The sequence below is a fragment of the Corvus moneduloides genome, chromosome 4, assembly GCF_009650955.1.
Source record: "Corvus moneduloides isolate bCorMon1 chromosome 4, bCorMon1.pri, whole genome shotgun sequence".
In the NCBI taxonomy this organism is placed as follows: Eukaryota; Metazoa; Chordata; class Aves; order Passeriformes; family Corvidae; genus Corvus; species Corvus moneduloides.
This window is the reverse complement of record NC_045479.1, coordinates 67,518,610-67,659,879: the sequence shown is the minus strand read 5'-3', so window position 1 is coordinate 67,659,879 and position 141,270 is coordinate 67,518,610. Positions and strand designations below refer to the sequence as shown.

Genomic DNA, 141,270 nt, shown 5'->3' with positions numbered 1-141,270 from the left:
GATGTGTTATAAGTGGCATGTATGCTGCCCATTGCTGCAGGATCTGAGCTCTTCCTGCATAAAATCAATAGCAAGTCAGTGGGGAATTTCCTGGACTCATTTGATTTCTCTCAATTTTTTTTAATGTACAAATAGGTGTATAGAAATGAATACTATTTCTTAAAATTATGTTTGAGAAAGTTTTTTGATTTTGAGAGGATTCACTTCTCACCTCATTTATTTTGTGGCTGTTAGAGTTACAAGGTTAGTGGCAAAGCCAGCGCTGCAAAGCGGCTTTGGAAAGGATCCTCTTTATGGTGGAATGGCTTTTCACAAAGAAGGGTGGCATTTTCACAAAGGGGGGTGGCATTTTGGGGGGGTCTAAAGCCAGTCAAACTGGTCTTGCCTGATCTCTTCTTAAAGTTCACTCCCTCTTACTGTTTTCCTCAAGGAAGAATGCTTTGTCACAAGCTCTCTCCAGCCCTGCCCTAGGGCTTTGTGATCAAATACTGAAGCCCATATAAACAGCTTTTGTACTTTCTGCCTGGAAAACCTCTTTGTCCTCTTACAGAAACATTTTCTCACAATTTCTTTGGGCAGAAACCACTTTCCAGTTGAAATAAAAGCCTACTTTTTCTGTCTCTAAGCCTCTTGATTGTATTAAAAGGTACTGGATGCATCAACAAATTTTAATTCCACCTCAAGATGAAAAAGGCCTCTCGAACACTTAACTCTAATGTCTCAGCTTGGAGTCATATTCCAGTCTCCATCCTGTTTGTCAAAAACACAAAGTCAGTTCTGGCCTTCCACCCTCTGGGTCTCAAAGGTGGCCCTGAGAGTAGGCTGGGCCTGCAATTATTGTGTATCTCTAAATTGAGAGAGGGTTTGTAGAAACAAACTGAATGGAGGAGGGAGGATCCCTGGTCTTATAATAAATACAGGATTTAAAAAAAAAAAGTAAAACCTTACTGGGGACATGGCATTTTATAGATTTCTTGCAGAAAGGAGTATGTTTATGGAAAATTTTGAAAGCTTTTGCTTTTGGACCAGTTTGGAAGAAATTCAAATTTTGCCGCCTTTTGTTTTCCCAGGAATGATATACCCACCAGAAACAGACTGTGATTTTCAGATGGCTTGTCTAAAACCAACTCAGTGCTACCACACAGCACATTCCCTGGCTAAACTTGTTGATTTCCATGTTCTTTGCTATCCTGGTTTCTGCCTTTCCTGCAATATTTGCTCTGCACTTGCAAAAAGACACACATGAGCTCCTGAGTACAGGCTGATTCCCACTCACCCAAAACAGAATTTACTGACAATCACCTGAAATAGCCACATTTTTAATAATGATAGAGTGGCTAAACCTGTAAGGAGAGTAGGCATTATATTAAAGCTACTTGTCATTACTTTAGAAAGATAAAGAGACAGGAGGCTACCACAGGAAGTACTGCTTAATATTTGTGCAGAAGAGAAATCCCTTTATATCCCTTTTCTGTGACTTTTACAGCACTATCATGAATTTTCCCCAAATCTGAAAGGGAGGACAGAGCTCACAAAAGTTGGCAGCGAGTCCATCCAGTGCCAAAGAGGAGATGGAAACCCACAGTATTACAGGTGACAAACAGCTCAAGCAAAACAGGGCCATGAGCTCTTTGAGATATTTGTCACTGAGGAACCTGGTCAAAGCTTTCTCTGCATAAAGGAGCAGGTCAGAGGCAGAGCAGAGGAGAGCCATCCAAAAACTGGTGGCAAAATATCAACACAGGAGTTTCTGGGTAGTGGGAAGAGGAAATTTAAGATGGGAGCTGGACACAGGCAGAAGGATGAGCCAGGTCTCCCTATCTGCCCTCAGCAGACACCTGGTACTTTTCTGTGTAGAGGACACAAAAATAGATCATATTTATGACAATAACACTATCTGCACAATGTTGTCACAAAGAACAAGTCATGTAGGCGTCTTTACTCCTTTCTTTACTTTCATTGACATTCGTTTAAAGTCTTGTCCTTGAGACATTTCGTTTCTAGGAACAGTTTCCTTCAACGTCCGCTGCATCCCACACTACTTCTGGTGATCCTGCCAGTGCGTGGCTGTATTTGAGAGACTGGATATTTAAGGAACACAGTCTAGAAGATAATTTCCTTGAATAAAAATATTCCCCCACCTCCTCACTCTTGCGGTGAGTTTTGGTGCCGAGGGAAGATCCTGCTGGATCTGTGGAACTGGAAAAGGAGTACATGTGGCACTTTGTGATATGGTTTAGTGGGCACAGTGGTGCTGAGTCAAAGGTTGGACTCGATGACCTTGGAGGTCTTTTCCAACATTAATGATTCTATGATTCCATACCATTATGTCCCATAGCTAGGGAAGACAGGCAAGCAAGTTTGCCGAAAGCAAAAAAAACTTGAAAGCAAAGGGGGAAGAGGAAGAGGAAAAGAAAGGAAATCCTCATCAAATCCTCATTTATATATTTGTCCTTGATGCAGCAATACTGCCAGATGGCTGACATGTGAGGCCAAGTTGGGCAATGCTGCAAAGGGCTTTGCAATAAGAATTGAGAAAGCAGAAGCTGCTGGTTTCTGTGGTTAAAGCCAGCTGCCAAACACCCAGGAATGGAAAATGTCCCACAGCAGGGCCGTTCCTGCCTACTCTCAGGCTGCTGACATCCCAGCATATACTACAGGTGCTTCTCCACGCTTGCAGGAGAGACCTACAGCGAGGAGCCTTCACGGAGCCTCCCTCTTCCCTGGGAGTGGGCTGTGCTCTGGGAAACCCCCAGATCCACTCATACCTCTCATTCCTCTCCCTTCCCCAAAAGTCCCTTTGCCCCCACTGCTGCCCCTGGGCTTTTGCAGGGATCAGAGTTCCCGTATCACCTGCACATTAACCCCACCAGAGCAGTGGAGGAACATGAAAAGTGGGGAAAAGATGGATACAAGTTCTGTGTCACACCACAATGCTCCTCTGCTTGATATGGGAAGCACTGGAGGTGCACAGCACAGCTTCCAAGCAGGAACAACACCTCCATCCACGGACACACCAATAATGGGCAGCAACACTGCCTTCACCCCGGCTGTGCAAGGGGATTTACTGCACTAGCAGAGCTTGGGTGTTTGGGTAAGAGGGGTCCCTTCCAGCAGAGCTGGTGGGGCAGGGGAAGGGGCAGGTGGAAAAGCTGCAGTCCTCTTTCTTGTTTCTCAATTGGAATTTATTTAAGAAACAAAGGAATGTTTGCTCATGCATTTTCCCTTCTCCGTCCTGCCCTTCATGTTGAGGTTAAAAGGGAGAAAATGGGGCAGGAGAAATGTTTCACTTCTCAGTTTGATAGAGAACTTGGAGGCTTCAGAGAATTCCAGGTGACTGTGCAGGAAGCATTATCAAAAAATGTGAGGTTTTGTTAGAAAAGTGGAACTATCATTTTCCCTTGCCAGGGGTTAGGGTCTTAGAGGATCCCCTGACCCACAGACAAGTGTCCATCTCAAGGCAGGTGTGGGTGGGCTACGGACACAGCACAGGTGCTCTGCTTGTGCTGCCTTGGCTAGAGAAATACTGGAGATAATCAGATTATAAAAGCAAAGCTTAAAGTTGTCAGCACTGTCCTTTCTCTCACTGCCCCATCTCTCTCCTCTCCAATGCAAACCTCCCCTGCTGAGCTTCTCTAGCACTCAGATTCTCTTGTTGGCCCTGGGGACATGCTGGGTGTCTTTTACACATTAATTTTTGGGATTTGGGAGTTTCTCAACTCCCATACCCTGGTTTCAGGTGTGCCCCTTCACCATGGCAAAACTTCCTTCCTTCTGCCACCACCCTTCACTCCCAAAGAGCCTGTGCGGATCTATCCCTGTGCATCCAGTGATGTTCTATTCTTAGAATAATTTAAAAATCCACCTAAACAAACAAACAAAAAACAACCCAGAGCAAGAGACATAGACACCAGAACCAAATTTTAAAAGTCTCTAGTTAACTTTTGTCTCAGAGACCAATGATTCAGGTTCTGCATCTCGCAAAACTGTCTGGGAGCTAAAAATATGTGACCTCTGCAAGGAGAAATACATAAATCTGCTTGGCCTTTACAAGTCACCAAACTTTCCGGGCAATGAATGTTCTGCAGTCTCTGGTTTATTTTCAACTTCACTTCTGCAATCATAAAAGTCTATTAGTGCTGAAAACCTGGAATTGAACTGCCCTTTGGAAAAACTAAACTCAGATTAATGTACAACTTGGTCTGCTCAAAAGCATGAATTAGTCACGCAACGTTAAATCATTCAGATAAAAGTCTCAGAAAAGCAAGTACCTTTCTCTCATGACTGGTATTTTGCTATTAATAAATTAATTAGTGTAATAACTGTATTTCTTGGCTATTAGTCACTCAGATGGGGGTCACTGTATTCTTGTCCCAAAAGAGAATTGGTTTAAGTCTGTTATAATCTGATGGATAAAAATTTCTCCAGTCTGCTTGTTCTTGTTGTGAGAGTTTGAGCAAACTTAAGTGCCTTTAGTAAGTGTCCCCATTTCCCACACAGCACACCCCCACTGTGAGCCCTGGCTGCTGACTGGATGCAGAAGATACATTCAGAACTAGGGGTACCCAAACCTACAGAGCCTGAAAAAGACCCCTCAGCCTTGCTCGTGGGAAATGCAATGAGATGTCAGCCCCGCAGAAAACCTAATTATTGACCACAAGTTGGAAGGAACAGGCTGGTGATCTTGTATGGTCAGAAGTGGCACAGAGAGAGACCTGCCAGGTCATGTCCCTGCATGTGGCAGGGGCACCTGGGTGTGTCAGGCTGGAAATGCCCTCCTGAGTCATGAACTGATCACCCCCAAACTCCTCTTCAACTCTACAGTACGGGATGGGCCAGCCAGCAGCAAAACAGCAGCCTCTGTGCTCTTATTTCTGCTGAAGCTTGGTAGAGCTTTTGGGGAGGGAGTGGTGAGATCTTTATCAGCAAAGTAGCTTTAACAATTCTAACAAATATTTTGTATAGCAGAACAGTTCTATGGGACCAGCACTCAAAGCCAGGAGGGACCCTCAGAGGAGCAAATCAGGTTGGGGTGAAGCTGTTTCCTCAGGCAGCGCCAGCACTGGGGCCCTCTAACAGTTCCCCATCCCTGGTCACTGTAAATGCACCAATCTTCATGTCAGCACCAGGACAGCAGTGTGGTGAAGGAAGAGGGAGAGGATGGGCTTTTTGGTTGGTGTTTAACCATAAATTTGATCTTGAATTTATGCTGTGGGAGCCTTGAAGGATGGTTTCTCAGCCTCAACTACCCTGCCTGTTCCTTTGCCTTATAGTCCTGTCCCTACAGCTCCTGCTGGCTCAAGATTATGTCTGGCACATTTTTAGTGGGGATTTGCTAAGAGGAAATTATCATTATGGTTTGGGAACCACCTGATGGCACATGCACAGTGTAAGGAGGATGGGCAGCTACAGCAGCAGTGGCTTGGACTCCCTGGAAACCCAGCACCCAGATCAGAGGGGCTGCACTCCTCTGCTGGCATTAGACAGGAAAATGAGGCAAATAGCCTTGAAAAACCCTTTCATCTAAACATCTCTAGTGTTGGTAGAAATACGATCTAAAAATGCTCTGCTTTCACAAGATGAAAACAAGATGTACAGCCGTGGGGTGCCTTAGTGCAGGGGTTTGTCACGTCCCCCCCAAATGGGCACGTTCCTCCTCAGTGATTTATTCCCAGCTCTCCTCCAGTCCCCCTCTGTGCAGGTGGCCTGTGGAGGGGCTGAGCTGTTCATCAGCTGCGGAGCAGGAGGCTGAGTACAGCCTGCAGCACGGTGTGAAACATGCAGAAATGCAGACCACAGAAATGATATCTGGGGAAAGACATCCCCTCACTGAGGGTGTATTAAAACCCATGAGCTGGGAACAGCCCATAAAATGTGTGCATTGGGGGAGAACACAGCTGCAGTGGGAGCTGAGTTGTTAATATTGCACGAGTCATTTAATGCATGTTACACGGGGTAGTAGCAATGTGGAGAGGGTTACTCCCTCCTTTATTGCCCCAGGAAATTCATCTTTTCACCCATGTGCAGGAATGAGAAGAAAAGGTTTGGGGACTCCATGTGTCCTTTCTGGCAAATGCATCACTACCTGTCCATGGGAGACACCCCCACCATCTCTCATGTGGGCTATCACGTGCATTTACAACTTTATAGCAGCGTGAGTACAAAGGGCTGGGATCTCCCAGACCAGCTCCTGACCACAACAAGCCTTGGCAGGACAGAGCTGGTGATGTGCTCCCACAAGTGGGCACTGGCCAGGCTGCTGGGCTCGGGTCCCATCACACTTAACCCACATTCTCTGGTTGCAGCCAGCACCAGCCTTTCTCTTGACTTTGGCCAAGAGATTTTCTGGGCCCTGCTTATAAAACCCTCTGAGGGAAGCAGGACCTCGCTGTCCTGGACCAGGACCAGCACTGGCATGGCCCTTCAGTCTCTACACCCATAGTTCAAAATCAGTTTAAGCCAATCTGAGACCATACTGTCACCCAAAGATGTGGTCCTGCCTACTCCCTGCCCTGGTTGCATGTTTCTTCTTGCTCTCTTGTGTCAGCACAACTTGTGGTGCAGCTACCAGAAAGCTGGATCAGTTTGGTGGCTCATTTTTCAGCCAGATTAGGAGGCTGACCTGCCTCACCATGTGGTTCCACAGCTGCTAGCCTGGCACAGTGGCGGTGGCAGGAATGCACAGCCAGGAATAAAGTTGGGCAGGATGGGACAGGCAAGCAGGACTGTCCCTTTTGGCAGCCAGGCAGAGCTGGATTGGCTTGAACTGCTTGTGAAAACCTGCTTTTAATTTTCCCTTTGGTAAATACGAATAATTCTCTTTTAATGGAGCAGTTATGCAGCTCCATTGTGCTTCAGAATCACTCTAACCACAGCATCTTTCTGCAGATCATAACTGAGTTAAGTGTGTTGAGCAAATAATATTTCAGCTGCTAACAGTTGAGTCAACAGCAGGGTGATCACGATTTAATCTTCTGTTTCACAGGGGGAGACTGCACTGCTATTTTACAAAGCCTTTTTCATCACAATAGGATTCCCTAAATCAAAGGCTTACAGGTGTGATTTTTGGCTGGGAACAAACAGTTGCATTCTTATCAAATGCATTCTGTTTTCCAAGCACAAATAACTTTCAAATCCTTGATCCAGGAGAATTGCTTTCCAGAAAAGGAAGGTGTTGCCGTCCCAAGAGTTCAAAGGCCCATCAGGAATGTGGTGGTTAGGATGCTGCTAACAAGGAATCTTTCATTACTGAGGAGCAATTCCTAGAAGCTAACCAGGCAAAAATGCGTACAGGAGGCTCAAACTAGCAGAATTTAGAGAAAGAAGTAAATTCAGCCATCAGCAGTAAGAAGAAGGCGACATCTCCTTTTCTTTTTCTGCAGAAGCTGAATAAAAACCCCATGCTCCTTAGCTCTAAGCCCTTTCAAAACTGATGGAGTAAAACAGACATCTCCTTCAAAGACAAGCTGAAAAGCTGCTGAATTTTCTTGTTGGTCTTTGTGGGAATATTGCTATATAATAGTCAACGGCTGTGCTCTTTGGGAGGTTGGATTAGATGTGCATAAAGATTCCTTCTGCCTTTTCAGGCTATTCATTTTGTCATATGGATTTCTTTCAGAGTGCCTTCTTTTTATTACATCAACATTCTAAAGACAGGCAGTGATTTCTTATTCTCTAGAGGACTTTGCATGGCCACATCAGCAGAAATAAGCAATTTTATCCTGGAGGGATGTGGGAGTACCATCAATGAGAGGCTCCCAATATGCAAGATGTAAAGGAAAGCAACTCCTTTCCCAGGAATGTGAGGTGGTCAAACCTTTAACTGTCAGCTATGGTCTGATTTCAAATATGTCATGAGAGATCATAGGAATTTGATGCAAATTCATTTATTGGGTGTTTTAGTATTGACAGACTTCCTTGCAGAATTTATGCAAGCAGTGCATTGAGGCCAACAGGTCATTTGGGCCTGCAGGCTGCTTGCCGGGGTATATCCTGGATTAAGGCAGGAAGGTGGAAATAAAAGGATGGAGCAGTTGTCCTGTGCGAGTGGGATTTGTCCATACGCGATATTGCTCTGTGGGGAAGCCATTCACCCCAACTCTTTTAGGACAGCTTCTTGTCCTTCAGTCGTGCTTGGGATGGCTTTAGGAGAGAAAGGTTAGGGAGCAGGGAGCTCAGCAGAGCACAGAGTCTCTATCTCACCAGCCACTGCTGATCACAGTGAACCTCAGTGTTCGCACAGGGTGAAGCAGAGCCCTGTTGCAGCTCCAGCTCCATCTGTGGGGTTACGGCAGCGAGACTGCTCCCTGCCCCACCAAAACCTGCTCCAAACCTCCTGAGTCCCAGCTGTGGCAAGAAACTGGGGAGCAGAGAGGACAAATGAAGAGGGCAGGAGTGAAGATGGAGCAAGGTTAATACATGTGTCAACCTATAGGTCAAAGCTGGGAGGAGAAAGGGGTCCTCTGCCTGCTGCAGAGGGCTCTGGAGGGGTGGAGGCTCTGCTGGAGAGGAGAGCAGGTGAGGAGCCACTACACAACTCAGAAGCACGTGCTGTTTGCATATGCTGCTCTGTAAAATCTGGGTTAAAAAAGGAGATGCTCCAAAATCCTTGTAATACATATGCAATCCAGATGTAATATCCAGAAAGAACAGCCAACCTCCTCTTCAGAAGTACCTGGCAAACTTGGGGTACTGAAGTTGCAGACTCTTCTCTGTAGAAAAAGTTTTTGCAAATATAAGGCAGGAGATTTTGTTTGTAAGAGTCTCCCTGAAGCAGGGAGGAGAGTCTGTTTAGGAGGTGCTCCATAAATTGAAAACAAGCCACCACGCTCTAAACTACATGTATTTTCTTACAGAGCAGAAGGTACTGAAGAGAAACCACCAGCAGAGTTGTAGCAATTCAGGGGTGCAGCTTCCAGAGCTGCTGTAAAGTGCCTTGATCTGGTGGGAAGGGCGACAAAAGACGGGAAAGGGAAAGGGAAATGAGCTGCCAGGAGGGGGAAGCCACCAGCATTTGCTTGTCTCAGCAAGGCAGGGCTTAATGTCTTCTGCAGACAAGGAAGCAGCCTTCCACTGCTGCCCTTTCCAAGCCCAGCTCACTGCAGATAGCAGGGTAATAAATCTGTCAGTCCCTCAGCAGACAGACAACTCCCCTCTGCATTCCTTTGTGGAACTGCAAAGGATTATTTGCTGAATATCTCCCTTTGAAACCAAAGCTAAACTTCCAGAGCTCCTAATCTGACCCTGGCAGTGTATCAGCCACACAAATCTCCTGATAATAATAGGTAGGGTGTGTTATAATTTGCAGTAAGGAAAGCTCTGCATCAGATCCCTGCATCCCAGTTACCTGAGACATTTCTTCCCAAACTTCTCCACCCTTGTTTTCCAGCCAGTCAATAGACAAAGATAAAAAAGAGGTTAAAAAAAACTAAACTGGAGTAGCTCGCTTCTAATATCTTGCTAAAAAAAGTTTCCTTGCCATATTAGATTGCCTGTGTCCTCTAAAAGACCCGGAACATCAATCACACATGCTCACCACACTCCCCTAGGGTAAGAAGAAAGATGATGGGATGCCAAACTCCTGCATCAGTTGAGTAATTCTGCTAAGCTGCTCCTTATTGTTTCACTTACAAACCTGATCTGCAATGTAACTGGTTTGGGTTCTTGCCCCCAGTTCCACCTGCACAGAGCAGGCTGGCAGGAGGAGTGAAGCACAGTGTTGGAAGATACATACCCATTATCTTATTACCCTTTGCATCATCAGAGATCCATTATGACTGAGGTCCAAAATACATTAAAAGCCTTTGAACTGATCATTTACAGAAAATCAGCAGCACCACTGTAGTTTGGTATTTCTAGAGGTTGGCTGGTGTCAGGCTTGTGGTACATTTAATGATACAACCAGGAAAGACAGAAGAGCAGAGCCAAAATGCCCATACTGTTACCAAACATCAATACTTTAAGAAGCCATATTATGAAACTAGAGCATTCTGACATACAGTCATGGTGAATATTAATAAACTTACTAGAGATGATCCAAGTTTTCCATCTTGGCTTTTTGTTTTGTTTTGTTTGCCAAACAACAACAATAAAAATTTCTTCAGCAGAAAGCGACATCATTTCAGGCATGAAATGGTATGACTGTGTTTTGGGACAAAGATAAAAGACTTTGAAATTACAAAATACATAGTCAGGTCTCTGGGCTGCTCTTGTTCAAACCACACTGACCTTGGGAGGAGCAGGACAGGAAGCAGGATCAGGACAGGTTTCAGTCACCTCCCAAAACTTGCCTCACTTCCACTTTTTCAGCATTAAGAGAGTTTCTCTTTCCCTCCCACCTCTGCCTCCTGCTGGCCGTGCTCTCGGGCTGTGATTTCTTGGGTTGGGTGGGGTCTCACACCCCTCTGCATTTACTTCTTAGCCTGTCCAGAAGTCCAGCACCACGGTGGTTGTGCATGAACCAACTGCACTGGGTCTAAAGCCATAAGCAAAACCAGCTCACAGAACTCATCATCCCAAAAATCTACATTATTTTTTTGTCATGGAAGGTGTGGGAAGGAAGTGGGGGAGCAGCATCCTTCAGATCGCACATCTAGCATTTCTTGTTATACATTGCACAGGCATTTTAAAAGCCAGGTTCAGCTTTACAACAGCAAATGCACTTTAGGGGGAAACATTAAGAAATAGAAGATGAAAGGCAGGCTCAGAGGAAAGGAAGACACAAGAAGTGTGGAAAGGACCGAGGGGCCAGACCCACATACTGAGACAGCTATCAGAGCAGGGGGGAAAATCACAGTGACACGGTATTTTAGGAAAGAAACTCATAATGAAAAACCCATCAGATTAGATTAGACTTCTTTCCTCCAATGCCTTGGTGAACCTTGAAGAGCAGCATGTTTTTTAAAATAACCTATGTGTTCTACATGGTCCTGCAGGTTGGGGAGAGTATTCCGGATATGCAAAACCACTCTGGACTCCAGTAGTCCCATCCTCGGGCTGGAGAATGGGTGTTTATGCCCCAAGGGCAGGTACAGCCAGTGACCACTTTCCTGCATCCACCTCCAGAACAGGGAGATGGGGGGAGCCCACCGGAAGCCCCTCAGCATTTCCCCGTGTAAAAGGGAGGAGCGGCAGCATATCTCTGGTTACGAGCCCATATGGTGATGAGACATCACCTCGGCACGTCAGTGTCAGCTGCTGACATGATCACAGCTTTGTCTGGCACCCAAAGTCTCCTGGAAACAGCACACTGGGCTCCAGAGCTTCTTTACATCTGAATATTTGCATTCCTCCCTCTTGGGTTTTAAACCTAACCAGGCTTTGCAATTAGCTTCACAAGAGCTGCCCCTTCTCCCCGTCCTTGCAACAAACGCTGAGCCTCTGACATGGAATGGCTCAGCGTTTGCACATTGGGGGGCAATATAATAACCAGCTCAATCAATCCATGCTTTCTTATTTATCTGCCTGTTCTTCAGAGCAGGGCAAAGCGTGTGCTCGTGCCCTGCCAGGCCTGAGAGGCTAATCCCTGGATATTCCACTTGGGGTGGTGTTTATTTTATTGCTTCAGATGGCAATCAGGGCTGCTAATGAACGGACACACGGGTGAGGAGAGGGGGAGAGCTGCTGACTGGGGGCCAGAGGAACGCCCCCTCCACTTCCCACATCCCTGCTCTCCCTTCCTCCACACCTCTACCGCTGCAATGCCACTGATTTCCAAGTCTCCCATCTCAGTCCCCTACAGACAGTGCCAGTTTCTTGTTATTTTTTATTGACAAATGACACCATTAACCAGGCAGATTTTAGTGAGATGTTATTCCTGTTCTCTGCATGTGCAATTCTGCTGATTTTGTTGGAAAATCAAGTTCCTTCCTGTTGCTGGTAACATTTGTTCTTTGGCTGAGAAATGTGGCTGAAGGGAATGAAAACAATAGGATTCAATGAGCATTTGCTTCCAGGGGGTTTCTTGCCAATGCAATTCCACAAGAAAAACTAACAATAATGAAAAATGACGTAAGTGTTAATATTATCTCTGAGAAGAAGTTAAATTGCACAAGCCTGGGGAGCTAAAAGAATGGTTTAATTAAAATCTGCTTGTGTCTGCTTTCTTCCCTACATGTTTGAGCAAAGCCCACTGGGAAAATCCTCCTACAAGAAAGACGAATCTCTCTAAAAACTGGAGAATTCCCCAAAAACTTATAACCAGAAAAATAAGGACAAGGAGTTGCTTAAGGCCACTGGCTTCAGTCAGAGCCCAAATAAGTGGTTCCAGTCCCTGCTGTCCCTGGGGCTGTGCTGGGGCAGGAGCAGCAGGCACCCATGGGCTGTTACTGTGACTTTCAGAGATAATCTTGTTGGCACAAAAATTCTCTTCTTCTCCCTATACATTTACCTGTATCTATCATCTCAGAGCCATTTTTGGACCTTAAATACTTTTCTTTTTCACCACTCTAAATTGCACGTGAACAGAATCCATCCTACTAGGGAGATTTTTCTGCCAATGGATGGTGACTCAGCATAAATAATTTTCCTTTACTGCTTTGGTTTATTGCTTGAGTTTCCTGAGAGCTGGTTCTGCCACTCTTCCCTTTCAGAAATTGTGCATGATTTCAGACCAGAGGATCTCAAGGTCTGAGACTTTATTTCACACACTTTTCTGTCAAACAAAGTTATAATACCAGATGAGGAACTGCTGAATTCTTTTGCAATAAAAACAAACTTGTCTTGAAATTATGAGGTTGCAATATTTGAAATTATTTATGTGATTATATTTGGCTGAAACATGAAAAATCTATTCTAGTGAGCTTTTTTTAATTTTTCATTTACAAATGTCAGTTTTTAAAAGCTGCAAAATGTGGAGGTTCGTGTATAATGGGAATTGTATGGTAGCAGCTTAATGAATACTAGATGCTTCTGTCAAAGGATCACATATGATTGAATAATAGCAGACAAATTGGAAGAAAAATTTCCAGGGAGTGGAGAAAAACACAACATGAAGGACTGAAGCTCATCCAATATTTGAAGCTGAGTAGAAGGAAGCAGAACTGAAACTGATTTTTGCTTAAGACATATTTGCTTTTAATGTCTAGAAGGTCACATACCCACTCAGCATTGAGACAGCGAGTACTGAGAAGGCTTGGGATATTAAAGGAGTGATCTGTCAAGGATAGCAGGTCTGCAGTGGAAGGTGGCAGCAGACAGAAGAGCTTTTGGACAGGTTTGTGGAATCAGAGGAAGAATTTACCTTAATATTAGGAAAGGACCTTCTCATGGAGACATCCAAAGACACTGAACAGACATTACCGTGGTCCTCATAGGGAATAGGGCAAATTTTTGCTCACACAAATAAATTTAAGTCTGGAAAATGCCCCACTCTAGTGGGACATGGGCCTCATTCAATGCAGGTGTCAATGCCTGGGTCACTTGAGCACTCTTCCTAGTGAAGACACCACTTAGTCACTAAGAATTTGTACCAGTCATCTGAAATCTCATTGAGCTGCAACCTGGACAGCAAAGTCACACTGCACTTAATTACTTTTTCTTTTTCCCCTGGAAGGTTCTAGATCATGCAGTTGGGCTGTGGAAGATAAAGATCTACCACTGAAACAAGGTCCTGCACTATCACTACTTTTCATTGCCCAGTTTTGATCAGCTGATGTTGGTTCCTCTAGATGCCAAGTGAAGGGCTCATGTTCCTCAGCAGCCAGAAGTATCTGTTAAAATTGCACTTTAGGCACCTAAAAATTAATCAAATCTTTTGGAATCCAGACACTGTTTTTCATAATAAGCCAAAGGACAGACGCAAATTCTGTTATCACACAGGCCAGTTAGATCTTTTTACTAATCTCCACCATTTAGATCTGAAATTGCAGAGCAAGGAACACACTGTTTGTGTGTGGGTCTAAATATCATTCAGCAGCTTCTACCCACTGAATTATTTGTTAGCTCTGTTAAATTACATGCCTGTGCTTAGCTTGTCTTCTTGTAGCCAGCACAACAGCAGGGCTGGAGGCAGCTTTGTGCGTGTACAGGTGAGAGGACAGTCCTGTTCCCTGAGAAGGCATTGTCTTTTAGCCGCAGCATCTGTCTGCTTTGTGTCAGGGCAGGCAAGCTAAGGGTCCCTTCTGCTAGTGCTAGTTACAAAAAAGCACTAATTTAGACAGAGCAGCTGGAGAGCCTTGACTGCTGGTGTGTGGAAAAGAGGGTGACAGAACAGGGCCACCTTCCAAATGTATAGCTGGTCCCAAATTACAGCAGCCTGCCATTGTTCTCAGGGGTGTTCAGCCTCCGTGTGGAGTCCTTACCCAACACAAAGCTCCGTGTGCGTGTTCTGAAGCAAAGCTCAAACAACAGCGTTTTGCATCTGATGCTCTGAAATCAGTGACAATCTCCACTGGGAGGGACCCTCCACATCAAACCCTTGGGTCTGGCTGTGCTCAGTTGTTTCTTTAGAGGAACTAATGGCCCAGATGATTTGGGGTTTTGGCACTTTTGGTGCCCTGTTTGTGATCTAAATGTTTCCATTTAAAAGAATCAAGAAATTAGACCTTCCTTCTAATGGTTTAGATAAGGCTTTTCTAAAGCTCAGTATTCAGGTGTGTTGCCTGGGGAGAGGCTGAGTGCTGATCTCAGTGTAGAGCTGGGCTGCCAAGCCATGGCCCTTCAGATCAGTATTTTGTGTTAACACCCAGGCCCGGTGCATGGGGTATAGCAACATCTGTGGGTACAATTGTCCTCAACACATGGCTATGGGACAAAGAAGAAAAGCAGAAGCAAAGACAAATGCTGTCATGACAGAAGTGTGTGATACCACAGGGAGTGGACTCTGAAGGACTCAAAATAGCTCTACTGTAATCTATTATATCTGGATATAATGATAAATCTATAATGATACACGTAGTATGTATATATATTTTTATATATATATAAATAAGATTTATAAAGTTTGGGTTTTCTTGAGCTCTGTGTCTCTGGGAAAATATAAGGTCATGTTCATCTAAGACCTGGTCTTTATTCACAGGCAGAGTCCCCAAGGTCCTACTGGCTGATGACCAGTTTGGTGCTGGATCAGGCTCCTTAGGTGCAGAATATTTTAGGTTACTAAAACTAATGCCAAACCAAGAATATTGTGGGGGACCATATCAAAGGTCTTCCAGAAATCCAGGTAGATGAGATCAGTAGCTCTTCTCATGTCTACTGATGCCACCACTCCACCAAGGAAGGCCATTTCTATGGCCACTCAGGCACAACTTGCCCTTGGTGAAGCTGTATCAGCCTTCTCTTCTGTTTTTGCTCCTGGAGAGAGAGTGGCCATGGCTGTACCAGATGGGAAGACTGCTCAGCAGCCAGCCCTGGATCAGTAAGAATGCACAATATTGACAGAGTCTGCTTTATCAACAACAAAACAGCAGAGCTGCGATGTGTCAAGTCATAAATAACTCATCATGGGGAAAGTGTGCACCGTCTGGGCAGGGAGCCACAGCACTCATCCTTAGATACGCATTCAAATCAGCCCCATTAGTATCATATTCTTCTGTAATTACTCCATTGATTCAAACTGCATCTTATCTCCCTCCAAGAGCTGCAAACACCCTTTAATTTACTGAAAGGCAGGAGGAATGAGAATGTTACCATAACATTCACACTGTGTTCAGAGCAAGGCTATGGAGAACAGGCAAACAGGGCATGAAAACTATGGAGCTGAACAGTATCGGTTCTGCAGGTGCTGCAGTGAGCAAAAGCCAAAAACTGAACACTAATGGGATGCCAGTGTTTACTCACACAGCAGCATCCCAAGACCCTCGTGCTCACCCTAAGAGTAGAAGGGGTATGAACTCTTCACTGACCCTGGGCTGTTCCGTGATGGTGATGAAACCCAAAACCTGTCAAGTTTCACGCGGTCTCCAATTTCCTAGAGGAGGTTTCAAAGTGCTCCTGTTACAATATCTTGTTTTCAGAAGTACCTTTCATGAAACTTCACAAATTCTCCTTAATCCCCTTTAAGTGAGGGTCTCATGACTTCTAAGAACTTCCTGAAAGCTCCACTTTTTCTATTATTATTGTTGGCACAGAGGAGGTTCATTACTCCCAAGAGCTGTTGGAATAGGTTTCAGGGTGGGAGAGGGCATGAAAGAAGCTCTTAGGCTGTCCCTCATCACTCTGCTAGGCAGGAGATGCTGTAAAACAGCAGCTGAAATGCAACTGCATAACCCCTGTGCAAAAAATAACCCAGCTGACGCAAGCTGAGGAAGGAAGAGGTAAGAAAGAGATTTAGAAAAAGCAAAAAGAGCTTCTTGTCAAATAGAGGAAATGGCACCATTTTGGTTGGGGTCGGCTAAAGCAGTGCCATGTGAAAGATGAAAGGGGAGCTGTTGAATGGGGAATTCTGCAGGCAGGAGAGGGTGGCAGTGCTCCCTGGTCTGTGCAGAGATGTGCCAACCTAGGGACAGCACAGTCCGGGACGGGACACGGCGTCTCTTTGACCAGAACCTGCTGCTTCTACCCCAGAATGGATTTTATTTTGCGCATGTGCAGGCCATGGAAGAAAATTAGTTGTGTTTTGTGCGTTGGCCAGGATGAAAGGCTCCGTGCTGCCATTACTTCTGTGTTTGTGTGGGAGTGGAGAGCAAAGAAAAAATGTATTGACCAAGTCTGGTTTCACTTAGGTGCTGTTTATGTTGAGAGTGAAGAACTGCCAGCCCACACACACTCTCCCCAGACAGCTGCCAGCTACAGAGACAAGATTAAGAGGGAGAGATGAAGGGAAACATTACAGTAGCTTTCTCTAGTAAGAGATTTTGGTCATAGAGAACAAGGAAACAGAGAGGAAAAAACTCAATCCTGTCCAAGGACCTCTCTCAAGCCTCTTGGAGGTCTCTGGCCAAATCACTAGGGCCATAATCTCCCAAGTGAATTTGTCAAAACATTAAAACATAAATATAATTTGTATAAATGACACTGTTGTATTTGAGATGCTAAGCTCCTGCAGATGTCAGAGGAGCAAATGGTGTTAATGCTCCTCTGGCAACCACAGCCCGTGGTTGAGTATCCAGCCAGAGCACTTTGAAGAGATGGGGTTTACCCTTTGGGTTTAATTTTATTAAATTAAAGCAAATTTTCACCAGAGTAAAACTGGGGAAAATAAAAGTAGCTTTATTTTGTTGTGCTGGAGAAAAGACTATCCCTATGCAATTCCTACAGTCCCATTGATGAAATGATCACAAACATCTTCTGCTGAGGGGTGGAGTGGAGCTTTTGCCAAGGTAAGCAAAAGGACAGCTAAGTATTGAGCAGCTGCCGTTCACCAAGTAATGATGTTCATTTCCTGCTAGTTTTTAGCTGCTCATCAAAATACTTAACAGCTCCCAAAGCATACTTGACATGCTTCCTTCAGCAGTCAGACACTCAGGCCCACAGGGCTGTCCAGCACCTGAGGGGGGTTTGAACACAACCACTCTCAGCTGTTTTCCCAGGAGAGCATGAAAAGTGCCAGGAATCCTCATGAGTACTGTGACCTTAGGAGCTGGTATTAAAAACCCATTGAGCATGAGTGTGTTTGACTGTGAGAAGTCCCATCATTTTCAGTGGACTGTTGAGATATTCCATGTATTTATGGAGTTTACATACAGGGTATAACTTCAGTGTATGTCTTCACCTGGGCCACTGCTGATGTGTTTCCTCCATCTCAACTGTCCTCATCTCTTGCAGTCCTGTATCTCCACTCAGTGGGCACTTTCCCCTCCTGTAAATGTGAGACAAGTCATTACCAGGCTCTGTTTTACATCACTATCTTGACACTCAGATACCAACAGCCTTGTCTGTTATGTCCAGACTCTTGAAAATACGCTTCACTGTGTCACATCCACTGTGTGCCTTCTCCAGCCAAGGAACTAATCTAGGTCTCAGAAAGGTGCGGGTGAAAAACAGACAAAGCTGCACATTCAAAGTTTGAAAGTAGCTATGAGATTCTCTAAGGGCTTCTACGTAGCCTGAAGGTGTGACTGGTACTTTATCTAGGAAGTTGCAGGTGAGACCAATTTCATTGAGGCTCCCCAGGAGCAATAGGATGCTTCATCTGACATATCATTCCTATGATCTCTCGTTTAAGGTCTCAGCTTCTGATTTTCTGGTGGCTCAAACAGCTTGAAAGGGAAGAAATGATTCCATGATGCATTGGATGATGTTTGGGTCTCTTTTCTTTTGGAAAATAAACCAATCTGAGCTGTGAAGGTCAACACAGTTCAAGTCAGGTGGGTGATATTGCAAGTAGAAAGGGTCACTGATATGCTTTTGTCAACATGAAGCATTTATTGGAGTCATAGCGCAGTTGTTGGTTCAGAGCAATAAGGATTTCTTCTAAGTTCCCACCCCAGAGTTTATCAGTTGGTAAAACTGTACTTGGAAATAAAAGATGAGAAATTTTTTCATGCTGTAGCTGAGGTTGAAAGATCAGGCAAGCAAGTTCCTGTCTTTAGTTCTGGCAGCTTTGATTTATGGCCTTGTAAAGGCTGATAAAGACTCTCCAGGCAGTAGACAAAACACAAGAGAATTAATTCTTTACACATCAGAATCAGGACAAAAATGCAAGATGTCAAGTACTTCATTGACATTTAATCATGCTTTATTACTGAGGCAATCCCTAAATATTAAAATGATGGTTGGTTATTTACAAGCATATTGCTGCCATGGTAATTGTGACCAAACAACTCTAACTCAATCTCTTTGGTAATTATTTTCAAATCTAATTTCTGTTTGGATCATGTTTATATCAGATTTAAGGTTGGCCCCATCTGGAGCAGATGCAATTTTCTCATAAAAGGAATAATTGATCAAATTCTGGATTTGGTTACATGCATGCAGCGCCGTTGTAATCCAAAATATGTGACTACATGTCCCAGGAGGGAGGGTCAGCTGGAATATCTCGTTAATTAGTATATTACGTGTTCAAATTAGAATGGTATGTGTCTATTAGTGAAAAGCGGACTGATCCTGTGCTTGAAAAGGATAATGCTGGCAGGTAGACAGCAGGTCTCTTGATGCTGGAAATTCTCAGTGTATTTGTCCTTATCTCCTTGATGATGTAATTGTAGAAATGAAAAAGACAAAATACAATGAGTGTTTTTCCTGACATTACTTCAGCTATTGTTGAAAAATTTGATGCAAGAACATTAAAGGTCTCTTGTGTAGGACTGTGAGATTCCTGTGTTGACACAGCATGTTTGCCTTTGCCACTTAGCAGCTATATGCTATTTTAATTCATAGATTTCACTGTGATTACATAGGAAATAGGACAAATTCTGTCTGTTTTGTTGCTGGAGGAACTGAGATACAAAGGGAAATTCAGATATGACAAGAAGGATGGAATTCTCTGTCTTCTCCATTGGGTCTCACTGGCTCCTTTAGCAATGTCTGGATATTACTATTTTAGGACAGGCATGAGCTCTGCTTTGGTACTGAAGCGCCTTCAGTCCTTGTTTTCCATCAGCCCTGTGCTTTCTCCTCTCCTCTCCACTCTCCCACTGAGGCCACCCACACCCTGCTCATGGAGACCCTGTGCTCCTCTTTCTCTCCTCATGGACCTTATTTTCCCTGAGTCCCTTCCCTCAGCTGTACACCAGATGTCCTGTGTGCCTCCCACCACCTTTTCTCTCCATCTTCTTCCTCCCTCTCACGCCAGGAGTTGTGTGTGTGGTCCCCACCCCATCACATGCCTTGACCATAACCTCCCTCTCTTTTCCCCACTCCCTGCTGCAGTCCCCTTGCTGGGACCCTCTTCTTCCTCTCCAGATTTATCATGTCTCTTCCCCAACTGCAGCAGAAAGTCCAAACCCCCCAGTATCTCCACATTCCACACTTTCATTCTCAAGCCACTGGAGTCGGTCCACATCGTGCATTCTTTCTTCCACCCACTGCACTCTGACTTCCAACCAGTGCATCACAGAGCCTTCATGAATAGCCAGGCCCCTCTTCTTCTTTTGCTTCAATTATTTGTTTTCTCTTTACCTGAGAAGGCAATCAGTGAGGGTACTAACATTTTAAAACCAGTTGAGCTGATGGGCAGAGCTGAGGGAGGACCCTGCTTTGCTGTAAGATGCCAAGAGCTGCCACTAAGGAGGTCTCTCAGAAAAAATGAACATGGATACTCAGACACCAAGACTCTGTGGATCCCCTGTTTCTCCCTGACTTGCCTCCAGAATCATCTCAGCCCATTGGCTATAGAGTGCCCTGACAGCCTGGGATTGACCAGGTGGAACATCTGGGCTGTGTGTGCCACGGAGAGAGAAGTCTCCTTGTGTGTGGGGCTTCAGACCTTGGCAGGAAGCTCTCAATGCTGAGGGGCAGCAGAAAGGCCAATTCCTGCTCTGACAAGGAGTTTCCTTGCAGATCTCCTCAGTGACAGGAAAACATTAAGGCATTTAATGTGTGAAGTTCAGCAGGAACTTCAGGGCAGGACCACACATCATCCTGATGGATGGGTTTTTTTGTAGCTTGTTCTTAAAAAATCCCTAAAACCAGTGATGAAAGATGTGAAGGGGTGTCTTGGATGATGGAATTTTAATCACCCAGATTGTCCAGAGGGATTTGGCCCGTTCCTGACTTCTCCTCTGACTGCAGATTCATGTAATTTTTACTCCTTAATTGGACCATGTGTGCTCCTGGAGAAATCCCTGGCACAGCTCAGCTGGCAGAATCCCTGCTCCACCGCTGTGTAGGCATGGAGCATCTTTGGACTGCTACAGTCTTGACCTTTCAGCATTGCGCGTTCCAACACTACAGGCCTGTGGAGGTTTGGGATGTCTGTGCCCAACATAAGGAACCTCTTCTGCTACAGTGAACACTCACAGCTTGAGAGAGGTGTTGGCAGGAGCTTTGACAGCACAGAGAAGAGCAGCAGGTGAGCAAAGGCAGGGTGAATGGTTGGAAGGGAGCAGGTAAGAGCAGGGAGAGGGAGAAATTGTCACCAAACCATTGTAAAGCCAAGAGCACCACAGGCTGTCTCAGTGACAGCAAAGAGATGCCTCGTGCTTATAAGCTGCATGCATCACCAAAATCCAGACATCACAGGATCACAGTAACAGTGACTGGAAGGAGACTCCTGAGGTCTCTTTTCCAGCCTCCTCCTCAAAGCCAGATGGCTGACAAGGGTATGTCAGGTCAGCCCTGGCTTTGTCCAGCCAAGTCTTGTAATCCTCCAAGTGCAGCATCCCTGTCACTTCTGTGTGACCTCCTCCCATGCTGCTCTGCCCTCCAGGTGAGAAAGCCTTTCCTAATGTCCAACCTGAACCTCCCAAGAAAAAACAAAAAGCAAGTGAAACCACAGAAATGTGCTGGTGAGGGACACCTTGATAACACCTGGTTTGGCTCCTTGAATGTCAGCAGGACTAAGTATACTCACTGCATCCCCAGATAATGGCCAGCTAGCTCTTCTTCAGAATCCAGAGCACCTTCATAGTGAGCCCTCCCTTCTACAAATTATTGCTCTTGGCCAGCTCCATTTTTTCCTTATATTCTACATAGGAGCTGTGGTTGACAGCAACAGGACTGAGGTGGTCTACAGAGCTCCCAGCTCTGGTAATCACAGCATTTCCACTTGGAAAGCCTGATTCTGATGAGTTTCTTAATTCCAGCAGATATATCTTGTATTAAACATTTTTCTAGAACTTGTTCTCCAACAAGGGCAGATACCTTTGCCAAACACAATATTACCTGGCTGTGAAGGGGAAACAAAGAGCAGCACTCTGAATATATGTGATTTGGCAGGAAAACTGGGAGAGGAATGGACTCCTAAACAAAAACTGTGATATAAAAAAGTTGAGTCACACTTGTGGCTTCTATTCCTCAGTGTTTATCGGGGTGGGGGGGGGGGGGGGAGGAAATCCTGTGATCTCCAGTTACCTAGCCCAGAGAAAATGAGAACAGCACTATTTTTCCGTTACTATTTATTATTTTAGTAGTAACAATGGCAAAACACCCAATTTTGTGATCTTATTAAAACAAGAATAAATTGAATTCACCAAAACTACACTCAAAGCCTTACTGTTGCCTCCAAGCACACACAATGTAAAAATAAGATAGAAAAGGCATTCTGCAGCCACTGGTGCCACAGCCTCGAGGCACCTGGCTGAGGTGGCAAAAATGCAACGTTCACTCAAGTCAGGGGGGAAAAAAAAATTATGCCTGTTCATTTCAAGGGATTTTGGATCCGATCCAAAATAAGTGAAGATCAACAAAAGATAGGAAGACAAGTGATCAAAATGTACTGTAAAAGTGCCTAGTATTATTACAAACATCCCCTAAGGCTTCTGATAATAGTGCAGGAAAGCTATAGCTGTCATGTTGTATTACTTTAGTAAGAACAGCCATTAGTCCCTTCCTGACTGCATGCCAATCAATACAAGGCAAATGCTCCTACGGATTTTTTCCTACCCTTTTTGTACTTCGTAAAAGCGAGCCAGTTCTCTTACCTTGGTGCACAGTGACTTCTAGAGCACTCACCTTTGGCACGTGGATGATGGATGGCCTGGGGATGTGAGTGCAGAGTGCAATAACATCCTCTTTAGCAGCAAACACTGATGACTCGCTGGTAGCAGGCACTCCCTGAGCAGCAGTGTGATTGCTGGAACTGCTGCTTGCACGGCTCTGTTTTTCAGAGCGTCTGCTGGCTTTGAACATCTCCTCGCTGTCCCTCTCTTCTCCGTGCTTGATGCTGCTGGCTGCTACTGCAGATGGCTGCAGGCACACTGCTGAGGCTGCCTCCGTCTTCTCCTCCTCCATGGACACAGGACCTGTGTTGGGCTGCTCAAATGGAGTGTTTTCGTGTGTGTTTCCGAAGCAGGTGAGCAGGGCTGAGCAAGGGAAAGGATGCATCTTGGATGACAGGTTATCGGATCCGCTTAGCCTGCTTTCCACATCCGCATAATCAACAGGCTGCACTCAGATCCAGAAGGGCGCCCAAAATGAAAGCCCTGGCATGATGGCATTCCAGCCTTCCTAGGAGAGAGCACCCCCTTTTCTGCTGTCAGGAGCATTCAGAAGTGGGGTACTACACCTCCTGCTCTGTCCTCTACCAAAGTCAGCCTACTATCTCCTCACTGCCGCCCACTCCTATTGTCTGCAAGGCAAAGAGGTGCAGACAGCATAAAAACGTGTGCAACCCTTGCATGCTCTTGCTGGGAGCTGTCAGCAGCTGAACAAAGCCCTCACAATAGCCCCATAACCCCGGCGGGCTACGGTTACAGGAGCAGCCGCTCCAGCATCCAGCGGTCCTCAATCAATAGTGCCACGGCCTCAGGTTACCTGGCAAAGGAGGCAAAAAGATAATGTAGCCTGAGCTCTGCAGCCATAACAGCATCAACACTGTATCAGTGTCATCATAACAATAGCAAAACTGGCTCTGGTTACGCTGCTCGGGTGTTTATTAGCGATAAACCACGAAATCATTCATCTGTCACTGACTCGGATCAAAAATGTACTTCCAAGTTCTGGCTGGACTGTTCATCGTTAAGATGGGAAAACAAGTGGGTGCTTTGGTCAGGAAGGTGAAGATGGGGTGCTGTGTAGGCAGCCCATGTCCAGCACACCCTCCTACAGCACAGGAGGGATCCATCCTCACAGCTTCTCCTCCATCGCACATCCAACATCGCATCTCCTGGCTCCTCCCAAAGTCACCCGCTGCTCTTCCTGGCCCTCTCCATTCCCCAGAGGAAACCAGGGAATCATCCTACTAAACCTTATGTATCATTGGGTGGTTGTAAAGGGAGACATTTCCTTTTTTCAATGTGCAGTGGCTCGAGGCTGGCTGTTATAAAAAAATATGCGGGAAGTGAGGGAAGAAGGGAGTTTGTGGTTAAAGCATCTGCTTCCAGAAAATCCCAGTTCCTCCTATTTTGTGCTGCCACAGGCTTCCTGTGTGATAGCGGAGATGTTATTTGATCTCCATCTCCATCTGTAAAAAGGAGGAGAGTAATTGCTTCTTTTTTTCCACCCACTACACATATCCTGTCTCTTTACAAAAGGTTATAAACTCTTGAGGGCAGCAGCTTGTTCTTATTTGTCTTTAGGCTTCCAATACAAAAGCTCTCCGAATACAAACATTGTATTTACCTGCTAATAGCTTCTAAAGAGAAGTTTGGGGTTCAGTCTTTCCCAACAAAGTCATAATCTTCCATTTATTTTTCTAGCCTGGTTTGCTCTTAGATGTTGCTAGATGTTTGTCAGACCCTCCCTGTAATTGTTCCTTTCATCTTCCTGTAAGGTGTAACACTGGGCAAAAAATGTGATATATTAAGAGAAACTCATGCTCCCAGTAGTAGCAGCTCATTAGGAACCACAGTGCAGAATGCTGAGGGTTAAATTCCGGATGTGCCAATTGTCGGCACTGGGAGCAAAACCATCTCAGGTCCCTCATCCCCAATAATCTTAAAGTTCTCTTTCTACTCCTTCCTAACCAATTCTTGCACATCTGTGTGACTGCATGGCTGGTGTTGGGTTTTAGAAAGGTCCAAAGTGGCCTCCAGCTTGCATAGCAATGCATTTTAGCCTGCAGGGGCTCTTGCTGTCCTGTATCACTCCCCTGCTTGTAAATACTGCCAGGGTGAGGTAAAGACCATGCAGCTCTTGGAGTGAGAATCAGGTACCTGCTGACCCAAAAAGGCTTGGAAAAAGTTAGGAGAGGATCTAATAGTGGGGAAAGCAAACTCAGAGGTAAAAAATGTGCTGCAAAACTGGAAGCTCTTGAAGTGAAGAGCATTAGCTGTATTGTCATGGAAGAGGTTGATTTTAGTTCAGGGTCCACCTCATTTTACTTGAGGTGAAGGTATCAGTACCAATGTCAGCATTCAGCAAGTGCCAGGAGACAAAGGGCTGGCTGTACTGATATGCAGCAACTTCCTCTCGCTTTGCATCCATTCGGCTGGTCATGGAGCCCTCTAGAAGTGGATTCATTACAGATAAATCAATTTTGCACGTACCTGGGTGCACTGCTCTTCTGCACAGCCCTGTGGCTGTGAGAGTTCAGATGTTGAGGCAGGACCAAAGAACTGTTTTTATGTGGGAACAGCTTTTGGTGCTTAGATGAGAACGGTAATTTCAAAGTGATGCATAACTAAGACTTCAGTGATCTGACATTTCTTTAATTAAATGGTAAGATGTCCTTAGAATTAAAATAATTATTTCAGCAAGTCAGTCAGCCAACAACCTACATTCAATTATTTCCAGTTCTTCAGCTGCCCATGCCAGCTTTTCTTGAACTCTTTCTGAGAACCTAGTGAGTTTATAGGGACACCAGTCTACACAAAGACTAGTTGCATGAGTGAGTCATGACCACTTAAAGTCACCACATGGCACAGATGCATGTCTGAGTGAAGAGTGGTTGCTCTAAAAATCGGGCACGTGCCTGTATTACCTCTGAGGAGGGAGGATGTTCAGTGCCTGCTTGCTGTGGAAGCCACAGAGATACTTTTTCAGTCAACAAAAAGAGCTAAATGCTCCATTGTACCTGTAAGAGAAGTGATCAGGACAAGGGTAATTAACCCGTGAGTCCTGTCCTGAGTTCAAAGACAACATGAGAAATCTCACAAGCTGAGAATGTCCAAAATGAACTGGTGGTGACATCTAAGAAGTGACAGCCATGAGCCCCAGCAGTCAGACATGGCCTCCATCTCCTCACAGCTTGGGGCTACTTGGTTGTGGTTTAAGCTCATCACTCTAGCTAACACTGAAGTCATGATTCAAGGTTCATTTCATTCAAGCAGATCTCCTTGCACCAATCAATCATGTGTACTAACCACTATTCATGTGTGATGAGATATTATTAGGACAAGAGACAAGGCTCACTTTATTTTTCCTGAATTTCCTCATGAATTAATGATGAGCTGAAAGGTTCTGGCTAAACAGCTCAGGGAGCTGGACATCTTGAGTAAATGGAGACGATGAATTTCAGCCAACTCTTGACCTGTCTTCAGTATTATTCCTTCAAGAGAAACTTTTCTTTCACATGGCTGATATTATACTCTCTTCTCAGCAGGAGACATCAGGTCAGATTTAGCTCAGATGCTCCAGGCTTGCAGCAGGAACTAAGCCTAGCTGCGTCTCTCACTTCACAGGAGCCAGTTTTACAGCATTTACAGCTTTTGTTCTTCTGTGTTGTTCTTTCTTTCTTTCCTCATCACTCCTACAGTAGTGCCGACTCTCTAAACATCTCTCAAACCCCTGTCTGTCTGGTGGGGTTTTGCCATAGCTCAGCATTCCCCAGCGTTTCCCCTTCCTCATCCTGACAAAAGCCACAACCTGCATCTGCTGTCTCTGTGCTGCCTGCAGAAGGAATATGTTCATGGCACCAAAGTAAGTTTATGTTAAATCAGAGCTGATGGCAATCAATAAAGTTCCACTGTCTTCAAATTTTGGGCGTCTGAAGCAGTGATCAGAGGATATAAATCCAGTCCCCTGCTATCTTCTCTATCTCCTTTCAGACTGCTCAAACTTTAGCTGGAAACCAGCTGAGCTTCTGGCTCCTACTTCATATGAAACATATTAAACTGACAGAGGGCAGGTTTAGATTAGAAATTAGGAAGAAATTCTTTACTGTGAGGGTTGTGAGGCCCTGGCACAAGTTGCCCAGAGAAGCTGTGGATGCCCCATCCCTGGAAGTGTTCAAGGACAGGCTGAATGGGGATTAGAGCAGCCTGGTCCCGTGGAAGGTGTCCTTGCCTGTGGCAGGGAGTTTGGGACTCTGTGATATATGTTTTCTATACACATACAGTATATACATTCTATGGAAGATGAGAAGGATGTGAAGGGAGTGTAGCTAAACCATGAACTCATGAAATCAGCAGGAAACAATTTGGCACTGCTTGGATGGAGCTTAATAGAAGATAATTCAGAGAAGAGCTTTGTGGTTCCCAGAGGGACCAGTCTCGTGGGAAGGCTTAAAGGAGCTCAGCTGGAGATGCAACAAGAAACCAGTAAGATATGCAATGCGATAAGATGGCCTGTGTTTATCTGAGACACATAGGGATTGAGGCTGAAAAATAAGATGATTATGGTAGCCCAAATGCTCCCTAATAATTTCAGAGTTTCTTTCATCTTCTGTTGTACCTGCTATTAGGCATCACTGAGGGCAGGTGACTGGATGAGAGGAACTATTAGTTTCATCCAGTTATGGCAGAGCCTGTTTTTCTAGGAAGGAAAAATTTAGACTGACCAGCAAAAGAATTTACTTAATAGTAAACAAGTTTTTAAAAACATGAACAAGAAACTTTTTGAGTTTTTTTTAACTCATTTTCTGAAATTTCTAAATGTTTTGACACTTTCAACACCAAACAAACAAACAGGCCCACCCTACCCCCTCAAATTCCATTGCTAATCTGGTTTTTGAAGGTCTTGAGCATGCCTGTCAAAATCTCACTCCTGAGAGGCTACAAAAATCTCCTGTCTTGGGATGCCAAAAACCTGACAGGACTAACTGATTAGCTGGAGGCAGACTCTGAATACACCCCTCTGTCTTCCCAAGAAGGGCTATAATTTTGAGGGGCTGTGAAAATGCTTATTGCCTTTAAGGATTCCCACTGAGTATCTGGGAAAAAAAACACAAGTAAAAGGTAAACCCATGTGGTGAGATTACAGAAGACTGGAAGTGAAGAGCTAAACTAAAGCCCTTTGCAACAAATTGTGCTGTTGTACTGCAGAATTAATACCAGAAGTTGGATGACTCCTGAAGCGGGATGGATGCACACATTGCAGTCTTTATATTAACAAAAGTCATTGTTCAACTTTTCCGCTTTTGGCCATGCAAATAATATTCATACCAAACCAAAGTCCTGGGCCTTGGAGCCAGAAGCTTTTGTAAACCAAGTCTTGATTCCGCTGTTGAAATGGGTACAACGGACATGATGATATTTACTTTGCTATCTTCCAGCTGGGCAGGTTCCTTCCATCAGTGAAAACTTGGAAAAATCAGAAGGCTGCTTAATGCATTGGCTCTTTCTTAACAAGTGCTACTAGTTTCTGAGATGGATTTAGAGCCTTGCTCCTACAGCTGGATTAACAGCAACTGAAATAAAACTTCTGTCTGAGCACAAGTTGTCCTTGAGGCAGCAGTAGAATCTCTTCCTTTTGTAGTTTAGAGGATTCAAGATATTTTTGTTTTAAATGGCCCTTCATGCACTAATGACACTTCAAACTTCTGAGCCAGAACAGTTTCAAATAACTGACGCTTTGTAAATTACCAGCTTCATTTACTTTCTGCTCTTTTCTCAATTACACATCCAACCTTCACAACTTTATACATTTATAGCAATTTTCCGGTTTTCACTCTCACCCACTGGTATTAACGTGGTGTGATGGCAAGCATTAAGTAAAACAAAAGAGCAATGACAAAATATTTGCTTGAGTTTACTTCATAGAAAGATTTCCTTTGAATTTGCAAATATGCATTCTAGTCACTGTGCAACCCTTTTAAAATAACACAGACTTGCCTGATGGCTGACTTATAGAAATCATCCCAAAAGGCAGGTAATTTTCAAGGAATTAAAAAAAAGGGGGATTATCTTGTTTGTAACTTAGAATCATAGAATAGTTTTGGTTGGAAGGGTTCTTTAAAGGTCATCCAGTTCAACCGCTGCAATGAGCAGGGACACCTTCCACTAGACCAGGTTGCTAAATGCCCTGTCCAGTCTGGCCTTGAACACTTCCAATCCACCACCTCTCTGGGCAACCTGTTCCAGTATTTCACCATACTCATTACAAAAAAATTCCTCCTTGTATCTAGTTTGGATCTGCCCTCTAAGTTTAAAACCATTACCCCTTGGCCTGTCAGAACAGGCCCTGCTAAAAAAGTCTGTCCCCATTTGGAACAGGCTGCCCAGGGATGTGGTAGAGTCACCATCCCTGTAGGTATTTAAAAGACACATAGATGGTTGAACTCAATGACCTCAAAAGTCCTTTTCCAAACTAAATGGTTCTATGATTCTATCATCTTTCTTATAAGCCCCCTCTAAGTACTGGGAGGCCACATTAAGGTGCCCCTAGATCCTTCTCTTCTCCAGTCTGAACAACACCAACTATCTCAGCCTGTCCTCACAGAGAGGTGCTCCAGCCCCCTGACTGTCTTCATGGCCTTCCTCTGGACCTGCTCCAACAGGTCCATGTCTGTCTTGTATTGGGGTTCCCCCACCCTCATGCAGTACCCCTGGAGAGCAGAGGGGAAGAATCCTCCCCCTTGACCTGCTGGCCACACTTCTTCAGACTGAAAACATATCTTCAATGCAGCAGACACATCTGTGGACCCTGATGGCCTGATCCAGAGTCCCAGAGCTGTTCTCCATATTCCAGACGGTTGCTTTGCTCACACGTGTTGGCATATGGATGGAGCAAACTGCCAGATGCCCTTTCGGAAAGAGCTGGACTGAAGGCCACTATCCTGGCGGGGATCTTCTCAAACAGCTCTGATTTTTCCAGTTTTTATCATGGGAAAGCAGGGGGTCTCAGCCCTTCCTTCACTGGTCTGCAGCTGTGTCACTGCTCCCGGCAGCACTGGGCAGCTCCACTCCTGTGTGCACAGAAATGCCGGCCGAGCCTGGACGGGGGGAATCATTCTCTGGCTGCACCTCCCCTGCTATGCCTGCTGAGCCAAGCCCTTTTCCAGTTGCACACCACAGATGGCTAATTAGGATCATGGAGAGAGGAAGTCTGCTCTGTGGCCTTCTGTGCTGGGAACGGGCTCTCCGTTATGCAGCTGAGGTCCGTCGCGTGTAATTCAGCCCGCGTGTTGCAGCTGGGGCATGGCACAGCACCCAAGGCTATGGCACAGTCCTGCCCTCGGGGACTGGGAATCTGATTTTGGGCATGGATGGGCAAGCAGGCAAATGGGCCATGCAAAAGAAGGGAGCAATGTCTGGGAGCAGAAAAGGTGGGTTTTCAGGTTCTTTTCATTCCCGCTGACTTCTTTGAACCCTCCCCATATCCATCTAAGAAACATCGCCTGTGCTATTTAATTTCAAGGCGCTGTCATTATCACTCACCCTTAAAATCACCTTTTAGTTCTTGACTATGCTAATTACAATGTAACAATTGCCTCCCAGTAAAAATTCACCCAATTTCTTTGACTCTGTGAGTCCTTAACTGAGCAAGTCTCTGTGGCTAACAGAAGGAGAGCCATGAGGAACCATGCCAGGTACCCTGTGTCACACATGAGCCAAAAAATCTCACTCTGAAATTTCTGATGCAAAGAGAAGCACTGTATTTCCCCTCTTCCCTCACAGGAGATTGAAAATACATCATCATAGAGAACTTTTGGCATATATTGTAATTTGTGTTCTGAGTGCTTGCTGAATAAAACCCAGTCTTCAACTCAGCACACCAGTGATTTGTGAGTATTAAAACCAAAATCAATCTTAAAGGGCAACATAGTGAGATATTTAAAAAATTGTATAACTGGTTTGTATTTCCCTGTAAACCTCTGGGCGTTTTGTAAATACACTTCAAAAAAACCATTTTATTTACATGAAAAAAATCTTTCTATTTGTATAAGAAGTAATCTTTCTTGAGACGAACATTTTTGTGGGGAAAAAAATCTACCAAAGCAATTATCATCTCAGGAAATGTTACCTTGTGAAGTGATCTTTCTGCTTTGGAATCCCACACTTGAAAACTCTAAATAAAACCTGCACTTGCAGTGGTCTTGACCAGGGCCTAGGTGATTAAACCAAAAAAGGTCCTCAATTATTTCGCTCTGTTCAATTTAATTTTGGCTATGTCTACACGCCGCTTAGCTCCGCTTACTTTGCAACATTCTTGCTTGATGCTTGGGAAAATGAACAGTTGTGCCTGTGGCCAAGATTCTGTATTTAATCAAGAAATAAAATCATGGAATCGCAGAAAGGTTGAGGTTGGAAGGAATCTCTAGGGGTCATCTTGTCCAAGCCCCTGGTCAACTAGGACCACCTAGAGCAGCTGTCCAGAACTGTGTCCAGATGGCTTTTGAATATCATTAAGGATGGAGACAACATCCTCAGGCAACCTGTGCCAGTGCTCAGTCATCCTCACAGCCAAGAAGTGTTTCCTGGTGTTCAGAGGGAATCTCCAGTGTTTCAGTTTGTGCCCATTGCTTGCAGCTCTGTCACCGGGCACCACTGAACAGAGCCTGGCTCCATCCTCCTTGCACCCTCCCTTCAGGTATTTGCATACATAGATAAGAGCCTCCTGACCCTTCTCTGCCCCAGACTGAACAGCCCAGCTCTCTCAGCCTCTCCTCACAGGACAGATGATCCACACTCTTCATTGTCTTCATGGTCTTTGGCTGGACTCTCTCCAGTATGTCCAGGTCTCTCTTGTACTGGAGAGCCCAGAACTGAACAAACTACTCCAGATGCGGTCTCAAGAAAGCAGAGTAGGGGGGAAATAGCACTTCCCTCCAACTTCTAGTAATAGTCTAATGCAGGCCAGGATACCATTTGCCTTCTTTGCTGTCGAGGCACTGTGCTGGCTCATGTTCAACCTGGTGTCCACCAAAGTCTGTTTCTGACAAGCTGCTTTCCAGCTGAGTGGCCTCCAGCATGTGTTGATGCCTGGGGTTTTTATTCCCCTGGCACAGGACTTTGCACTTCTGCATGTTGTGTTTCATGAGGTTCCTGCTGGCCCATTTCTCCAGCTCACACAGATCTGGATGGAAGTGTAATCCATCAGTGTATCAGACACTCCTCCCAGTTTGGTGTCATCCAGTTTATGGTGGCGTAAAATGCATCTCAAATAGAAGTGGGTGACTTAAACATCACTCACTGAGTCCAGGAACCACAGCAATCAGCTAGCTCGGGTCTGACAGTAAAAGCTTGGGTCTGACAGTAAAAGCTCTGGACTGACTGCCTGACCTGAATCTGTGTGGGCAGCTGGTGCGGGCTGCCCTTCAGCATCGTGCTCCCTCCTGCCCACATGTGCAATAGGGGCAATTCCTGACTGGCAGGCTGAAATACCTGTGTGTGTTGATGCAATGCACTTGTTCCACGTTTGCTTGAAGTGCCTGAGCAAAACACAGATGGCTGGGTTTGCTACTGCCCCTGCACCCAGGCTCCGCGGGCATTTCACTGCTGCTCTCCTCGCTGAGACCTCATAGGCAACGATCCAAAGGCATCGCTGTGGTGTCCTTAAGACTAATTATCCAGAACTGGGAATGGTAACCCAGCTACACAAGTTTCAACAGAGGATTCCTGGTTTTGTGGACATTTGGAAATATTCCTAAGCACAGATGACTCCTCACCACGATGCACTGAGTCCCTCTCTCAGCCAAGCCTGCAAGATGATCCATGGCAGTGCTATTACTTTTTAACCTCCGTACAGATTCCACACTTCAGGTTTCATTTGTTTGATCCAGTCTTTAGACTTCTGGTTTTTTTCCTTCCCAACCCCACAACAGGCACATATGCAGCTTGCAGGTGCAGCTTTCCACTGCTTGACTTGTCGGGGTAGGTTTTGCCAGCTGCAGCTGGCTGCCTGATTAAACACGCAGGAATTCCCATCTCAGTGCCCACAATGCATCTAGCAGCTGTCTTGCTCTCATAGACTGCTCTGATTTTAAGGAAAATGGTTTTAAATAGCTGCTTCCCCCTCACACCCACCCTTTGACTTCACTGCAATATAATCAGGTCATGATAAACCACAGCACAGGTCTGTTTGACTCTGCCTTCTAGAGCAAATATTTGGCAAGAAAAAAGTTATGGGAACTTTCAAGATGTTCCAGGCTTGGAAAATCTGGACATTTCATTCACATGCCTCAAATGTAAAATTAACAGCAAAATTTAAGGAGCAACTTTAAAAATCTCATTGAAGCAAAATGTCTTCTGAAAAGATGGGTCTGGTGTGTGATTTAGATGTGAAAGAGCTGAGCCAAGCAGTTGTAGGGTTGTTTAAGGCTTGAGAAGGAATCAGTTAAAGCTCCTGGTTCCCAGAGGCAGGTGAAAATGCCAGAATTGCAGATTCCACATTTAAAATATGTGTCTGAGCCCTTGGGCTTGTAACAGAGAGTCTGAAGTTTGTCCTGGGAGTAGTCAGTAACATACTGATGTGTGCCTATGGCCCTGTGCAGCTTCCAGCAGGGAGGAGACAGTGAAGGCCCTTTAGGAGGGAGGGAACAGATCCTTCATCAGCACACAGCATTGGGACAGTGTCCCACACTGCACCCCTCTTCTGCTCTGCACCCCCCACAGCAGATGCAGAGGATCACTCCATCAGCATCCCACACAATTTAGATGCCTCTGCAGGGCAGAGGAGCAGGAGAGGGGATACCTGGGGGGACCAGTCCAACACATTTCCTATGCCCAAAGGCACCTTATCCTGCTGCTCTGACACTCTGGAGCTGATGCTGCACAGAGAGGGCAGACAATAGGCAATGACCCTTAAGAAAGCAGATTTTAGCAAATACAAAAGAAGCCAAATTTGGCCTGAAAGCTGCTCAGTGCCATCCTCCAGGACATTATTTAATTTGGGATAGCTCCCAATTTCATAGCTGCATTTTGAGATCCATGGCAGGTGCCCAACCAGCAGAAATCTCTCGGTGGCAAGACTGAGGGGAAGCATTGTCCGTGTTTCTGACACGGACCCGGATCTCTGCCCCAGCGTTTCCAATGCTGTTAACTTCCAGGGAGCTCTTGGCTCAGCTCAGCTCAGCCCCCTCCAGTGCTCCCTTCAGGAGATGGCTTCACCTATCCACACTGGCTGTGAGCACAGACAGGGAGGTCAGATCCCAGCCTGTGTCCTCCCGGCAGAGCCCTCCTCTATGGCTCACTTGCCAGCAACAGTAGTGAGTGTTTCACAACTTCCTGCTCTGCCACTGCCTCTGTTGTGGGCAGACAAAAGGCTTTCTCTGGGCATGACATGCTGGGAGACAGAAGGCACCTCCTGTGCCAGAGTCTATGGAATGGTGGTCTCAGCAGTAGAGAAAAAATAGCTTTTCAGGCTGCTGAGTTTGCTGGCATCAGCAAATGTCGATTCACAGACAGAGACAGCTCCAGAATGCTGTGGGCTGATGGCAGCTATTTCTGCACCAGTTCAGTGGATGACAGAGTCCCACCTGGCACACAAAACATTCCCACTTCTGTGTTTTGTCCGGAGTTCATATTTTCCTTCCTAATTTTAAAATTTTAAAACTGCTGCTTAAACATGGATGTGACTTGAGTGCCTTTCCCACTAAGTAATTTTGCATAGGAACCCACACCAAGCCATGGGCTGATGGGAACTGTCTGGGCTCTGCTGAGTTCATCTGACTCCTGGCAACTGCGAGTCTATCCTTAGGTGCACACCTGGCTCTGTGGTCACTCCACAGGCAAGTTAGTCATAGCTGAGCAGACAAGAGGTCCTGAACAGGACCTAAGTATCTATCTATATTTTTATATGTGTATATAAATATATTCTTGGCCACAGGAAAAACTCTGGTACTTTGCAAACTTTAGGCAACACAATTAAATCCATTTCTTGAAATATTTTGGCAGTGAAATTCAAATTTATGTATTTTGTACATAGTTTTATACCTCGTTGCAAAAAGATACGATTGTTTTGGATAAGAAATGCAGACTATTTTATTCAGATGTACCTGGAGGGAAATGGAGGTAGACAGGAAGGTTTAGGCAAGGTGGGTTTGGCCACATCCCCAGAGTTATTACTCTGCTTTTTTATGAAGTGATAGAAAATTTTAAAGAGGTGGAAGGGACTTAACTTCTGTGACAGAGCACATCCAAAAGGCAAGTAACATTAACAGTAAAGCAGGCCCTTGGTTCATTACTCATGGAGCAGGAGCAGATCCTCTTCCACTTCTTTTTTAAGGCAGATGTACCCAAATAATTTACAAATAGATACATAGATATGTAGATACATAGGTGTATATATATATATATATAGATATATAAAGATATATAGTTACCCATCTCTGTGACAGGAGATACTGAATATTCACTGCAAACCCTAACAAGACAGGCTCTATTCAGTGATCTCAACACATTTCAAACCCTCTTGGCTGAGACAGCAAGTGTGGGCAGATGTGACATGGGACCTCCAGGAGATGCACACCCTTCCAGCCCAGCTGGGCCTCCCCAATGGCACTAGAGATGTCTGCTTGGTCAAGAGATTCAAGTCCAGGTTTTCCAGACAAGACAAGGCTGCCATGGTTCAGGTGTGAATTTTTAGGCATTTATTCATTTGTAACATATTCAAAGTCTGCTTTTTACTGATTTTACTATTGCATTTAACCAACTACAATCAGAGTCATTTTCCCATTGGTGTTTGATTATGATATAACAAGCTGTTTCAAGGCTTCCAATGCATTAACTAGTTTCTTTCTTAAGTACTGCATCTTGTTCTGTTCTGCTCCTCCAGCTAGTAGAAAGTAAGTCTCCCTTTTTCCAGCATGGGTCAAGTTACCAGAGGAAGGTTTCTTCCTGCTGTTAAGGGATCTGCTGCTAGTCTCAGACTTTGGGACCAGCTCAGATCCTGCCCATCAGGGCTTAAGCTGTTTGCCCAGGACTCATGTCACAACCTGTCCTGCTGCCTCCCACACCTTTCACAGTATGAGGGTGCCTGGGCAGAGCAGCCCAGGATGAGAGATGGCACATTTCCTTCTGGTGGAGTTGGAAGGGATTCTGCTCATTCCCACAGGAATTTTTGAAGTAGAAACATAATAGACAAGCCTTCTGCTTTCCTTTTATGATTTGTACCATTATCTTCTGCTGATCTTCCTGCACCTACATTTTCTGTACTTAAAGTTAAGCTCACAGGCCCCACTTGTATACATGTCAAATAATCCCTTTAAACAAGCAGAGTGTCCTGGAGTAGTGGGATTTTCTGATTGTGTTGCCATCCATTGTACGAATCCCTGATCAGAAGGGATTTGAAGAGCACGAAAACAACAAGAGAATTGAGACCTCAAAGTCTATTGAAAACCTCTGAAAAGTTCAGTTTAATAGAGTAAAATGAGGTGGCAAAGTCCTTAAATACCTATAGATTTTGGCAAAGTATAATACAATGTGGGAAGAGATGTATTTAGAGTAGGTCTAAAAAGCTTGAGTTTTCATTTATGATAGCTTTAAGTGCATTCGGCTGCATATTTGTGGCAAACTGCTTCAAAGACAACAAGCAAAGGAAAACACAGGCTTGTTCAATAATCATTCCCAAACAGCAAAAACCCATGGGTTAGGGAATAAGCTTCACAAGGGAACAAGTATGTGCATTGATGCCACACTGACTCTGCCATCCATTATAAGATTACAGGTGCAAGGTCAAACACTCATTTTGTCCTTTGTGCACTGCAATCAGATTTTTGAAAAAAAAGACGTTTTTTCCCCAGGATTCTGCCTTATTCCGTAATGTGCAATGGACAGGGTTATCCACAGGGACTCTGCCTCCTTCCTTCACTGCTAAGACAAAAGGCAAAAACCTTCCAAGAAAGCCAAGAGGGATTTGTGGCCAAGGAGCTGCCCGTGGAAGCTGCAGCCAGTGCCAAATACCTTCGTATGAGATGATAAGATGATGTGATTGCTGGCTGCTACTGCTCAGTGTCAGCAGCGAGTGCTCTGATGGCGACTTCTGCTGGTCTGTGCTATCCTTGCCCTGCCATGGCATTCCCGGGCTGCTGCTGGCACTCCAGACAGAGCCCCTTCCTAATCCCGACAGCATCATGACATGCTTTAAATGAACTCACCTGAAACAAAAGCAAAAGCCATGATTTTTGCTAAACTTCAATTTTCTGGTAGAACTGCACTGGGAAGCAGTGACACATCATGTTTTATCAGGAGACTTTGTTTATGAGCAACCATCAGCAGACTGGGAACGCACCACTGGAAATCCCCCTGCAGCTCCCAGCCTAAATCTTAGCAGAGCTGGTGTAACAAGACCAGAGAGATTTAAAGCTGCCTCACATCAATAAATCCTGTGCTTGTAAATGGCAAATTCTACCTGTGTCACGCACACTTAAAATCAATGGTGAACTTAATCTCCACTGCAGCTATTGATTTACCTACATTGACTTAAATTCCAATATAGTAAATCGAGAGCTCCCTAGAACTGACATAAAAATGCAGGTTAAAGGCTCTTGTCTTAAGAAAAATAATTTTAGCAGGATTAATTATTCTTGCCTGAGTTTCCCTCTGGGTATGGTTGGACAATCACAAGCAGGCAGGTTAGCTCCTTAAGGCATGTAAGAGCCAACAGCAACACCGAAAGGAAGAAACCTCCAGGAACAGGCTGGAAAAGCAGAAGGTAGCACATGCCACTGCGTCCTGTAAAGCTCAGCTGTCCCTGTTTTCATATGGCCACGTGCATGTGCGCATGTGAATTCTGTCACTTTCCTGCCAGACGAAAGTATCTGAAGCTACTTGCATCAGCAGTCTGAGGTTAAATTAAACCATTGGGGGACCTGGAGAGGACTGGATTCTGTGCCAGCTTGTAGTGGAAAATTTTTAGAGCGTCTGAGGCAAGGAATATTAATAAGAATATCAGAAGAGTGCATGCATGCAAATGTCAATGATGCATAGTAAGAGGCAGATTGTTTCCTAGCAACACAGGCTTTAGGCTGGTTAGTTTTGGTTAGCATTTTCTGACTAATAGCTGCAATTTGTATCTGTATTGCTGCTCACTTGCGTACCTGTGCTGAGAGAAAAAGCAATGGAGAGCACAGGGTAGGATCTGTATGTGCCAGACTGTGTTTGCAGGTGAGAACTCTGCATGTGGGGAACCTGCCAGCATTCCAAAAACTGATGATTTGAAAGTGTCTCTTCAGATGCCCATTTCTGCCATGTGTGAACTAGCTCTGACCTGGACCTTGTGCTTCAGGCAGCTGAGCCAGGGCACATGAGTTTCATCCCCACTGCATTTTGGCACTTCCCTCCTCCCCTATCTCTATTCCATAGTACCATATGCTCCAGGAATACCCCATGGCTTACTCTGCTCTCAGTATCACCAGTGAAGGACCCTTGACTTCACTGGTAACAGGGCAGAGCTCTTTTGTTTATTTATGGATTCTGTCTGTGGCTTTATTTACACCATATCCTCAGAGAATAGTGTAGAAAAACAGCTCCTCCCTGTGTGTGTGTTGATGTGTGTGTTATGTACAGGTCTTGGCATATTGGGACCTCTGCTCACCTATTGAAAGGTAAATAATTAATGATTGTTTGTCTGTTAGAAATCTTTTCTGAAGGTGTTTGACAAATGCCTTGCACTGCTAGGGTGCTACAAAAGCAACTCCTAATAAAAACCCCAATCATCCCTTTGAGACAGTGTTTGTGACCAATATGGGCTTGATACCAGTGTCAGCTCAAGGTCTGATCTGGGCTTTCCACACGGACACTTTGGAACAAGCTCTGCTTTCTCCATAAAGACCCTGCTGACTTCTCCCCAGCCTGTCAGTACTTCCAGTGCTCAGCCTCCCTCATTCTCCTGGAGAGCTCCATGTGTTTTAAGTCCAGTTTCCTTTCTGCAAGAGGAAAGAATGTGAGAGATGTTTTGGAGAGCATGTGAGTTTTCACGTTGTCCTTAATTCCTCTGTGCTGTGGAGAGGAAAAAATTCACCCAGTTGATACAAATGCTGTGGAGCAATTGCTGTCACAGAGGCAGGGAGACCAGTTGTTGCATCCCAAATGAAATGGGCTTGCAGTCCTCTATCCTCCACTGATCTGTCTGCAGCTCCAAGTGTTTAAAGCCAGGGACCAGGGCTTTACCAGTCCATGACATCCCTAGAGGAGATGGCACCAGCTCCTCTGTTTCATTTCTTTCTTCAAGAGGAAGGCTTCAGAATAAGACTCAGCCACCAGAAAAATCACACAGGAGAATGAGTCTGAGAAGTGCCCAGCCATGAAAAAAGCTCGTGTCAACCCCTGCACTTTGCTAGGAAAAATGTAGCAGATCCAAAAGTCATTAAGCCACTGGAAATGAGATTTCATTCAGTCCATGGGACTGGATATTTATGTTTTATATCCAGTTTTTGTCTGCCATGAAAAGCTGTCTGGTTAAGAGGAATGCAGGTTTTTGATGTACAAAGAAAGCAAGAAGAGGGAAAAGAGACATCACTTATTTGGGTTATTTAAAACTCGGCAGTCTTTGTTAACATCTGTTCAACTTGAACAAGCAACCTCTCTCTGAAGGAGTCAGCATTGCTCCTCCTTCACTGCAGAGCTGGGAAAGTGCCCATCCACATCCATGAGTCATCCAGAAAGGCCTCCAACAAAGGCTGCTCTGGCTAGCAGGGAAGTGTAAGCCCCAAACTCTTCACTTTTCCTAGCCTACGCTGTAAGTAGATGAGAAAGGGGAGAGACGGACTACGGAACTCTTTATTTCCCTTTCTGACTGGGTTTAGAAAGGCTGAAGAACAGAAACAGTCAGCAGGAAGGTACCCAAATGTGACAGTGAGACCCCGAAACCCAGAAATTTGCTTTAAAACCTTGGCCTACCTTATCTGAGCTCACCAGCATGAATATCTGCCACGTTATACTTTTCACAGATCTTTGGAAGGGGATGCTGCAAAGCTGGGAAGGCTTGCACACTCCTAGAAACCCGTGGAAGTACAAGGCACAATTATGCTAGGGATGTTGACTGCCACAAGCCACTGGCTAAAATCACGGGACTCCCCCTTCCATGGGGTAAAACACGTGGCAAAGGAAAGGGCAGAGCAGTGCCAGACCTGCTTGTAATGGATGTTGTAAATGCGCAAATAATGGATTTTCAAGAAGATATTGAACGATGTTGTTTCTATTTAGCAATGTTTTGTTTAACTTTGCACCTATAATAAATCCTGAAGGTAAGTCTTGGATTGTGTCAGTCTGTCACATGGGCAAACATAATGAATGTACAATTAAATGAATTAATGAGTAATGTGATACAGCAAGGAAGTTCTCCTTTTCATGGTAGAATGCATCGCATGAAAGCAGCAGGGGTTTCCTACTAGCTTTTACCACACAGAGAAGGCAAAGAGACCACCTGTGGTTCTAAATCAAGAATGAGCCTCTTCCAGCTCTACTCATCTAGTCTGTCCCACCAGGACCCATGGTGGATAAGCACTCTTCAGCACGGGGGCAGGAGGCCGATCCACAGAAACCTCTGCTTATCTCCTGGCCAGACTGATTCACTGTTTCTCTGCACCCCAGGAAATTCCTCTTGGTTTGACTGTAATTGTTCAAGTAGATTTTGTCTTTTTGCTCTGTGGTTGAAGAGCACTCAGAGGAATAACCTCTGGGCATGAGAACAGGCCAGGAAAATCCCCAAAAGATAACCTGGGAAAATCCAGAGCTGAAAATTCAGCATACACCTTTCTTCAAAGGGTAGACCCAGGCAATTGATTGGTGCTGCAGATGTCTCTGCTGAAGTTGGCCTAAAACTCCTTCCCTGTGGAGCGGGATTTGTCCCTTGCAAGCTGCCAGAAAGTAGCACACCTCCCGCAGCAGCTCTTCTGTGAAGGCTTCGGGGATTCCCCTCCCACTTCCAAAGAAGCGAGGAGTCCCTGCAGCACGACTGATTAACATCAGAGCATGGAGAGGTTTTACACCAAACTGCCTGAGTGCACAGCCCTCCTGTGGATCAGGAGGTGGGATCAGTGGATGTAATGTGTCCCAACTGCCCGGGCCCCAGGTCTGCCCTGAATGAGAAGTGGTTTGCTCTCCATAAAAATGTGTCGTTTTCCACAGAAGTGGCAGCTGTTATTCCAGAGGCAGTTCTCTGGGTCCAGGTCACTGAAACCAGAGCATCACAAAGTAAAATCATTCGGGTGTCTGAAATTCCTCGAAAGCCCTGAAGATGTCACTAAGGAAGAGTGCAGCTGTTTGTTCATCAGCACAGCAGCTCCCTCCTCCGCACCCTTGGCCTTTCCCAGCTTCCTCTGGAAAGGTGGAAGGGAATTTCAGTGTTATCTATTCAGTCATCAGCTGATGAGCTGCCAACAGCTCTGTTAATTTTCCCCTGCTGTAATAGGCAGTTTAGGGCCCCAGCCAATGACCAGGGAAGCTGCTGGAAAGAGTCCCACTGATTTCAATGCCCGTCCAAAAACACACAGCCATATATGCTGAAAATAAGCACAGATCCTCCAAATTTGCTTCTCACAGGCCACAGGACTGTCCTCTGTTATTCATAATTATCATTATTATTGTCATTACTGGATTTGAATTAATGCCCATGAGTGCAGATGGACAGAGATTTTTACTGAGCACAATTTCGGTCATTTAACTTTATCAGACTTAAAACAAAGAAGAATAGTTCCAGATGCCATTCTCTCCCCTTGCATCCCCACAGCTGCTGGCCAGCTATGATGCCCACAGCAAAAGCTGAATTTCTCTAAATGAATTGTAAAATCTGTCCAAAAATTCTTTACATACAACAAGAAAATAAAAACCTTAAGCTGAACAGCAGAGATTGCCAAAGGAATATTAACAAGTTAGCTAAAGACAGGGATCATTAACACTTAAAAAAAATATGATTGCTCTGTAGTTTAAAGAAGAACTGTAATTTCATCTTTGAGCTTTATAGATAACAGTGGGATTGTGGGAAAGGAAATAGTTCTGTCAGCTCTGCATGAATCCTATTAACACTTTTTTTTAATAAAAGGAGTTCAAAATCTATCACCACTTTGATCTCAGTTCAATAACGCTAATCTTAGTGTTGGTTTTAACATGGACATTTAATTGTGTTTAATCACCTTCTGCAAAAATCAATTTAGTTGACATGATACTGACCAGGACTGGTCAGCAGAGATAAGAGCTGTGTTCTAGCTACTCCATCCTATTACACTCACCTCTAAGCAGCCAATTAATTAATGTGGTTATCCTCAGAACACCCTTGGGAGGAAAGGAAAATGCTGCTCCTATTTGTTTGTTGGTTTGGGTTTTTTTCCAAATGAAGAACTCAGGGAACAGCAAAATTAAATGGCTTCCACAAGATCACACAGTAAATCTCTGACAGTGCACATAATGAACTCCTTGTTTCTAGCTGGCACCCTCATGCCTAAATCCATTCTTTGCCTAAAATTAAGACATTTTTCACTATCTAATCTGATGCTGGTCATAACCTGTTATGGTAGTCGTCTCTTCTTAAACTGCTGGCTTAAACACCCCTCAGTTTTCATAGAATCATGGAACTGTTCAGGTTGGAAAAGGCCTCTAAGAACATAAAGTCCAACCTTTACCACAGCAGCAGTGTTCACTATGACCCCAAGTGCCACATCCACGCACCTTTTGAAAACGTCCAGGGATGGTGATTCCAACACCTGACCTCCCTTTCAGCAAAGAATTTGTTCCTAATATCTAATTCTAATCTAAACCTTCCCTGACACAACTTGAAGCCATTTCCTCTCATCCTTTTGTAGAGACCTTGCCCTGCAGAGTGTGAACTTCATGGCAGTGCTTAATGAACACAAGGTTTTCCACTCAGAGCACAAAAGTGAATTTCAGGAATATTTTACCATGAAGTTTGCTTGAAAAGCTCTGAGCTTGCCTCATGGTATGCTCTGTAATTCATGTCATAACTTAGATCTGCATTATTAGCCATAACATTTTGCATTTATGGAGCATCCTCCAGCCAAGGATCTCAGCACACTCCCTACCTATTATTTAAACCTTTCAGCTTTCCTGCAGAGTGAACTTGACATCATTTAAGAGATGGAAGAACTGAAACACAGAGAGGAAAAAAGGACAAAAATGTGCGGATGTGGACCTTTACTGAGGGAACCAAAAAAGGGATATATATGTTCGAAAGTTCTCAGGCTTGACAAGAGTAATAAAGTTGTTCAGCCAACCTTGATCACCACAGATGTGCCCAAAGATGATACTGCCTGACACAGTCAACAGGAATTCCTTAAACAGCAATGAGAATATCACATATTTTTTGTTTTATTAACACCAAGTGTACATGCAATTATCCGTGGCATGTGCTTATATTTACTCTACGGTAATTCATACAAATTTGATTTTCCTAATAGCCAAATTTCAACAAAGCCTTGCCAAAGGTTACTTGTGCCAGTTCTCTGTTCTAGCCTTGCAGTGTGTTTGCTGTATTTAATTGGTCTTCAGTGCCTCCTTGCTCCTGTCAACAATAATTCTCAACTGGCTGAGTGGCAGCAGAGACGAAATGTACCGGAGTGACCTGAAAGAGCTTCCTATTTTCAGGACAATATTGTTTTCAGTGGAGTCATGGCAGATTCCCTTGGGATGCTTCAGTGTGGGTGAGTAGCTCATTCAAGGAGCACTGATCAATGCCCCAGGTACAGGTTGGCAGCTTAGTTGCTTCCGGTTGTAAGAAAATAAATTTTCTCCTACTTTGTGACTCAAGTTTGTGATGTGGAGTGCAAAAAAGGGTGGTTTATTTTGAAAGAACTCCAAGATTTTTCAAGAAGAGAAAGAAAATTACCATTTTTGATTTACAATCGCAATGAGAGATGTTTAATATACTTTAATATACTTTATGTCCTCTAAAATATAAACCAATCTTGGGATACTCTCTAATAAGCACTCTGGTGTGAGTAAAAGAAAATTAATCTGGCTTCAACTTTGCTGCCAACCTACCGAGCTGCCAAAGAGACTGAATGCTGCAGGTAAGTTGTAGCACTGCGCTTTCACGCGGCAGTTCTGCCACCTACAGGCACTGAGAGTGACTCTACAAGGCGTTTGCCTGCCAAACTTCCTATGTACTTCTCTTTTTCGATCTGTTGAGGGAAGACTTCACAGCAGTCAGCCCCCATCTTCGACCCATGAAAATATTTTGTTCCACTTATTATATATTAAGACAAGTATTTGACTTACATGACCCAGTATCTGAGCTTGCTTCTTCCCTATCATTTATATACTGTGGTCATGAAGCAAGGATACTGAAATCGATTTTATCAAGTGACTTTTGTAATGGGTGGCAAGTGTTAGAGCAAAGCCAGAAATAGCTACAACCTCCACCAAAGCCCAGCAGCTTTGGAGGTGATATACAGACAGACCCTCCACCACCATGTGTGCCCAAAATAAGCACTGTGACAAATAATGATAGTGTAATTACTTTGAGGGGGGTTAGACAATGAGCTTGAAATGCCTCTTTTTATGCAAAGTGAGGGAGATGGAAGGTTCTGAACAGAGATGACAGTACCTCCAGTAAGACTGTGCAGTCTTGCACCTCTGTCTTGGAGAAGAAGCTGCTTTCAAAGCTGGGGTGAAGTGCCACACAGAGGATTCCTGTCCAGGTCCCCCACAGCCAGTCTCTCACAAAGCTCTCCTGAGAATTCTGGCCACTGCACTGGCTCTGTTCACATCCTCAGGCCAGAGATGACCTCAGACCACAGTCTTGCAGCTGCTATCTTGTCTCCTCAGAGCTTTATTTTCTGAGAATTAAGTCAGAACACACACAAGATAATTAAAAGACGTTCTCTCATCCCTCTTACCTCACCCCAAGGGACATTTTAGAGGACATTTAAAAGTGCAAAAGAGTCTTTGTTCGATAGAGACATTTGGTTCCACTTTAGAAGGCTTTCAGTACTCAAAGGGGGACTGTGAGAAAGATGGGGACAGAGTTTTTAGCAGGGCCTGATGCAACAGGTGACGGGTTTGTATTAAAAGAGGGTTGATTTGTATTAAATATAAGGATTAGATACGAGGATATAAGGCTGCTCTGGTTTTTGCAAGGCTGAGAGATGTGCCACAGTCCGGAGGAGAGGGGACAGCTCTGACACTGTGAAAGGTTTGTGCTACTGCTTTTTCAGCTGGGGATAAGACTAAGGGGTTTCCATCAGAGTACCCATCCAATTCTGAGCTGAGTTTGATGCATGGTGGGTGTTTGTTGGATGTAGGTGCCTGGAGATGTGCAGGACTCCAGTCAGACTGGGGCTGCATGTTTCTCCTCTTCCCGAGTCAGAGAAATAGCTCTGGCAGGGGTGTGCAAGATCAAATTCCCTTGCATCCTGAATCCACTTTTTATTTGGAGGTGGGTTGTTGCCCCATCTATCAGCTCACTCAAGCTCAGTGCAGCCTCTGAACTTCCCATTAGATAAGAACAACTCCCAAAAAATAGGAAGGGCACAGGCAGATAAAGGCTTTTCACTTCTCAGCAAACACCAGTTGCCACCACAAACCTCTGCCAAGGCATTTCCTGCCTGCTGCCACTCAGGTTTGCTTACACCTGGCAGGAACATGAACTGCTTTAGTTAAGATAAGCAGAACTACTGTATGTCCATAGGGACATGGCCATGGCATAACAACAACTGGACAGTAATTGTGGATGTGCTTAGCTGCGTAGGAGTTGTTACCAGTGTGGCCACAAGCACTTTTTAATGCACAGATTACACATTCTGGCTTGGGTTCTAAATACTAATATATTGATATAAATGGTGCAACTGGTATTAGGATTTGGAGGAAAGCACAGGAAAAATATTCTTGGTTTCTGTATTGGGGCTTCTGTTCTCCTTCACCCTCCTATCTTCAGTGTCTCTTCCCAGACTCCCTTCTCTTTTGTTTTGCCAAAAGCATCACTTGGAAACCCTTCCCTCCTACTTCTACAATACCTTTTTCCAGTCTGCACAGCTCTCTCCTGCCCACTTCTACCCTTTTTCTCTTTTCATTCCTTCGTTTACAAGAGAGGACAGAAAGGAGCTACTACAGTTTGGACATACTCCAAAGGTATTGTTTCCAGTTGTATAAGCTTTGCCTTTGTCATGCTGCCATCATCTCCAGTGCATGGGCTGCTGGCATCTGAGCTCCAGCCTTTGGTCACCTTCAGCAAGCTCAGTTACCCAAAGGAAGATTGTCCCGTGACTTAAGAACCGTGGGATCTGTTCTGGGACAGAATATTCCTTTGCGACTCTGAGCAACACCTTTCACCTCTATGTGACCTAGGTCCTGTCAGGAAAATTAATCCACAAACACCAGAGGTTTATGTCCAAAAAGGAGACAGAGGAGTCCTGTTACTTTATTCGAATAAAGGGAGAGGCCATGGGGCATTTCCCCTGGGGTGTCTCAACATTTTGGAGGGCGCAGCCTCCTTTTTATCCTAATTTCCCAACCGCATTTCCCTCTCTCTTTCCCTATGGGCTGAGGTACTTGAGAGGTACAGACTTCTCGAAATGCCTAATACCTAAGACTCCCTTCTAATGTATAATCCCCCCTTTATTTTAATCCTTATGGAATTTATGGTTCTTCCCACTGTTATTTCATCTCTCAATATCCAATTTCGTTTATCAGCAGACCTATAATTTATTTGTAAAGACAAATCTCTTTCTTTCCCTTCATCAATCAGTGGAATCCTTCCCATTGCTAGTTTTATCTCTCAGTACTAGTTCTATCTTCCAGCAGGCCCACAGCTTGTTTGTAAAGACATGTCCCTCATTCCTTTCAGTCCACTGCTTTAATCTTCAACACATCATATATAAAGCAGCATAAGGACAATCTTTGCTTCGGAGCAATGCAGTGAGATGGCCCAGAGGGGCATTTAGACTCCCTACGGAAATGAGATGCAAATGAGCACCCAAAGCTACACAAGTGCTGTCACCTGCTCAGTGTGAGGCTGCAAATGTGAGGTGGCCTGTGCTGTGATAACTTTGCAGTTCCTTTTATGGGGCCACACAAAATCTGAGGAGCCTTTGGCACAACAGCTCTGGCCAGGATGAAGTTCTGTGTGAATTATACTGATTTCCCCTGGCAGGATTAGAGATTTTTTTTTTTCCTTCCCTGTCCTGTGGCATTGAGGATGGATTTCTCCAACAGCAGTGCAGCATTATGAGACACTGAGCTTTGCTTCCAGACATTGGTCATGCCTTGTTAGATGATGCAAAACCAGCACTTCAGCTCAACCTGCAGCACTAAATATAGAGATATTTCTGTAATACAGGAAGGTTGGACATTAGGGGGAATTTCTTCACGGAAAGGATGATTAGACTTTGGAACAGGCTGCCCAGGGAAGTGGTGGAGTCACAGTCCCTGGAAATGTTTAAGGAAAGCCTGGATGTGGCACTCAATGCCATGGCTTGGTTGACATGGTGTTCTTCAGTCTTAGGTTGGACTCGATGATCTCAGAGGTCTTTTCCAACCTAATGGAAAAGGTTGAAAAGGTTCTGTGACTCACAATGTCTCCCTGCATGTGCTTCATTGCCAGCAATTAAACTGCGAGGGGTGCCACGGACATAAACTGATGTACCAAAATATGAATATCGACCTAATATCAATATCCAACTGAGACGGACAAAAACTCTCTAACAGTTTAAAGTTAGAAAGTGTATGTTTTATTTGGCCCCAGGCACTGCGTGGGATAGCTCCCTAAGACGCAGGGCCCCGATCCAAGCAAACACAAAGCTTTTTATTTACAATTATGAATATCGAAAATACAAATGCATATTCATAACATTAACACCTCCCATTCTCCGCTTCGTATGGAAATGAGCTTACATGTCATTAAGCATGCGTAGTGTGTGCTCTGAATTGAGTCGGTGGTCTCGAATTGGGTCAGTGGTCCCAAAAAAGATGAAGTAACTCATCTTCCTCAGTTTGACCTTTTTGCTTCTCTGAACTTTAACAATCCTAATTACTTTAGTGACCTGTAAGTTTCTTCTTGCATGATTTTTGGATGGGTTCCCACAAAGGGAGGAAATTAGTAATTGTCCTTGTTCCCTACACCAACTTATCAATGTTTCTACTCCTCATTCTAAGCACAGCTGGGCAAACATGCAAATGACAGATCATGTTACTTGGTAATCAGTTACTAACATCTAAAACCCTACTTCAGGTCCAGCTCTCCTAACTATTTTAATTAACTCTAGCTGGGCCTAAATTCTCTCCTATTCCACCCATTCCATATAGCTAGCCTATAACTAAAATCTTTATGTTTCTTTTAAATCTGTGTTTCAAGACCACACACACAGCTGCCGCTTTCTCCACTTTACTTTCTCTATTTTCTAATTCCTGCACTTTAACTTCTCTTTTCCCGCCGCCCGAGCGCCCCGGGTTAAGCACACCCTCACGGACCCGCCGCCAGCGCCGCTTCCCGCCGAAAGCCCCGCGCGCACACTCTGCCCCCGTTGCTATGCGCGATGACGCCTCTCGCCTCGCTTTTTCTCATTGGCTGCCCCGCCGGTGACGGAGCAGCGCGGCGCGGGATTGGCTGGGAGCGGGCGCGCGCGGGGCACGTCGGGGCGGGAGGGCCGATGGCGGCCATCGGGGTCCACCTGGGCGCCACCTGTGCCTGCGCCGCCGTGTACAAGGTGAGGGCCCAGGGCCGCTTGGGGGTCCCGGCCCGGGGGTCTCCGTCGGTCGGAGCTGTTCCCTCGGCGGTGAAGCCCCCAGGGGCGGCTCACGGGTGTGCCTCTCTCTTTCTCCGCAGGATGGCCGCGCCGACGTGGTCGCCAACGACGCCGGGGACAGGGTCACTCCCGCGGTCGTGGCGTTCTCGGAGAGCGAGGAGGTGAGGCTGACCCTCCGCACGGCCATGTGGGGAGGAGGAAGGGAGGGGGCTCTGTCTGCTACTCAGTTTTTCCTTTTTTTTTCTCTTTTATTTTTCATTCAGGTTGTTGGCTTAGCTGCGAAGCAAAGTAGGATAAGAAATATTTCAAACACTGTAGTAAAAGTCAAGCAGATCCTTGGGCGAAGGTAAGAGAACGGGCGTGAAAGGGGCGGTGAGAAATTTTTCCCATTGAAGCTGGTTTAACGTCTCAGCACTAGTACTGAAGACATCTCTTAAGAAAATCATTCTGTTGTCATAGAGTCACAGAACGTTTTTGTGTGGAAAAGATTTTAATGATCACCTCGTTCCAACCCCTGTGCCATGGGCGGGGACACCTTCCCCTAGACCAGGCTGATATTATAAATTTCGTAGCCTATATTTCATTCCAGCAGCAAAGAGATGCTTCTGGAAATAGAAAAGTAGAGAAGAAACATTGTATTTTATGTCTGAATTTGTCTCTGGAAATGAAATTGTGAAATATAGTAACAAATTGCATGTATGCTTTTCATGCTTACTTAAGTTTCTTAACTACAGTGTTTTGTTGCCTGACTGCTTTCCTGTGTGTAAAATCCACTATGGTTTTGTTTGCATGAAACTTTGTGTTGCTTTTATTGCAATAGTGAAACTATTGATTAGTGCCTGTTGTGATTCCGCTGGTGTGGTTCTGTTCCTGTTGTGACGCCTGTTAGTGGAGCTGTGATAATTTGCACTGGTAATTATAGTGACACTAGAACTACACCTCTTGGGTTGGATTTAACATCAGAGATGTGACAAAACTTTTTAGTGATGACCCGGCTGTGTGTTACAGCCCTTTCATTGACAGGAGCCAACAAGATGTTGTCCATTCTGGTGTATTTCTCAGCACTTTCAGATGCAGGACTTCACTGAAATCTTTTATAATGGTTGTGGAGCATAGCAGGTTAAAACAATGTGTCGGGTTTTCCTTTTCTCTAAGTAGTAGGTATTTTTTCAATCTTAAGTTTTGGGGAAAGGAGAATGAAAGATGCCAGCAGGCAGAACTGTTGGGGTTTTTTTTACTCTATACTTGTGTCTGTAGAGTGAAAACAGGATTTTTTGGTTCAAGTATAGCTCGATGTGTTGGAGATGTTAGAAGAAATATCAGCAAGATGAATGTGTGCAATTAACCTTGAACATGTGATTTATTTTAATATTTTGCATTTTTCTGGGCAGCTCTGGTGACCCTCAGGCAAAAAAATATATTGCAGAAAGCAAATGCTCTGTGAGTATGATGATTTGTATAATTTTATGCTTTTCTTGTCATTGTTTGGGCCACGCCATGTCCATGTTCTGCAGTGATCAGCTCTCATCATATGAGGTCCCTTTGCTGCTAATGTGGAATGTTTCTGTTTTTAGCCAGTAGATAACCATGTTCTGAGATCTGCCAGCATAATATAGTTCCAACAGAAAAATTTTTATCTCTTGGCCATTCTCTAAAGGGATGAATCCTGATATATATAGGTAGTAGCATTGTGGTTTTTCTTAGAGCTGGTAGAGATACTTGGGTTGTAGCACCTTGTGATAAAAATCTTTAACCATTTGATTTAATGTCAGTAGTTAATTTGCATAAGATTGTGCTTGTTACTAGAAAATTTTGCAAAACAGGAGAAAAATTATCTTGGAAAATATATTCATAAAGAAGTTTTTCTCTGGGTCTTGACTGTTCACATTGTTGTGATTTTATATATAGCTGGGGGTTTTCTTACAGAATATGACCAGGAGTGTGTACTTTTGTTCTAAACATTGCTTTTGTACTAAGGAAAACTCAACAGAAAAGGGAAGCCTAGACTCTTTAAGTCCTTGAATGTCACTGTTGTGTCTGTCAGATGCTACAGGTCTTTTTCTGATCTTTGATAAGCATCTTGAAAGCATTTATTCCGTAGTAGTAGAGTACTAATGCAGAGTATTTACACAGTCCAGTGCTTTTTACTTTAAACAGAACCTAAGTTAAACATTACTTTTTGTTATTAACCAAATTACTGTCTAACAAAGGTGTGTTGGTTTTGCTTACAGATAATTGAGAAGAATGGAAAACTTCAGTATGAAATAGATAACAAACTCATTAACCCAGAAGATGTGGCAAAACTAATTTTCAGTAAAATGAAAGGTACATAATAATTAAATTTATAACATGTTTTAGCTTTTTAAGCTGTCCTCATATTTTTAAGATGTCGTGGTTTTTTCCCTTTTGCTTTCGCTCACCATGCTCTGCCTGTGTTTATAAACAGAGACTGCCCAGTCTGCATTGGGTTCAGATGTGAATGACGTTGTTGTCACAGTACCATTTGATTTTGGAGAGAATCAGAAAAATGCCCTTGGGTAAGAGCACTGAGGTTTTTCTCTTTTTTTATGTGCCTAAAGCAGATGGGCTGGGAGATCAACAGTGCGAATTCTGCTACTGGACTTCAGCTTGGGACCATCAGTCAAGATGCTGGGATGTTATTTAAACTGGGAAAATAGGAAAGCAAGAGATCAAATCATGAGCTAAGAAACTTCCAATGTAATTCACTGATGTCACCAAAAGGAAATTCTGAATCACTAAAGTGACAGAATTTTGATTTCATCAAGGATAGAACATCATTCTAGATCAGGATATTCAGTGACCCCCTTGAAATGCAAATAGTTTCTCACCCTGCTCCATAATTTCCCCTCCCTGCCCTTCATACTCCCCAAAGCAAGTGGTGCTACTTGGCCTATTGAGATCCGCTTTGTCAGAGCGCAGATGTGGAATACATACCAGTTTTCTACTTTGAAATTCTGTTTGGAAACACTTCTGGTCTAACAGTTAGTTTCTCTGTATGAAAACATAATAAGTATGCTTGAGCATAAATGGCAGCATCTATTTCGGCTTTTTTTGATCTGTAGAAGCCGTTACATTTAACGGTCATAAAACAAGTAAAGCACCCCTAAAAGTTGCTCAGAAGACGGTGAGCTGGGGATTTGCAGTGTCTATAATGAAACATTCTATTGCTCTGGTATAACTTGAAAGTGGAGGAAAACAAGTTGTGGGGTAGTCCCACGGTTACTGAAGTTTCAAGAAAATACCTAAGTAAAATGTTACAAGTGAGGCACAGTAAATTCATTTTGAAGTAAATCAGTATTCTTGCTGAAATAATGTATCAAGAACTTTTAATACCACACCTGAAGATAAGTTACCAAGTTTGATTTAGGGTGGGGTTTTAAATTTTATGATTGAGGGGTGTTTTGCAGTTTTTATAGGCTGTGTAGACTGAGAGACCAGTGTTTTCTTTGACAATGAGCACACAGCAGATCCAGTTACCTGAAGAACACAGTAGCAACTGAACTTCTTGGTACTTTTCTTTTCCAGTCACTCAGTTTTGTTAATACCATGCTATAAACAAGGTCTGATGAGGTGGCACATGTAGTTCAGGTGAAATCTTAATAGTGTGTGACTATAGTGAGACCATTAGAGTAAAATGAAATGCTGTTATGGCTCATTGCAGGGAAGCAGCTGCAGCTGCTGGGTTCAATGTTATGAGATTAATTCATGAGCCGTCTGCAGCTCTCCTTGCTTATGGAATTGGCCAAGATTCACCCACTGGGAAAAGGTAAAATCCTAATATTTTACTTCTTTTTAAGCTGCTGTACTTAAATCCTGAGAAATCTTAAATGAGGAAATGCTGTATTACCTTAGCATAAGGCTTGTTTTGTTTTTTTCTCTCAATCAAGACAAGAAGCATTTAGAAGTTGTAATTTTATAGTGTTTTAAATCCCTTTGTTTTGGTCTTTGTATTTTGAGAATTGTCTTTAAAAATTTGTCCCCAGTTTCCGACTTGAATAAGCTGATTGGCTTGAAGAAAAATGCATTCCTTTTTAAACATATTTTGGCATAGCTGGTTTTAATTGTGGGAGATGGGATCCTTTTACATGTGCTGGAAGAACTAAAGCAGAGCTCCTGGGTTCAGTAGGTGCATTTGGTTGTCTTTATGAATATACAGAAAATTCACTTTCAAAATAGCAAAGACTGATATCAGTTTGAGCTTTTTTGTTCTTGTTTGATGTTTCTTTACCATTCTCAGATACTTTTCGCCTGATTAAAACCTGCAATACATGGTGGTAATCTTTTGACTGTGTCAAAATTAATGCTACTTTCAATATTTTTTTGATGTGGCAGCAACGTGCTGGTTTATAAACTGGGTGGAACGTCGCTTTCTATCACAGTCATAGAAGTAAACAGTGGAATATATCGTGTGCTTGCTGCAAACACAGATGACAGCATTGGTGGAGTTTGCTTCACAGAAGCTCTAGCTCAACACTTAGCTTCTGAATTTCAGAGGTAAGATTTGAATTCTAAGCATGTTGCTCTTAGGACAGGAACTTCATTATCTGGTGCTTGCTGTAAAGAAAACAAAACAATCTAGCAGACTATCTGTGAGTGAAATGGTTCAAGTAAAGATGGTGTTGAAGGAGCAGTCAGTTGTTTGGGGCTGAGGAGGAAGACTGGGAAATGCCTGGGTTTGAGTGGATGTTGCTTGAAGCTGGTGTTGAACTGTAAGGGCTCAGCCATGAACTCTGCTGTGTTGAGGTGTGTGCAAACTTTCAGTAGTGGCGTTGTAGTTAATACTGAAATGTTTACCAAAAAGAGTTCAAGAGCTCTAACCTATTTTTCCTTTCAGAAGGAGTTATCAGTCAAATTCCTGCCTCTTTAAACTGGTATCATCTTTTTTTTTAAATACAGGTCTTGTAAACATGATATTAGAGGAAATCCCAGAGCCATGATGAAGTTAATGAACAGTGCTGATATTGCAAAACATTCTTTATCAACCCTGGGAAGTGCAAACTGTTTTGTAGATTCACTGTATGATGGATTAGATTTTGATTGCAATGTGTCCAGGTAAGGCAGATTTTGAAGCAACTGAAATCTTTCTAGGTGCTGTTATGGACATTCAGTAAGCTTTGATTTCTGGTGGTGTTTGTTTTAGGGAAGGAAATAAGATTGAAGGCAGATGTGTTGTTTCATACTGCTGCTGCAATCTGTAGTGGTCAGGGCAGTCACAGTAACAGTGTTGCCTAATGGTTAGAAAATAAAGTGTGAAAAGGCACAAGGACGCCCCATCTTTGGAGTCTGGTTTTTGATGGGAGGGGAATGGATACTGTAATGAGTCAAGGTGACTGTTTCCTCCCCCTTATTGTTTTTGTTGTACTTTCCTTGATTTTTAGCTCACTTTGATTGCTCTTCCAGGCAGCAGCAGCTTTAGCAAAATGAAACAGACTTTTCCATTCCAGAACTCCAGCAGTTGGGGCTGCTAAAATAAGGCACAGCATGTTTGAAAGTGTGAGAAGCAATACAGTATAACTGGGGTCGGCTCACTTTTGGATCAGGATGCCAGTCCTGTGGATCAGTGTTGCAGACTTTGATTTGTTGTATTTGTGCAGAGTAGAACTTCCTTTGCACAGTTGAAAGAGACAAAGGCAAACACAAGTTTGTTTTTTAATTTGCTTAATCTACTCCCTGTGTGAAAATCAGGACACAGCTTGATTTTCCTCTAAAAATTGAGTCTCTGTATCTATTTTAAAGGTCATGAAGCAGTTCCAAGATTTTTATTTATTTTTTCACACAAGTCAAGACAGCAGTACTGGATGTTGTCAAAACAACAATACTGGTTTTTTTTCTTTAGAGTACACTGAAGAAGAATGATTGTGCATTCTATGTAGGTGTTCATGATGGAATTAATAGCACAGATACTTCCAAAACAACAAAATCACTTGAAGATTAATAATGGGAAAACATGATTTTTTAAAAATCCCTTAGTACCAGTTGGAGAACTAAACCATATTCTAAAAATTATTGTTCTTCCATTTCAGGTATTTGTCTTTAATGGATGAGATGATACTTTTTAGTTTGTTTTTTTTTTTCTCTTCTAGGGCGAGGTTTGAACTTATCTGTTCTTCACTTTTTAATAAATGTGTAGAAGCAATTAAAAGGCTCTTGCAGCAAGTCGGATTTACAGCAGATGATATTAATAAGGTAATAATAGAAATAATTTGTCTGTAGGATGCTTCATAATTCCTCAAGAACAATACTTGTGGGGCCTGTTTTCCTTGCAGATGGAGATTTTAATGATATGCTTAAGCATTTTTAACTGGGATCCAACTGAATCTATAGACTTGAGATCTTTAGGACTGCTGTAGTTGCTTTCATTTCAGTTACTTGAAGTTAAGTACAAGGTAGAGTCAGATTCAATTGTGTATTTTTACTGCTGCATATTGAGTAGGTGGGGGAGGATTTGTCTCAGTTTGGTGTATTTGTGTAATTCTGCCCAAATTCAGGCTGAGGAGTACCTTCCTTAAGTTCAGTCCTTCATTGAACTTTGGTTAGGGTTTGCTGACACTTCTGGAGGAAGGCAAAGTTTTGATTCAACGTGGAATAAATTGCTTCATGTCCACTTGGTGCCTGTGCTCCTCCTTGCTGGCTTAAAAACCGCATGAGGTGCCAAACCTGGAGAGTGCTTTAATTCCAAAGATGGTGGGCAAGGCAGCAGGCATTAGTAGTTTAATTCAAATGGCGCTTGCCTTGGTGTAAGAGAAGAAATTCATCTCACCCCCTTTGTACCTGTGCATGGCAAATGATGCTGCATTCACTGCTGGTGGAATTGGCTCATCAGGTCTGCAGCTAAAGCTGCCTGGTGCTTTCAGTGACACTTGGTGCCTTTTCAGACTCTTAATTAGTGTTTGCTGAGTCACATCTCTGTTTCACTGGTGGATAATGAAGTATCCCAGGCCATTTAGAGAACAGTTTTTGTTTTCTGGTGGCAGTGGTTCTTAGGTGGCTTTTTAGGTTCTCATCTCAGGCCTTAATGCTTTGGATGAGGGGCAGTGAACACTTTAAATGTAAAAATAAAAAAATTCAGAGTTGTAAATTAGATTTATGTTTTACATGAGGAAAAGTGAGAGTTAGCTTTATTTCCAGATCTGGCTGATTTTCAAAGTCACTGTAATAAGACTTGGACTTATGGATCAAACCTGACTTGCTCCTTCCTACAGGTGCATGGTGGAAGGGTGAGTGGCAAGCAGCACAAGTTACAACATGGGAAAATTTTAGATTCCGGGAAAGGAATTTATAGTATGAGGGAAATCAGATGCTGAATTAAGGGCCTACAGAGTCTGTGGAATATGTTTCTGTGGAGGACAGATCCTGAGCAGCCTGTTGTAACTATACCTGTTCTGACCAGGAAGTTGGACTAGATCACCTCTGGAAGTCCCTTTCAACTTGATGTTCTTTTTGTGATGAATTTTTCAATTTTCAAAGTATTACTTTATCTAGGTGATTCTTGCTGAAAGAGAAGCTTTTCAAAGACATCATATTTCCTTTAATTTCAAAACCCAAAGTATTAGAAGTCAACCAAAGATTAAATCAATTTTTATTTAAACAACTGCAGATAATAAAATATCCCAGAGCAGTTTGCATTTCTGCACAGCAGGGAGTGACCTGTCTGTTTTATTTGCCAGAATAAAGATTTGAAATAATTTTGATGTTTTTCAGGTAGTTCTTTGTGGCGGGTCTGCTCGAATCCCAAAGCTACAGCAGCTGATCAAAGATATTTTCCCAACTGTGGAATTACTGAATTCAATTCCTCCAGATGAAGTTATTCCCATTGGTGCAGCCATAGAGGCAGGAATTCTGCTAGGGAAAGAGAATACCTTGTTAGAAGAAGATGCACTCATTGAGTGTTCTGCCAAAGATATTCTTCTTAAGGTAAGTCTAAAATTAGAATATTAGAAAAATTTACTGCTGCAGTGAATATGTAACACTAATTATGTATGATTGGTGTTAGAGAAAAAATGACCAGAAAAACTGGATTTAAAGGGGAGATAGATTGTATCTTTCCTATGTTGCAATAGCTGGATTTCTTATTAGTAGGAATGTTGGGTTTTTTACTTGCCGTGATGGTAAATGTGACAGAGGGAATGAATCTTGGATTTCTTTTCTTGTGGAGCATTGCTGTAGCACTTCCAGCTCAGTGAAGCACTTCAAAGACAGACGTGAACTCTATGTTTTTTTTCTTTTTTAAGGGAGTAGACGAGTCAGGGGCTGATAAATTCACAGTGCTGTTTCCATCGGGGACACCACTGCCAGCTCGAAGGCAGCACACCCTGCATGCTCCTGGAAATATTTCCTCTGTGTGCCTTGAGCTGTACGAGTCATTGGGGAAGAGTCCCATGAACGAAGAAGAGAAATTTGCCCAGGTGAGTATATGCACACTCGTGTGCTCTTTTAACAGCAACCACCTGGAAATCAGTTGGACCTGGGAAAAAAATGGAAACCAATCCCACTACTACCAAAACTTGTTAGAAAATTATAATGGCATGCATCTCCTTGGCATTGATCTTGATTCATTCTTTTGTACATGCATAGTATTCAAACACTTAGTAAAGAAACTGAAGTTTCCCCTTTGAATTCCTTAATGGCTGGGTTTCGCACTTGGCACTACTGTAATAAGATCACCTGGGATGAGAGATCTTTACCAGTTATTCCAGTAGTGCACAGATCCTCCAACACTTTAAAAATAAAACTGATGAGGAGAATGGCATAGCTGATGTGTTGATTACTTTTTGTTCTTTCTAGATTGGTCAGGATCTTGATATTAAATATTGAATTCAATTTATCACAGTGGTAAAATGAAATGATTCTATCAAGTGGGGGTTTAAAGTTGTTGGAGTCAACCTACAGAGAGAACACAGCTTTTTTGAAACAGTGATGATGTGTTTTCCTTGGAAAACTTCAGGGAAGGGGCAGATGTATCTGAAATTGATGGAGTATTTAAGAAGACTGTTACTCCGCCTTAATTCTGCCCAAATACCTTTAAAGGGGACAGGGAAGGGATGTTAACTAATAATTACAGTGCTGATCCTAAAGGACACTGTGGGAGTGATAGGTACTTCAGCTATCTGAGGGATAGGTCCTGAACCAAACCACAGAAACAATAGTGCAAATAGCTAAAAATACATGAATTTCCACATCTTAGCTGTTGTGTCACTTTCCTTGAACTGCTGTGCAAGAACTTGGAGAACCTGATTATAATCAAACTTTTTTTTTTTTTTAATAGATTGTACTACAGGATTTAGATAAAAAGGAGGATGGCCTACATGATATCCTAACTGTTCTCACTATGAAAAGGTACCCAAAACAGTTGTTGTTCTGCTGTTTACCCTGCTATGTTGCACTTCTGACAAGCAGTCTTTGCTCCTGTTACTGAGTGTTTAATTTTGTTTTGTGAAACTTCAGCATTTTATTGGTCACAGGACTGTACTGTCCTAGCAGGGGTACATCCTGTAGAAATGTGGGATTTCTGCAATACCTTTGGTGCTGTCATTGTTCTATTCCTAAAGAAACAAAGCTTAATACAATTGTGTAGGTTATTTTTAGCAACTTCTGAACAGTTGATCAGTTTAACCACGCTTGAGAGCAGTCAGGATCCCAGACTTCTGTGGAAGTGGGTTGGGAACTTTTGCTGAATGCCCACACTCTTGGGAAAAACTGAAGGAGACTTTGCCTTTTTCAGTTATGAAGGATTGTAGAATTTACAGTGGCTCTGTCCTTTTAGAGGTAGGGTTGTTAAGCAGAGAAACAGCGCCACAGGAAATTTCTACTTGCTATTTAAGTTCAAAATACTTCATTTCCTTATATTAGCTATCGGGTATATTAATGCCTGTTAATAGGCCTCGCCTAAAATGCCTTGTTTGTCACACAGAGATTTATACTGAGCACTGATAAGGAAAACATTTAGGGGATTATAGATGCAACTCTGTTGTGCAGAAAATGAGCATTGTTTTAAAGGAGGTTTAAGGAATATTTCTGTGAAAAAGGGAGAGGAAGTTTAGTAGAGAACATCTATTTCTACCTAAGTTTTTTGTGTCACTGTATACCTAGCTGAAGTAGGGATCAGTATTGTTTCTTAATTCTTGGATTTTGAAAATTAAGGTTTTCCTAGTTGAAGAAGGTCCTTGGAATTTAAAGACTACTTACACTTCAAAAGTCAAGTTCTTGTGCTATGGCAAGGCATGCTTATCAATCTGTTGCTGTTACTTAGAGTTCTCACAGTGAATATTTTGAATAATATTACCACATATTCTGTTTACAAACCTTTACTAAATAAATTCAATTGCAGTATTTGAATGCAAGATTTAAACAGCTATTCCAGCATATGTAGAGAAGATAGATGCTTTAAGGGCAAGAAGTGCATACATAAACACTTAATTTAAATTAATTAATTAAACTTAATTAATTAATTAAAACGTAATTTCATAAATCAGTTTCATCTGTGTTGAAGCATGTTTGTCCCTGGATATTTTGATGCTAATCTGTCTTCCTTTCATCTGTGTGAGGACTACTCTTTATCCTCTCTGGAACATGCAGTAAGTGTTGTGTTGAGATAATCCTAAACATAACCCTCTCTTTTATCTAGGGATGGGTCCTTGCACGTTACCTGCACGGATCAAGATACTGGAAAGTGTGAAGTCATCACTGTTGAAGTGGCATCATAGTCCATTTTGGAAGGCAACATTTTTCTAACTTGATTTTTGTCTCTTACTGGCTTGTCTGCCAAAGCAGTGACTCTCTGGGATGTCTCTCATGATTCTTAGAGGACGTAATAAACTAGAGTAAAATGTTAATTTGCCACCAAGTCTGTTTGGAGTGTGGTGCAAAACGTTAGTCAAGACGTGTGGACAGCAGATTTTTGAATTATCAGCACTTGATTTACAAAATGGAAAGCACAAATGCTTGTGCCTGTGGTTCAGAAACAAGCATATTATGTAGTCTGAAGATTTTTCCTTGACTGATCAGGTCTTGTACCCGTTCCACCAGTGTATCTGTGGCTTCAGCAGCATAGCTTTGAACCAGCAAGAACCAGACTGGTGAAAATCCCCTCCCTGGTAATTGTACTGGAATCCCATGTGTTCTTGATACTGCCCAAAACCATGAAGGTGGAGCCTATTTGTGCTGGCCTCTTGAGCAAGTTAATTTTTTTTTCAGGAGTTTTTTTCTGTAAAATGGTTTTGTGATATTACCTGAGAAATGTAAGAGTTAAATGTGCTTATTTATATGTTATTAAAATACATTTTTTATGCAGATCCTGGCAATCTCCATTCTGTGTGGCACTGTTTTAATCTGTATTGTCATACATTTGTCTGGGTATAAGCTGGCAGGTTTTTTCAATAACAAGATGGGGCAGGCAAGTGTGGTTATGGAATTTGAGGGTCTAAGCCTAAAGTTAAGGGGCAACAGTTCAGTGCTTACAACAGTGTGTTACCTTGTAAAATACTGAAAGTGTCACAATAGAGCCGCAAAAATCAGAGAAAATAGAGCAAGGAATACCTGTGTGGATTTGAAGAGAGCTGTACTCCATTACCTGGGATTTGAAGTGAACTTGAAAACCTCTTCTACAGCCACCTGAAAGGAGGTTGTAGCCAGGGGAGCTGGGCTCTTTCTGCCAGGCAACCACTGCCCAGGGTGAGAGGTTGCTGACTCCTAAGCTGTGACAGAGGAGGTTTGGGATGGACAGTGAGAGGTATTTCTTCACATTAAAGGTAATTAGGCATTGGAATGGGCTGCCCGGGGAGGTGGTGGAGTCACGGTCCCTGGAGGTGTTTAAGGAAAGGCTGGACGTGGCGCTCAGTGCCGTGGTCTGGTTGACGAGGTATTGTTTGGTTATAGGTTGCACTTAATGACCTCAGAGGCCTTTTCTAAACTAATCGATTCTGTGATTCTGTCAAAGCTACATTAATAGTAAACACCTCACCTGAGTGAGGTGTGATGACGGTGTAACTTTTTTTTTTTTTTAACAAGAAAGACCATTTCTCTGAGGTTCTTCCTTTCAGCTCTGCCCGGGGACGAAGCTGCCGCGCGCTTCCCCCGCCTGCCCCAGGCACTGCAGAGCTCTATAAGAACAAAAGAGAAACGGCTTGAACTCCGTCCCGCTCCATTTCAACCATTCTCCGCGCCGTTCCCGCTTTCCCAGCCCGTCCCGCCGGGCGCCCCTCACACCAGAGGCGGGAAACCGGGGGGGTGGGGGAGGGGGGACGGGCGGAGCCGCGCGCGCGCCGAGCCGCCCTCTCCGCTCCGCCCCCTTCCGGCGGGGGGCGGAGCCTGCGCGGCCTGAGCGCGGCCCGCCGCCCCCAACATGGAGGGCTGGCGAGGAGGTGAGGGGGGAGCGGGCTGGGGCTGGGGCCGCCCGGGGGCTCTGCCGCACCCCCGGGCGCTGGGGGGCCGGGACGGACGGGGGGAGGACGGGCGGGGAGGCTCCCGTTCGCTCTCGGCGCTGGGAGCCGCTACCGGTCCCTGTCGCCCGGCTCCGTCAGGACCGTTCCCGCCGCCCCTGCTCACAGACCCCTGGCGGGGCGGGGAGGGAAGGGCTGTGGGGGTCTTGCCCTCTTCCCTGAGGGTCCTGTCCGCTGCCCCGGGGGAGCTGTGGGAGGAGGACGGGAGGTGCCTGCGGTAGGACATGGAACGGGGGTGGGACGCGGGAGAGGCGCTGGATCCCGGTGCGGCCGCGGGAAAGGCACCGCTGCCCCCTCCCCAGCTCCTGCGCTGTGAACTGCGCCGGGGCCGGAGAGCCCCGTGGAGCCCGGGGGGAGGCGGCTCCCGCTCTGGACTTCATCCAGCCCCTTGATCCCGGTGCTTCCCGGGCTCTGCGGAGTGTCTCGTCCCTCTAAATCCGCCTGGCTGACAGGGCACTTGCGATCCTTCTGGATGCGGGCGGTGGGTCTCTATTTCCTCGTCCAGTCACCATGGTTGCATCGCAAATGCTCAGTTGCGCTTGACTACAGAAATTTGGCGGTCTTATTAAAGAATGGAGGTTTCCTGCTTGCCGTAGTTCAGTTATGCGTTGCTGTAATTGTAGAGAAATTGCTCGGTTCTTAGTGTAGCTTTCACCTGTGGAAGTCTCTGCCCTCCAAAATATTTGTTGTTCTTTATAAGTGTACGTACTGTACAGAATAAAGGTGCAGGGAGGGAATCATTGACGTGTTTTGCTTGACCTGTTAGAGAAGGGTTGAGTTGAAGACACTGCAGTTGTACAAGAGACTCGTGGACTGCTGTCAGAAATGGTAATGTGGGGACTCTGGGATGAGGCATAATGATTTCAATTTAGCTGAGACATTAAATAGGATTCTTTACCAATTTTCTTATTGTAGCCTGGTATGTGCCATGTCTAGCTTCACTTGAGACCCTCCAAGAATTATGTAGGAAGGAAAATCTCAGATGTAAATCCATTGGAATCACCAACAGGAGTCTAAAGAGTTATGAGGTGGAATATTTGTGTGACTACAAGGTAGAAGAGGTAAGAGAAACACAGACCAATTTGATCACTCTTTCAGCTGAAATTTGGAAGCAATCCAAAGGTAGTTTTGCTCGTAATATAAAGCAGCAGGCAGTGAGGACAAAGCTTTTGCTGGCATCAAATTAAATATATTTTAAACTTTGAACTGTAAACAGAAAGTGGTGTAAACTGCTACTTTCAGTAATGTGGAAGTTACAGACGTTAGAATGTGAAATGTTTCACCTTTGCGTATCTGATGCTGATGCTTTAAGTGATAGCTCAGTATGAATTATGATGCCTCTCCCTTTATTTGCAGACAACCATGTGTATTTCTCTCTTGACTCTTTTAGTCTGTTTAACAAGTAATTAGGGCCATGTGCTGCAAATGGATTCCTGTGAAATTCTGTCTCAGGATTTGTCCTTGTTACCGTTATTTGTCCTTCTCAAATAAGTGCAAAACATATGCTGCTTCACTGTAAATACAATATTACATGTATCAAATTAATTACTGATCTGGGAGGATGGTTGATATGACCAATAGTGGGGTTTAGACTTTTTTTTGCTAAATTTTGTATTTTTTTTTTTTTTTGTTCTGTATGTGATACAACTGCATTCTGCTTGTGCATATGAGTCATACAGCAGGTTAGCATAACTTAGCACCTGCCTTTACAAACTATCCTCCTCTTCCTCCAGGTATGCCGTTAGCAATCAGAGTTCATCCCAACTTTTGATTTCTTTGTCCCTAGAGATGATATGTAAAATATGCAAAGTTGTGCTATAAGTTAATTTGCAAACAAAACCCCTGATTTTTCTCTTTCTCCCCAGTTGTAATGTTTATGGGGACATCAAGGCCTTCTGCCCTGTGTGCTGATCCTTAAATCCAGAGCCCTTATAGTTGTCTGTGTGCTCTGTGATGCTGGATTTCAGCAACATGAACTCTGGCTAAATCTGTATCTGTTTCTGTATTTCAAGGGCAAAGCATACTATCTTGTGAAATGGAAAGGATGGCCAGAATCTTCAAATACTTGGGAGCCTCGGAAACATCTGAACTGCCCTCTGCTTCTGCAGAACTTTCTTAGAGACAAGAATGAATACTTGTCTCGGGTGAGAGAAGGCAAAGCACTGAAAGTGAGAAACCATGTTAAAGCTTTGAAACCTGCAATTGCAGATTACATTGTAAAGAAGGCTAAACAAAGAATAGCTCTGCAGAGATGGAAAGAAGAACTCAACAGGAAAAAGAATCATAAAGCAATGATTCTGGTGGAAAACACCGTGGATCTTGAAGGCCCTCCTTTAGACTTCTACTACATTAATGAGTATAAACCTGCTCCGGGAATAAATGTGCTCAATGGAATAACAACTGGCTGTGAATGTGCTGACTGCCCTGCTGAGAAGTGCTGTCCAAAGGAGGCTGGGTTTATTTTGGCTTACAATAAACGTAAGAAATTAAAAATCCAGCCTGGCTTGCCCATCTATGAGTGCAATTCATATTGTAGGTGTGGGCCTGACTGCCCGAATAGGATCGTACAGAAAGGGACCCCGTATTCCCTCTGCATCTTCAGAACCAACAATGGCCGTGGCTGGGGAGTAAAAACCCTCCAGAAAATTAAAACAAACAGTTTTGTGATGGAGTATGTTGGAGAGGTAGGTATGTATTTATCTCATATAGGTGAATTACATACCATCAAGGAAATGGTAGGTAAAATCTAACTGAGCTTTCTCTCAGTTTTAACACTTCTTGACTTCTTCACCCTGAGGGTGGTCAGACACTGGAACAGGCTCTCCAGGGAGGTGATCACGGCAACAAGCCTCATGGAGTTCATGGAGTGTTTGGACAATGGTCTCAGGCACATGATGTGATTCCTGGGGATGTCCTGGGCAGGGCCAGGAGTTGGACTTGATAATCCTTGTGGGACTCTTCCAATTCAGGATATTCTGTGATTCTACTGTATAATAGATCAGTCTGCTTTTGAGTAGAGAGATAAAGAGACATTCAAGTCGACAGCAAAATTATGTTGTCCAGAACATTCCTTCATTCCAGAGCAGTTGTAAAAGGTCAAAGGTAAAGAGAATATTTATCTCATATGGCACTAAAGAATTATTTTAGATACATGCCCTAATAGTGCTTCTAAAGGCAAGTCCTTAATTTCTTTCATGGCAATCATATTCTTCATTCTTCCCTGATCATCTTTATTGGAGTTTTTGCTGTTCCCAAAGCACAGTTGTTAGGAAACTGCCTGCACAGTTTGTCAGTCCCTTTTCTGTTTTGTCTGAACTTCTAAGGTGGTATTTCCAAGCATATTTATTAGTTCCGATTAACAGCAAGAATAGGACTCGTAGTACAGACATTATCTGTTCATTCAATCTCATACTATTTCAAGGAGAACTTTTATGTTATAAAATACAGACCCTGACTTCCTCTTGAGATTTTGTATTGCCCTGTGTTTGTTTATATGGTTCAGCCTCTGCTCTGCTCCAGAGCTCTTCCCACCAGCAGTTCCCAGCAGCCTCTCTGTTACAGAGTGTTACATTTCTACCGCAAATCTGCCTTGCTACTATGTTGACTCAAAGTATTTCCTTCTGTCCCTTTGTACAATGTTTATGGTCTTAAGTAGATTTCTTCCATGCTTGCTGCCCCGAAGCTTCTAACTTCTCATTTTCATAGGTTTCGTTTAAATATGCAAGAGGTCAGACATTCCAAATATCTCTGTTAATGCAGAAAGGTGATTATGTAATTTTGTTGCTTAAAGGAAAGAGTATGTATTTACCTTTTCACCTGAATATACTTAATACCTACTGCTAAGGTCTCAAATCTCATCTGTCAGATTTTAGAGGGATTTGTTGTCCAATTCCATCACATTTTGTATCTCTCTTGCTGCCAAATCATTATTTCTTTGCTGAATCTGCACAACAGAATGTGTTTAATGTGACAGGCTGCAGATGAAGTTGTTTAAGCTGTTTCTTCTGTCGACAGTGACACGCTCGCCTAATTGAATAGATTGAGCTTTGTGAAGTGATGTCTGTCTGAGCTGCCATGAATAGGATCTTTCATTGCAGTCAAAAATAGCAGGAAGAAATGCTTCTGGGAAGGAGGAAATGAACATCGGGCTGTAAATGTGGCTGGGTTTTAAAGACTGATACCTGTTGATCATCTGTGCAAAGGGAGAAGGTCAAATCTTGGTTTTATGTGAAGGAAACGAGGCTTTCTGGGTCTTATGGAAAAAGTGCATATATAGAAACCTCAGGCAGAAACAGTTGATTATATTGTCATCATCAAAACTATTAACAGAGGGCGCTGATATGGTTTTTTTTTCCAGAGACAAGGTAGTGCTGTGCATAAGCTGTAGAAAAATTGCATCCAGAGAAGTCTCAGTCACTAATTAGTTCAGCTGTATGTCCTCTTATTCTTCATTCATTAGATGGAATGCTATTTCAACATCAAAAACTTACAGTGGTATTTTTTACTAAGTATTTTTCTAACTTGATTGTGATTTTTGTTTTGATTTAGTAATAGTTAATAATATGATGCAGGTTTCTTTTTTCCTATTTTTTTTTTTTTTTAGGTGATTACAAGTGAGGAAGCAGAGAGGCGAGGCCAGCTCTATGACAACCAGGGAAATACATACTTGTTTGATTTGGACTATGACTCAGATGAATTTACAGTAGATGCAGCTCGATATGGAAATGTGTCCCACTTTGTGAACCACAGTGTAAGACCTTGTTTTGTATACTAAGAATTTGGAGAATTATCCTAATTGTGCTAGAAATGTCTTCTACTGTAAACATTTCCTTACCATATTCACAGTTTTTCTGGAGTCGTTTGCTTCGTGCCAGCACAGTCCATTCAATCAGATGATGCAATAAATAGAACAGAATTCTTGGCCTTACTTGGATTGAGACTGCCTATAAAAATCTGGGAGGGAGATGCTGCCTGAAGTGGACATCCTATAGGACTGGAGTTTTCACTGAATCCGTTAGTTCTAGACAACCAAAATAGGGTTGGTTTGGGTGTGTTTTTTCCGAGTATGTGAAATACTTAACATGTGACAGGTCCTTAATAAAATTAGCTAGGAGTCATAGATGACAAGAATTGATGTGTTATTTTGTAGCTGGGCAGGATGGAATGTTGCTCTGAATTTCATCCTGCAAGTTTGGTAGAGGAAACAGAGAAAACTCCTGTGCTTTCTTAGGTATCTACAGGGGAGAAATGTAATTTTCCCTCCTAATCTAAACTTGCCAGAGAGCTCAAAAGTAAATTTTAATGAGCAATTTTTTGTAGTGTTTTATTCAAGTTCAACTGAAGTACCTAAAGCAAGAAGGCTGAGCTACATTTGTAAGGATTCCTGAACTAAAAATTATTATTTCTTACTGATCCAGTGTTGGTGAGGTATGCAGTCAGTGTTCTACAAATACAGAAAATTCATGTCTTCAGGTTTGTGAGATGATGATACTTGTATTTCATGCAGGCTTGCCAGGGAGAAACAGACAGTTGCTCTTCACTTTCACAAATGGGAGTGAAGTATTTTCAGTCTTCAGTGTAAAGTTAAATGTCTGTAACTTTGCTTCTGATTCTTTAATGTGTGATATATTTCACTGCTAAAGAACAAAAAAACATGCAGATTTTAAGAGTCTCAGGGACTGCTGACTTCTGACACTTAATCCAGAGAAAATGATGAAGTGGTTTCTAGTTCCTGTTTAGTGACCTTCACCCTTCTCCTACCGCCCAGCCCATGGCAGGGAATCCAGAAGCCAAGCAGGTTTGCAGTTGACAGTAGAAATTCATTCATAGTATGAAGATGTTATCCCTGGCCTGGAAGCTATGCTTAAACATCAGTACAGACTAAAGAGTGTGTGAGGCTTGAAACACTAGGTTGTTTTTAATTTTCTTTCAACTTTAATTCTTCTTGTGGGTTTTGTTAGTACATACTAGCCTCTGGATGTAGCTCTAATTACTTTGTCATCATTTTTGTTGTCATCTTTGAAGGTGCCATTTTTTTTCATAGGTTGTTGCATATTAGTGGAGGCTATGTACTGTGTAAAGGTTACCCTCCTGGAAGGACTTGAATCTGAGCTATGAATGTTCTCCTGGAACACTATTTCAATTTGTTTATTTCAGAAGATAACTTAATTGCAGGCTTCTGTCACTGAGACAAGCACCCATTCTTTCTTTCCTGTGACCTTGGTTTACTTAAACACTTCTGTGAAGTTTAGTGTTAATTTTTCTAAACAGGAACTGCATTAATTTTTGTTTACAGTGTGATCCAAATCTTCAAGTCTTCAATGTGTTTATTGATAACCTTGACTTGCGTCTTCCTCGAATAGCGCTGTTCTCTACCCGAACCATCAAGGCTGGAGAAGAGCTAACCTTTGACTATCAGATGAAAGGTCTGCACATTTTAACATGGTTCTTGTGGGAGTTTTGGGGTGCTGGTGGGCTTTACTGCAGCCTGACTGATGGTAGCATTTCAGCTCAGGCATGGCTTTTCCTAACTCAGCTCTGGATTTCAGAACAGTCATCGTTCATGGCGTGTAGGGCAGAGAAGAGCACACCCAGAAGCTTTTGCCTGCATCTCTAGTGCATTGCCTCCCTCAGTGCTCCAAGCACATCAGGGATTGTGGCTGGATTGTCTGGTGAAGCAAATGATTTTGAAGCTTTTTTGCAGGAATGCTCAAAGGTATGGTCAGGCTGCCCTTAAATAAAGCTTTCCTTTATTCAAATTGGCATTTCAGGTAAACTACTTTCTAGGTAATCTGCTAGTGATAGTTACTAAGGCAGTTGTAACATCTCAGCAGCATGAGGCACCATAGGTTTGTCTCTGGGCTCTGGTGTCTTTAGGCCTCAGTTGTAGATGTAGGTCCTATGGAACAGCTGTTTCAACTGGGATAGAGTTAATTTCTTCTCAGTAGCTGGTACAGTGCTGTGTTTTAGATTCAATGTGAGAAGAATGTTGATAACTTGCTGATGTTTTGATTGTTGCTAAGTGGTGTTTTTGTCAAGTCAAGGACTTTTTTGTGTCTCATGCTCTACCAGTGAGGAGATACTCAAAAAAAATGTAAAAAAAAAAGCTGGGAGCGAGCATAGACAGATGACTTGAACTGGTCAAAGGGATATTCCACACCAGAGAATGTCATGCCCAGTATAGAAACTGGGGAGTTATCCAGAAGGGGCTGATCAGAGTTTAGGGATGGTATCTGGGCATTGGTCAGCCATAGGTAAGCAATTGTATTGTGCATCACTTGTGTTTGGCTTTTTCTTTTACTACTACTACACCTAATAATAATAATCAGCATCAGCATAATCAGAATACCATCATTATTACAATATTTTACTGTTTCAATTACTAAACTGTTCTTATCTCAACCTACAAGTTTTACTTTTGATTCTCCTCCCCATTCCACCGGGGTGGAAGTGAGTGAGTGTCTGCGTGGTGTTTGCCAACTGCGCTTAAACCACGGCACTGCCAACTTGATCTTGAATCCTTAAAAGTCCTTTTTTCTCTGTGTTGTCTGTGACACTGACATTGAAGGCCAGTGAAGGCCAGCTGCACTCTCAGCTGATCCATGTGGATACCTGGGGGCTACAAAGCTCAAGTTTGAGTTTTGGATTCCAATGTGTATGCCAGGTGTTGTACAAGTAGTTGTAACAAGGGTGTCAGTGGAATCTGAGTATAGCTTCACACACAACTCTTTGAACTGGGGTGTTAGAAGGCCTTTAGAAGCTGTTTGAGTACTGAGCATGATCTCAGTCTGTCTTTTAGAACTTCCTGACTTATGTTCATCTGTGTTGCAGGTTCAATAGATCTGACTTCAGACTCTGCTGAAGGTCTTAGCCCATCCAAAAAGAGGATCAGAACTGTCTGTAAATGTGGAGCCGTGTGTTGCAGAGGTTATCTCAACTGAGTTCGGGTATCCAAAGTCAAATATTTTGTTCTTTTTTTAATGTGTTTTAAGAAGACTCTTCTTTCACAAATATATTCAAGTATTCTTACATCTAATATAAATAAGGATGGTGGAAGCAAGGCATTGTGTTTGTAATTGAAATGGCATAGGCCAAAGAAAGAGATTGTAGTGTTTCAAGCCAATACAAAACTGATAATGGGGATTAAAAATTCATTTTTCTAGAACAGTTGTTTAGGAAGCAGTAAAATGTATGCAAAGAAAACTCTAAAATGTACCTTGATTTGAACATTCATAGAATCACAGAATAAGCTGGATTGGAAGGGACCCACAAGGGTCATCGAGTCCAAGTCTTAGTCCTGCACAGGACCGTCTCCGAGAGTCACACCTTGAACTTGTGCTTGGTGCTGTGACTGCTTCCCTGGGGAGCCTGTTCCAGTGCCCAACCACCCTGTGGGTGAAGAACCTTCTCCTGATATCCAGTCTAAACCTCGGGTGACTCAGCTTCAGGCTGTTTTCTCAAGTCCTGTCACTGGTCACCAGAGTGGACAGATCGGTAGCTGCCCCTCTGCTTCCCCTTGTGAGGATGTTGAAGAGCACAGTGAGATCTCCCCTCAGTGCCATGGTCTGGTTGACAAGGTGGTGTTCAATCATAGGTTGGACTCGATAATCTCAAAAGTCTTTTCCAACCTAATTGATTCTGTGATTCTGTAATTGGTATTAACAGATCCCAGGTGTAAAACTTGAACTTCTTAGCTAGTGTTACGTAGAATTTTTTCAGTTGTTATGCTCTGATTTTTAGTTAAGATTCTGTAGGAGGACTGCAGTTCCACAGAGCATTTGTAAATATGGGATTGTCAGAAGTAACATTCGCTGTTTGTTTTCATTGCAGAAATTTGGCAGTCATGGCTGAAACAAGTTGCTGGCTACACTTTGGAAATAGATAGCAAAAGGTTAAGGAGAGCAGCCCATTGTCTAACAAAGCAAATGCATTGTGGAGATATGCTCTGTTATCTGTTAGGTGCAAAAGAGCCCTGGGATTGATGTATATTCACAACTGGTTTTGGTTATTTTTACATACTGTGTTTTTTTTACCTAGTGACAGACTTCTAAGATACTAGGCCTGTATTTTCTGGTTGCAAAAATGTTAACTTCAGTGAAGTTAGACTAGGGGTGAATATACCCATTTGCTGTAGACATTTGTAAGATGTTCTTGAATGTAAAGGCTGAGAAATGTGCTGTTCTTCAGCTGCTTGAGTCATCTTTTTTTTTTTCCTGATCATCTTAAAGTTGTCTCAATCTATTCATAACATATGCTAAGTTTTGCTTGGCTTCAAAACCACTGAATAGCAGTTGAGGTGGGTGATGAGTGGAGTTACAGCCAAGGTCCATGCTCTAGGTATGATCCAAATGCTTTATTCTCATGGATTCAAAGCTTGTAAAACTTGCATATTGCTTACAAGTCACATAAATGTTGACAGGGTCAGGCAGAATAATGTTGCTCCATAAATGGATGCTCCATAGCTGGCTGCTGGCTATGTATCATAGGTCAGCTAGTTGCCTTTATAAGGTGCACAGCTGTTGGCTCAGGTGAATGAAGTCAAGTACCCAGCATGTAACTGTTTACTTAATTTGTTAGAAAATGCCTTAAATTCCATGTTAATTACTAGCACTTCAGAAAGAGCATTTCAATGTTGTTCCTTAAGAAGCACAGTTGCATTTGTACTGAAGATCTGGCTCTTTGGTAGCAAATGACATTTTATATGCTACTAGCCAAAATCAGTTTTAAACTTTTGGTGAAGAGCATGGGCCACTGGAAATGCTGTGTGAGTTTTGTAATCTACAATACAGAGATACACATTGAAATAGAGACTTTATATTGTTTAATGAATAGGAGAAAGTTTGCCTAGATTTGGAAGTATTTGATGTGATCAGGCTCACCTGTATCCACACAGTTGATAACCGCTGAGTCTTGTCAGTTTTTATTATGCCATATCTCTAATGATTTTTTTTTTTTAATTTAAAGTTTTAAGTGGAATATGGAGCTTTAATGTCAGCAAACTCTAGATGATCTTGCATCGTTTAGAATCATTAGTGCTTTCTCTTGCATGTAGCTCAAGTGAGCAGTGCATTCCATGTGGATGGAATCTGCAGTCTCCAGCTCCTTAATCTGCTGCAGTCTGCAGCCTGCGCTGTCCCTGCAGGAAGGAATGGCTGCGGCAAGAGATGGATTCCTTGCTCCAAGAGATGGATTCCTTGCTCCAAAAGATGGATTCCTTACTCCAGCCTCCCCTGTGCCGGGGCACAGGGTGGGCCCCAGGCTCTGTCTCTCCCCATGCCCAGTTTGATTTAAATATTGCAAGTTGGTGCATTTTAGAAGGTAATAGTTGTGGCAGTTGTACTGGAGTGCAGTGTCTCCTTTTCCAGAGGCAGAGAATGTTATCACCAGCACTGGAATAATGCTGCTGTTTGTTAAGGATATGTGTGTTATCTTCTGCCATAAATAAAGAACCGTTAATTTGTGTTCTGGGAGGTAGCAGTATTTTGTATTTATTTGAAGGAAACCCATGGATCCAGTTTCCAACATAAGAGCCTTGAACAGTATTTTATATTTACATATTCAGTGTATTTGGATTGCAGTCAGTAAATGAGCTCAATGGGACACTGTGTCACTTTTAAAACTCCTTTTACTGTTTTTATGAGTTTGGCAGAAAATTGCCGAATTGGAAATGCAGAAAAAGCTGTTTTCAACTTCTTAGGGAACCTAAACCAGCCCAGCTTCTGCCTTTGTTTTGCTTTGTGGTCTGTTGGCATCGTCACGGTCACCAGTTCAGTCGTGTATGCACTTCTTGGGGGCTGGTGACCTGTCCTCCAGCTGTTCATTTTTGTTGGTTTTATTTTTATTTTTTGGTAGCAAAACTAAAGCTGCAAGATTACCTGTAAGAAAAGCTATTGTCTATTTATTTAATCTCCAATTAAGTCAATCTTTTGGTTATTTTTAATGTATGTTTTAGGAACTGTATTAGAATATGCAGTTTGTAAGCTCAGGAACATTTTCTTTTCATATTGTGTCATCTCTAGTATTGCTATCTTCCTATAGTTTTTGATAAAATAAATTAAATTTAGTTTTTCTCTTGTTGTTGTCATTCTTAAAAAAAAAAATTAGGCTGTCAAAATTAGCTTTAGCAGTAGAATTGGCTTTAAGACTGCAACCTCTTAATTCTTGGCCTGTACCCAAATTTTCTAGGACTGTAAGGACTCCAGCAGAGGGACCATGAGGAAATGATGTGTTTGCAGTTCAGAGCTGATAAGAACTGGTATAAATTTACACTTTCCTGAAGCAGACTGGATTCCTGTATATTTGAGCATCCTGTTAAAGGCAGCCCTGAACTTCTGTGCACAGTACTGATATGAAATGAGCCAACAGAAGAGGTTCTGCTCTTTCTGACTTTATTCACAGAGGTAGTTCCAACAGCAGTTCCACTCAAGCTTGCTGAAAGTTGGTAGATCACATTTGGAAATCAGGTTAACAAATCCCACGAACAGCAGGAGGTAACAGTGGAGAAATACCTGGATGTTGAATATCCTTAAAATCATACATAGATTATGGCAATGCTTTGTCCCTCCTGCCTCTGTTCCCCGTGGCAGAATGCTGGTTGGTTTAACATTCACATGTCACTAAACATGGCACAACAACTGAAGGCACACTCAGAGGGAAGAGGTGTTGTGCTAAAGTATGTTTAATTCTTTGGGACTTGGAAAACCTCAGGGATTTTTAGATGACTTCTGTGGTTTGGGTATTTCCTAGGCACTCCAGTTTAAGAAAAACCTGAATTACATTTCTGTGTTAGAAGCTAAGAATTTTGGCAGAGATTTAGGATGGCACACGTGCATGGAGAATATATTGTCTTGATTTAAAATCGTGAAGCCTACAGAATGTCGCAGAGGAGGTGAAGTTTTGTAGTACAAGAGCCTTAAGTAATGCAAGCACCTGTCTGGGATACCAGGTTACCTTCTGTGGCTGAGTTACCTGCCAGAGCAGGACAGGGCTGGTAACTTGGGAACTACAGGATTTTATTTTTAAGTTTTTCTGAAGAACCATTCAGAACAAACCAGAACACAGAGGAACTGATGACAAGTTGTTTGCAGTGAGTTGGAGATGAAGCACAGACAGTGGTCTGCAGTACCTTACTCAGGAGTTAAAGCTCAGTGTAAAGAGAGACTTTTTGAAATGAACAATTTGATTTAAAACAAATTAAACCTCCTCACAACCTCAGTAATTCTCTAATCTGTTTTGCAGTTGTTTTTAAAATGAACTGCAGTGAATACTCATTAAATTGTTATAATAATGATAAATAATAATAGTGATTAAAGCCATATTACAACTGCCTTGTTTGCATGGTTATTCTTAGGTGTTCTTCCCCACAGTTAACAATGTATATTTTATTAAACCCTGAGATCACATTAAAAGGCAAACTCCTAGAGCTCATGTTAAACACTAAATTTCATTTAGTGTTCTACCCTTAGTTTTGTCTGGTCCATTTTTTGTCTGCTTACAGTCCTGGAGAATTGAACCTTGAGAGGTAGAAGGCTTTTACAGTCCCTCCTGGGAATACTTCCTTTTCAGTATTTCATGGAAGGAACAATAAAGTTACACAGGCTGCAGATTCCTAGTTCTGACAGTAAGATATTTCTGAAAAAAACATGACTCAGCATAGCTGCAGAGAGTAAGCAGCACAAAGAGAAAAAGAGTTCAGGTATTAGTAAACATGCTGGGTATTACCACGAGGTAATCAGTTATATGAGTTCTCAGGAGACTTTTTTCTCATTGATAATGTTTTCACCTGCTGCAAGCTTCTTGTATAAATGGTGCAGTTTATCTGGCTGAGGTGCTTCAGCATCAGGAGTTAAGGGAATTTCAAAGTCAGAGGAGCTCTGGGAGTCCCTCCTCAGCTCCAGATCAGGAGTCCTGGAGCTGTCACTTATTTCCACCAGCACATCCTGAACATGGGCAGCACCAGCCTCTGCAGCTTTCTCACAGCCTTTGCTTTTCAAGGCACAGGCACCATAGTGGGCACAAGGTCTGTTCTGACCTGGTGGCTTTCCCCTGCCACTGTCCAGCTGAGTGTCCGTGGGAGTCTCCTGCAGCACAGGAACCACTGCTCTGCTCCCCCCTTTGCTCATGTCCAGGGCACTTCTCTCCTGGGACGTGATGAGCACTGTGTCCATTTGGCTATCCCAGCCCTGGCTCCCCTGCTCTGATATGTGTGTTGACTGAGAAGAATTTTGGGAGGAGATGTGTGTTGAGTCACTTACTCCATCTGAATCGCTGAAGAGTGACTGGGACCCGCCAGCATCTGCTGAAGATGGCACGTTGTCCTCATTTTCAGAACTTTCTTCTAGTTTATTACCCGTAAAAAATTCATCCCAGCAAGGGACGTTGGCATTAGACTCCTGCTGGTCACTAGTTACTCCATTGAAATTGGCTGTGTAAGTGGCATCTGGCTCATGGGAATGAAATTGAACTGTATTTTTTTCAGATTCTTCTTCGTCATCTTCATCATCATTATCATCATCATTTGATTCCTCACAGTCCACAAAGTCTACCTTGAGGGAGGTGTAAGCTGTGGTCCCTTTATAACTTTCTGTGCCCTCATTAATGTTTCCTTCAGCATTTTCAGACTGCCCTGTACTGGAGGGCCTGCTCTCTCCTCTCTGCTGTTTTGGAATCTTAGGCCTTGTAGAAATTAATTCTGAATCAAAGAGATCATCTTCATCTGGCAAGGAACAAACAGAAAATCACTAAGAAAAGTTCACATCTCTGCTAAAATCTTGTTGAGAGCGAAGTTTTAATAAAAATTCATTTAGTATAAATTGAGGAAAATATTCTTGAACCCAGCTGGAGATTTTGCAGGATGATATTGACAGTGTTTGCCTTGCCTTGTCTAGCACAGGGACAGTTAGAACAAGCTCTCCTAGGGCTGATCTAGGACTGAGAGAAGGAGCTCCATCCAAAAACTTACAGGACTGTTGAGCATTAAGTGCATTTTAAGACTGCAAACAAGTGTGTTTTTACGTGATCAGTGCTCTCTCACCCTCCTAATACCTAAGTTCACGTCATTTCTATTTCTCCTTTCCAGCTGTTGCTTTGAACACACAGGCAGGCTGCAGTGAACACCAAGGCTCTTGGCATCTCTGCTTAGTCTCAGACTTTAATTTAAGGTGCAGTAGTAGCAGCAGAACCTTTACCTGTATCAGATAATTCTCTCTTGTGGGCTCTCTTCAGTGTTCCTAAGGGCTTGTACCTGGGTTCCATGTTTCTCCTGTATGACCTGCATAGTGGCTTTAATCTGAGGGGAATGAGAAAAGCAGTTAATATTTAGAACTCAGCATATGCTTTCAGGAGCAAAAGTAAACCTTTTAACTTGTTTTAAGTACACTGCTCCATGCTTTTCACAGGCACTGCAGCAAAAATGTTAAAACAAAGGCAGCAATACCTAGGGCAAAATCCTTGATTCATTGGCGAGCTTCAGCAGCTGAAAGGTAGAAATCTGTCCTTTCAATATATTTACCTTAAAACATGTACATAATTTGGAAACTATCTTGTAGTTCCTTCCTTAGAGAAGACAAGCTGACAGGGCTCGAAATCCAACTGTGGTTTTATTTAGTGATTATTAAGTGGAAGTCTTCTTTCTTACTAAGGAGGAAAGGAAGAAGGAACAGGCATCTTTGTTCTGTCCAGACTGAGACACACCACAGCTCTCCTGTCCCCCGAGGGCGCTTTTTAAGCTGCCAGCATCTGTAGCAGCACAAGAGAACTGGCCTCTGATGCTCTGCAGAGAGGAGGAGTTCAAGTCCCCAGAGAAACCCTCTTTAAAAGAAACTTCTGAGAAGTAGCAATGACAAATAGAAATGGGTCACAGAACACAGTGAGATGAATGTGTATTCAGCTTCACCCCAGAGTTTACCAGCAGAAAAGCCTCTACACACAGATAGAAGTAGAATACAAACTCTGAGACTCAGCTTAACATACACATGTGCTTCAGAAAGCCCAGATCTGTGGGACTGAATATAGAAAAAAAAATCTGAATTATCTGACAAGTAAAGCAAAAGGCAGAGGCCCTCCTGAGAGGCTGGGATTCAGGAGGGGAATTGTCCTTACAGGAACAGAGTTTGGATCACCTCTGGCCAGCAGCCACTTGTCACTTACATTTCCATAACTTTGTCCTCTGTTGCACCCAGTGGCAGTACATTGGGATACACATTCACAGGAGAGATATAGCTCAGGAAATCCTTGATCTAAATTCCAGAAAAGAAGAAGCAATTTAACAAATTACATCAACAGTTAAGAAAATCACTTAAAGGTAGCACTGATGCAAGCACATCCAAAAGTACTACCAGTAGTCTTAAGTAAAGACCAATGTAGCCCATGACTCTGTCAAAGTGGGTATCTCTGGAACAAGAAAACAGGCCTGAAAGAATGCTGAGAACTCAGCCTCACCTAACACCTCACTGCAATTATCTGTATCAATTATCTACACAGACCATCACTATCTCTGAAAGAAAAGGCTGGGAAGACCTGGAATGTGATCCAGTGCTTGCCTGTCCTTACTGCTGTTGATCTTTCCAAAATGCAGCTGCCTTACTGGACACTTCAAGTCTCCAGGTATGCAGATCAGGTATTCCTTTCCTCTTCCTAAAGTCTCTCTTCAGTCCCCTGTAAAAGCCTATTATGACAAAATACACTGTTTTTTCCAAGCCTTACTCTGTTGTCTTCTGGATGATCTCCAGTAAATTTCTTGAAGAATTGTGTCCAGTTTGGGGCACTCCTGCTGAGGCTTTTTCAGTGCTGAGCATTGGAAACACTTGCAGGTTGTGGATTACACTCCTATCTGTACAGACAGTAGGACTGTCCTGGGGTGACCTATAATGTTATTGCAATTTTGTATCCAGCAGTTATTTACTGTTCTTTTTTGCCTGATGCTGTTCCACTTGTTAGGAAACTGTTCTTTTTTAATTTCTCTCTACTCGTGTTCATTCCTTATTGGTGGAAAGGGATTGGTTGAACCTATAAAGGGAGACAACTTGTTCCAGAGTGTTCTCCTTTAAACTGTCTCAAACCAAGACAAGGACCCATCTATTTTTGCATGTGGAGGTAGGAATGTTACAGTTACACTATCCCCCATATTCCACCAGCAAATTCCACACTGGGACCTACATTTAAAATTCTGCATGGCAGAGCAAATTTAAACTTATCCAGGATATTAAAAACAGTACTGCCTTCCTCCATTTTGTAGTGCAAGACTTTGTGATAGTTCATTGTTATCACTGATCCAGTTTCAGTTCAGTTTTTTAGGAGAAAGAAGTGTTTTTAGAGCTGTATTGAGTCATGTTAAATGAAAGTGTGTGATTGTGGGGAGGATGCTGCCATGACCAGTTTCCTTTTCGTTTTTAACACAGGAAGAGGGGCAACAGTGGCAGTCAGGATGTGAGAGAATTATGTTTAAATGTGTGGGCAGAGAAAAGAAGGCAAACCCACCCAAATCTGAGTAGATAAACAATGTATTGTGAAGCAAAACTCCATGCTTTCAGCATTGCACAGTTACACAATAATCTAAAATAGAAAGGCAGTCAAAACAATTGTACCAGTGACCTATACATTGAGAACAGAGAACAGGAAACAGGCTTGTAATCCTGCCCTACATTAACAAGTTCCTCTGCAGCTATATTAAAGCAATTTTTTGTCTTCAGCATTCAGAACTTCCTATCCCCTTATATCTTATTACTGACAAGATATTTTTTATTATGACAAGTCATGTCATCCACTCCAGAATAATCAAAACTCTTACATTTCCTTAATCAATGTATACTCAGTATTACAAGTATACAAACCTCGCTGTATGAAGAGTGGAAAGAGAAACAAGCTCTGTATGTTCTCTCACCAGTCCTAAATAAAACAGAGGAGGAACAAAAATTAGGTAATTGCTCTTCATCCTCGGTCAACAGACCAGCATAACCTGAGATTCAGTTATACAGGTATCAGGCAAGTTACAAACCTGAAACAACAGGTTTCTGTGTGGCCCAAATGCTCACCTCACTATTACACTGGTTTTCTTTTTCCTTTCCCCGAACCACATCGTGGAGGGTTTGATGCTGATTATGTGCAGGGGAGTTCCATTGTGGCAAGTCATCCCACACGGCAGTCTGTTGCCTCGGAAGCAGTCCTCATCCTGTCCAATGGAATATAAAATTAAGCCCAACAGTGACCTTTTTTACCCAGAAATTAAGCAACATAGTATCTAGCCAAACCACGTTCTTCTCTCACTTATAACTCCCTTGAAAGACCTTACCACACCTTGCTTCTTTAGTGCAGCTGGCAGAGAGAATCAGTCAGAGACCAATGCCCCAATGTGCCATCTTGGGTTCTACCTGTGTTCCTCCAAGCTGGAGCCTCCAGCCAGCCAGCCAGCCATCCCAGAAAGGGAGGGCCTGTGCTAAAACCACACAGTGTGTGGCTGCAGCAGGCGTCATTCTGAGCCTCTTTTGATACACTGAAGTGGATAATACCTGATTGATCCAGTATTGCTTGTCTCACTTCACTTAAAACCACAATTTTCAGGTTTCAAATACAATTAAATTACTTCTAGCATAAATTAATACATTTTTCCTTTTTTTTTTTAAAACCCCAAAACCTTCAACCCACTAACTAAGGTTTTCACTCTGCTTTACATTAAGTCACCATTTCACCAGTCTTCATTAACCCAAAAGGTCCCAAACATCAGCACCTATAACCACACTTTCCCAGCAAAGTCAGGGGAGGCTTTGCAGAACGAACGCACCCGAGGATGTCGGCAGGCGTGAATCTGCGTGTGTCGGTCTGTGGTAACGTGGCACAGGATTTCTGGCATGTTCCTGAACATATCAAGTTTGTTCATGTGCACCTAGAGAAAGCCAGAGTTTACTCTTTAGTAGTTCAGTGTGTTTGCCAGACTGCAGCTGGAGCAGCTATTCAGATGTGACTCTGCTCTCCCCAAATGCTGGCAGGCAGTTAAATTATTAGTCCCGATAATGTCCAAGCAGAGACGTGTCAGCCATCTAGAACAGTAGAACATACCTTCTATGCTGAAGAGGGATGAATATTCATGAGGAATTCAGAATCTATCTACTGACTATTAATACTGTATGCAAATTACTTTTACGATTCACAAAAAAAAAGGGAGAGAGGTAAACACAAAGCTTGAAAACTGGGAATTAAATTCTTTTTGTGAAGTCCAGATGTTCCAGACTGAAGTCAACTAGTTACCTCATTTTGAGCACAACTGCACTTTTTAAGAGAAGTTAATGAAACCGGCCTAACAGCAACCTAGAGCAGCCCTCTGAACAGCCACTGCCATCTCAGTGACTGGCCACAATCATTACTGAGGTTCCAAACAACAATTAGAGAAACGTTACCTGGATTCCAAGTTCCTCACTGAGGTTTATGAATAAATACTCATATCCATAAGCAGCTTTGCAGTTCAGCCACACAACATGATTACGAGACAGCGAGGTCCAGCTTCGCACTAACTCCAAGATCCCATTTAAACATTCCTCCTGAAAAGTATAGAAAATGCTGTCAATCATCTTAGAAGATACTTCCAAAGTGCTGTGATATGGTAATGCAAAATGGCATTGCCTTGCAAGACTTACCTAACAAAGGTAGGTAATTAATTATTAATTAACAATTTTAAGGGCCTTTCCTCCCACAGTTTATTTAGACTTACCCGGCTTGGTATGTGATAAAATTTGGGATCACAAAAAGTAGTGTCCAAATACACACTCTGGATGTCTTTTATTCTGGAGGAGAGAAATGTGATATCAGAGTAAACATTGCATCACAGTGCTAAGATATGCCACTTCCTCTCTCTTCAAAAGGAGGTAATTCTACCTCTTTATTACAAAGAATAAGTCAAAGGGGGCTTAAAACTGCAGTATTGCAATTATATTTAATAATTATTAAATTATTAAGTTTAAAATTTTAAATTAAAAATGAGAAAAAAAATAGTACATTATTCCCAAATTGTCGATGCCATATGATTCTTTCTAAATCCCACAAATAGCTCACCTGGTCCCTGAATGCAAAAGCTCCATTCTGGCTGCTTCTCCTTTTGCAAGCCTGAAATCCCCTGTGTACAACACAGTGCCATTCTCACCTTCAAACAGAAACCTGCAGACAGCAACACTTGGGTCAAACTCATCATTAAATGCCAGGTGGTGAAACATTTCAAGTATTGAAAGGACATACATGACTGAACCTGGACAGTGGCCAGCTGGCAGAAGTGTCACCACTACATCTTCTTTCTGGAAGAGGGAGGTTAGCATTATTTTCACACTGTAGTAAGTACTACCAGTACTTTTGTCAGCACAGTGAAAGCAATGCATTACTCCCCACAGCCTCCTGCAGCATTTAGTGTTGCTTTTAAATCCAGAGAGTTTCTTCACATTGCAACAAGCACTAAAGAGCAACAATCATCCTGTCATGGCAGAAGAGAGGACCAAGTATTGTACGGTGCTTATAAAGCAAGTTGGACAGAGGACAGTTCTACCTCCTTGGCTCCTGGTGAACAAGTACAGAATCACAGAATAGTCTGGGTTGGAAGGAATCTTTAAAGTTCATCCAGTCCAACTCCCCTGCAATAAGCAGGGACACCTTCAACTAGACAGACTGCTCAGAGCCTCATCCTGACCTTGAATGTTTCCAGGGATGGGGCATCCACCACCTCTCTGGGCAACCTGTTCCAGTGTTTCACCATCCTCATTGTAAAATGCTTCTTCCTTCTATCTAGTCTGAATAGACCCTCTTTTAGTTTAAAACTATCACCCCTTGTTCTGTCACTAGAGGAGAGGAGGGGCACATACATTTTAAAACCAGCTTGTCCACTTTGGATGTTGCAGCTGTGTTTCCTGTACTCATGTAAACAGCATTACAGCCCATGACTAATATGAATCTTTTTTTCCTGTAACTTACCTCACCAGATGTTTCATCTTCTAAAGAAATCTGAGTTGGAGTTTCAACTTCCAATGCAACCTGTAACAAAATTATTAACTGCATTATAGGATTTACTGAACATTCTGTTTCATGTTTATGTCCAGGTATTCATTATGTAGACATCTCTAGCACTCACTGTGGCTAATGCTAAGCCTGTAAAATTAAACCCATTTTCCCATAGTAAGTCATAAATTTCCATTTCCAGTGGAATAAATTTTCCTAAAAGTGATCTAAAAATTAAATGGAGATACCTCAACCAATGTGTGCATACCTAAAAAAGTTAGAGCATGTTGGACTTCCATCAGCAACAGCTCTTGTTCCTATGGATGGATCACACGCCTGATTTTTGGATGACTGCAAAGCCCAAAACATCCACAGCACAGCAGTGGATCTTGCAAGGACAGCTCTGTGCTGCAGCACTTCCCACTGCCCCCTATTACCAGAAGCAGAGCCCACAAATCACTGGGAGCACACATTCCTGTGTTTGTGCAGAGAGAATTAATTTTACTTCTATAAAAAAACTCATGTTCAATTTCATAATGCCTGCATCTGCAAAGGGAAGGAAATAACTACAAGCTCACACCTGTACATAACACTGATCCCCTGCAGTTTGGCTCCAAACACTATCATGTACATTTAAGTTCTTCAATGACTTTATACTAAAACTTCTTCATGTTATAGTTCATTTTCCAAAAATCAAAAGGAAAATCATATAACTTCAGATATATACACTCCAAGCAATGAGAGACTTTAAATGAAGCAAAAGAGAAATTAAGGACAGCAGCAAAGAGATGTGAGCAAGGTAAGGAAATGAATACAAATTCAAATGTACAAATGATCACTGTAAAGATGAAGGCCATGTAAAGCTGAAGTTGAGAGAAAAGGAAAAATTTTGTGGAGGGAAAAATAATTAAACAACGAACAGCAATAAACCAGTCCCACATAGCAAGCTGCAGAAAGCACATTGTTGGAAGTACTTAAGGCCTGAAACACTGTATCAACACCAATATTTAGACACTTCTGAGGAGGGCAAAGCTGCTTCTTTCTGAGAATCACTTCTTGGAAAGTGCTAATTTCAAAATAAACACAAACTCACAATATGATTCTCCCAAAACTTGTATTTCCAGTTAGTCAACAACAATTCCTTAGTTACTGGTGAGCAGTATAGTTTAACTTTCAAGCTGTGAGGAGACAAAAAACACAGATAAGTGTTTTTTTAAAGTAGACATGAGGAACAATCTAACAACACATCAGCACCTGGCAGCCAGTACATCAACCCTACGCTCAGAAACCTCTCATGTGAGGAGACCTGTAGAACTGGAAGCCTGCAGGCTTCTCTTCAGCACAACAAACCCAAATATACCCGTGTGCCCCTGCCTGTATGGTTTTGTGTAGACACAAATGCAGTGTGTGGTTCATGGTCATGTGCAGACCTATCTGCTTGTTTCTATACCCCTGCACAAGGAACAGGCATTTGGGACAGTCAGCACTCAGCAGAACACAGAATACTCCCTTATGAAACTTGAGCTTGTGCACAGAGACCTGATGAGCAAAGAGAGATTCTCTGCTTGCATCTCAGGAGATGCAACATCTACTCCAATAAACAGAGCCTAGGAACTGGTCCACAACCTCCCTGGGCCCATTGCCATGTTTGATCATCATTATGGTGAAAAAGGTGTCCCTTGCCCTTTCCTTATGAACTTCCATGATGAGTCTGGCTCCATCTTCTCTACCCCTACCTGCAAACAGTGATACATGATTGTCTCCTACTCCTAAGGCTGAAGACACATCCAGCTCTCTCAGCCTCTCCTCACACATCCCACCCTCCTGCCCCAGACCAGCATGGTGATCCTGCTCCAAAACACCTGTTGGTCTATTGTCCAGGGGAGCCCAGGGCTGGACTCAGTACTCCAGACAAGTCTCACAAGTGGGGCCAGAGGGGAATAACTGTCTCCCTCAAACTGCTGGCTACTTGCTCATACACCTCAGAGAGCACAGCTGGCCCCCTTCACTGCACAGGCACAGCACTATCTCTGTGTACCCAACACACTTCCAGAGAACAACAGAGAGATCTTTATGAAGCTCATGAACGTCATGGAGTTCAACAAGGCCAAGTGCACCTGAGTCTGAGCAACCTCTATCAAAACAAACTGAGGGATAAAGGGGTTAATAGCAGCCCTGCAGAAGACTTTGGGGTACTGGTGGATGAGAGGCTGGACATGAGCCAGCAGTGTGCATCTACAGCTCAGAAAGCCAGTCATATCCTGGGCTGCATCACCAGCACTGTGGGCAGCAGGACAAGGGAGGGGATTCTGCCCCTCTGCTCTGGTGAGACCCCACCTGCAGTGCTGCATTCAGGTCTGGGGACCTCAGCACAGGAAGAACAGGGACCTGTTGGAGCAGGTCCAGAGGAGGCCAGGAAGATGCCCAGAGGGCTGGAGCACCTCTGCTGTGGAGACAGGCTGAGATAGCTGGGGTTCTTCAGCCTGGAGAAGAGAAAATTCTGGGGGGACATTACTGCTACCATTTGATATTTAAAGGGGGCTTTAAGAACTATAGAGAGGGGCTTTCTACAAGGACGTGGTGGGGACAAGGTGGGGTGACTTCAAATTTAAAGGGGGCAGGTCTAGATGAGCTACAAGGAAGAAGTTTTTTACAATGAACTGGAACAAGCTGCCCAGAGAAGTTGTGGATGCCACATCCCTGGAAGTGCTTGAGGCCAGGTAGGACGGGGCCTCGGAGCAACCTGGTCTAGCGGGAGGTGTCCCTGTCCCATTCCTACCCTGTGGCTTACGACCCACGGCAGATCCCCACGCTGTTTCACTCACGCTTTGCCGCGCACCAGCCCCCTCCCCCGAGGCCGCCCCGCCGCCAGCCCGTACCTGCCCTCCAGCCTCCTCTTCAGGGCGGTCGCCCGCAGCCCCTTCATGTGATCTGGGGAGAGAGGCACGGGGTCAGTCGGGGGACACACGGGGCGGGGACGACACACGCGGGGAGGGGCAGAGCGGCGGCGGGAGACCCTGGCGGGCCCTCACCCTTGTGGCAGTGCGACAGGAAGAAGGCGCGCGCGCGCACGTTGTCGTGGTCGAAGCGGTCGATGGACACGGCCGGGTACTCGCGCGTGCGGCCCCCGAACCGGCTCATGGCGGGCGGCGCGCGCTTCCGCCCGCCCGGCCCCCAGCCAATCGCGAGGCGGCCCCGCCCCGCCCCGGCCAATCAGGGGCGGGCACGGCCCGTTAAAGGGGCCATGGCGGGCGGTTGCCTGGCGACCGTTGGCGTCACCGGGGGAGAGCCGTGAGGGGATTGGGGGCGGGGCAGGCCGGTGAGGGGCGCCGCCATCGCGTCCCGACCGCCGCCCCGCCCCGCGTGGGAAGAGTCGCCGTTTTCCCTCTCTCGAACCGAGGTGGGCCGCCTTAAGGGCTGGGTGGGCGGGTTGTGGTCATGGCAGTGGGAGCAGGGTGAAGTTACCGTCGCAGCACTGATTCAGGCCGGGATGTCTGCCTGAGCACCACGGCGTGTACAAGGAGCTGGCGGGTAGAGTAGGTAGAAGTCACTGGAAAGAGGGGAAACTTCGATTAGATATTAGGAAGAATTTTTTTACAGTGCAGCAGGTGGTGAGGCACTGGAGCAGGTTGTCCAGCGAGGCTGTGCTGCCCCAACCCTGGGACTGTTCAAGGCTGATCTAGTGGACGGTGCCCCTGCTTATGGCAGGAGGTTGGAACCAGACGATCCTTAAGGTCCTTTCTACCCCCTTCACATCCTATGAAATCTCTTACTGGCTCTTCTGAGACCCCAAGCAGGTCCTGTATTTGCTGACTTGGGTTAAGTGCTGTAGGAGGTACAGCCCTCCCGCTGCTCTGGCCCAGGGCCCCTCCTGCCTGGGGACATGGCGCTCCTTGCTGGGCTGAGGATGCAGCAGGGCCCCCTGTCCCACTTGATACCCTGGCCTGGACCCAAGGTGTCCCTACTCTTCAGCTTCAGGTTTGCTGGTGAATATGGGTGTGCACCCTAGGTATACCAAAATGGGTGAAGGTACAGACACCACTCCTCCCCAGCACCAGGCACACAGGCTGTGAGCTCAACCTGCTGACATGCAGCCCCTCACTCATGACAGCCCTCCCCCAGTAGCTAATTTTTCAGGACACATCCTGTTCCTGCTTCAGTGGCTGGAAGCTAAGTACCCCCACCTGCGTCAGCAGCTGATATCACAGGCCAGAGGTGCTCATACCCCCAAGCCTGACTCCAGGAGCTGGCACCACTGTTCACTCACACACAGGTCTCACACAGAGCTGACACTTTGTCCTTGCACCACACACACATGTGGAATACAGAGCTTATGCAGAGAGACAGTTAAGATTTAAGAAGATACAATAAGGTACGACAACCTCTGATGACCAGGTGTAGGGCTCAGCCAGGTGTGTAATACTGACTGGCCCTGTTTTACACAGGACAGGCTTATTTTATACTCCTTTCTGTCTGTTCCCATCTTTGTTCCTCCCTGCTCCACTTCTCCTACACGTTTCTCACAGATCTATACAGTTCCATGGATTTCCACAGCTCTCCAAGTCTGGGTCCCCCTGGGTAATAGTCTCACCAGTGCAAAGTCCAGGTTGATCTCCCTGGATGTCATTCCTGTAGTTTCCTGATAGCCTATCTATTAGTGCTAGAGTTGAGGTTTGTTCTCTATGTTTGTTTTGTCAGGTCCTTGTCTCTGCACGATTTGTTTGTTTCCCCCCTTTTCCCAAATTTCCCAACTGACAAGGTCCCTGATCAGATAACCTTGCTGAAATAAACATTCTCACGCTCTTCACATGCCCCATGACTGTCCAGGTGTGGTTCTCATCACCACCTTCCTCATTTGCTGCTCAGGTTTGAGTCCTCATATACTGTTGTATGGCTTCCTCCCTTTCCTGTAACCCCGTTTTGCAGTGAAAATGGTCCTTGAGCAGATGCCTTAAAGGAGCAGATGCTCTCTTCCCACAGACCCTTACAGCTTGTGTAACTGTTCAGGAAACCACCATCTCTGAGCCCAGGCTAGTTAGGATTCCACAGTAATTGTGTTATGATTAACATTAAAAAATATGTTCCCAAGGCCAAAGCACTCACTGTTTACCCCAAATTAGGAGCAGGCAAACATTGTCATCTTAGCAAAGTGCACTTCACTGTTCAAAAGTTCCCCTTAAATGAAAAGTGTTAATATTAAACTGGGTATTTTCTTACCATTCTCTTGTCTTCTTTATTTGCCTTTATCTGTCTGTTGTCTTTCATCTCTTCACTGAATTCTTGGCTGGAGTACAGCTGTCTCCTGCTCTGGTACAATGAAAACAGCTCTATGCCTGGAACTTGGACACACAATAGACAAAGAGTACAATTTTCAAATAGCATCTCAAAAATATCAGGATGGTGTTTTCATTATTTGAAGTCACCAAGCTGGAACTTTCAATGTATGTTCTTTACTTTTTGGGCAGGAGCGCCTGTGGACAGGCACTGTGAATTCATGGTGACTCAGGAAGTCCCAGACCTACCTACATGTCTTGAAGAAAAACGTTCATTAGGTGAATCCAGCACCTCCTATAAAGAAGTACTTAATACTAATGACATGTAAGTTATCATAAGACACTTACATTCATTATGGCTTAGCATTTATTAAGATCTAATGTTATTCCTAATCATATTGACTGTCTAAAGTCAATATTGACTGACAACAGTTCTCATCAAACACTGATGAACAAATACAGAGCTTGAAAAATCCCATGATGGCTGCAAAAGAGCCCTTTTCAGCACAGGGGAAAAAAAAAATGTTGAGATAGATATCCCAAAGACTACCCTAAATGTTAAGAATAAGGATTTGCTTATCCTGTTAATTTGTATTTGATACCTCATAACCAGGTGGGAAGATTTCTTTTTTATTTCAGTAAATGGCTGCTTTGAATTGCAAAATGCTGCAATGCCTGGTAAAAGAATGCTTGGAGTACTGAACTGCAAGAAATGGTGAAGTGTTGCCAGAAAAATGCCCTTTTACATATTTTTGTTGATCTCTAATAAAGTGTGTTCAGTAAGAGATGAAAGGCCCTTTCTTTGTCTCTTGATGGCTCTCATACAAACAGATGACAGGTGTGCAGGCTTCTTTCTGCTAGTTTCACATCATGATAACAATAATTCTTGATATAATTTTCCCAAAGATTTTTATCCTGTGGTGCAAGGCTTTTTTTCCAATTTCTGCTTTTCTAACAGACTAGTGGCATTTTGCATTTGATAAGATTTCAGCATTCAACTTTTCAAGCTCTCTGTTGATATGGCAACTTGCCAAGAAAAGAAATTTTACTCCATGTGCAGGGTTTGGAGACAACATCCTACCCACAGGGAGGGAGACTGTATTCATCCTCTCACTGCAAAATCCAGAAGCTTTCATTCCTTCCTAATTATAAAGCTGAAGCTTGGTGACATTTCAAAACTAGGAAAGTACTCATCTCTGATCATACCTGCTAGGCATGATAGTGATATGTGTGTTTTGCTTTCAGAAGCAACAAAAGTTCTATTTGAGTAGCAAAATAAGATACACTCAGGAAAGTAAATGCAGTGAAATTCAGATATAAGGCAGAAGTCAAATGGTTCATATTTCTTTTCATATAGTTCAAATCTGTCCCTGGTGAGTATCTACTGTCTGCAATTTTTTATTGCTTTTTTGTTGCTGTTGTTTTTAATTTGTTTGGTGATTTGTCTTTTTTTTTTTTTTTCAGTTTGAGTTTCAGCTTGCCCCCTCTCTGCTCTTTTCAGGTTTAGCAGTTGATTAACTTGTTTACTGTGTCTCAGCAGACTGAACAAATGGGTTTTGTGTGAGGAGGAAGTCAGTGGCAGTCAGTTGGATTGGGCGAAGGTAGGAAAGGGTGAATTCTGGCAGGCTGTGTGCCTTGTCTCCTTATCCAGTTTATCTGCCAAGACCTCATCTCTGTCGTCTGCACTGTGGCCATGTGACTGGCTGCACACTTCTCCTTCCCCCTCCTCTCCTATCCTGAGTGTTTGCTGTTCTTCAGTAACAGCCCAGATCTTCATTCTGTGGTTCCCAGTTTTGTGTCACTTCAGGAGCAATAAAGAAAAATCTGGAAATCTGCCTGCCTGCCCCAAGGGGACACAAATGCGAAGACGTGAAATTTAAAAAATATTGCATTTAATATTTTTTTAATGCATCAATTTGCACAATTAAGTTTTAGGAAGGTTGAGTCAAGATGTGTATGGAAGTACAGATGAGTTGGGTTTGTTTGAGATCAAGCAGTGCATTTAATTTCATTACAGCTGTTTATAACTTCTTCCTTTTTTAACCTCAGACTTTGAACTCTGTAATTCCTTTATTTTAAATTTTGTTTTCTATCTGTTACTCTGTGTCCCCAACAAAATCACTTGCTTCTGTCTTCTCTATTTAATTTTCCTGTCTAATTTCAGGAAGAAGTCTGAAGTTTCTGAAGTCATGAGTAAAGCTGACATGAAACCAAAATCTATGCATCGTGCCAAAATATGGTCAGATGATGTAGAGAACTTATACAGATTTCAGCAAGCTGGATACAGAGATGAGGTGGAATATAAACAAGTAAAACAAGTTGATGAGGTAAGATTCAGAACTTTGAAAGGGTTACTACTTTAAACTTCTGTCTCATGTAAAATGATTAAATAAGAATGGAGATGCAGCTTATTTCCTTTCATTTAGGCTAGGTTCTGATACAGTGTTTCCTCACAGGTCTGACTTGAATTTTGGAGCTGTTGTTTACTGTGCAGAATACCTCATTTCACAGAAGTGAAACAGAAACACTGCCTAGCCTGTGTTTTGCTCCCCCTCTCTGATGCATTTAGAAGCATCACAGATCTCTTTGAACAGATGTAGGTGATCTCCAAGGGAATAATTCAGTATTGAGGGAAGAAATATTTCAAAGTGAGTTCTCTGAAGCTTCCCCATTACTCTGTCAATAGACTTGATAGGAAACTCATTGGTTGTCCACGGAGTCAGTCCTGTGTCATTGCTACTGCTTCGGTTTGCAGTTGGATTATGTGGTAGCACAGTTGGACTTTGTGCACACTCAAAACTTGGCCTCTGTCAAAATGATGTCCACAATGGAAATATTTGATGCCAGCTGTGCTAAAGGCAGTTGTGACACAGGCTCTTGTCAACACCAAGGACTTGTGCCTCTGCTCGCTACAGTTGGTGGTGATGCTCCCCAGCACATCAGATGAACTATTGAGTAGTGGCCAAATATCCAGTGGCTACTTGAGGTTCAAAACAGCAACCAAAAGGTTAATACAGTGAAGAATGCATCATCTTTCTTACAACTCTGTAATTTATCTCCCAAAGCAGCAAATATAGTATGAAAACCACAATTTTAAAAGATGTTGACCTCCTGTGCACATAAGAAAGCACAGAAAGTTCCAAGAAACTCACTGCCCATCCAGTTAACTCACAACACAGAAAAACATCGATGTGCATAATAAGATACAGTTTATTATTTTATCATGGACTCTGATACCACTGCAAAAGCTGTGGTATGATTTTCAATAACTGCAGAAGGAAATCGTGTAATTATTGTGGTAGGATCTGTGTGTTTAAGATTTATGGCAGGGCACAACCACTGGCAGTTAAACCCTGATGAAAGTTAAAGAACACCACTGAGTCATTGTAATGTGAGTGTGTATTCTGTTCCAGTCTGCCAGGGCCTGGCAGTGATTCTCTTTCAACTAACATATTCTGAAATGTCTTGTTTAGTCCATTTTAGGTTTCTATAATGCAGTTGTTACTAAAGATGCAATTATAGTGTAGGTAGAATGAATATTAAGGCTGTTATGTTTAGACAGACAATGCAAATAACACAGCTGTATGCCTGAAGTCATAAGGTAAGTGATGAAACCACTTCTGGGGCTCTCCAATTAGAGAATGTTCTAGTTTGACATCCTGTTGTCAGCTCTGCCTTGAAGAGAAATAAGATGCTTATTACCTGATTTTTAAGGTTTAGTTCAATCAGAAGTAGTCATAGATGCTCAAGCTGAGAGAGCTATTAAAGCCATAAAGCTATTGAATGTGCAAATGCTCAAGCCTTTAATTTAAAGCTTTACACTGTGGAACAGTGAAGAGCACCAGAGTGGTGCTGGGTTTATGTGGGGTTGATCCCACCATCTTTAAGACTGACACAGTCTGCAGCTTACTTTATTTTCATGAAATTGCTAACTAAAAGCACATTTTTTATGGTCAGAAGGTCTGAAAGAAACCTTTAAGTGTATGTCAGTCTTACAGAAGCAGACTCTTGCAGCCTCTCAGATTACTGAATAACTGAATAGCATCAATGTTATATTCCTAAACAAGATATTTTAAAATCTTTGACTTGAGCAATTTTAAATTAGCCTGTCAAATATCTTAGATTCCTATCTCTAGGCTTTTCAGATCACATAAGTTTATGCTAAACCTGAAAACTGGTTTCTGACATCTTGTTCTCAGTCTGTTTTCAGAAGTTCAGCAAATTAATAGAAAAGTAGTCTTTAGATGCAAATGAGGGTTTCCTATGGAATTTAACCCTATATTCTTTGCAAGGTAATGAACAAACATCATTTAATGTGAGCATGTTCAGGTGATTGCATGTCCTTTTTGTTCTGCTTGTAGGTAGAGTGCTGGCCAGAAACTGGATTTGTTAAGAAACTTCAGAGAAGGGACAATACATTCTATTATTACAACAGGCAAAGAGAATGCGAAGACAAAGATGTCCGCAAAGTGAAAGTTTATGTGTATTAGTGTTGTTATTGTTCTGGTTGGTTTGTTTTTATAAATAATTTCTTAAGACCTGTAAATAAATGAATTGTGTAATCTGTTTTACCTTAAGTATCCATGTCATGCTTAGATAGGAAGGGGAGTGCTGGAAATGTAGAGAAGCCTGAACTATAGACATAGAAGCTTCACTTTTTCCCTCCTATAACCAAAAGTCTTATTATTCCTCATTTTCCTGGTTACAAATGCTTTGACATAAAAAAGCTGGCAGATGGGCATCATATATTTCAGTTAACTGTATAGCATCCATTGTAAGTAAAGGCATCAATCTTTATTCCAAACAATATAATCTTGTTGACACTGGTTAATGTCAGCCACAGTCTCTTGGTGTAGCTAAGGGTTATGAGACTCCAAAGGGCCAAAGTAAGGCCAGAGCACTGACTAAAAATCCCTTGGAGCAGAGCAAGAATAACAAGCAAAGAATTTAAGTGAAGGACACTGAACAATCACCCAGTGCTGAGCTGCAGATATAAAGACTGGTTATTGTGATAGAAAGAGTCACAACAGAAATGTCTTTCTATCTATCCCCAAAGTATTTTTGTCAGGTGCCAGTATTAATTACTCTAAGAGGAAGTATTAATTGACTTACTAGCATATGCCTTCTTGCAGGGGTGGACTGTGGATTTACAGGTGTTGGGAACATGGGATATAAAACTCCAGGGAGAACATGAAATCCACACTCTGTAATATTTAGGGGAAAGTGACGTACACAGATTATGTGTGGGATTTCTGGGCAGAATTCATCTCATCTAACTTGGAATGTCACATTATCAACATCCACATGTGGTCCTGTCATTTGGACAGCCTTTGTTCTGAATAGAGAAAAGCTCTTGTGAGCACAATTAATTTCTTTTAAGGGCAGCTATGTAACATTTTCTTTGAATGTGCTGCTGTGACGTCAACTCTGCAGCAGCTGCACATACCTGGGCTACTCTGAGACGCTCGATAAAGATGAGGAACTGTACTTACCTTCACTCATGAAGGGATTTAATTAAAATACTTTGAGATGCCAAAACTCTTGATAATTGACCAGTAGAACAGATTATTGTTATGTAAACCAGTAGGTGTGTTTGTGGTAGTTACAAAAAAATTGCTATTAATATTTCCTATCTCTATACTGTTGACCAAGGGTATCTAAACTCAGTTTTAGGCATGAATTAGCAGTGTACATTTGACCACCTGTCTTATAGATATTCTTAATTTATTTGAGCCTAAGATGGAGGCAGACTCGAGATGAGAAATAGAGGACTTACAGCTCCTAGTCGAAATAAGTATGGGTGCAATATTTAAAAGACCTCATTGACAATGATTGGTGGTGATCTCATCTTATTTAGACAACTTGGAAAATATTAGCTTAAACTTGTATGAGCTCTGCTAGAGAAATGACAGAAAGATACTCTGAAGCAACTATGAAACATATTCTAGGAAGGTTTTAATGGCATATAAAGAGAGAGTTACTGCAGTGTAGAGAAATAAAGCATTGCTACCATAAATGCCACTTCAGCCTTTCATTATTATTTCTTTTATATTTGGAGTGCTCTAGATATACTTTTTAAAGACAGGACTTTTTGCATACTTTGCAATTAAATAGTGGGAACAGAACAATTACCAGATAACCCATCAATTTTGTCACTTTAGTTTAGTGGATCTCACTTTGTTAACTTCATAGATTCCTAAAAACAGTCTTCCAGTGGACATGAAACAGCCTTTAAAGAATTACACAAAACATAGATGTATTGTATAGCCAGCTCAAATTTATTGTCAGAAATTATTGCTATCAGCACACACAGAAGAAGTGAGAACATTTCGTACAGCTATTTTCTCAGTCTATAAAAAAGACGTAGTTGGGCATTCGAGAACAGGAATTAAAACTGCAGGTAACTTTTTAGGATTTAATGTGGATTTTTTCCTCAAGAAAGATTTTTAAAAGTTGAAACACATGTAAGAGATTGTTCTGGGATTCCTTCATTTTAGCTAACTCCTCAATATTTTTGCAATACTGCTGGATGCTTCTGTCTATATTTTAAAACCATGAGTGTGCATTTCATGCAGCCCATGGATATTTCCCTTCAAATGAGTAGCATGGGAATTCATGTTCCACTTTATATGAGTTGACAGATCCTTCCCACTTTGAGAGAGTGAATTACCTATATTTTATTACTTACATTTTTCAGCATTTTCAGTGTGCAAAAAGATTGAATCTCACTGTGAGATTTAAAAGATTCACAGGATGAAAAAGAGAGACAAGCCTTGTAATTAGTAAGACCAGTTTACAGAGATGGCCTTTGTCAGGACAGTGCTGAATTTGGGAGTTCTCTCAGTTCATTAGTGAAACAGCAGGTTTTGTACTGGCAGTGTTGGTTTCAGTTAAAATTGTCCTTTGACATCCAGTTCATGCCAAACTTAAGGTAACGTAACCACTGCTCCAGCCTGCCAAAGTTCCTCCTGACCTGGCTTTGGCGTTCAGCTGTGCTGGCTGAGCATGAAGCTGATACTTGAGTACCAGCAAGTTTTCCTCTGCTGCCTGTGTGCAGGATGTATCTTTCACTCAAAGAGCTGTCAAAAGAACTCAGTGTTTTATCTGATACATCTGTAACTGAAATATCCCTACCTCAGTTTTAAGCAGGTGGAGCTTACTTGTCTCTTAAGCTATGAAGGAGTATCAGAAGTAAGCGATTTGGGGAAGCTGGGCTTTATTTTAAGGGTGACACAGCAGTACTTATCACCATAAATGATTTCCAAACATCATTATAAAAACTTCTTTACTGAATTTTAAAGAGCTAAAGCACATCTCTCAAGTTTTATTGCCTAGAGATGAAAATATGTGCTATTTTTCTGATTTGACTCTTATTAAAAAGTAATTCTGTGAAAGTACTTTCCCAGGTATTTATCTGTAGGTATTTCTCTTATCAGGGAATACTGTAACGCTCTAATGGTCATTTGCAGCAGCTCAGGGAATGGCAGTGGCAAGGCTTTCTGTTAGCTTGCAGCTGCCTAAGCCTCATCTACTTGGTCTAATTCCCTGCATGGCTTTGTACAAGAAGAATAAATCCTTTCTGTGCCTGTTGAAGCTGACAAGAAGTAGGTAAAACAAACTTCCAAGACCTACTTTTCAGGCTTTGTGTTTGACAACTACATGTGAAATGGCAAGAGTGCAACCTGTGCATTCCAGGCTGGTGTGCTCTGTTTTTCAGCCTTTACTGGAATCTGTTATGGATCAGTATTTTCTGACAGTGATGCCATGGTTGTTTGACTGCTTTGCAGTCACAGCAGCTCAAAGCTCTACACAGAAGGATGGTATAAGTGTTTTGATTTTCACTTAGGCACCCAAATGGAAAGTTGTTTTTCCATCTCTGAAGAGAGTTGAACCTCAGCCTTTTGGTTTTCAAACATGGTTCCATTGTTTCAAAGTGTTGAAAATGATTGGCCTCAAACTCATTAAAAACAACTTTCTAACTCACCAGCTGTTGGTGCAGCTGTTCCTCACATGGCCTATGCAAATGAAGGCTGCCTGAAAGCAGCTGGAATGGAGTTCTTCTATGCTCCTTGCAGGTTCTCTCCTACTAATCCAGTTCCACTGGATTATTTCATGCATTGGATCAGCTTTCTCAGTAGCCTGCCTGTGCTGAGCACTTCTTGGCAACTTGTAATTACTTAATAAAACACAGTTTCTTTCTTGTTGCAATTAAGACTTTGCATGTAATTCAAATCTGAAGCCCAGCACCCACTCAAACAGCATTTGGGAGGGTGACTGGGGAATGTCTACTGTCAGTAGAGTTCCAGGGGGGCACCCAAAAAATCCTGCAATGTAGCTTTGAACAAACACAATCATTTTTATAGATGGTTTGTTCTGCCAGTGTATTTACATCTCTCAGCGTTGAGACAGACGATCTTTGCTGCCTGTTGCTTTTGTGGCTCTTCCTTTCCCTCAATACTCTTCCATATTCTCTGCCTTCACAGGCACTCCATGCTCATGGATCCCTTGAAAATGCTGTCCAGTGTCCTCTATCCTGGCTCTCTCAACCAGCCCTGGCTCAGACCTTGAGTCTTTTCCAGGGGCTGGCACACATAAAAGGTAATTAAGGATGTGATTTAATAAGAAGGCAGGCCAGACTACCTTCTGAAGATGCAGGGCCAGGGCCCAGCCAGGTGATCATCCTACCCAAACGCTGGCTGACATGTCTGATCCCTCCAACCTCCTTCCTTGTCATCTTCCCATACTTGTTCCACCCTGATCCTTCCCTTCCTGTGTCTTTGGTCATTTCCCTAAACATCCTGACTAAGTTTTGTGCAATCCTCCAAGCTCCCTCAAATACCCCTTAAAATTCACACTAACCATGTTTTTTCCATCCTATCAGTTACAAAATTGAGGTAGATCGTCTCCAAAGCCAGAGTAGCTCATTTAATAGCCCATCAGTCAGTGCCTGGCAAGCTCTGGCTTCCCTTATTGTCTCTCTCATCACCTGCTCATTAATGGTTGTGTGCCTGCATGTTTAAATCACTGTCTTTCCTCGTTATTTGTTACTTCTGTGATACGGAGTAACCAAACCATTTAGTGAAGCAGATGCTCTCCAGTTTCACACGTGCTCGTGGCAGCCTCCCCGGCAGGCGCTTGGCTGCGCTTTGAGGATGATGCAGAGGCACCTACGCGCCGGAGCTCCGCGGTGCTGCCGCGGCTGCACGTGCCTGGCAGGCGGCAGCTCTAAGGGCGTGGAGATACAGGGAAGGGAATGCCCAAAAGCAGAAGGAGGAGGAGGAGGGGGAAGGGAGAGAAGAAGGGGGCGGGTTCAGGGAAGGACGAGCAGGTTCAAGAGTCAAGCACACAGATGCAGCAGCATTTCGCCAACAATCTCGTACACACAGAAACCTTTTCCCCTCCTGGCAGCTCTTGCTGGTTGGGGAAGTAGGGTGTGGTCCCAGTTTCTCGCTGCAGATGTTCTCCTGCCTTGGCAGGAGCACCCAAATACCTCATCCAAGGGGGAGCGGCTCTGCACGGGTGGATCAGCTACCGCCAGCTGCTTGGGGGTGGAGCAAAAAGCAGGGGGACTGGATATATGGCAGATTCTTCATTTTTGCCCGGGGTGTCTAGAGGATGTTTGCTGTGCTGTCCTGGGGAGCATCCTCGTGCCAAGTACACGATGTTCCAGCCAGTGCTGGGATGTGAGCGAGAAGGAGCCAGCAGGTGGGCTGCGAGTGCGAGGAGATAAGCGCTAGGATGCTGTGCCTGGAGAGATGGGCTGGAGCCAGGCACACTTGACACAGGGATGTGTTGGGCGGTGTTTCTGGAGAAAAGAGCATGGTGTCCCTGCAGATCGGCCTCTTTCCGTGGCTCTGGTCTCCTGAAGCTACAGACAGTGGAGCTCTTGCTCTGTGGTGGTTACAACCTGCCAGCTCCTATCCTAACCTCCCTGACAGATACATCTCCATGTTGTTCAGAAAGAACGTGAATCACAATCCAGAACGACTCTTCTTCCCTCCACTGACTCTTCGAAAAGGAGGAGGTCTGTGTAACAGAGCTGAAAGATCACTGTTTGGAGGAGATGCTAATTAAAAACATGAGATATCTCTTTGATAGCCTATCATCCAAAACTTTGGTCTCAGCAAATGAGAAATATTACTACACTTGCAACTACAAAGACAGAGATTTATTTAAAACATCGGTGGATTAATATTTTGTCAGACCAGAGCAATATTTCAACAGGGAAGGTAGGTAGGTAGGCAGATAGATAGATAGATAGATAGATCTGAATGATGAGTTCAGAAGAGATGTTTAGAAGAGATATTAATTGCTACAGAATGTATATTCCAAGCAGATTATTGAGAATGCAAGGCAACAGAAACAAGAAATATAAAAACTTCAGTATGTTATAGACTTTAAGACGGCATTAAAATATCACCAGGAATGTTAACTTCGGAACAGCTTCTCTGTTATTTACAATTTTACCACTTATATCTATCAGATGGGAAAAACATCACACCAAATGTTCATAATTCCTGCTTTACTATATCAGAACAAAGTAGTAGGATCCATCTACACCAGATGAAATAATTTACCATCTGTAGCTGAGGAGAATGTGGAACATCACCTGCTAAATACAAACACTTTCAGTGCAGAAGTCTGTACACTCCCAGTCTTAAGACCAGCAGCTCAATACTCTAATTTCACTCATTTCAGATCTTAACAAACTTTAGAAAACTGGAGATGTGCCAGAGAACTGATGGAAGGTCAACATGAACCAGTACTTAAAAGGGAATGAGACTAGACTGGATAAACAGACTCTAATTAGGGATAAATTAATGAAGTGGTTACATTGGGACTCTGTCAATAGACGTAATAAGTATTTTCCACTGACACATCTTGTCTGATACAGATGAGGTGGATACAGAGTTGTAAGACAGATACAGAGCAGGCAGAGGTTTTGTTTCTGGAACATTATTGTACTGCCTGAGGACTAACACAGTTTCCAAACACTGTCATCAGTCTCAGCCCAGAGTTACCTGACTATAAGCAGTGACTTGTGCTGTGAGAGACCCCGAGATGAGAGTCCACACCCTCAGACTCCGTGAAATCCATAAACGTTAGTTAGATAACAGCTCCCTTGTGCAAAAAGGATTTGCATGACTTGCTTTTCAATTCAGAGGCTGTAGCCACTGCAGGTTTTGAATTGCACCTGCCCATGGAGAAGAAAAAAGCCTGCGGTTGGGGCAGTGCCAGCTGGAAACATTTCAGCACAAGAGGCAGCAGTCTGGATTTCAGGCAGATGTTTTAGTCAGCCTCTGGCTAGCCATTGTTTAATGGAGTGTGTGCCTCAGGAACACCGAGTTTTGGGAAGAGAATCTCCTTCTCCTGGATGTGCTTGGATGACTGGTAGCCTTGAGGTGGCTTGGGAAGATGAACGAGCAACACAGACCCTTGATGCCAGTGGGATGACCTCTCAAAGTGTGCTTGCTGTGGGCAGAGAAGGTTTTTCATCTCACCTCTCTGCAGACCATCACAAAATCCTGCATTTCAAGGCTGTGGTAGTGCCAAGGGGAGCATATGCACGTGATAAGGAAGGACAAATGGATAGTTTTCTTTTGTGTTCATCCCACTGTGGAAAGCTTAAATGACAAGATGGAAAACCTGCAATATCAGGAGGTGATACTGCTGCTGTGTGTCCTTTTGCCATTCAAAGTAGATTTTTCTTCTTGAATATCAGTACCAATGGAGATTTCCCTGTGATATTCCTGCCACCCTGGCGGGGTGACAGGTGGTGTCTGATTTGCAGATGCAGCAGAGGAGGGGCTGTTTTGCCGTTCAGCTGGTGTGTAACGAGCAGTGTCACACCGAGCTCTTTCCTCTGCTCTTCAAAGGGGTGTTTTGAAGCAGCCCCACAGCTGCTGCCCCACTTAATGTCTGCCACCAGCTCAGAGGAGCAGTTGGTAAACTGCTTATACATGTATCAGAAGCCCAGGAGGGAAATTTGCATTATATATGCATACACATGCATATATTAATGAAATGTTTATCTTTTTGAACATATTTTTTCTCAAAAATAAAAAATATTGAGGACATTTTTCTCTAAATCTATCAAACACTGTGACTCTCAGCTGAGGTTTTGGAGCATGAAGGAGCATATGGGAAAGCTTCTGCAATACTTTAAGTAAGATAATATAAAAGAGGGAGAATCCACAATCCTCATAAAACTCAAATGCTGAAAAACCCACGAGAGAACGAAGATTATAATGAATAATTCAGAAAACACATCCTTGAATCAGAATGTTTCAGCTTCCTCATTTGCTCAGTCTCCCATCTGATCTCCAAGAGCTAAACATAAATGTGAAAAAAGTGAAATGAAATAGTCTTGCAGAACCGTTTGAAGCCCGCTGCCTACATCCCGGAGCTCGGAGGGACGCCACGGGCTGAGATTCGCACCGGATCTGTGAGCTCGTGCCTCCCTCTGCTGACTGCCTCCCCAGACCGCTCTGTCCTTGGCCGTGGCTGTTTTTCCCCTCCCGCTGGGCTGATGCTCCTCCCGATGTCTGAAGCAATGACAGTAAAGCCCAGGGAGCTGCTGGATACGGGCTGTTCACATCAGCCCCAGCTCCACGGTGCCAGTGGGTGACACTCCAGCAGTGCCGTGTTCCCTTTGTGGCATCTGCCCCATGGGTCCCAGTGCCACTAAGGTTCTCCATTAACACTGAATTAATGCATGAATCCTTGTTTAGGGGGAAAATCTCTGAAAGCTGTAAGGCAGAGACTCGAGGAAAGTTACCATAAACTGAGAGATGCAGGCAGAGACCTTTGGCTACATCACTAGATTGCACCTGGGCTATACTGGAAATACTTCACTGATTTTTTTTTTTTTTTTTTTTAAAGTTTGAATATATCTGTAACACCCCTTGGTACCAGTTTTAAAATCTTTTGGTCCTTATAGGCAGCTACTAAGTAAAACTGACCGTGGGAACTGCAAAACTTAAAGGTTTTTGATTATCTTCTCCTTTCCCACACCCTCTGCAGAAACTTCCTGTTCTCTCAGCAGAACATGTGCCCCCAGCAAAGGCAAGAAATGTATAATCTCAGCATGGCAGGACTAACTGAAAAAAATCATGCCCCTTGCTCTGGGGGGAGGCGCATGCTGGCTGTCCTTGAGCTGGTTATCTCTTGATGATCTGCCACGGCTGGGTGACCCTTTCTCTAGAGGGAGTCAACCCCAGCTCTTCTGGGATGATGGAGAGGGATCTCAGTGTTGTAAATGTCTTGTCCATTTATTCCTCTTCCAGAGACTTTCCTCAGGTCGGGGGCTGCCAGAGACGAGATTAAAGTCTATTCTAACAAACCAAGTTTGTTAGTCAGGTTTCCTTTGGACTTGAAAGCACAGATGAAAACAGCTCCTGGGTGTTCCAGGAATTTTATGTTTTGGAAGCTTTGTTAGAAAGATCTGAGGAAACTGGTATCCTTTCAAAATAAAGTGTGCCAGGTAGAATAGCCCAAGGACCATCGTGCTGGGAGCTGAGGGCTGATTTAATAGTGCAAAAACCAATTACCAGGCTGTAATCAGTAACAGCTGTGTCAGGAAGCTGAAATCGCTATGGGGAAGGAGACAGGCGAGCAGGGCCTGCTCTTGCTGGAGCTGAGACTGAGATAAATTGCAGCAGAAAGCCCCTGCTACCAAAGAGTTATGGAATAAATTGATGCATTAGAAGCCTCAGTGCATTAGATCACTTGAAAGAACATGCAGAGCATCAGGGAGCCAGGTTGGTGAGGGGCTGAATGCAGCCCTGCCTGCCCAGATGAGTTACTGACCCCTACCCTGGGACTCCAACAGCCAGCTGGTGTGTTCCAGAGGCAGCAGCATCAGTGACAGTGATATATAACTAGCCTTGGGACATATAAAATTTTTCATATATGTGCTGAATGAAACCTTTACCCAGAGAGCAGGGAAAAACACATGATGACTTTTAATATAAATAAAGTATGAGATAGGAGAAAGCATATATTCTTTTATAGTCTGTGGTGCTGATGTTCTGAAGAGACTCCAAAGCTCTCCGCAATTTATGGGTCATATCTATTTCTTGGAAGTAATTCCAGGAATATTTTTGAGAAAGGAGAGCTAAAGCTCAGCATGTAAACCTTAGAACTGCTCTTAACAGATGAAGCCAGCTGCAATAAATGTAAAACACACTAAATAAGACCAAGGGAGTTGTGTCCAACCTGAGCAGTTGTTTCCAACCTTTCCAATGTTAAACCACCTGAGATTTCCTTTAATATTACTTCCTCCAGTAAAAAGCAGGTTGTTTTTTATTTCAGACCTGAGAAGCACAGGTAATTTTCACTGAAGATTGATATACTTTGAATTGTAGAAAAAAGTGAATCTGTTGGGTCTGTTATGTTAATGGCTCAATCAGACTCACTCCACAAATTAGGGCTGCTGTCTACCAAGTGATCACATCACCCAGGAAGCACTTTGATGCACAAGTGAGTGCTCCAGGTGGGAAAGATGTAGATTGGTTAAGTGGAGAAGACGTGTAGCACTTAAAAAACAAGATACTACAACAAAGCATGGGCTGAGAAACAAGTAATTCCCCTGTTCCGATATTCACTGATTATTGATTCATTGTTTATTATGTGCAAGTAACAATTTGTGGTTTTCAGCAAGTTTTGCCTGTGTTTTGCATTTGTTCTCAGTTATTCAACAGATGTTGGAAGGTTATATCCCTTTGTCCCGCTGAGCCATAACTCCAAGTATAAATGCAGTACGTGATGCAGGGCACTTCCACAGTTGCTTCCCTCCAGCCACCCCTGTGCCCCACCCAGACCCCACAACCCCCTTGGTATTTAACCTGGGCACAGCTGGAGCCTGCTCAGGAATATAATTAATATACAAGTGCTGCAAAATGAGCACAGAACCAACCGTTCTGTAGGTCAAGAGCACTTGTGTGTCAGGAAGCCACATCCTTCACACCACGGGATTGCTGCTTTTCAAGTGGTTCAAGAGGCCATGAAGAGTCTCTCCACTGAGTCCTGGAGACCTTTCTTCCCCAACACTTAGCCTGGGAACAACTGCTGGAGGGTTACAGGAGGCCTTTGTGGCATCCCACCCAGTACTTCAGCTCAGGGCACAGTCAAGCTCGTCAAAACTGTGATAATTTTCCAGCCTTGCTTGAATTCAATACTTTTCATCTTTGAAGCGGCAGCGCTTTGGTCTCTGAGTGTGTTGAGCGCAGAGGCTGAGAGGAGATCGAGTGCTCCGGAGCCCAGTGTGCACAGCACGGCCCCAGGTCAAGCAGCCCCGGCAGCACTTGTGACCTAAAATGACAGCAGTGTTTCGCAAGAGAAGCGGCTGATTTCACCGGGCTCTTGCTCAAGAGCAGGGGAGCTCCGACGTGCCATGACCAGCGGCCTGTGGGGGACCTTGGATGACAGGGGCTGACGGGAATTGGAGCCGCCAACAGCACAACTGTTCTGAAAGTTCATATCTGCAGCTGGTGTTCTTCTTTCTGATCTTTTCACCTACAGACCTGGCCTAGAAATATTTTCTATACAGCGAGAAAGAAATGGCCATGCTATTTCTGCTAAATTACAATTATATTTAGGGAAGTTTGTCTTTCAGGGCAAAAAGCCCCCTGGAAATCCTGGAGAGGTGCATGGCAGGGAGAGCAGGGTCGGGGGGAAACCACAGGGCTCATTTGAACAAAAAACATCTGTCCTGGAAGCCATGACATTTAATGCATCTTGATTGGTTTATTTTCATCCTCGAATGCACTTGGAGAAAGGTTGTATCCATGATGGTCTAGGGGATATCCAAGAGGAAAGCTATTTTCTGAGAGCAAGTGATGTAGTTAGAAAAAATGAAATTAATTAAAAAGTAAAAAAACCCACAAACCAACAAAAATAAATTAAAATTAACATAAATAAAAGTATAAATCGAAAATATAATTAGAAAATTAAAAGAAATTAAAATAAACTAAAAAAACCCAGTAAAATTAATGTCCCCAGGCTTTCTCACATGCAAACCCATCTTCAACTCCAAAGCAGCAGCAGCAGCAAGCTTTATCCTGAGCAGAAACAATATGTGGGAAAACTTTGGCTAAGGAATGTATACATCAAAAGTGTTTCACTGCCACCAATCCCAGCACCAGGAATAATCCCTCTCTTTTATCTAATTTAGATGGGTAACTCATGTAGGGGACTGGGAGGAGCACATGTAAATTCATTTTTCAGCTCTAGCAGCATCAGATGTTTAAAAATAAATAAATAAATAAGCCCCTCCAATAAAATAAAGCAAAGTAAAATAAAACAAAATAAAATACAAAGTAAGAAAATTACAACACTATAAAATAAAGGTTAGGTTGGATATCAGGAAGAGGTTTTTCACACAGAGGGTGGCTGGCACTGGAACAGGCTCCCCAGGGCAGCGCTCACAGCACTGAGCCCGACAGAGTTCAAGAAGGGTTCGGACAACACTCTCAGGCACAGGGTGGGATCTGTGGGGTGTCCTGTGCAGGGCCAGCAGTCGGACTGGGGTTACTTGTGGGTCCCTTCCAACTCGGGATATCCTGCTTCTATGATTCTATGAGAGTAAAACACCATAAAGGAATATAAAATAAAACTTAAAACCCCCACAATAAGAGCAACAAAATAAAATTTAAAACGAGAAAAATCAAATCGAAATCAAATCAAATCAAGCTCCTTTCTCCGAGCTGCCATAGCGTCACCCCTAACGAGATTTGCACAAATACCGCAACTTCGTTGAGCAACAAACCGGCGGCCGCGCGCCCGCCCCTCCCCGCCGCTCCCCGCGCAGCCCGGGCCGGCGGCTCCGCACCCGCGCAGCTCCCGCGGGGCCGCTCCCGCCCCTCCCTGCCCCGTGCCCCGGGGGCGGGGCGGGCGCGCGGGAGCTGCGCGGGGCGGGGCGGGGCGGGCGCGCGGGGAGGGGCGGGGAGGGGCGGGCGCGCGGGAGCTGCGCGGGGCGGGGCGGGGCGGGCGCGCGGGGAGGGGCGGGGAGGGGCGGGCGCGCGGGAGCTGCGCGGGGCGGGCGCGCGGGAGCTGCGCGGGGCGGGGCGGGGCGGGGCGGGCGCGCGGGGGAGCGCGGGGCGCGGAGGGGCCGCGGAGGGGCCGCGCGGGGGGGGCTGAGGGGAGGGGGGCGAGGCGCAGCATGAGCGGGCGCCCCCCCGCGGCCGCCGGCGCAGCGCCCCCGCGCCATGGAGGGATTCCCCGCCCGCGGGTACGGCACCGGCGGCGCGGACAACCGGCCGCTCTTCGGGGAGACCTCGGCCAGGGTAAGGGACGGCGCTCCGCCGCACCGGCGGCCACCCCCGGCACCCCGCTCCCCCAAAACAACCCCCCGCCAAAGCGAACCGCAGCGGAGAAAATGCAGCAGAAGGTCCCGTAGTGTGTCCCCCCCCACCCCCCTCTGCCGGCGTAAATGCCCGCCGGTAATGAGGAACCTCCTCCCCGGCCGCCCCGGAGAGCGGCAGCTCCCCATCCCCTGCCCCCGGGCTCGGCACGGAGCGCCGCAGGCAGCCGAGCGGCCGGCCCGAGCGAGGAACCTGCCCGAATCCTGCAAACAGATAAAAACCCCCTAGGAAATAAGAAAGAATCCTCAGTCCCCCCAAAACAGCATCGGAAATCAGAAAGGCTGCACCCCAATGGAAAAATATAAAAGTAGTCCCCCAAATCCCAAAAGAAGGAAAAGCTTCAAATTGGCGTAATTATAGAAAAACCCCCCTGAAATAAAACAAAAACAACCCTCTCCCGAGTAGTGCCCCAAACCAAAAATAATCCATCAAAACCAGCCCCAAATTTTAAAAAAAACAAACAATATCCCCAGAACTAACCCGCTCTCAGCAAGACCCCCTCCCCAAATAAAAAACTCACAAAACATTCCCCTCCTTCCCCAAGGAAATCAACTTTCAAATAACCGCCCCCAAACCAACATCCCCCCAAAACTGTGTCGAGGAGTTGGGGCTCGGGGTCCCAGAGTCAAGGGGACCCCCGGAGTGGGGTTGGGAAGGGGTTTGGGCACGGGCAGGGGTCACACAGCCACTGTGTCCCAGCCGGGTGTGCCCTGCAGCCCCCCAAGCCGGGGGCTGCCTCTCACCCGGTTAGGGGCGTCTTTGCTGGGGATGGGGATGGGGGCTGCGTTTGGTGCTCTCCTGGGAACTGATTTTCCTCCTGGGATGGAGGAGCCGGCGGTGGCTCTCCTTGGCTGACGTGTGGCAGCAGCGGCTCCTCAGGTGTCAATCCCCGTAAGCCGCTCAGCTCTCGGCACTGCTGCGGGCCGGCGCTGCTTTGGGGGGCTGTGCTGGGGAGGGGGCTCCTGCGGCTGCCCTGCATCGGGATCCTTCGGGAATCACGATACCTGGAGATGTCCCACCATCGGTTTGTGACTTGGGGTTGTCCTCTGTTAGGAGGGGTTACCCACACTTGTGTGTGTCCGGGGGGTGCAGGCTGAAACTGCGTGAGGTTATTCACGAGTGTATCGAATGCATCACCGCCCTCCCTGCAGGTACTCGGAACTGCTGCTACGGTGATAATGTTTAATGAAAACATAAAGTGATACCACCCGGACTTTTGGGGAAAAATAGAATGATGTGGCATAGGAGGACAGGCAGGACCCCAGGAAGATGAACTGAGGGGGGCAGACGTCCGCCACCAGCAGTTGCTGGCCCTGATGGGAGCGCAAGGGTACCTTTGTTGGAGCAGTGCCCTGCACTTTGGTCCTGTTGGCCAGTCCTTGGTCAGGGATTTTGGGAAGCCCCCAGCGATGAGGGAGCTTCTGGGGACTGGGATGTGCCATCAGAGCTCGATGGCAGTCCTGGCAGGTAACCCCCAAACTTTTCAGCCTAGGTTAAGCCTTGGATCCCTGGTCCCCGTCTTTTTCCAGCTATGCCTCTGCTCGCAAAGGAGAGCGATAAATAATAAACGTGGGATGCTAATTTCAGTTCCTGGGCTCTAATGGGGATCCAGCGTCCTGCACTTCACCCCCTGCCTATCTCCTGTGGCTTCTTTGGAACCTGTCATTTGGGCCGAACAGCAGCCAATGGTCTCTCTCTGCTGTACCCGTGTCTGACAGACAAGGGATCACTGTGCTGGCCCGGGGTCCTTTCCTCCCTGATTCACTGGGGTTGCCTAGAAACGGACGCTGGTGAGGTCCCGAACTGGAATGTTCTGTGTCAGAAATGGAGAAGCTGAACTTTGCCTTTAAATGGGAGCAGGTCTGCCAGGAGGAGTGTGTCTGCCCACGCCCCAGCTCTGCTTTTGGGTTTCTGCAAGTGATGGCCGATATTGGCAAACCGGGAGTCTCTGCTCGGGCTGGGGCCACAGGGAGGGGCAGGGGCAGTGCTTGTGCCCCAGGAAGGCCTGCACCTAAAATTAGGGGTCTCGCACCCTTGCCAGCAGTGGGAAATGGATGTAGAGATGGGGATTCCCTCTTCCTGCCTTCTTGCACTCTCCTGGTCTCCAAGCTGGTGACTTTGAGGGTAAAGCCACTCTGTGGGGATGGCAGAGCTGGGCAGCAGCATCGGCCTCCTTAGCTCGCCGTGGTCCAGCTGCTCCTGCCAAGCTCGCTCTCCCAAGCAAGTGCTGAGCAGAGCCTGGGGCAAGATGGTACCAAAGGAGTCTCTGGTGGGAAGAGGGAGTGTAGCAGCATGGTGCTGATGAACGCCAGGCGCTGTGGATTCAGCTGTGGTTTCCAGGGATGCAGCACTGGCAGCGAGTGGGTATGAGACAATGCAAAGGCATGGCTGTACCGTGGCAAAGAGGGGACAGAGTGTCACAGGTGCAGCACTTCTTGGGAAAGAAGTTGAAAGTTGGGTTCCTCCATAGTGGGAGGACATATGAGTGGGTGGGAGTTAATTGCTATGAGTTGGAAGTAGAAAACAATAGAGAGACTGACCAGCTCGGGATGGGAATGATGAGCCTTTGAGGACACACCAGGAACACTCCATGTCTTGCAGTGGCCAGCATGGCCCTGAGCACAGCTTGTATTGCCTGGAATTCCACGAGGCTGGGTCTGGCACTGCATTCAGGTATCCCCTACGGCTGCAGTGGGCTGCAATGGCTGCTGACCATCTGGACTTGCTGATGTAAGGCATAAAAATGGCCTTTTCGTCACTCCTGCAGAGATTGCACCAGGTACCCATGCTCCAGGGGACCAGCTTCATGCTCCAGGGGACCAGCCCGTTCCCTTGTCCTGGCCAAGCCTCTGCTGGGATTCCTGTGGGCTCAGCCATACACTGCTAACCTGGAGGATTCAAGGATGGGAGGGGGCAAAGACCAAAGCTCCCACTCTCTCAAAGCCTGTGGAAGGGGTGCAGTGGTGCAGATACATTCTCAGTCCTGCCTCAGTTTCCCTGCTGCTCCAAGTAACCTTGACCCAGATCCCAAAGAATCCTGGATTGTGCCCTCCTGCTTTGCAAGGATTTGATGCTTCCTGACCTTATGTCCCTTTCCCAGAGGCAGATGGAGGGAGACCTCTGCACTGCAGAAGCCCCTGCAACACCCTCCCCAGAGTAGGAGGAGAGGGCAGAAACCTCCTGTTTCAAAATGCAGCTTGTGCAACAGTGAAACATGGAATTCATCTCCTGTCTGGCCAACAGCTCACTACATCTCGGCAGCTGGCTGGCTGAATGGGGACCCCCATGGAGGTACTGCTGGGCTGTATCAGAAGTTAGTGTGTGAGTGCCAGTGCCCTGTGCTGGTCCAGGTGACCTCAAGCAGCTGCAGGCTCTCTGTTTTGGTGGGCCTGCTGGGTTTTTTTGTCTTTTTACTCTAGTGGCTATTACGATACATAGTGATGCTGGAGAAAAACCCTTCCTGAATCAGCTGTGCTGGTTATAAGAGCTGGCTTTGCCAGCTGGGTGACATGTAGGATACAAGGCTCACTGCAGCTGGTTTCCATGTGCCCAGCATCCAGGAGTGTCTGCCCGGGCCGGGCTGTGCACTCGGACACGGTGTGGAGGTGAAAGGCTCCGTCAGCCCCAATCCCTTTAGCCGTCGCGGCCTCTGCTTGAGTATTTTTAACCTTTTTGCTGTGCTAAGCTGCCTGGGGCTGAAGTGTCAGTGGGCACTGGGGAATACAGCCTCTCACTGCTTTGCCAAGCCCGGGATTTCAGGATCAGTGTCTCTAATCCCCAGATCCTGAAATACCTTCTTCGGCCGACAGCGCATTTGGAAAATCTGAGTGACCGCAGGTTTAAGCACGGGGCAGGGGATGCCTTGGCCGCAGGGACTGGATGCCACGTGCTCCACTGCCAGCATCCGTACCTGATCCGGCTGTTGCTGGGAAGTCCATCACTCAGCAGTGTGAGATGAGAGTTCCTGTGCTGGGGGACGCTCTCTCCCACACTGTAACAGTCGGGGAGAAATGCTCCATGGCCACTGCCAAGTGTGACCCCCTTGTTTTCTCCTGCCAGTCCAGTCTGTCCTCACACAATGGGTCTCTAGCTAATTAGGAGAAGCAGAGTCATGCCTGAGTTTCTGGATGGTGACTGTGTCCATCCCTCCAAGCTCTCTGCAGAGCTGGCTGTGACTGTGCTCACCAGGTGAGCTCTGCAGGTTGGTGACCCACTGCTGCTCTGCAGCTGGCTCCCTGGCATTCCCTGCTATCTCTGCTGTTGGAAACCCATCTCCTCATGGCACAAGGAATCCAGTTGCTAACCTCTTGCCACCCTGAATGGCGGTGCTGAGCCTGAATGCAAACTCTGGTCCCCCTCTGTAACATTGCCTTGGTGGGCTCAGCCAGGTCTGCAGGGCAAGGGCAGAGCAAAACTGCCATCCTCTCCTGGTATTGGAGTGGCTTTTGGGGGTGAGGACCCTTCTGTGTCCTGCCTAAATTAAAGTTAGCTTTGAGTTCTTCAATTTATTTTAGGTGAGGAGGAGGAGTCCAGCTGAGCCATCACAATATGCTGTTGTGGAGTATTTCATGCCTGCATTTCTCAAGTTGCTTCTCTTACTTTCCTGGAGTTACTTGTCTCCATCTTTGGGGTCAGTGGTGGGTATCTCATAGTTGGCTCCCAGAGGCTGCCGCTGTGTGGGAATGCTGGTGAGGAGAGGGGGTTTGTGCCTGGCTGGCAAGGACCTTGCACAGGGGATGTTGGTGACAATTTCCTGTGGGGGGGGGTCACTTCCCACTGCTGCAGTCACCACTGTGCCCCCATGGCTTGGGGCTTCTGAGCTACAGGAGCATCAATGGTCTCGTTTTACAAAGAGGAGCTGGGGACTAATAAAAGAGGTTTCCAAGAGTCTGCTTGCTGTGGCCCTTTCACTTGGAGATGAACACAACCAGGGCACAGCATCCACCTGTTCCTGAACCATTTGAATGTGAGCTCCACAAAGCCTTAGGTCAGGGCTGGTGATGTCCCACAAAACCATAATTTGCTGCTCTCTGCTTTCTTCTTGTGCCCTGCTGCTGCCATGTGTTACTTCTTCATGACCTGGGACTACTCCCTCTACAAATCCAGATTCTAGGAGGGAAGAAAGGTGCAAGAGCAGGTGGAATGGAAGCCCATGTTGCCCTGCCTGCTGGCTGCGGTGTCTTGGGCAAAATGCTTTCACTGCACAAACTTTTTTCTCACTTTCTTTTCACCACACTTAATCACTCTCAGTATAATTAATTGAAGTTTGTGGAGTTTTCTCTCTGCACAGCTTTTCTGCTGTAGCTGTTCTTCTAGCCTTTGATTTGAGTTGTCAGCTATGTGCAGCCCAGCCTGACTGTAGTGATACACATTTATACTCAGAGCAGCACCAGGGAGAAGGCAGTGTGCTGGCAGGGATGGGAATGTTCTCCTTTTCCTGTTTATCACTCCAGAAGGCGCATCAGTACAGGGTCTTGCTCTGGGTGCTTCTCTGAGCCCATGGTCACACAGCCCAGTGTCACAGCCAGCCCCTGCCCTGATGCCACTGGGATGGGACTGCGATGCTGGCACTGAGGGATCTCTCTTCTCAGGTGCAAAAAGGTTGTGTCCTCCCAGTCAGTCGTTTTACACGGATGAGGAGCAGCAGAAAGAAGTGTGGGGGGATATCTGTCTGTCCAAGCAGAGCCACTGTGTGGTATGTTCAGATCTGCTAGTGTTAGGGTGGAACTTTTGGGGTGTGGGCAATGCTTCACCTCCTTACCAGCAGCCCACAAATGCCCACCTAAGACTCTATCAATCTATTAATTCTCAGGCAGTGAGGCTAAAAAAAACCTTTCCTGACAACCTCCATCTGTGCGCTCCCACTTTAAAAAAAAGATTTAAAAATAATTTGCACAACTGTAATCAATTTGGATGTAGCAGAGAAGCCATCTGCAAATGAGCAAACCTGCTGCACAAGGCCTTGACCAATACAACCTCCCTGGGGTCCATGGAGGGAGGGAAACCCTCCTGTGTGGCAGAGCTGACCAGGGAGCCTCGATGGTGTGCTGGGGATAACGTGGATCCCGGCTGATGCTCTCTGTTGTTGGTTAATGGTCTGTTTTATATGGTTTGGGGTTCTTTGTTGTTGGTGGTTTTTTTGGTACACAAAACACTCTTATTTTTTCTTCAGGACAGAATCATCAATCTAGTCGTTGGTGGCTTAACAACCTTGCTGCTTGTAGTAAGTATCTCCCATCCCACCCCATGTTGCACCTTCAGGTGACAGGGAAAAAACAAGAAGTCCTCCCCAAAAACGGGTGGTGAAACTTCCAATGACCAAACAGGTTCTAATTTAGGGCAGGCAGTCATTTTGGGACATATCTGTCTTTTGAAACTCTTCGACAACAGGAGGGGAATACCTTTCTTCATGTCATCTTTTAAGAGCTGTAATAAAATCTCTGGTAGATTGTCTGCCCTGGCTGAATGTGAGGCTGGGTGAGACAACAAAGCATTTATGTGCCAGGAGAGCGTGTTTGCTTCTATTTCCTTCTATTTATGATTTATTGTCCTCTATTTTTGGCTTATATAAGTCTTTCCAAAGTTTGTCCCTTTGTGTCGAGCTGTGCTTTCCCCAAGCTTTAAAGACAAACCCAATGCCATCGTGACTGGAGACCATCACTTGTATGGTCCACGGGGGGTGCAGGGAGGCTGTGGGGACAGGTGAGGTGCCAGCTGGTGGAACACTTGGCAGAAGCGATGCTCCTACGTGGGCAGTGTGCACCCCCAGGCCTGATGGCTTCACGGCTACTTGGAGGGTGGTTTCTGGCAATGAGCCAGCGTGGCAAAGCTTTCATCGTTTTTATTCCACTCTTCTCAGTGTGCAGCTGTATCAAAGCAGTTTTCCTCCAGACTTGCACATTTTCCTTCAGCTCCTCAGGGGTGGGAGTCAGAGAGCAGGGAGAGGTGTGCAGAGCAAGATGCGAGCGCTGCGCTGCTCCAGCCCTTGGGCTGAGCCTCCTCTCACTGCAGCATTGGCGAGAGTGAAATCCTCATCTTTGTTTTCCTCCATACAGGTCACTCTAATCAGTGCTTTTGTCTTCCCGCAACTACCTCCAAAACCTGTGAATGTATTTTTTGCTTTCTGCATCTCCTTGTGTTGCATTTCTGCTGGCATTCTTGTAAGTATCGCCACGTTTGCCGTGCTTTTGACTCGATGGCTCTGAATAAAATCTGCTTTATGTGGTGCTGCCTTCTTTTTTACACTCTCCTAGAAAAGCTTTCCTGCCTTGATACCACAAGCTGACAATGAGGGAGTGGTAATGAGTTTGTATTTACTGCAGAGTAAGTGTGTGAACTGAGCCAACTCCTGCAGCCCAGCTGTGGTGCAAGAGTTGTCACCTCTGTGGCACTGCCACCCATAGCTGCCAGTGGAGACAGAGAGTAGGAAACAGGGAGCAGAGTACTGAAACAGGAATGCAGAGATGGATTGTGCTGCAGAAGACACTTGAAGTGGGACCAGCCATGGCACTTGCATTAGTCAGCGACCTTCCAAACACAGGGGATGGAAGCTACAAGGGTAGGAAGGTACAGCAAGTAGATGTTCCTCTATTCAACAGCTGCAGAATTCCAAGGGAGCTGGTCCCAAGCACTGGCAAAGGGAACTGGCAGGTTTGAGTTCATAGAATCACAGAATAGTTTGGGTTGGAAGGGGCTGTCAAAGACCATCTAGTCCAATCCCCCTTCCATGGGCAGGCCCACTGGTGGCTCCTTCTTCTGTGGTAGCTATTCAAACTTGGAGCAGTCTCCTTCCTCCAGCTGTGACCTGGAACAGCCCTGAACCCCTCACTGCTGGGGACGCTGGGAAGTTGCTCTGCGTTGCCTGGTGAGTCCCAGTTTCTGATCCTAAAGCTGGTGGCCACGACTCTGCCCAGAATAGACTGTGTTAGTGCAAAGCTCATGTTTGTCCTCAACCAGGGTGTAGCCAGCTTTGAGTGTTAAAACACCTCCAGCTAAGCCACCCACTCTCCCTCCCTCTTCGCAAAGCTGACCAGAGAGCACATGTTCCCAGGGACAGTTTCACACACAGACACACACACACACACTCAGTCTCTCTGGCCAGAGGAAGCTGGATTGTTTTACAGGAAGAAAAAAACCCCCAAAACCAGACATACAAGTTGCCAGTTCAGTTACCATAGAAAGTTTCCTCAGAAGTACCTGGCTTTTTAAAATAACACGAACTCCTTTTCTCTTCTAGATCTACTGGTATCGACAAGGAGACCTGGAACCCAAATTTAGAAATCTAATTTACTACATATTGTTTTCTATTGTCATGTTATGTATATGTGCCAACCTGTACTTCCATGAAGTGGGTAAATGAAGGACATTGGGAATACCCAGCAATGATGCTACTGTGTCAGACTGCTTCCAGCTCAGCTCTCAGCTCTACTCAAGACATTTAAGTGAGAACAATCAGCCTGAGAGGAAAGGAGTGGGTTGTGCAAGGATAAATCAGTACATGATTTTCATGTAAATGTATATGTAATGTCCCTCTTGTTGGGGAGAATTATTGCCAAAAGACGTGACATTCTGCTTTTTTTTGAAGAGCTACTGTTGCGCTTAATGAACATTCCAGTTGTACTGATGTTTCAGAATGGCACAAGCTTTTTCGTTTTGGAAAAAACTGCACTTTTTTTATTACTGTACAAATAAACTGCAGCATTGAAAGGATCTGTGGCAGTATAAATAAATAGCATGTTACAGTGAAGTAAGACAAATACTCTTTATTTTATTGAAACTGAATATACAATTATTTCTGTTCCCTAGGTAACCATTTAAAACTACAACTTATTTTTCACATTAACAAAACCACAGACTGAAAAAGACCAACTCTTGATTATGAAGAGCTAATTACAGAAATAAATAAAATAATTTATACAAGTCTTTAGTTTCTATAGCTTTTTCTCTTGATTCCTAGCTAACAGGCTGCTGCTCAGCCTAGTGTCTGTTTCAAACGATGTAGGAATTAATTGGCCTCCTTTGCCTTGGGGGCCTATGTCCAAACTCTCACAGAGCTATTCCTCCAAGACTTTGCCACCTTCACACCACTCCCCATCTACTAACCTGCTGCAGGAATCACCTCTGGAGAGGTGGCTGGTAGTGTCAGGTAAACAGCGAGAGATACAAACATTCCAACCTACTCACAACAATCTCAAAATTCCAAGCTTGTGGGGGGAGGCTGGTGGGTCCCAGTAGCTTCCCTTTCTCATAGCCCTTCCCTTTTTATTCAGCTTGCTGTAGTGATGAGAAAAAAGAAAAAAAACCCCAAAAAACAAGAAAAGATTTTCCACAAGTGATCTTTCCAAGCTCTGTCCATTGCCAGCAATGGACTCCTCAGGAACAAGCAGACCAGGCACGTCCCATAAGCTTCTGCCTTCTTCCTATGCCACAGACATACTAATGAGTCAGATGAGATGGGAATACACACCACTGCTTCATGATGCTCCCCACGCTCCCTGAAGTCTTTGATGGAACTCACTCCTTCCTGAAATGTAACAGTCTCTTACTCCATCTATTACAAGAGTCAGTGAGTGCAGAAATCCTCCCCATTCTTCATGTCACCTGTGCAAACGAATACTTGCTGTGGCACTAAGAGGCTACAGTCCGCAATCCTTGACTTCTGTCCAGTTCTCCATGTGTGCAGTTCAGCACATCAGTAACAAGTCAGATCAGAGCAGGATGGATCTGAGCAGTGAGCACTACAACAGAGGCTCTTCAGAACACTGGAACACCCCAGTGAGATGTGGCACCTGCAGGCCTCGGTTGGCAGCTCAGTCCCCCCTCCCAGATGAGGGAAACAGCCTGAGCAGAGAAAGTGCACTGTAGTCACTTCACACTGGAAGTTTCTGTTCAAAGAGACAGACTGTGACTGCTTTCTTTGGAAATGTGGCACAGGGTTGTAACTAATTTCACAATGCAAACATGGTCAATAGAAATAGACACCATTGCTGCTTCTCAGTGACAGCTCACTAAATCCTCAACATCCTTTGAATCTTCCGAGTCAGGGCTGCCCAACGATGAGCCAATAATGTGTGACCCATCTCCATGATGTTGTAGGATAGGATCTGTCAAGAGACAATAAGCATTAGAACTATTGCTGTGCCATTCTAACAAGATATAAAATACAAACTTAGGAGACAGGAAATGTAGTCTGGAATTCTAACCAATTATAAGCAATATTGTTCAAACTAGGCAGTTTGCAATTTTTAGTTTCACAGGATCACAGAACAGCTGGGGTTGGAAAGGACCTCTGGAGATCCTCTAGTCCAACCCCTTGCTAAAGCTGGTTCAGCTAGAGCACGTTGCACAGGACCACATCCAGGTGGGTTTTGAGTATCCTTAGAGAAGGTAAGTGATGACCAATATAGATGGATATGGATGCAACAGTGTGACTTGCATTTGCATCCATCAGGTATTACACTATCACTGCTGACCCTCTGAGGGCTCTGCAGGGAGATCCTTCCTCTGAGGAGTACTTAGAAGTTTCACAGCACTGACATGTAAAATTATTTAAGAGAAAGCAAGCATCCACTAAGCACTGTCTGCAGAGACTCAAAAGCTCTATATACTGCTTTAATGAAAGGGACTGTCATACCTGTGAGAGTTGTCAAGGGCAAGACTGATTCACTATCTATATCATCCGTTGCCTGGATAAAACCATGGGAAGAAGGAACAATAAGCACAGTCTCATCATCTATTGTAGGTTGATCAACTTGTTCTTCTATCGCTGGGGAACCCAGGTCCTGCACAACACAGAATAGGCCATGAGAGTGCATTCCTGGTAGCATAAACAAAAACCTGCATTGCTCAGCCATACTCCACAGTAAGCATCACACTCTGGATGACTTTTATCTCATTAAATTGAAATGTCAGCACCTGAGATAGTTTATTTCAGCATTTACAGGACATGTTCCATTTTAGTGCAGGCACCCAAAAACAGTATGAGAAGAATTTCACCCTGTTGAGCAATATAAAGGCAGGTGGAGAGGAAAGGAAACACGGTGGTGATAAAACGTTCCCTTGCAAGTCATACGTTTTGTCTGAAGAGGAATAATTAGGCTTTTCCACTACTTGCTGTCTAGATGTTCTGAAACTAGAACATTACATAGTATTTACCTGCTCCACAAACACAACAGCTTTACCTTAAGTTTCACAACTCCTGTTGTCAAGTGTTAACTGAACACAGAGCTCAAAGACCCACTTGATTTGCTGTGCCTGTCACTGGCTGGAGGTTGGCTCCAGACATTTTTGCTGAACCTCATGATACCAGAAGATTGGCAACACACTGATTCCTTCCAGCTACAAGTTGTCAATACCCTCACTCTCTTCCCAGCCTACCATAACTGCTGCTGCTGCCTCTTCCCTGGCTCCTGTGGTACTGGAATGGCACTAACACATCTGGCTGACTCAGTGTCACAGCACACTCCTCGTTCCACAAACACAGTGAAAAGTCATCCTACACAGTACTGCCAGAACCAGCAGAGATATTTGGATTCCAGCTTTTTTGTGTAACGTGTAAGGTTTGTTCAAACTTCAGGAACTCCTGATATAGAATGCCTTCCACTGTTGCTGACACAGTGGAAGGTACCTAGATTTGTCCCTGTTTTCAGAGGGAGCAGGAATTGTTTAGGAGAGGTCACAGCCCTCTATGTTTAAGAAAATCCTCCTCCACCTTGGTTTCGTCAGGAAAACTTATCTCCCTACATAACTCCACAGTGTTTTTGCAAAGGCAGCTGCCTGAAAACCCCTTCCCTGATGCTGCTGAAGAGAAGCTGACAACCTGTGCTGCAGCTCAGTGAACTGCACTAGGTCCCATCCACGAGGGCACCATGTGCCTGACCTGCAGGAGCAGCTCTCTGCAGAGCACACAGCTCTGCCCACCAGCAGCACTGGGCTGGCAAGGCTCGAAACTGGGAAGAGGAGGCGTGACAAACTAAAGAAGCCATTGTGGCAAATGGGCACCTTTCCCAGCCAGAAATAATAAAACCCTGCAGCATGACTGCCTGCCTCCCACTACCCACCCACAGTGACAATACAACCCTGGCAAGCTCATAAAAATAACACTGACTTAAAGAAAACAAAATTTAGGCATGTTTTTCTAGAGTAACTTTTTACTGAGAATTACTCACAGACAGTTCACTATTTCCTAGAATTTAAATACACATGTCAAACTTGAATCTGACTAGAAGGGTAAGGCAAATTAGAATTACAAATTCAGTTTGTTTTTCTGTAAAGAAAAAAAAAGTTTATAGTTTTATATCCTGCTAGCCATAAGCAATTTGTACAAAGCTAAATTAGGAACTAGGTTAATATCAAAAGTTTATTAATTCTACCTCGAGAAGCTGAAGTTTTAAACTTAAGAGTAGAAAGCTGATGGTCTGTGTCAAATGTTGAAAATCTTACCACAATTATGTCAACCATGGCACAGAAAGAGGAAAATGGAAGAATAATCCCCAGATTCATATGTATGCAGGATTCAGAAGCTTCTGTAGTAGCAAACTTGAGATGTACAAAGATTCTCCCTTTTGTAAGAGCATAATGGATATGGACTGTCTATTAGAAGCTTCTTCAAAGACAAAGCCAAAGCAGATCAGTGATGGATTTTCAAGACTGACAAAGCAGAAATACAGCTACTGTAGAGCACAGTGTTTTAAAAAACAGGATGGGGTATTTCACTTTAACTCATCTTTTCCCACATTCTAACCTAATCAAACTTGTAAGGGAAGAAGTATTTTCTACCCACTAAAGAGTGTTATCTTCTTTTTAGCACCTCTGTTTTCTGTGACTTAAGTCATTTTCATAATTCCAACAAGTGAAAGATGGAGGAATTTAGTATAAACAATCCAAATACCTGTAATCATTTGGATAAACTCATCTCTGCATCTCAGGTGTTAGAGATGAATAAATCTGAGGCCAGAGAGAGAACTAGCTTAACACTTCAAATTCCCATTTAACAGATACTTGACTGGAGCAGTACGTTTAACAGAAGTCCTCCAAACTGGAAACTGTGATACATCTTGAAGTATGTTATTAGATTCATAAAGCAAAACCTAAATACTTTGCCTCCTTTGTTCAATCTATCTATTGATGCAGGTGTGTTGGACAATTAACAGCCCAGTTTAAAGCAACAGCATCAAACAGGAATCACATGAAGGCAACTGTTCAGTGCCACCAAAGTTCCAGCTTTCCACTGTCACCATTCAGAAGTACCCTGAGTACTGAAATGACTCCATAGCTAGTGAGGTATTCAGTGCTTCAAATGAAGTCACATATCAGTCTCAGTACCAAACTAGATGCTGTTACTTTCATACTCATACCAACAGAGCTCAAGGATACAGGATCTCAACAAATACTTGTAGAACTGATAGAGAATCACAGAACTGTTTGGATTGGAAGGGACCTTGAAGATCATCTTGTTCTAACTCCCTGCCACAGGCAAGGACACCTTTTGCGAGACCGGGCTGCTCAAAGCCCTGTCCAAAGCCTTGAACACTTCCAGAGATGAGGCAGCCCACCACTTCTCTGGGCAACCTGTTCCAGTGCCTCACCACCCTCACAGGAAAGAGTTTCTTCCTAATACTCCATCTAAACCTACACTCTTTCAGTTTGAAGCCATCCCCCTTTGTCCTTTCACTTTATGTTCTTATAAATTAGTCTCTCTCCATCTTGCTTGTAGCCTCCCTTCAAGTACCAATATACATGAAATCACTGAGATATTTCAAATAGCGTAACATAAAGCCCAAAGATACAATGAAATCATTCTCTATGCAGAAGTGGAGAAAAAATCAAGTATCATGCCCTCCCTTACCTCAGTAACGTACGTGCTGGGTAGATCAGAGTGAGAATCCTCATCCTGTTTCAGGCTGGCATCTGCAATCTCCTCCTCTGTTCTTACCATAACTCCATCCATCAGTTCTCTGCTATTCCTGCTGCTAAATTTGGAAGCATCATCTTCGTTGTAGGCTGACTGCTCTTCGTCACTCAGTTTGGACTGATGGATATCATCTGGGAAAGTATTTGTTCCCAGGGTGTCTGGAGGATCTGTCAGGTCAGCTGACTGAATGTCTGAATCCACAGTCAGTTCTGTCTGGGTGACAGAGGACGAGATGTCTTCGGCAGCAACAGTGCGGATTATGACACTCGGCGTGTGGCACTGCACCGTGACGTTGTCACTTGTGTTTAACAAATGCTCTGGCTGTGAGCAGCATTTGCAAAAAAGAGACAAATAAAACCCCCAAAAAGGTCAGAGACTTTCCTGTAACTATTTACAAGTCTTTCAAGCAAATACAAGCAAAAGATTCAAATTGCTAAGTGTAGTTTAGAGTTTTATATACACAGGATGTCAGCCCAGATCATCTGTTGACCTTTCCTGTTCCTAAATGATAACTCTGTAGACTGAACGTGGTGTCGTCTGTTCTTTAAATCACAAATAAATTAAAAATAAAACAGTATGAAAGAGGCAACCATTCAGGTGAGGATCATTGTAGATTCAAAAGGTCAGGGTTTTTTCAACTGAATTTTGCATCACTTTTGTGATTCAATCTCCAGTTTGCTTCCCCTTTCTTCCCTCTACCAAAAAGCAATACTTGGCACTACTATCGAAGTGTTGTGAACCATTATCTATTCGTGAGAGTAACTGAAAACATCATGAAACAACAAGATTTGGTTTTGCTGGGGACCAAGCCACTAAATGGAGACATCCTGTTCAGAACTTGCTGACTAAGCTAAGTTTTGAAGCAACCTGAGGTTGCTTTTTAAAAACAATACACAAACCCCCAAAATCTTAGTCTTCAGGATTTTAAGCCAGGTAACATTGTTAGGACTTAAGAACTGCTTTGCAAATTTAACATGTATGTGCAGGGCCCTACCTTACAATGTCCCCCTTCCCCCAGTGCCCAAAGCCCGGAGCTGTCCCCGCCCAGAGCTCTTACGGATAAGGCGTGAACGATGATCTGCTCCGGAGAGGCCGGAGCTGCCGCGGCCGTCAGGGTCATGGTGGGACTCGTTGTCAGCGTTAAAGGGAGGCCTTGGCTCGAGCTTGTCTGCAGTAAGTAGGTACCTGGTGTCCCAGTCGGCTGGAGGTGGAAAGACTACGAAGACAACACAGCTTTAATACCCAAACACACTGCCCAGGCCATACTGGAGCATTTTGATTTACATGAACCAGCCTAACTGTAACTCCCCTGGAAAACCACCACAGCAATCCAATCCAATCCCTTCTGCACTGACTGCTGTACTGCACTCAAAAACCACAAAAAAACTCATCTAGAACCCTGGGCTACCAAGGCAAGTATTAAGGGCAGGAGCCCATCAGGTCTGTATTATGCTGTACAACAGTAGGTAAAAAAGGAATGAATTCAACTTACTTTTGCCTTGAGATTAAAGAGAAACTGTGCTATAAATTACAGGACAATGGAATTGACACAATCCTTACTGGCTGGGAGCTTTCTCTGGCTCCTCTATTTCAGATTTCAACAAAGAAAAAAATCCAAGCACAAAGGAAAACTTAATGCAAATTTAAAGCATTTAACTGTAATTCACAGTTTACCTTGCAGCCCTAATGGATTACACTTTCAGAAATAAGTTTTAGAACTTTTAAATTCCTTCTACTTGAATTTTTTTTTAATGCACAGTTCTATAGTGTAAGAAGTAGCTGGGCTTAAAAGAAAAAAAAACCACAATAACAAATACCAGTTACTTACTGGAAGAATCTCAAAGGTCTGCAGTGTTCCACTGTTCAGTGTTATTGTTTCAGAGTCAACAGTAGCAGCAGGGGAATCGGTTGAGGCTGCAAAAGGACGGCAAAAAAAAAAAAAAAAGAAAAGGAAAGTAGTAAACCAGAATGTTCAGCCCTGCAGAGAACATAACATACTATAATTAATACATGGCAGGGAACTGTTAATTCCACTATGAGGAAAAAGAAAACTGGCTGCAATCCTAATGACAAAGTTCCCTAATTGGTACCCAAGACACAATACTATTTAAAGAGAGCATTCTACAATCCAAAAGAGCAAAAGAAACTAAGTATGGGTTTAAGCACACAGAGATAAAAGCAGAAAAACAAAGTTTCTGACGTGATCTAATTACTTTCTGTAATGAGATTTGCAAGAGGTTCTAATGTAACGATACCTTTGGTGTAATGATACGTTTTGGATCATGTACTGCTTGCTTTAAACTGGTGTCAGGCTTAATACTGTTGTGTTTCCCACAGACCTCTTTTTTTTTTTTGTATTTTTAATCTTTTCTGCCCTCCACAGTATGTCCACCCTGATGAAAGATCAGATGCTTCACAAGATATTTGCCTAACCTATGTGTTATGACTGCAGTGTATAACAGCTGTAAGTATTACTACAACTGTGTTAACTATTTATGCAGTTATCTCCATTAATTCTAAAAGCAGTGAAAAAAAGCACTGAAAACAGTTGATGTACCAGGTTAAGATCACCAGGTCTAAACAACTTCTAACCCAAAACTTTATAACCATAATTATGATTTTTACTTAGTCTTAAAAAACAAATCACAAGTTCCAGGAAGCTGAAACCAAATACTCTCCCTGGGACTTTCCAGGGGAAAAGATCTACAAGATGGTAACAGTGACCCAAGCACTAGAAACTCTGCGGCTGCAAAATACAGTAATTTTGGACTCTTAAGAAGATAAAAGCTCCAGTTTTGAAGCTTTTGTTGTTGTAGTGCCATGTTCAAGGTTTCCTGCTGCAGATTTCCTGGTACTCAGTAGCAGAGCTGTAAAGTGTGGCCTGTCAGTCACCCAGCCAGCTATATTCATAAAACCTCAGGAACTGCCCCTTTGAAACCCTGAGCCTTCCACCAAATGCAGCTGAAAGTGGCTAATAGCTTCAGCTCTCATGGGACTGTGAAACATACAATACAAAAGTCACTTGCATTACACAACCAGAAATTCTTTAGAAAACCAGACTAAAATGGGGGAAAAGGCTTGTTAGGCAGACAGAGGCGAGTCAAGTCACAAAATAACCATTACAGGGTTCAATTCAGAAAGAACTAAAGGTTCCAGGATCCCAGCACCTCTTGCCTGCTCATCAAAACCCATCAGCTTCGATCAAGCTTCATCAAAGTCTGAGACCACTGGCATATTATGACAGATAAAAAGTTCTTGGCTTGGTGTCATGTGTCATTCTAATTAGAAAATAAATCTCATAAAATGAAGATAGTACTTAACAAATAGATTAATACAGGTTAATCTAATAAAATTAGAAAATTGGTTGCCAAATGCCCATTCAGTCACAGTCTGAAGAATCAGTTTGTAGCCTGATCAACTTAGCTCAGTTGGTCAGAGCAGGGTGCTAATAATGCCAAGGTTGTGGGTCCAACCCCTGTACAGGCCATTCACTTAAGAGTTGGGACTCAATGATCCACATGGATCCCTTCCAATTCAGAATATTCTGTAACTGATTTGGTAATCAGCAAGACCAAAGCAATAATTTTTCCTAATAAAATTTACAAATGCCAAATGGTGCAAAACAATACACAGTGCAGATGACAGACTGCCTGTGACTGGAGTTACTTAGTAAGATTAGTTACAAAATCAAGCAATAAGAACTACATTCAGAGCAGACCTGGTAATCAATGTTAGATAATGCCCAAAGTTCATCCTTAAGAGCATGGGAAGCACCAACTTAAAAAAAAATACAGTGGTTTAGCAGAACACTAGCTGAATGTTGGTGTGACTTGGCAGCTAACACTTTCCAAGTGTTTGTGTCTAGAAATAACTGCCTAATAAAGAGCAGGACTAGAAAAAAACACTTATACCTTCCTTGCATCAGAACTTACAGACAGCAGTCTACGTAATTTACAAAAGGAGATCCTGTGCACGATGTTCATTGTTCTACACAAGAGTGACCAGAATAAACATATATAAGGAATAAACATATATGCTCTATCTTCATTAAGAGGTTTGTGTACTGAGGGCTTTTCAAAGAACAGGTTATGTGGCAAACTCCTGTGTGCTCACACACAGACACACCTGCAACACCTGTGTCCAGGTGCTCCAATTGCAGCTTCTTGGAACTACTGTCACAGCAATATCTGCATTTTCCTAACAGAGTTAGAAACAGGTAAATGGAACCCAGAAATGTTTCATCTGAAGTTATGGCAAGACCAAGGGAGAATTAATACAACTCTTTTAAGACATACTCAATCCTCCTCCACCACCTTAACATGAGAAAGCTTCAGGTTTTGTGTGAGTGGTTTCAGTACTTACAGACGTGGGTGATCTGCACTGGGATCTGCAGAGCTGCCATGGGACTCGGGGCACTGCCCGTGCTCTCCTCCAAGCGAGCCACCCGGATCTGCACGTGCTGCACCCCAGAGCTGGAGTTAGTGTTTGCTAATCCACTGCCACATTTGTTGTCTGGAAGCTGGTGCCCTGGATTGTTTTTTTGGTTCTCGTGGAGCTGTTTAAGACCCTTTATCAGCACTGAGAGAAAAAAACATTCATGCTAAAGCAGGTTGAAGAAGCACATTTGAAATACTACAATTGGTGATGTACCCAAGATGAAAAGAGCAAACGAAATCCTACAGAATCTGGAACTTAAACAATCTCCAGAGACATAGAAACTAGAAATTTATCACATACATAGACCATCTATAGTCAACTACTGCAGTGAACTAGATTTCCCCATGGAACCCAGGCATTTCATGATGCTTGGGGAGATAAAAGAACACACAGCCCATACAATTCTGGAACTCTCTACAATGATGCATGGTATATGCCCAAGCTACAATCAAGTGCCAGTATCACTACTTGTATAATGATGCTATCAAAAGTAAATCCTCCAATCTTCTACACCACAGAAGCAGATTTGTTTGAGAGCTTGACAGAAATGTCACTGAAAACAGGGAGCAAGAGACAACGAATCCCACAGTGGTTATATTACAATTCTTCACCTGTGCATGAAGATGCCCATTGCTCCAACAGAATCACCCACCCTTCTTCTCTATAATTGCTTTGGCCCTGCTGAGGGAGCAGCTGATGCAACAGCAGGCTACAAAACCTGAGGCCTCAGCTTTTCTAATATTCATTACAGCAAACTGCCTAGACATCTCCCTTTGTCAGGGAAAAGACAGCAGAGTCTGTTGATTCAGTGCTGCATTTATATTATGAATTATTTGATGCAACAGCTGCCTATTAATGTGTGGTAACAAGAGGCTCTCCTCCCAGCTGCAGCCTCCAGGCAGGACTAATATATAACCACACTGTCAACCACAGCACAAGTGTGCATTAAGTTACATCTTTCATTAATTATGACATGACTGATCTCTCTTGATTTTTTTTCCTCTCCTCAAGTCAGACAAGGGAGGTCACAAACATCCCTTTGGCTTAGGCACTAGGTGTCTCCAAGCCAAAATGGGAAAATGGTATGAGATGTATTTGGGGGAGCTTTATACTCCCGACTCCTCTCCACCTCCTCACTGCAGCTAGTAGTAGGTCTACCTTCTGTCTACAGCTAAGGCTCAGCACCTGTCAGAGATTACATTTTAACATCTTAAAGGCAACACATCTAACCTGAGGCCCTAGTTAGGCTGCAGATACATATCCTCTTCCACCTGAGGAGGTCACTGCCCTCCATACCAAAGATGAGCATCATCTGAGATCTGCCAGCTGGGCTGCTTATATATATACATGCTCTCACTTTAGCCAAAGTGAGAAGGGTGGCAAAATCTGTCTAGTTGTACACATCAGCTTGGCTTGTTTGACTGAAACATTTAAGGACTGCTTTTAGAAGCAATTCAGCCAGCAGATCCAAGGGGCCAGTAACTTCCAGCAAAGGAGCAATGTGCTCTTTGGCCAGCAATGCTATAAGCAGACAACAAAATGCAGCCCTATTCCTTTGACATATGTGAAAGGGGCTTTCAGAAGATAAGTGTGCAAGTAGTACATTACCAGGGAATGAAACATCTTTGTGGTTTGCAATCTGTCTTTTAATGGTCCACCATTTACTCCGAAGCCACTGTGGGGAGCGGACACTACTCCATCCTTCAGCCAGTAAATCCCAATTGATGTCATTTTCATCAGAAACTTCAAGTTCCGCTATCCTGGCAGGACACAGAAGATGTTGACCTGTTAGAAACTTCCCTCCAGACCGGCAGGGGTGTTGCACTAGTCCGGCCGTGTCACACGTAACAGCGCAGAATGACATGCTAGTGACCAGCCCACCAGAGCTCAGGAATCGACACAGGCTTCCAAGGCTCCACGCTGCCAGAGGTCAAGCAGAATCATAAACAACAGAAGATGGACTAGACCTGTTAGATGACCCAGTCCATCTCCTTGCCATGCAGGATTATTCTCCTTATTTACTTATACATTAGGATTTAGATCAGATTATCGTGAAGCATTCCAAGTGGTGGTACTTGCATCTTTTCTTTTTGAAAAAACATTCCCCAAACACATCTCCATGGCAGGAAGTACTTCCTGAGATTCACTCTGAACTTTCACTTAATTAATTTCATGTTATGATATTTGTTTTCTTCTAAGTAACAACCATCCATCCTTAACACAGATTTTTGCCTTCTCTCAGATGCTTCTTAGCCAAAGTAGATGAAGTTAACTACAGCATTAAACACTTTCTCATAAATCAATCCCACCAGGCTCTCCACATAAGGGACAGTCTTCTCTACCAGAATCTGAAATCACTAAAAATCTCTGAATTGCCCTTATCTGTACATGGAGCATATGAAAGAGAGGTGAATAGTGAGGGGAAAATATTTTTGTGGAAGTTAAGAAAAGTCCTCTTCAGAGACAAAGCAAGAGCACTCTTGCAAGCTAAAGAAAGAAAAAAGTAAAAATTAAAAAAACGACCAAAACCAACCCTGTAGGATGAGTAAATGATATCTGGACAGACCAAACCAGAAATACTAAGAAATATACCCAGCACATTCTGAAATGTGGAATCAGGCTCCTCATTTTGAGTTCATGTCAAACAGCTTCAGTAAATTTGTTAATACTGCTTTGTAAGTAATCCCTGGATGTCTTGGCTTTTTATTCCCACCCAACCATAAAAATCCACTGGCTAAAAAGCCTGAGTTAAAGGCATTCAAAATGGGAGGAGGATTGGAGAGAGCAAAGATTTCCAAAGTCACTACCAGGTTGCCAGTTCAAATGTAGTCAGAGATGCTGATATCCAATCAGTGTTTGGTGGCCTACATGAAATTAATTTGCAGTCTCAGTTTAGGTCTTTGTAGACAAGAGGTCCACATCACAGAAACCACCACCACACTTGACCCTTGTTGGTCATCTCAGCAGAGAGGCCAAGGACTGAACGGGCAGGGAGACTGAGCTACCCTCCAGTTAAGGGTTAAAGCGCATCGGTGGGGCAACGTGTGGGAAGCTTGCACGGTTTGCTGCCTGTGCTGTACCTTTTCTGTGGAATAAAGAAGACTTCAGTCTCCAGGGTTTTCAATCTGACACCTTTCACGAACACTAACATTCACTAAAAAAACAAAAAACAAAAAATATGTTCAATAATAAATCTCTGGGAACTGTAAACACAGCAGTGATTTTTGGAAGATTCTAGAATTTTCAGTGTCTAGGAAACCAGCAAAATGGACCCCAATGGAATCCTGCTAGCAACACATATTACACACCTTTAAAAGTAACTAAAATAACAAACCTCAAGATCAGATTTATTTCATCCTCCTTGGTCCACTCGGTGCCGCCACTCTGTTTCCAGTTGAGATAGTTGAGCCATTTCGAGCGGCACTGTTTCTCCGAGCGCGTCCCGACCCGTTCAGCCACAGCAGCCCATGACACACCTTGTGTGACAATGTCACCTGGCTCTGTGCTTGTCAGCTCGTGCACTACTTCTGCCAGTCTTTTTTCTTCTTTCTCCGTCCACTTTCCTGAAAGAGTGAGAAGCCCTCCAACTTAACTGGCAGCAGATACCCTCTGTCCTGATCCGTAACATGCCAGCAGACACTTAACTTCCATGTCCAACACCTTATTCCAGACGTAAATATTGACTTGTGAAGAAGAAGCAACTGGTCTTAATTATTAACAATTTATATTATATCCATTCTTGATTAACAAATCAACGATTCTGTTGTTCTGCTGCCAAATTTATCTCTTCTCTCTCACAGATGAATGAGGCCACACAGAACTTGTCCAAACAGGGACCAAAGCAAACTGATCCAAGCTATCTGAACTGCGTTAGCTGGAGTGAATTAACCACACAACAATTTAGTGGACATTAATCACATGAGGTCTGCCTAAATTTTCCTTTGTATTTGAATATATACATTAAAACATAAATAGTATTTTACTCCTGAAGTGCATCTGTCTCTCTCGACACCAAACATACAATGTAAGTTTATAACTGTTAGACACAAAGGACAGAATTTTAAACAGAATATCCGTTTCTGACACCAGCATTTACCTCACCTGTGTTGCAGGTATCCTTCATCAGTCTACATCGATCCTTTACAGATGAAGCACTTCTCCCCAGGGCAGCTCCTATTGTGGCCCAATCATTACCATGCTTTACTCTCAGCCTAAAAAGAAACGTGCTCATTAGCACTATATCCAGTTAGAAAATTACCAAAATATCAAATATTCTCTAATAAAAACAGCATGAACATGCAGTTTACAGGCCTAAAGACAGAATGGGGAATCACTTTGCTACTTCATTATGAATATTTTCTATTTTTCCTATGTGTTTCTAGAAGTCTTTTGGGCCAGCTAAGCCACAAGACACTTATAAAATGCTTAATATCTGTCTTGTGAGGCTTAATGAGTGTGTTAAACACAATATGAATGTTTAGATAAATAGCCAATTTCCATTCCATACAGGTTCCTCAATGATTCTCAGGTGGTGTAGAGAGCACTTGGAAATTGAAATAATGCTCGATGAAAACCCAGGCATCCTACAATTTAAATTAAGCAAAACACTGCATAATCATGTTCATCATTTTAACAATCATTTTCCTCCTTCACATGACAGCAGGTTGCTTAAAATGTTGATCCATGACTAGTTCTGACACATCCGGAACCACAGGCACCTTGTGAATGACACAAACCAGCTGAACTGATCCAAACAGATTCATCAACGCAATGCAATAGACCCCCTTCCTTCCTTCAGTCCAACAGTTTCTTCCAACTGCTCAACCCTGGAAATGTGCAGGAGGGGATAAAGTCTGCAGCCCCATCTCCTTGATCTATCAGGTTCCTACTCAAAATTAGGCTTTTTGAGCTGTACTGATAGTTTATGTATCTGTAATACTTCCTAGGGGAGATCCTACTCTTGCCCTGCCACTTCCATTAGGAATAACCTTTGTTCAGATTTCCTGAAGAAATGGCATTTCTGTTTCTCATAACCACAAATATTGACTGTGCTTGTAAAAATCGGAAACATTCCCAGTTACAAGAGAAGCCTGGCTTTAGAACTTCGTTGCATATTGTTAGGTCCTGAACACACACTAGAAAACAATTTTAAAAGAATCCAAATGTAGTTTCATTTTTCTTTAGATAGTAACCACTATTTTTGGATAGTGCTGGAGCAGTCAAATTTATTTGTAATTCTTCAGCGATTTCATATGAGGAAACCTTTAAAAATTAATCAAGCTACTAAATACAAACAAAAAAGAGTGACCTTGTTCATAAGATGACTTACTCTTTAAGCTTTTCAATTTCCTCAGGAGTATACCTAAGCAACAGGTAAATAAAAAGACATTATTTTAAACAGAAAGTATACAGCATAAATATTTTATTTTACTGACCACACAGCACACATTTAGTTGTTCTGCTAAGATTAGAGATTAGGGATTCCAGCTGTAAGAAACAATCTGACTGAATATTTTGGAAGAATGTGAGAAACAAATGCCATTTTCCACATTAGTGCATTTCTAAGGTTAACTGGTATAACATTCCTCTCATTTGTCAGAAAAATTCCTCATTCTCCATGATCTTACTCCTATGAATAAAATAAGAATTTTCTGCATTAGTCTTTCAAATAAACAGCTACTTCTTCCTTACTGTCCCAGTCCACCATCACCATAAAGCTGATTTTCCATCAAAAAAGCAAATCAGCATTGAGAAGGTATTTTTAATTTTCAACTACCTTCAAAAATTAAAATATAATATCCTTTCTGGATGGCACCAGACCACTGTTTTAAAGAAGGGCAAGCAAGGGCATAAGAGGTGAAGATCAGTTACTTCCAGGTCACAGGTCTAGAAAAAGTTACATCTCAGAAGATCCAAGCTTGTGTCCAAGTCTTCTCATCATGTCAGAATCTGTTATTCACCTTTGTTTTGGGATTTTTGTTTGTTTTTTAGAGTTGTCATTGAATACCATCAATTGAACACAACTATTGTCATGGCTGATCTATCAGAATTGAGTAGAGGTGACATATTAGGAAGATCGAGGTTTGTTTGGCTAAAATTTTGTCTCACATGGAACATGTCAAACATAAATACATGACCCTACTCATACCAATAAAACCATGCAGCATTAGAAGGTTTCATACTTTCCAACATGGTTTCTGTCATCATACATGCGAAGAACTCTTCTATAGACAGCAAAGAGAGGCCGATTCAGACCCCAAGCTATTGTCCTGTAGAAATCTTTTCTTTCATCTTTTGACATTTCAAATATAATTTCAGTGGCATCTTTTATTCCACGGGCCTAGAACAAAGCATTTAAAAAAAAAAAAAAACAAAAACAAAAACCACAAACAAAACACCTTAGATAAAGTCTCCTAGGAATCAAGAAGTAGAACACAAGAACTGAAGCCATTATGCAACTTTCTGTGTATCACAAATACTACAGTCTGAAAGTAAAACTGAGTATTTATGGATTAGCTCTCACAAATACAAATCCTTGAAGAGTAGGTTTTGTTGTTTTGGTTTTTTTTACGTTGGAGTCCAGGGAGACACAAAAGCTCTAACTCCTGTCCACATTTAAGAAAAAAAAAATCTGTCCAATGTGCATTTTAGATCAAAAATTGAACCATCATATATAACATCATGGAAAATGTATTGTGGTGGAATTAGCCTGGGGCCATACAAGAGAAGGCTGTCAAACAGTGCTATACCAATTTATTACATAATTTTAAATACTCCTTATGCAAAAGCAATTTCTTTCAATTAAACTACTCTTCTTGCTCTGACGGAAATTCAAATTCAATACAAAACCACTGCAATGAAGTGTAACAGTAAAGCTTAACTTCAGCTTAAACTAAGAATCACTATATTTCAATTATTCAAAGCAGGACAAGAAAGCAGATAAGTGGAAAAAGAATGAATCGAATGATTTACCAGTAACTCAGAAAAGTTATTCAGCTAGCTTAAAAAAGCTTCACTAGATTTAAAACATAGTATTACCCATTAATGATTTTGTGGCAGAAACTCTAATATGTGTGGGGGCAGACACACTCTCTACAACTAATACTGCGGATTTTTATTCCAATGAACACTGAATTCAGGGATTTTTTTAAAACCATAAGCGAAGGATGGTGAAACTGTAATATCCAGGCTGTATATTCTCAGTTGTTAGGGCTCAGCTCAAATATTCTCAGCTGCAAACCTACCACAAATATGACTCATGGGCAATTATCACTGTTAGTGTGTTTACCATGTGCCCATTTGCACTGAACTCTGACCCTAATAATTTAAGGGGAAGAAAGCAGACACAGGCATCCTGCTAGTGAAGTACACAATCACAGACTTGGCACCAAGGAAGGCTGGAAGTTGTATTCAGTGCTCACTAAGGAGAATTATTTCTACTGCTAGTGCAATTTTTTTCAACCATCTTCAACAAAGCTTTTATGAGTCCTCAATGTATAATCAGAGAAAGATTTAACCATGTAAAATGTCATGTCAGAATGTTCAAAATGGGCTGCACTCAGTATAAAATTAAAAGCAATGCTACATTTAGTAGTACTTAAATCCTGTCTATGAATAATTTTTTTTAATGTATGTCAAATGGGTAATGATCATTTTTACAACAAACCAATCTGAAACACTTATTGTGTATTCTGGGAAGTACTAAACAAAGTTGGTTTCTAGCAGGAACTGCATCACCACACCAACAAGGAGGGAACATACTCTAAACATACCTTTAAATAACGCTCAATGTTACTCATCAAAATGTCAATTTCTTCCTTTGACCACATCCCTTGCTTCCACTTATGGCCTGAAAAAAGAAATGACAAACTACTGAAGTGAAGGCCAGAAAAACAGCAAGAACAGAAGTATCTGAAAACATGACCCATGCTGCAATTAAAACAGAAAAAACTAAAAATATAACTAGAATTAATTTTAAACAGATGTTATTTCATAACTGACAGTAACCATCAACTAATATTTAAATAACGTGAGTCAGATTCCATTTCAAAAACATCCCATTTGTAAAAACAGAACGTGAGCTCCTCTATGCGCTGTCAAGTCACATTTTCAGACTTTCTCTTCAGCTGCAACTAGGAAAGTTCTGTCTTTAAACTGACAGCTGAGATTTCCATGCACTCATAATGATTCTAGAAGCTGGAACATAAAATGTGACTCAGAGTATTACCTGAGGAACTGGCAACAACATCGGGTTCTTTTGCATGCCTTAACGCTCCTGAACATGCGAGTAGTGCCACCTACTGTGAGTGCTTTTCATAGAGGTAAATGCTCCACTTAGTCTTTTTTGAGAAACTGGTCCCCATCTCTCTTTTTTTTTTGCATTGGGAGTAATTCTCAGAGGTCACAGGCAAGATAAAAATTTGTGGGGAGTCTTTTACTTCCCAAATAAAAGCGGCAAACCAATAGAAACAAACAATAACGTTTCCTCTCTGTCTATGCCCTTAGAAACTACAATGCCAGCTAAGCTTTAAAAGCAAACCCAACCAACTTTAGTCAGAGGGAAAACTTCAAACCTGAAATCTAACAATAAAACATTAAAACATTACTCCTCTAAATTTTCCTTTCTTCCCCTTATGGTCATACCATACTTTTAATTACACTTATGCTGGTGTGACCCAGTTTACATACTGGTGTGTGCTGGCTACCTGCCCACCTCTGCTCAGGAAAATCAGGGTACTTCCTTCTCAGCCTGCTAATTACCAGAGCTGAGAGACAGAACACACCAAAGAGACTGTTTACTCAAATCCAATTATAATGAAAAGTACAGGCATTATTACTAATTCCACTAGAACTGGTGAGAGAGTACTCTTTTCCTGTGCCCCACGGCTTCAATCTCTTCTTCCACAGCTACAGAGACAGAAAAATAATGTATTACTGTAACTGTAACTGTAATTCACACCTCTGTCCAAGCCTCTAAACTGATTTAATAGGAGACTGCTACTCTTTACATGGAATAAGCTTTAATACTAAACTATTTTAGGAAAGGACATTTATTCTGCACTTCACATGTTTGCATATTCATAGTCAAGAATATCGTAACCTGCCCACAGGTCTGGGAAGAAAGCATTATCAGGTGGAGACTGCTATAAAATGATGACCTCAGACTACACGTGCCAAACTCTGAGCTACTGTAAAAGAAGACACATACTGGCATTCCTCCACTGCTTATCTCCTGACAAACCACAGAGTTTACAAGAAAAGTTCAGCCAGTAGAGATTCTCAAATATTTTTCTTGGCATATTTTACTAGAAATGTCTTCCTCAAATTATTAATCTCTTAACTGGAATCACCAAATTTAGTGCCCTCCTTTGACCAGCTGACAATGTTGCGTCTCTTCCTAAAGGTTTCTAACAAAAAAGGGAGTTGCTTTGAACTGACTGAAAAAAGAATTATTTTCCTTCTAGAAAAAGTAAAAGTCAAAGTAAGAAAAACAGTAGAGAGGCTGAGGAAACTGGAGAGACAACACATTTGACACTAAGTTGTTTCTCTAGGTTTAGAAAGTCGCTTCCCCTGGGGGGATGAAAGAAAAAACAAAAGCTCTTAAGTTCAGCAACTACTACACGATTGCACGGATATATTTGGAAAGGGAGGAATGCACAATGGGGTGGAAGTTTTAGGAGTAGTAGAGATTATTTCATTAGATCCTGGTCTGCAGGAGTCCTCTTCTTCTGAAGCAACTCCATTAACCTAATCATGGATTGGTTTTTCTCCTGGTTGTCCTCCCCTCTGCTGCAGCTCCCCACCCCCAGCCAGGCAAACACAACTCTCTGCCCCATCTGGGCAGACACAAAGGACCCACAGCCCTTCCCTACTGTAGCCACTACTGTCACCACTGCAGGCATGGCTCATCTCATAAAAAGCCAGACCAGATTACCTTATGCAACTTGCAAAATGCTCTGAGACATTTGGAATCATTTACCTTTTTACAGCATGGGAGAACTGCATTTGAAATATCCTACCTTTATTGGTTAGAGAATCCTTATCCTCTTTGGTTGTGAACCACGCTTGACTAACAGCTGATACTTCTTCATTGCCCATTGGGGAGATTTCATCCAGCTGTTCATTCTGAAGAATCTTGAAAAGACCAATATGAAATGATACAGTCAAATATTCAGTTGTTTTTCAATTTTCACTTTGCAATTAACGTGGAGACATAGTTTGAAGGCAAATTAAATCAGCACACCTCATCACCTTGCTGACTGTTCAAAAGTGCCACGTTTTAGATACAGCATTGAAAGTATCACCTTTCTTAAAAAACCTGAGTAAGATTTAGCCTCTTAATATAAAGATGATGTGAGAATTAATTGGTTAACATTTTTCATCTTGTTTAATGTACAGTAAGTAAGAAGAGTCTCACTGGCTGTGAAGGAAACTGGACTATGTCCAGCATCTCCAGTCTAGAACTTTTAAACATGGTATACCCACAATGAAAACTGCATGTAACTGTTAGGACTAGTGACAAGACAAAGACTACTTAAGCCTGTTATAGAGCTTAATTTATAATCAAAGAATGACAGAGATAACAGAGAAGCTTGTCATTTATGCAGATCACAACAGAGCATGTAATTACCAGTGGAGGGTTACCTCTACTACTCTTTGCTGTATTGCATTTTGGGCAGTAACTTAGACTACAAATAACCTCTCTCATACATAAAATTATTCAACTGCCCTTTTACAGAACAGCATTTTTACAAACAAGATCCATGCTCACATACATTTGTTTTAAAGCGTCTTATTAATTTAGTAAGCATTTCTGATACTTGTTTTCCTTTTCATTTCAATTTAAATAAAAGCATACATCAAATTGGTAAATTTTAAAGTTTTACTGTACCTGAATCTGGGTAACAGTTCCTTCATTAATCTCATCTTCAGCTACCTCAGTGGTAGCAGTCATGGTCACCTCAAAGCTCTGATCATTTTCTGAAACTTCAGAATGGGTAAGTTAGTTGCATACTTTACTCCTGAAGTGTTTTTTACATGTGCTACAAGTTTTATAAATGGCTACCTTTGAACTGAAAATTTTGAAGAGCCTTATTTGGTATTTATTTGTTAACACAGTAAATTCACTAAAACGATTATCAACTGCTTCTCTTCACAAAATTTAAATATGAGTTTTGAAACCTTCAGTTTTACACTTGACTAACAACTAAGACCTAATGTGAAACATAAACAAAATGTGTTTGATGCAAACATTTGAAACTGTATTAATACTTCCTTTACAGCCTTTCTGGTACTTCCCAGTTATTAAAAGACAACATTCAAACCTTTTGGCTGCATGCTTTTTCCCCAGTCCTCCTTCAACATGATAATGCCTTTACTTCTGAGGAGTTTCTGGCTAGTTCCACCAAATAAACAGCCACTCTAGATACTGCAAATTGGTATTTTAACTAGATCTGGTTTTACTTCCCTCTGGGAGATTGTATTAAACTATCTAATATTCAATCAACTTCCTTAAGACTTATTCAGTATTCATCCTATTTTTTTTACATCAATCTCCTTTACATACACCTCAATATTACAAAACATTGAAATACTAACTATACTGTCTGATCATTAAAAAAACCTAATCTCTTAGCAGGTGGAGAACATCTAGTTTGCTGTTCATTTACTTATCCTTCAATTTATTCAATGCACCTGTGCCTGCAGGTCTCTTCTCCACTTTAAGACAGGCTTATTTTGCCAGTATTGTATAAATATCAATTGCTACAAAACTATCCAAGGCTGAGAGAAAAGATGATACAGAAGTACATTACAAAAATTGAGAAGAAAAAGCCCCATGGAAATATCCTAATGTGATTCAAAGAGTCCACTTTGAACCTTTACCAACAGATATTTTTGCTACAGGAGCACATAAAAGAACTTACTTGGAACTGCAACAACAGAAATGCATGGAGTAGAATCATCAAGGCTTTGATCATCCTCTGATAAACAAAGCCTCTTGTGTGGAGGTTCAGAGCTGTCTTCAGAGTCTACTTCATCAGCTTCTAACAACAAAAAAGTACCCAGGTTACTTCCTATAAGCTAACTGGAGCCTTGGACAGAGTTCTCCTAACAAAGTGGGCCAAACCAAATGTGACAGGCTGGTTCAGTGCTTTGCTGCTGCCCAGGAACTTGAAGTTATGGACAACAGCAGTTCACGTGATTTCCTCAACGTGCACTTTCTTTGAAAATTCCATCCACAGTCTGCCAAACACAAACCAGTCTAAGGAAATTTGGGTACGTGCTTGGTTCTAAGAATCCATTTCAACTGAAATAAATCACAGCAGCTGTATCTTTGTTGGGCATACACAGGCAGTTTTGGGATTTATACCTAATTCAACATTTAATTATTCTTTAAACCAAAGCAGAACAATTCTTGCACAGTAAGCTGAACCTGAGTAGCTCACAGAATTTGTGGGCAGGGATGTATGGTGGTCAGATCACTCAAAACAAAGAAGAAAAAAAAAATACTATGCAATACAATTCTATACCATTTTGAGGGCAATGAAGAATTAGGTTCCCTTCAGTGTCCTGAGTCAAAGTCACAGAGTTCACGGTTTCTACTGTCACTGTGTCAGACTCTTCTTCAACTGTGCTCATACTCAAACCTGAAAGAGCAACATTCAGATTACATTTCTGCAGTTGGATTCCACTTGGACCATAATGCTGCTTCCATACCCCAACCAACCAGCACAACCTCCCCAAAGGAATGAATCTGCTCTTTCACAAGAAAAACCCACAATTTCAGACATTCACCTACCTTTACTTTCCTGCACACTTACATACTGCAAAGAGTAAAATCAGATAGCTTTAAAGTAACTTCTCCAGTTAAAAATAGTACCTAAACTCCCTACTCAGGAGAATTTGCAATCTACTGATTTCTTTTTTTTCCAAACACAAACCAAGGCTATTACTTTTTCAGCATTTAAATTCTTCACATCTGATGATTTTTGTCCAATATTTATTCTGTTAATTTAATAATTCTATTACAGAACTGAAAGCTACTCAAGACCGACAAATATTTTTCTAGTGTCCTATTAGTCACAGCTGCCCTATTTATAGACTGCCAAGTTGCAAAGTTTTATTCTCCTTCCATGCATATAACTAAATGTGAAACTTGCGCTTTTTCTTTAGCATTTAAACAAGAGCAACAGAAAAATTGGTTGCAAGCAATCACCAGAACAAAAAGATATGGAGAGAATAACTAATCCAGGATAAGCCATTGAAGTCACAGAACTAGGGCAACATGAAGAGTCTCTGATAATTTCATTTCCACCATAAAAATACTGCAATGAAACACAAAGTTTGTAAGAAATTCTACGTAAATTAAACTAGTTCTGAAATAGAACAAAGCAAAACCCCACAACAAAAGTTTTATCCAAATACAAAGAAATGTGACCTTTGCAGCTGCAGAAGATAAATGAAATCACCCCTGAAATATCCAGAAGCTTTGCAAAGATTTCATCAGTTTTAAGCCTGGTTTTGTTGACTTTGGCACAGATTTGTAAAAAGAAAATATCATCTATTTCTCCTTTAACTGCTCAGTTCTTTTTCTGTATTTACTCATATGTCAACAACAACAAAAAACTACTATTATTTTGAAGCCACAATGTTGTTTAAAAATAACTGACTACAGCTTTAGAAAAAAGAAACCACAATCACATCACAAATTTTCCATGTACTAGGCAAGGATAGCCATATACCCATATGTAAGGGGAATTTACAACCTGGATTTCAAATTCCCTGTATAATGTAAACATTATTGCGTCAGCAGGAAATTATGTGATTTTTAATCAGAAAGCATGTTCTTCGGTATTGAAGATTCCCAAGAGAAGTGTTATCCTAGAAAGATAAAACTACTGCCAGTCCTTCAAAAAAATTCTCACCTCTCGAGCTTGTTGGAAGATTTGGCACCTCTTTAAGCACATGTAGTGACTGATTCATCAAACTAAGTGATATTACCCTTCTGAACATGTAAAAAATTTCAGATACCACTGACATTTTAAATCAGAGGGTTCTCAAACTTACTTGCACATCTACCATCAGCAACAGTTCCTTGCCACATGCAAGCGTAGGACGAAGTGACTTCCTTGGGATTCATCTGCTGCTGAGTTTTACAGCCTGTGCTCTATCCTTCACTAGAAGCTGCTGTTTGCTGCATGGGTGTAATACTGATTTTAGGAACCCAATAGGGCATCCTTAATGCTAAAACATGAAGAAAGACATCCAAAGCATTAGAGCTAAATTAGAAGACTGTAACTTTTTCAACTCAGCTTGAAGTTATTCATTTAGCTTTTGGGGAGTGAACAAATTGGGACAAAATAAACAGATTCTCTTTTCCATGTTCATATGTACTTTCTGAGTAAGTTTTACTACAAGGACTTCTGTAGTAAAAATCCCTAAAGTTAACAGAAATGAGGTGGAGAATTCTTTAATTTTATGTCAACTGGTAGTCATAACATTTATTTTTCTATAATCAGCTGAAAGCACCTATTTTTCTTTTCACCACTTTAAAGGCCTGAAAGACATGAGATTTTTAAGACACATTACAACAGCCATGTATTCCACCTACAGCTATTCTGAAAGCAGTGGAAACTATAGAACCATCCACATCAGAAGATACAGCAGATCATTCCTTCTTTTCTATTGGAAGACTGACGAAAATTGAATACAGGCACAGCAAAGCTGGGTTGTTCTTTCGGCAGTTACTCGGGACTTTATGAAAATCAATCTGTGTATTTACAGGATTTGGCTACCAAATAAAAAACACAGGGCAATTAATCCCTTTGCATTCTCTACCTTGTTGGTTTGCAAATTTAGGAGGGAACAGGACACAGCATAAAAGGGATCCATACGTCCAAACGGCATTCCCAGAGATGGGGAGGAAGCTACACCAGGATCAGTAGCTGCTACCCTGACGCTTGCAGCCAGAGCTGTAACAGGACTACCCAGACAATGGCTGAGGCAGCACATCTGAGGGCACCACTGACTCTTCTGGTCAAGTCACACATCTGCAGTTGGCAGCTCGAGCTCCCACGCATTGCAGAGCACCCAACACTCGGCACTGCACTTTGTTCAAGGACCTGTGACTTCTCAAGAAACATTCCTCAATGTAATTCCTGGATTGAGCCGGGTTTTATAACTCCTTGCCAATTTCCCAAAAACAGTTTATGCCAACTGTAGCTGCAGGCTCTCCGGGGGGGGGAATCATGTTCTGTGTATGATACTCGAGATTCAGCATGCCTTACGTTTTCTGAGTAAAGGTAATAACCCTGACCAAACTTTGATAAAAACTGAGAAAGAGCCAAATCCTTGATTTGATTCCCATCAACTTTAATGCATAAGGCCTTGGACCACAATTGAAAACTGAGTAGAAAGAACATGAGGAATTAAGTCAAAGTCAAATGCGTATTTTGGACATTATTTTTTATTAATCAGACCATACAAATACAAGCAAACTGAAAGAAAAACCAACCAACCTGATTCTTTCAAGCTACATTTATCCCAGGACAGGAGCACCAACCCATGAATACATGAATGAGTGACCAAAATCAGGAATAACTGTGGTGGTTCTTTTGAGTGAATAGGAAACAATCTCCAGACCTTATAAACCCCACTGTTTTACTTTAAAATAATGATGTGGCTACCAGGTACTCTGAACATACATCAAATATGACACATGACAGGACCACCTGGAGTTCACAGTGAGCTCAGTGGCCAAAGGCCTTTGATGCCTTCTCCTGATCCCAGCTGCAGGACACTGCCCTCGCTGGATGTCCTCGGTTCATCACGGCATGGCAGCCGGAGCTGTGCTAAACAATGCCAGACCACAGCAGAGGCTTTGGGATGTGCCACGTGAATTCTGCTCATTACACACACCTGCACATCCACACATCTGCTCTTGCACATCTGCTCTCCAAAGTTAAATACAAAGTAAATGACAGCCAAGGTTTCTTAATGAGTGAGAATTAGGACCTGAGTAGACTCATCACCTCCAAAATATCACCTTCTTTTCACAACTTCACTAGATGTGCTTTTGAAAATGCAAACAAGTTTTACTTTAAACAAAAGCCTTACTTGAATTTTAAATGAACAACCCAAGACTTTTCTTTAATCCTTGATTCAGATACATTCTTTACAGAGATGCCAATCTATCACTAATATTTCATGTTCTGAAGGAGGGTGTTAGCTTTTGGGGAAAGAGAACACTGTTGGATAGACATGCACTGAAAAGTGTGGATGGCCATAATCCATAATGAGATAGCACCTTAGAAATCAGCGTCAATTCAATAAGCATTTTTTGCCTTGTTGGATTTCTGTGTCTATTTACCAAACCAAACATTTTTTAGAGCTAGCTGCATTACAATTTTGAACAGGTTTCAACATGCAACCAAAGAGATGGGAAAATACTTTGTCTACAAGACTCATTTAATACAGAATTGCAATATACATTTTCCACTAAAGCCAAATAATGGAGTAGTTCTTATTTATTTGGGAAGCATGCAGCAGAGTTAGACAGAAAAAGATGCACAAAGCTGATTTTACACCAAGCTAAAAAAAAGGTAACACCTTAATACAAAATTCCTTTAATTCTAAATAACCCTCATCTGGCAGATGGGCTCAACTATTCTGAGGGCTGTAAAAATTAATCACTTCTAAGAAATAGTATTTTTACTCTTGCAAGCAGAATTCTGTCATTACCCCTAGTTATTAACTGAATGTTATGTCTAGTCTTCAGAGAACTGTTGTAAATCTTTTAAAATTTCTATATGAAGTTGTATTAAAGGCTGCTCTCTCTGCACTGGGCAACAAGTATGTTTCACTAAGTCCTGTAAAAATCAAAAACTGAAGATTATTAAGGGAGGCTTCCAGTTACTGTGACATTTAACTGGAACAATCACATAGAATGCACTGGGATTTCGAGGCACTCGTTCAAGAGTAACACAAAGGAAACAAAGTCATTATAGGACCTCATACTTTAGGAAGCCTGACTGTTTAGTGTACTCCACACCAAGTCAGTACTTTATATACCTTATCAGGAGTTTTTATTATTCAACTAGTGCCAGTGCTGTCATGCTAATATTCAACAACCCCCCCGAACTTTACTCCAGACCAAATCGGTTCTGCTCAAATTTAAAATTCCACCATGCAGAAATTTTCTCTAACAGCTGCCAACAATGGATATGAAAAGGAACCAAACTGGACAGACACCAATCACAAGGATCCAGAGACCTGAGTTAGGGGCATACATGGATTTATTAATCTGTATCAGCATGAAATTAGAGTCCTTTAGGAACAGCTGCATCCTAGTCATCAGTGGTATTTAGAGAAGTGGGCCATCACCGAAACAGAATATATGGGAGACACAATGGGACAAAGTGTTCTCATTTGCATTGATCCAAACTTGGCAGAACTCCATGAATTCTAGCCTGTCCAGTGAAAGTTTAATAAAAAGCACTGAGCATGCTTTAAATGTCACACAGGGGAAAAAAACCAACACAAAACAAAATAAAATCTATGTCCCAGCTCTTTCAAAAGAAATAAACACAGAAAGTTTCTAGGTTTTTTTTTTTCAGTAACTGGCTCTTGGGCACAAGGTTATGGTTATGGATAGAAACCTTAGTACATATGAGATGTACCAAAATTCTTTTCTCTTCATGTACAGTGCAACTCCAGTTTCATGCTAAGCATTCCAGTAACTTCTTCACCTTTATAAAAAATGGGTAGAATTTCAGCATGCAAGAAAAATACCAAAAAATTATCATAACTATAAGACTGATAAGCAAAGAGAAGTCTCTCTTGCTTTCTGATGCACAGACGAGCATAGAAATGATGGTCACAAAAAAGGACCTATTAGAACATGCAAAATACAGTAGAGAGATCTTTGTCTCTTATATGGCCACTTTTCATAAGTTTGTATGGTTGAGACAAAAATCGGTATTTTGGGGCATTCTACCTACAGAATTGTAATTAATGTTCAATCTTTTCAGTAAGTCATAAAGCATCATGAAGTTGTTTATTATTATAATCACGTGAAATTATGTAAATGAGAACAAGAATGAGATGGGTCCATCTCACTGCAGAACCTGCATCTTCTGGTTTTGCAAAGGAATTCTAACTATGCTGTCAAGAGGCCAACTTACATCTGTAGCCAGAGCGGCGCTGGCAAACAAAAAGCATTTTCTAGATTACTTCAACTAACAATAGCCAGGTGGGGCTGAACAGTGTAACTCTTTGTGAATGAATACATAGCAATACTATCAGTCAGCTGAAGAAGTACCTGGTACAAGTGTAATACTCTTCACCACACCCAAAGCCACAAACAACAATAAAAAACCTCAAAAAAGAAGAAAAAAGAAAGGGAAAAAAATAGGCTTTTCTGACCGGAATCCTTTATTTTGGCAAAACAGAGCATAGCTCTAGTGCACAAAATCTTGGTACCGCTCTAAGATGAAACCCCTGATCTTGGCAGAGCCGCACATCTCAGGCTCCACTTACCCTAAGCAATCACAGATCACAACTCTCTGGGGAAAAAATAGAGATTACGAAACATAACAGATAAAACCCACAAGCTCAGGATACCCCAAGAGCAGACCCAGCGAGAGGGAATCGAGAAATTCAAAAGCGATCGTGCAGGTGGCCTCTTATTACAGGCATCCAGATATGGGGGAGGGAAGGGAGTTAAAACCAGAAACAACAACAGCAATTTAAAAAAATAAAACTTAATAAACAAAACAAACGCGCTGGCCGGCCTCCCCTTGCCCTGCCCTCCCAAGCGAGCCGGGGCTTGGTGATGTCCAGAGCCAGTCCGTCCGTCCGCTTCCCCATTTCTCTGTGAGCAGCGCTCCCGACGCCCGGCAGCTCCCCGGGAAGGCGGGGAGTGGCGGCCCAGGGCTGCCCCAGGGCTGCCCCAGGACAACAGCGGGCGGGAGGCAGCGGCCCTGTCGCGGCACTGCCCCCGGGGCGGCGGCTCCGGGCCCGCCTCAGCCGCCGCTGCCCCGCGGCCGCCAGCGCCGCCATTTGGCCCCGGGCGGCCGCCGCCATTTTCCCGTGCCCTCGGCTGGCGGCGGCGCTGGACGGCCCCGCCGTGGGCTCCGCTGCCCGCCCGGCCCTGCCCGGCAGCCCGGCCCGAACGCGCCGAGCCGCGGGACCGCACACGGCCGCTCCCCGCCCCGTCCCCTCCGCCCGCGGCCGCCGCCGCTGCCCGGAGCTCCCGGCCCCGCGATCCCGCAGGGCCCCGCGCACTTACTTCCTGTTTTGGGTCCGGGCACTTGAGAAACCAGGATGGAGACTCCCAAGTACCAGGATGGAGGCGCCGGGCGGCGGCGGGCGGCGAGCGGGGGAGGCGGAGGCGGCGGCGGGGCGAGGCGCTGCGAGCCCGCCGGAAGGGCCCGCGCTCGCCCGCCCGGCGCTTCCGCCCGCCCGCCCGGCGCCACGAGCGCGCGGAGCGGGGCCCGGAGCGCCGGCGGCGCCACAAAGCTCCCGGCGCCTTCCCCGCCTCGCTGAGGGGCCCCGGGCGACAGAGCCCCTGAACGTACACACGGCCTTCGCCGCAGAAACACGGAATCGATTAGGCTGGGAAAGACCTCTGAGGCCATCGAGTCCAACC

General features: G+C 43.5%; 6 protein-coding genes across 16 annotated transcripts; 4 read left to right on the top strand and 2 right to left on the bottom strand.

Annotated features, from left to right (window-relative positions):
• The first annotated feature begins 48,085 nt into the window (after positions 1-48,085).
• HSPA14 (heat shock protein family A (Hsp70) member 14) lies at positions 48,086-59,536 on the top strand. The gene is made up of 14 exons (XM_032107369.1): positions 48,086-48,172; positions 48,292-48,372; positions 48,475-48,557; positions 49,603-49,651; positions 50,443-50,536; positions 50,658-50,748; positions 51,894-51,998; positions 52,565-52,726; positions 53,129-53,284; positions 54,316-54,418; positions 55,934-56,146; positions 56,464-56,637; positions 57,498-57,568; positions 58,857-59,536. The coding sequence occupies exons 1-14, from the start codon at positions 48,116-48,118 to the stop codon at positions 58,933-58,935; spliced, it is 1,518 nt and encodes a 505-aa protein (XP_031963260.1). The 5' UTR covers positions 48,086-48,115; the 3' UTR covers positions 58,936-59,536.
• A 966-nt stretch (positions 59,537-60,502) lies between these two features.
• SUV39H2 (suppressor of variegation 3-9 homolog 2) lies at positions 60,503-71,736 on the top strand. 3 transcript variants are annotated; one of them, XM_032106032.1, is made up of 7 exons: positions 60,503-60,591; positions 61,585-61,730; positions 62,682-63,353; positions 65,273-65,419; positions 66,965-67,094; positions 68,500-68,615; positions 70,721-71,736. In XM_032106032.1, exons 1-6 carry the CDS (start codon positions 60,573-60,575, stop codon positions 68,607-68,609), a joined length of 1,224 nt encoding a protein of 407 aa, XP_031961923.1. In that variant the 5' UTR covers positions 60,503-60,572; the 3' UTR covers positions 68,610-68,615; positions 70,721-71,736. The 3 variants fall into 3 exon arrangements, with proteins under 3 accessions (XP_031961923.1, XP_031961922.1, XP_031961921.1); XM_032106031.1 differs by having other exon boundaries at positions 69,499-71,736; XM_032106030.1 differs by having other exon boundaries at positions 68,500-71,736.
• A 303-nt stretch (positions 71,737-72,039) lies between these two features.
• DCLRE1C (DNA cross-link repair 1C) lies at positions 72,040-83,797 on the bottom strand. Of its 4 annotated transcripts, XM_032106025.1 has the most exons (14): positions 83,670-83,797; positions 83,517-83,568; positions 81,731-81,815; positions 80,614-80,673; positions 79,891-79,946; positions 79,711-79,812; positions 79,370-79,442; positions 79,059-79,199; positions 78,446-78,547; positions 77,700-77,836; positions 77,499-77,553; positions 75,817-75,905; positions 74,856-74,956; positions 72,040-74,383 (listed from the first exon to the last, which is right to left on the bottom strand). In XM_032106025.1, the coding sequence occupies exons 1-14, from the start codon at positions 83,776-83,778 to the stop codon at positions 73,416-73,418; spliced, it is 2,130 nt and encodes a 709-aa protein (XP_031961916.1). In that variant the 5' UTR covers positions 83,779-83,797; the 3' UTR covers positions 72,040-73,415. The 4 variants fall into 4 exon arrangements, with proteins under 4 accessions (XP_031961916.1, XP_031961919.1, XP_031961918.1 ...); XM_032106028.1 differs by lacking the exon at positions 81,731-81,815 and having other exon boundaries at positions 83,670-83,693; XM_032106027.1 differs by lacking the exons at positions 83,517-83,568; positions 83,670-83,797 and adding an exon at positions 80,906-81,112 and having other exon boundaries at positions 81,731-82,968.
• A 102-nt stretch (positions 83,798-83,899) lies between these two features.
• On the top strand, positions 83,900-92,374 carry MEIG1 (meiosis/spermiogenesis associated 1). 4 transcript variants are annotated; one of them, XM_032107446.1, is made up of 4 exons: positions 83,900-84,037; positions 86,103-86,235; positions 88,075-88,237; positions 90,272-92,374. In XM_032107446.1, exons 2-4 carry the CDS (start codon positions 86,132-86,134, stop codon positions 90,398-90,400), a joined length of 396 nt encoding a protein of 131 aa, XP_031963337.1. In that variant the 5' UTR covers positions 83,900-84,037; positions 86,103-86,131; the 3' UTR covers positions 90,401-92,374. The 4 variants fall into 4 exon arrangements, with proteins under 4 accessions (XP_031963337.1, XP_031963338.1, XP_031963339.1 ...); XM_032107448.1 differs by lacking the exon at positions 83,900-84,037 and adding an exon at positions 87,451-87,511 and having other exon boundaries at positions 86,156-86,235; XM_032107449.1 differs by lacking the exon at positions 83,900-84,037 and adding an exon at positions 87,448-87,511 and having other exon boundaries at positions 86,176-86,235.
• A 10,675-nt stretch (positions 92,375-103,049) lies between these two features.
• On the top strand, positions 103,050-112,195 carry TMEM243 (transmembrane protein 243). Of its 2 annotated transcripts, none has more exons than XM_032105860.1 (4): positions 103,050-103,195; positions 109,446-109,496; positions 110,329-110,433; positions 111,510-112,195. In XM_032105860.1, exons 1-4 carry the CDS (start codon positions 103,118-103,120, stop codon positions 111,630-111,632), a joined length of 357 nt encoding a protein of 118 aa, XP_031961751.1. In that variant the 5' UTR covers positions 103,050-103,117; the 3' UTR covers positions 111,633-112,195. The 2 variants fall into 2 exon arrangements, with proteins under 2 accessions (XP_031961751.1, XP_031961750.1); XM_032105859.1 differs by lacking the exon at positions 103,050-103,195 and adding an exon at positions 106,412-108,968.
• On the bottom strand, positions 112,021-141,044 carry DMTF1 (cyclin D binding myb like transcription factor 1). Of its 2 annotated transcripts, XM_032105857.1 has the most exons (18): positions 140,911-141,032; positions 135,690-135,866; positions 134,153-134,269; positions 133,547-133,666; positions 132,514-132,608; positions 131,642-131,756; positions 129,395-129,471; positions 127,805-127,962; positions 126,952-126,984; positions 125,724-125,833; positions 124,957-125,185; positions 123,231-123,382; positions 121,548-121,763; positions 119,014-119,099; positions 118,243-118,401; positions 117,120-117,506; positions 113,907-114,054; positions 112,021-113,376 (listed from the first exon to the last, which is right to left on the bottom strand). In XM_032105857.1, the coding sequence occupies exons 2-18, from the start codon at positions 135,760-135,762 to the stop codon at positions 113,267-113,269; spliced, it is 2,385 nt and encodes a 794-aa protein (XP_031961748.1). In that variant the 5' UTR covers positions 135,763-135,866; positions 140,911-141,032; the 3' UTR covers positions 112,021-113,266. The 2 variants fall into 2 exon arrangements, with proteins under 2 accessions (XP_031961748.1, XP_031961749.1); XM_032105858.1 differs by lacking the exon at positions 135,690-135,866 and having other exon boundaries at positions 140,911-141,044.
• Positions 141,045-141,270: the final 226 nt, after the last annotated feature.

Excerpts from the sequence above, each read along its gene's own strand:
- HSPA14 (XM_032107369.1), top strand. The coding sequence starts at position 48,116 with ATGGCGGCCATCGGGGTCCACCTGGGCGCCACCTGTGCCTGCGCCGCC. Across the intron at positions 48,373-48,474 it reads CGTTCTCGGAGAGCGAGGAG|GTTGTTGGCTTAGCTGCGAA; the intron begins GTGAGGCTGACC and ends TTTTTCATTCAG. Across the intron at positions 56,147-56,463 it reads CCAAAGATATTCTTCTTAAG|GGAGTAGACGAGTCAGGGGC; the intron begins GTAAGTCTAAAA and ends TTCTTTTTTAAG.
- SUV39H2 (XM_032106032.1), top strand. Across the intron at positions 63,354-65,272 it reads TGATGGAGTATGTTGGAGAG|GTGATTACAAGTGAGGAAGC; the intron begins GTAGGTATGTAT and ends TTTTTTTTTTAG. Across the intron at positions 65,420-66,964 it reads CCCACTTTGTGAACCACAGT|TGTGATCCAAATCTTCAAGT; the intron begins GTAAGACCTTGT and ends TTTTGTTTACAG.
- DCLRE1C (XM_032106025.1), bottom strand. The coding sequence starts at position 83,778 with ATGAGCCGGTTCGGGGGCCGCACGCGCGAGTACCCGGCCGTGTCCATC. Across the intron at positions 80,674-81,730 it reads AGTTTTGGGAGAATCATATT|GTTGCATTGGAAGTTGAAAC; the intron begins GTGAGTTTGTGT and ends ATTTTGTTACAG. Across the intron at positions 74,957-75,816 it reads GAGGACAAAGTTATGGAAAT|ATTAAAGCCACTATGCAGGT; the intron begins GTAAGTGACAAG and ends CATTCCCCTCAG.
- MEIG1 (XM_032107446.1), top strand. The coding sequence starts at position 86,132 with ATGGTGACTCAGGAAGTCCCAGACCTACCTACATGTCTTGAAGAAAAA. Across the intron at positions 86,236-88,074 it reads GTACTTAATACTAATGACAT|GAAGAAGTCTGAAGTTTCTG; the intron begins GTAAGTTATCAT and ends GTCTAATTTCAG. Across the intron at positions 88,238-90,271 it reads AAGTAAAACAAGTTGATGAG|GTAGAGTGCTGGCCAGAAAC; the intron begins GTAAGATTCAGA and ends TTCTGCTTGTAG.
- TMEM243 (XM_032105859.1), top strand. The coding sequence starts at position 108,813 with ATGCCACTGGGATGGGACTGCGATGCTGGCACTGAGGGATCTCTCTTC. Across the intron at positions 109,497-110,328 it reads TAACAACCTTGCTGCTTGTA|GTCACTCTAATCAGTGCTTT; the intron begins GTAAGTATCTCC and ends TCCTCCATACAG. Across the intron at positions 110,434-111,509 it reads GCATTTCTGCTGGCATTCTT|ATCTACTGGTATCGACAAGG; the intron begins GTAAGTATCGCC and ends TTTCTCTTCTAG.
- DMTF1 (XM_032105857.1), bottom strand. The coding sequence starts at position 135,762 with ATGAATCCCAAGGAAGTCACTTCGTCCTACGCTTGCATGTGGCAAGGA. Across the intron at positions 129,472-131,641 it reads GGATTCTCTAACCAATAAAG|GCCATAAGTGGAAGCAAGGG; the intron begins GTAGGATATTTC and ends TTCTTTTTTCAG. Across the intron at positions 121,764-123,230 it reads CAAAGATGTTTCATTCCCTG|TGCTGATAAAGGGTCTTAAA; the intron begins GTAATGTACTAC and ends TTTTTCTCTCAG.